Source organism: Hyperoodon ampullatus (assembly GCF_949752795.1).
Source record: "Hyperoodon ampullatus genome assembly, chromosome: 14".
NCBI classification, from domain to species: Eukaryota; Metazoa; Chordata; class Mammalia; order Artiodactyla; family Ziphiidae; genus Hyperoodon; species Hyperoodon ampullatus.
Window position 1 is genome coordinate 67,227,871 of NC_136927.1, and position 138,406 is coordinate 67,366,276.

The 138,406-nt window shown below is 42.9% G+C and overlaps 2 protein-coding genes across 2 annotated transcripts; one reads left to right on the forward strand and one right to left on the reverse strand.

Annotated features, from left to right (window-relative positions):
• Nucleotides 1–2,972: 2,972 nt before the first annotated feature.
• On the reverse strand, nucleotides 2,973–31,409 carry TTI1 (TELO2 interacting protein 1; the record flags this gene model as incomplete). Its single annotated transcript, XM_079719822.1, has 7 exons — nucleotides 29,093–31,409; nucleotides 24,524–24,733; nucleotides 21,246–21,394; nucleotides 18,166–18,306; nucleotides 15,226–15,430; nucleotides 14,846–14,933; nucleotides 2,973–3,156 (listed from the first exon to the last, which is right to left on the reverse strand). The coding sequence occupies exons 1-7, from the start codon at nucleotides 31,392–31,394 to the stop codon at nucleotides 2,973–2,975; spliced, it is 3,279 nt and encodes a 1,092-aa protein (XP_079575948.1). The 5' UTR covers nucleotides 31,395–31,409.
• Nucleotides 31,410–46,501: 15,092 nt separating this feature from the next.
• Nucleotides 46,502–100,571, forward strand: RPRD1B (regulation of nuclear pre-mRNA domain containing 1B; the record flags this gene model as incomplete). The annotated part of the gene is made up of 7 exons (XM_079719861.1): nucleotides 46,502–46,652; nucleotides 52,493–52,622; nucleotides 59,855–59,988; nucleotides 69,206–69,318; nucleotides 70,878–71,004; nucleotides 77,661–77,836; nucleotides 100,421–100,571. 7 exons carry the CDS (start codon nucleotides 46,502–46,504, stop codon nucleotides 100,568–100,570), a joined length of 981 nt encoding a protein of 326 aa, XP_079575987.1. The 3' UTR covers nucleotide 100,571.
• Between the last annotated feature and the right edge of the window lie 37,835 nt (nucleotides 100,572–138,406).

Consider the following 138,406-nt stretch of genomic DNA (forward strand, 5'->3'; position numbering starts at 1 on the left):
TCACTGCACCAGCAAGTTTTAACAGGGGAAACGATCACTTTGCAAAGCCTGCATTAACAAAGACTAGATTGAGTCAGCTGGACAGCTTCAAAATTAAAGTTGCCTGAATATAATAATAACCGGAGAGGCATTCTAATTAGTTTTTTTTTTTTTTTTAATCAAGTGCAACAATCTGCCTGCAGGAATCTGAGAGCGACTCAGGATGTCTTAACTCTTTGAGGAAGAGGTGGGTTTTTGGAACATCACGGCAAGTCCTCCCATGCAGATGATCTCCTGGAGGGCTTCCCCAGAGCAAGAGTTTTGTTACAGCACAGGGTGGGTGTGCATGTTCCCCCCCAACTTCTCAGCACACCATCATGGCCTGCCACACCCAGGAACCTGGGGGAGGAAGGCAGGCTGCTTTAATCTCCCTGAGAGCTAGGTCATGCTCGACAAGTCACACCACCTCTTTGACCCGTTCTTTCATTTGTCAGGACCTAGAGGTTGAATTAGTCTATCACTTTGTGTCCCCAGTGGAATTAGGAACAATTCTGTGAATGCTTCTACAATCCCCTCAATTAGAGGGCATTTCCTCCCTTTCCCAAAGGAAATCATCCCAGAATTTTAAAGCTGGAAGAGAGTTAAGTGATTCTCTCTCTCAGGACTTCTTAACTTGGAGTTCCTCTGGGGTCATAGGTGAAGCCTCTGAAATTATACCCAGAATTTTGGGAGGTCAGCTAAGCAGACCCAGCGGGAGGTGGAGATGGTGCATGACTGTAGGCTTGGAGGATGCAGCGCCCTCCTGGGAGTGACTGGAGGAGGAATGTTTCGGGGGAGTGGGTCCTCAGATCTCATCTGATTCCTGGAAGAGCGCAGAATCCTCAAAGCTTAAGAACTCTCTCTCTGGCCCATTCCCTCCACTTTACAGGTGGGAGAACTGAAGGCCAAAGGTGGGTGGTGATGACTCACTGACAGAGCCAGACCAGAAGCCAGCTGGACATCTCATTGCCCTTGCAGGGAAGGTCCTAAAAGGAAAGGAGTGGGGCCTCTCTGGAACTGGCTGGGACCCTTGCTCCAATAAGTCCCCATGCCAACCATCTTGTTTTGTTTTGTTTTTTTAGAGCTTAGGGATTATCTATGTCACTGGAGGAGTTATGTAGATGGTGCCTCACCATGCATCTGGGGAGGAAGCATTCATCACTCTCGAATGTGCATCTTTCAGCATGGGTGAGTGTGTGCATGTGGCTGAGTACCTGAATTTACATCATCTGTGGGTTTTCAATCTCCCAGCTAGAAGAATCAAGTGTTTATCCTGCCTTTTCTACACAAACTCCCTCAAGGTTACCACATGGTGGATGAAGGGACCAAGGCTCTAGCTACAAGCAAGCCGGCATGGCGGGGCTGGAACAGCACTGCTCTGTAATCCCTAATGAACCAGAGGGTCCAGGTGAGGCTCACCAATGGCTGCCAACTTCACAAGAAGAGATCAGACGTCATGTACCTCCTGATGGAAGTAAATAATACCACCCATGGAGGCGTGCAGCCAAAAAGCAAAAACAAAAAAATCAAACCCGATCAAGCCTCTTGTTCTGCCTCCTCATTTATAGGAAACACAAGTGACAGGAGCAGCCCGTGAAATGACCCCCCACGGGGATGCAATCAGTAAAGCCAGACTGTGGGAAACGCTGCAGAATAAATGACCTTGTTTCCTCAACAAAAAACTTCCCGGGAAAAGAAAAGAGAGGTGGAGGGAGAATCTATAAATTAAAAGAGATTTATTAAGGGACATATCGATAATGGCAATGTACATACCTTATTTGCATCCTGATTCAAACACACAGGACCGCTGTTAATTTTTTTAGGTGTGATAATGCTATTCTGGCTGTACATTTATTTAAAAAAAAAGAAGTCTGGATATGACATCTGGAGTTTGCTTAAAAATAATCCAGGGGCCGGGTGTGGTGTGGAGGTAACTGGGAAGGGATGGGATGAAGCAGGGCTGGCCACGTGCTGGTGACTGGGTGCAGCTGGGTTATGGGCACGTGGGGTTTCAGAGGACCGTTATCCCCGATGGAAAGTTAAAAAGTACTTAAAAGGTATCCAGAAAAACTGTCATGAGTGTTTGCCTTGGGAGAGGGAAACTAGATGTCTGGGGAACGAGGATGGGGAGACTGACTTTTCATTATTTTGTACTGCTTGGATTTTATACCTTGACTTTGTATTACCCATTCATGAACATAAACTCAGTTTTTTTTCTTTTTTTTTTTCTGGCCTTCCCTCGCGGCACGCGGGATCTTAGTTCCCTGACCAGGGATCAGACCCAGGCTCTCAGCAGTGACAGCGCAGAGTCTTCACCACTGGACCACCAGGGAATTCCCCATCAACTCATTTTAAAAAAATCACCCAATTTAAATAACAACCTTCAAAGTGAGTTCTTGATCGTACCTTTCATTCAAGAAGTGCCTTTATTTCATTTTCTTCCAAAGAACAGGTTAGGTTCTTATCTCCTTCCTTGAGGAGGAGGAGGTGTGTGAGTCCATGCTGCAGACCGGTGATCTGAAAACTCTCCAATGTGTGATACTTCCACGTGGTCCTCAGGCGGCCGAGGTCACACACGATGGGTAGTACAGGCCTCCGCCCCACGTGTCCTTAAGCTCTTGGATGTGGGTGGGTGCATGGGGCGGCCTGAGAGGCAGCTAGGGCTGCAGAGATGGTAAGCTAAGGAGTTAAGCCCTTAGAGCTGCCAGACAATGTCATTTGAAAATACCAGGTATGAAAGAGAAGTAACAGTCAGCTACTTTCCTTCAATCCAATTTCTAAGCAGTGTGATCGATCAATTTATAAATCGATTGGCTGTCTAATCCACCTTGGCAGTCTTCTCTGAGGCCAACGCCACCACCCTCGGCCAGGGTCGGGTGGGCCCCACATCCTCGGCAAGCTCCGCAAGGGACCTCCTCTGGCGCCTGCCGGACTCGGGGGCGGGCGGGGCGGGGTCACTGCAGCTCCTGGAGCAGGCGGAGAACGTTGGCTGCGTACGGGTTCTGCTGCCCAGTGGCCCCCCGCAGCTGCACCGGGTGCAGGCTGGGGTGGGGAGGTGTGAACTCCTGCGGGCAGTAAAGTTCGTTCAGGAGGAGCCAGGTGGAGTCCGGGTCTACCTTCATCAGGTAGAGGAAAAGGCTGTGGAGAGATGGAGAAGAGAGTGAGGGCACGAGGGAGGGCTGCTGGTGCCCCACCCCAGAGGCTGCTTAGCCGGCTCTTGGAGAAAAAGATGATAACCGCATCACTCTGCGCAGCAGAACAAAGCCCGCTTTTGTGCCTAATACAGGGCCATTAGGACGGTCCCAAAGCCTAACAGAAAGAGAGGTAAAGAGCTTCATATCCATTGACATAGAGAAAAGGAAAGTAGTTAGTCTGAGCAGAACAATCTTGACATCAAACAAGCTCTTGGCAAAGAAACTGGTTAAATTCTGGGCTATAAAACAGTTCTCAGAAGGAAGAAAATGGATAGGGCCCACCCCTTATTACAGAGTCCACTTCGCTCACAGGACCAGCCCCAGTGCAGGGACTCCCGCTCCTGCTTGGGGAGCCTGGGCAAACCCTCAACTCCTGAGTCTCAGGTCCTTATCTCTGACCCTCCAGCACGCTGCTGAACTCAGTAGTTGGCCCATTTCTGGCCCCTGAGAGCCATGGATTCTTGGTGGCCTGGATCCCATAGAGGGATCAGATGCAGTTATTCTCCCACGGCAGGATCGGCTGAGCCTGGCTCTGGGACCTTTAGCAGAGGCAGAACACTGATGCCCCCTATACACGACATGAGCACAGCTGAAGGGCCGGGGCCACGCAGCACCAGACACCCACCACGGGTGAGGTTCTTTATCTTGGTCTGAGCCGTGGGGTCACAACCCTTTGCCTCGTATCTGCTCACATCCCATTTTTGAACGATGCCCAGACCACTGTGCCGGGTAATCCAAGTGTAGACTTCCTATGCCTGGCTGACTCAGCGATTCGGAGTCTGGCTTTTCAACCTCGGGAAGGATGAGGCCCTCCCCTAGCCGGGCGGCTCTCTCTCAGCCACCCTGCCCATCTCAGCTCACGTATCACCCGTGCAGAGAGGGTGGCCTTCTTGACCATGTCGCCTAGGTTGCTTGCCCCTTATTTTTCTCTCTCAGGACACCCTCCCCAGCATTTATCAATTGCCTGTTTATTGACCATCTCCCATCTCCCTTCCTCACAGCACAAGCCCCTGAGGGCAGGGACCATGTCTGTCTGGTTCACTGTTGTATCTCAGGCACTTAGCACGGCACATGGTTAGCACTCAACCAATACTTGATCGAGCAGGTTTCATGTTTAATAAGGGACTTACTATGCTGCACACTAATGTCTTCAGATGGCATCCTTCTTTGAAATAGTTATATTCTGTAAAATGATCTAAAGGAGAGGTCAACTGCTCACTACCAAGGAAGGACCATGGATGTTACTAACAGGAGTCACGTTACCGCAGATGTCACTAGCTGTATGGCTTGCCTCCGTCTCAGTTTCCTCATTTCTAAAACTGGGGATGTACTTCACCCAGGGTTCTGCTGGGGTTTAAATGAGAAAACACAGACCCAGCCCTACACAGGGCCTCCCACATGCGATCCCTGTCTACCAACTAACAGCGGATAGAATCTACTTCATGGATCACATTTTATTTTTGATGACCATTCCTAGGAGCCTCTCCAGTACTGCTGGGCATCAGATAGGAATGTAAATGCTTGCTAAACAGAGCTAAATTCTGGTTTTTAATTTCGTTATCTAAAAATCTAAACCTAAAAAGCCTGTGCCGTCAGGGGATTTGGGTTTTACTTCGGTGAAGCCACTTTTGCTTTCTTCCTTGGGTTTAACAGACATATGCTAAGGAGGCAAGGGAGACAGGTGGAGGGGGCACTTTGACACATTTTCTGGCCCGTTTTGTGCCCGAACGATTTAAGTTTTCTTTACTTAGGATAATCTTGAGTTTATAACCTCAGCGGTGGTTGCTGGAGAAGTGATTAGAATATTCTAATTCATCGCTTCCACTTCACCGCAGAAAGGAGATGGGGCCTGCGTGGGAGACAATTTTTGTTTAAAAACAAAAATATCTTTGATAATTAGAGTGGCAAGGGAAATTATGAAAAAAATGCACCAAAAATGGGAAGCAGATTTCTATTTACACGTGACACAGCTGACAGTTTTCCCTGGTGCCAAAGACTGTTAGAATGCAAATGGTTTCATTTGATTTTTTTTTTTCCCCCTTCAAGAACTAGAACAAGCTACAGCATGGGCGCACTCTCAGCTTCAAGGAGTATTTTGATCTGGGCGACACCCAGCAAAGTGGTGCCGTGGCCCAGTTCAGTCACAGCTCTGCTCTGACTTACACGGCATGGAAACGTTGCAGTGTTCATTTTTGGTCTCCTTTTTAACTTACTAAATGCGGGTGTTGTACTCGTTGGCAGGAAAGGAGAAGGAAGGAAGCCACTCTCTTTGCCCTTCGAGATCCTTAAATAAAATGCCAACAGGGAGGCAAAGGAAAAATCGTGTGCAAAGTTCATCTTCTTTTAGTTAGCTAGAGCCATACTCTTGGAAGAATTATTTTGGGTCTCACTTCTGAGCTCTTAAAGAGGTAGAATCCCCAGAATGGCAGGTGGCAATGCAGGTTTCTTCCCCACCTCTGTGGCTGGGAGCAAATTATTTTGCCTTTGTGAACCTGCTTCCTCCTTCTCCAAAGGAAAATAATCACATCTGCCCCACCCTCCTCACAGGTTTGTTCTGAGGCTCTAAGGAGATGAGGTGCAGGAAAACACTCTGAAGTGTATAATGAAAACACTGTTCCTTCCAGAAAGAGAGTGTGTGTGTCTAAGGAATAATTATCACTACCAACCCTGGCAGCACTGCCATACCATGGAAAATTCTCAGACGCTCTGAAAAGGGCAGAACATTTGTCTTTTGTTTCAGTCATAATTTCCTTCATACTGACTCGGTAGGGGTCCCAATTCTCAGCCACTGGGGTTGTAGTTTTGTCCATTACTTTCAGGAAGAAACGAATGTAATATTCTTTGCCCTCCGCATGCCTGAGGTCGGAAGCAGATGCCGTGCCATGCAACCAGGTGGCTGGCAGGCATAGCCGCGCGCTTGCTTGGCAAAAGGCATGCAACCCGCTGAACTCTAAACGCTGACAAATTCTGAACCTGGACCCCTGTTCACTTTGAGGCCCTGGGAGCTGAGCCTGAGACCCAGGAGGTCTTGTCTGAGTACTCAGCGGCCCAGCTTTTCCCCAAACTCCAGTATTGCTTCGTCCTGGGACAAGTTCCTGACCTTCCTGAGCTGGGGAGAGGGGCTCCCAGACAATGAAGGGAAGAAGGCTGAAGACCTCGAAAGCATCCTTTTGCATAATCAAAAGACAAAGAGGGGACCTCTGCTTTGGAGTGATAGGAGTACCTGCCTGGAAAATGTTCCTAACACATCTTGAGACATGGCCGAGATGGCTGTTGAACATGCCAAGTGGCCGACTCCATCTATTTTCAAACCCAAAGGGAAACACTTAAAAAAAATATATGTACACCATTTAACTCCTGAACAAAAATTTATTTCTCTTTCCCCCAGGCCCGAATCAGTGGCTCCAGGGAGCACAGTTATCAAGAGATTATCTGGTCCCCAGAGTTTCCGGAGGCACTCAGCTGTGCCTCCTGCCTCGAGTGTCCTGAGGCGAGTGATTATCTCTCAATAACCTGTAGGGCCGTGTAGCTTAAATGATAACTTGACTTTAAAAAATTTAGAACTCGCCGTTAGGCAGTTTCTAAGCAACCTCTGTTTCCATGGCAAAGAAGCCTGGTGTTTATACTGATTTTTCACTTAAAATGCGGTTTTATTGAATTTCACTTCATGCAGGCAGCCATTTCTCTGCACTTCAGCCCTATCTACAATTGACGGGTAGCAGTAAGTACCTAATAAACTCCAGACACCAAACCAATAGAAGCGACTCATTCCTTTATGATCAATATCAGGTGCTCCGAGTGACAAAGCTGGGGGTGAGGTCGCCTGGGGAGCTGGGAAATGTGCTGCTAGAATCTGGCTGGCCAGGTCTGGTTCCCTCTCTGCGTGGTTCACCAAAGGTTTACTAGCACCTGGTCCAGCCCAGGCACTGCGTCAGGAGCGTGGGACACAAAGACGGATGGACAAAGGCTCTGGCCTCAGGGCTCCCTGTCTGGTGGGGAGGACAGACTGACCACAGAAGCCCATGATGCAATGTGAAGAGGGTGGGCCGGAGCCGGGGAAGGATTCCTTAGGTGGGGACATGGCAAGTCACTTCTCTGTACATCAATCAGATCGGTTCTAACCCCCTTCCAGCTCCAACACTCCCAGCAGTTCTCAAGCATAGGGGCTGGATCATGGGCCCTTTCACCCCAAATGCAGCAAAAAGACACCCCTCTGTTGAAGATGCAAATATTACAGAGTATGTCCTCACCATCTTGGGTTAGACAACACCTGCTCAAGGGGAGCTCTAGAAAACCGCTAGCCAATCGAGGCCCAGCAAAGCTAAATAAACTTAACTGAAATTCGGAGCTCCCAGCTCTCCTGGGTGACAGGCTATTCTTTCTCTGTCAATTACTTGCTTGAGGGATCTGCTGCTCCTTGTCTCTTTCTGGGTTTATAAAATGCTCTCATGAGCTGTCTGCGTAAATGCCGGTGGTAAATGACTTGCGGCTTTGTGATGTTTATTTATTTATTTATTTATTTATTGGGGGGCATCTAAAGAAGTTATTCAGGGTGTCTCCTTAGGGACACGATACAAGCTATCTCTACGTGGGCACGACTAAATGCAGTCAGAGGGTAAAGCCACTTGTTGGAAAGCAGGCACACCTGCAAAGTTATTTTGGCTTCCCTGTTATTCCCTTTCTGGCAGAACAGCCTCCACACTCTTTTTTTCTGTGGCCATCTCTTCTCCCGTGACTCCGTACATGATGATGCTACAAATGAGGCTGTGTGTTTCCTTTTAAATAAACGGATGCTCAAGGTGTTGATGTGTCCGAGCCAGCAAGCAATGGGGCGATGCTTCCATACTCAGTAATTTACTCTAATGGGTCTCGGTTCATCGGTTAACCAGTATTTCAAGCCTGTCCTTTCTTGCTATTCAATTTAGCTATCTTGCCCTGCACGTGGGCCGTTTTTTGTTTCTAAATGTTGGAAATGGAGGATTATGACTTGAAGCAACAATTTACTCTCCACATAAATACTAGCAATTACCTCTGCAGCTATACATACTCATTCGACTTAACTCTATTTACCTGTTCACAGTCATTCGTCTATCGACCGTCAACCCACACACTCACACAGAGGCCGATATTAAAAATATTGAAATGCAACGGGGACAGGATTTAAAACCATAAACACCAGTGGAAGCTTACGATGATCATCGAGTCCCTAAAGTACCACAAGACAAAGTACCATAGATGCTGTGGAATGACTCCACTGCTTTGTGCATATTTAAAAAGATATGGCACTGAGAGGCCCAATCTGTTACTGACAATTCAAAAATAAGTCAGAACCAAGAAGGGTTTAAATCCCACTGGGGCAGAATCTAAAAGCAGCCCTTTCCATCTGGCCAGCTCTCCCCGCTCCAGGCCCCACCGTCGGCCTAGATCCCATGATGACAACGCTGCTGGGCGCAGATTTAAAAGTGGCCCCGGCCGTCTGCACTCTCAGGCTGCATGCAGTGTTTCCTGGTCCTCCCTGGAAGATTCACACCCTTGCAGATAAAGACATCTTCATGGCAGCCTACCTGTTTTGTGCCCCCCTGCCCGCCACCCCCGAACTGTTTTCCTGTAACCCACGCTCTGGCACTAAGCCAGCAGCCTCCACTGATGGAGCCATCAGAAACAGCTCCAGGAAATGTACTTCTGTATTTACTGCAAGGACATTAGAAATAATCAGTCACAATGGTACCTAGTGTTCTTCTAAGATGACCCACGGGGAAATTTTCTCAGGGTTCAGCACCAAGGGAATTCCAGAGCTGTGCTTCCTTCTAAAGGCTTTCTTTTCTTATTTCAGTAATGACTGGAATTTGCGCAGCAGATGCGTTTACCTCTTTGCCTTGTCTGTTAGGAGGCCCAGAGCCACGTTGCAGGCTCATCTCTAGCGGAGGTGAAGAGTTCAAAGCCTGCATTTTATATATTAACCTCAACCCTGGCTTCACCTTGTTCTCCCTCTTATTATTTTTCCCTCAAAAAATGTCTTCACTTCTTATTTACCTTGCTGCATACACTTAAGTTTATAAGATGCTTTAGGTCTTTTTTGGAATAAGGAGGAAGTTTAAATACTGATAACAAGTATTATTGACTTTTTAACTCTGGGCTGACATTTTGTGCTAAAGACGAATATACATGACTTTACTGAATCTTTGTCATAATTTTATTAGGTGGAAAAAATAGACATGCTTATTCTAGTCTTGTAGATGAGGAAACTGAGACTTCGAGAAGGAAATTCATTTGCCCAAGGGTATACCACTACTGAACAGCGATGTGGGGCCAACTCTACCTTGGTCTTCACCTTAGAACTCTCAACACAGTATGTGGCTAATAAGAGACTCTAAAGCATCTTTTAAATAAATACACATATAATAAGACAATTGAGGCCATGTCCTTGGCTACTTTAGTTGGTACTGAGATCATCAACATTCACTCCTGCCTCCCCTGCAAAGGGATGAAATGACCACCCTGTGGTCGGCCAAGACTTCTGATATTTGAAATCTACTTTGTGCACGCGGTCCACCTACCAGGCTTGATCTCCCGTCAAGAGCATCGTGGTTCCTGACCCAGTATGGCATATACAAGTGCACGTACGCCCCACACTCGGCTTTCCAACTGGGTGGTGAAATGGATGACCCTGGCAGATTATCAATCACTTGACAACACCAAGGAAGCAGGGGAAGGACTGGCTGCATTTGATTTAAGTAGCACAGAGGTCCCTGCCTTCAGATCTGAAACCCAGCAACCCACTTTGTTTGTAATCTGCATGGCAGATGTCTCTTATCTTTGACACCAGGAAATCATGCCTATATATGCACAGTGAACAGCTTCAGATCTGAGTGTATTTTTAGAACAGTGAGCCTTGAAAAGAAAAGCAGCAATGCCTGTCAAAAGATGAATAATGGGAAAGCTAACTACTTGGGTCTGGATTTGTCAACTATTAATCGAATGTCAAAAGGGAAAACATTAGGAGTGCCCTCATTTCCATAGGAAACAGCTTTGCAGCCCAAGCTCAAACAAACTGCCCACACCATTTAAGGGGATGAGCTACTAATTTCAAGCTCAGCTGAACTAGTGGATCACCTCTGTGGCTCCTGATCCCTTCAAATATAATAGGCCCATGTGTGAGAGGAGTTGGGGCTCTGACGGGGTTGAAATGAAAGAGCCTCTGCCAGTCTGAGTTCCTCCAGGGTTTGAAGGCAGCGGCTGCATTTTTGATGGGCTGGGATCCTACTGCTAGAAAGAAAGCGGGGAAGTCAGTCAGTAAATGAACCTTCAAACTCTTGGTCCTGGCTTCTCATGCAAAAGGCGGTAGGGGGAGGTAGAACAATTAACATGAAAAAGACCCTTCTGAGATGAAAACCCCAGTTTAGATTTCAGTCAGGATGAAGCAGGCTTCCAACAAGAAATACCATGCCCAAGTGTATATGTGTACATGTAACATATACACAACACATTATATATTTGGCAAATTTATACATCTCCCATAAGGGTGTGTATACACACGTAAATAAAACTCCAGAACGTAAGCACCATGAGGGCAGAGGCCTCCTCTCTCCTGCTCCCCTCTATTTTCAGTGCCTAGAACAGTGCCGGGCACACAGCAGCTCCTCAGCCAATCAGCAGAATGGACGAACGCCGAGCGTACTCTCTTACATATTAATGCTATTCATCCGCATGATGGTTCTGGAGGAAGGTGTTATAACCAAACCCAGTTTACAGAGGAAGGAAATGAGGTGCAAGCAAATGAAGTCATTTGCTCAAGGTCACAGAGCCAGTAAGATGTGAACCTAGGTTTGTCCACCTCTAAGACTGGTGCCCTTTGCCCGTACATACAATGGCTAAGCGAGGAAGATGGGAGGGCCCTCTCCCTTCCCCACCACACACATCAAGAACCACAGCATCAAGCACCTGTACAACCAGGAGGTGCAGCAGGCTACTTGCGGGCACCCTGCGTCCCCACCTGGGTTCTGGGGTTGACAGGTGGAGGTAGGACTGGGGGGTGGAAACCACGTGGCCTAAGAGCATTGTTGGGCATGGACTTCAACTTTTAAAAAATAGATATTGCCTAGTTTTGTTCCATTTAGCCCCAGGGTGGAAGACTGACTGATTTATGCACAAGAGAGGGAGCCTCACAGGCTGCTCAGAAAGAGGCCCAAGGAGTGTGGTTTTAATGGAGTTGCGTTGAACCGGGCTGAGAGCATTTACTGGTTGGAAGGAAAAACACAGAAATTTGGGGAACGTGCTCTCATCTCAAATTCCTTTCATATGCAGGAAGGAAGAGCTCCGTGGCCAGGAAGGCACAGAACTGTGGAGGCCCACTGCATGCTGGGAGGTATCTCAGAGGCTTCTAGGGCCACCGGAGAATTTGTATCGGTTAAGTCGGCCAAGGCTGAGATGCGGGCGTGGCTGATATAACCTGTTATTTTGTAATCCAGTGCTTATTCTCAGGGACTCGGCCTTATTTACAGCTCATGATATGCTGACCCCTCTTCCCATACCCCAAATATGGTTTTCTCATTTGTTATCCACTGAAGTCATTTAACTAGGTGGACTTTGGGGGAGTCGGTATTTTTTCTTGCGTGGCCAGTTCACAGTGACACCTGGTGGTAACAAATGGCAAGGTTATACCCTGCTCTTACCCCCCCACCCCCCTCCAACCAAGCTGCAAGATTTATGTCCCTCCTTACAAGGCACATTTGCTAGATAAAAGCATTACACTGGAATGGCATCTCCGTTCTTAGCATTTACAGCCTTGGTTATATCAACCACCCCCTGATCAATTTCCATTTCTAGAGTTTACAGCCTGGATGTAAAAGCCTGCCACAAAGGCTCTATTTAATACGACAAATTAAAAAAGCAAACACAGGCTTGGTCATTCTTTGGAGCCAGGAGAAGCAAACAGGAGTAAGGAAAAATCCAACTGTAATGCACACAAGGAGGAACTTTCACGGCGCTGCCGAGTTCGCCTCCATTCCAACGTGAGGGACGCTGCCCTGCAGAGGTCCCCACCGCTACCTGCCAGACCTACAGACACAGTTGCTCATCCACCTCTCTGAGAATGCAGGAGGCCTCAGAGCAGCCACCTGCCCTCACAGGTTTCCTCACCAGCCCCGCCCGATCCAAAGCCAGCTGGTCAGCTGCCCAGTGTCGGAAAGTCACTACTTCTGAGGGAGCTGGGGCGTCTCTGGCTTTCACTAGTTCTTTTGGATACGGAGCTGAAGCTTGAGTTTTTGTAACCCTCTGGCTACAGATCTCCCCCTTGGGCCCTGGTAAAGAACACACAGCCTTCTCTTCTCCCCTGAGTGGGTGGAGGTGTCACTGACAGCTGTGTGGGGAACACTGAAGGGCATGTGCGGAAGCGGGGGGCTGGGGTGGAGGCTCCTGCAGGGGATCAGGTAAGAGATGAGGGTGACCTGGCCTGCCCTGGCAGCTTGGAGGTGAAGAGAAGCAATTTGAAGAGAGATTTCGCAAGTTAGGTAGACAGCCTTCACTTCTGGAATGGATGTGGGGTGTGGTGGAAAGAGAAGAATTCAGGACAAACAACCAGATGGATGTGCGGCCATTTGCTGAGCTGGGAACTCCGTCTCAGTCAGGGGACCTCGTTCATTTGTTCCCGGAGATCTGACTGTTTTCATACTAATCGGCCCACCCATCTCCCTCTCTTTGCTCTGTAATGACACTTGCAAAGAGACCAGATTTCCTATTGTCTCAGACAGCTTCTCCCATTTAGAGAGCTTGTTAATTTCTGAATCAAGATGCCGAGTCAGCTCCTGATCAAGGACAACACAGATATTTTTTCCCCTGACTTCAAAATAAGTTTGCAGATGACGTGTACGTAAAGCAGGTAACCTTGCACTTCCTCCCCGCCCGGCCCGTCAGAGGGAGGTCATCTGACTCAACCTCAAGTGGAACAAAGAGGCGCCGCAGTCAGGCCTCTGGCTGCAATCTCCTCCCCGCAAGGCCCCTGGAATTCCAACTCAAGAGTCAGCAAGGTCCAATCCATTCCAACTCAAGAGTCAGCAAGGTCCAATTCAGGTTTAACTGCTTTCAGTAGCAAATAAAGAAAATTAGAAATGAAAAGATAATGAATTGTGAATATTAGCTTGTTTGATGGGTCTAAACTTGAAGGATGGGTATGGGGCGGGTGTAGGAAGAGTAGAATGGGACAGGGAATGAGAAAACCAGATCTTTGGGACTCTTGGCTGTAACAGGCACCCAGAAGAATTTGCTTCAAGATGGATTCATCATGTTTGTGAGTTGTGCTTTAAATCACAGCACAATTCGCTTCAGGAACACTGCCTGGAAGAGGACTCTTTTCATCCTAAGTTGGTTCTTATTAAGGAATAAGAAGGTCCGGGGACAAGAAGCTCTTTGGGATGCACCCCTGTGCTTGAGAAACCATGATGGATTCTGGGCCTAGGGGATGTGACAGGAAAGGGGCAGAAAGAAAAAACGGAACTGGGGAAATCAAGAGCAGAAAACTGCAAAGGATAATAAGTCAATTCAAAGAGATATTTCCATCGCTCCAAGAGAGTGCAAGGTTTATAAGGGAGCAAGTTGGCTTTCCTCATTTCACAGACAGAGCAGCCTTTCAGCCCTTCAGGGAGTAAGATGACGCCTACCCCACCAAGGAAGATCAGGGACACGTTCCCAGAAGCTGATGAAGTGGGAAGGACTGTTTCTTTGCCCGGGGAGGTGGAGCTGCAGTGCCCAGAGCGGCAGGCAGTGCCAGGCCAGACAGACCGGCTTTCGCCCCAGCTGCAGATGTCCAGGGATAGCAGTTCCAGGGCACAGGCTGATCCTGGCTAGAAGGAGAGCTGGGGAAAGGGGGTCAGGGTACATTTTGGGTCTCAAGTCTGGGGAATGCTCCTGTGCTCAGAGTTTTAGCTTTTGATAAATAGCCTTTAGGACTCTAGGAACCAGACATGGCTTCTCCTGTTAGAGGTGGTACAGCTACTCTCTAATAAGCAAAACTCTTAGAAGTTAGAATCACATAATTTCAGAGTTGAAAAGGCCCTTTAAATCATTAGTCCAGTGGTTTTGAACGTTTCTTGGTTCACAGACTCCTATTATAATCGGATGAATGATGTGGAATCTGTCTAGAAACAGATACGTACATGTCTGCTTGCACACACACAATTCTGCATACAATTTGTGAGGGTTCACGGCACCTGACACCCATTAAGATGCTCTGTGGAGCCAAGGTTTGCTAGATCAATAATCTAATGCTTTCGCCTTGTGGATGAGGAAGCTGAGAGAGAGGTGCCAGGGTCACCTGGTCACCAGAAGAGTAGGGCCTAGAAGCCAATCACCCTCTGACCAGGAGAGTGCTTTGTCCCCTATAAGACATCACCTTTCTGCTTTTTGCCCCTTTGGAATTGTTGCTGATGCTGCAGCAGCGGAAAAGGTTACTTTCAAAGAGAAACGTGTCTAGTAAAAATACCATCTCTAGATGTTGGCACAGTTAAAGAAATCATCTTAACCTGGCAAGAAGAGAGAGAAGAGAAAAGAACAGAGATGCCTCAACTCTGCTCCCCATTAGCAAATCATCTATAATTTAGGAGAAACGTAAAGAGATGCGGGTGATCAAGCAGACGTACCTCCTGGCAGCCTCTTGTAATTTCACGGGCTGTTTGGCACTGAGGTAAATCAAGCAGGCATCAGCTACTTTATTCAGGTCACCCTCACCTGCAGAGAGGAAAAACAAAACAAGCGTTGGCCCTCCGGCTTCAGTGGGGATGAGCAGGCACCAACTGCTGTCTGATGAAACTGGAACAGCTAGGCAAGATGCTGTGGGCTCTGTACTGCACCCTTAAGTCAAAAAACACAGCAAGGTAAATGGATAAATGAGGCCAAAGTGAGATGGAAGGATGCGCACAGGACAGGAGATGACAGGAGCATGGCTAAGTGAGGAGGGCAAGGGTGGGGGTGAGACAGAGTGTACAGTGTGTGTGCCCAGGTGAGACTGGCTGGTACCTACCTAGGTCCAGTCTCTCACAGAGGGGGCCCAGGCCCTGCAAGACGGCCAGCTGCAACTTGAAGGCCAGCGTGTGGAAGTAAACTGGTCCAGCCCTGGCACTGATGGGAGCCTGGCTGACTAAAGAGCCAGCCAGCTTTGGCAGGACATCTTTGCAGAACCGGTTCCTCAGAAAATCGCCACACTTGCCTCCCAGGGTACGCAAAACCTGTGGAAACAGACCCCAACCCGGTGACTGAACGTTGCCAAGGCAGCGAGAGCGCTAAAAGAATGTTTGCTAATTCAATTTCATCTAAGTCTCTGCTTGAAAAAGAAAAATAGAATTATTGCTGTTAATTCCTTGCCCACGGTTTGTGATTCTGACAATTATGAATTCGGAGGTCTCTGCTCCTGAGGCATGGCTGCTTCTATCCATAAATACAGATTACATGGAGAATAATTCAAAGGAATCTTGGGTTGGATGAATAGTATGGTTAATACCTGGATTTCCCTCCCTTTTTTGTTTAAAAAAAAAAAAAAAAAGAGCTTAAAGCAGTTCACATAGATCATCTCTTGAATCTTCCTAACATTCCTTGAGGAAAGACTTGTGCTTTTAACTCTAGCTAGCTGAACAAACATAAACAGGCCCAGTAGCTGAGGCCCAGCTCAGCTGCTGCCATGTGCAGGCATCGAAAAGGGCAGTGGCTGGCTGAGGTCCCTGGCTGGGTGAGGGCAGGGTCCCCAGCGGGCAGAGCTGAGTCAGAGTTCCTTCTGTTCCATGGCACAATCTCTTATGTACATCACCCTCATTCCATCTTTCACGACAGGCAGTCTCTTTGCATGTCTTGTTTTAAACCTTCTCAAGCAGAACATATTGAAACGTTTTGCCCCACTGCACAAGACTGAGTATACAGGATAATAAGAATTTCTTTAAAAATTGGGGGGCTCCCTGGTGGCGCAGTGGTTGAGAGTCCGCCTGCCGATGCAGGGGACACGGGTTCATGTCCCGGTCCGGGAAGATCCCACATGCCGCGGAATGGCTGGGCCCGTGAACCATGGCCTGCGTGTCTGGAGCCTGTGCTCCGCAACGGGAGAGGCCACAACAGTGAGAGGCCCGCGTACCACAAAAAAAAAAAAAAAAAAAAAAATTGGTAAGCAAGGGACTTCCCTGGTGGCGCGGTGGTTAAGAATCCGCCTGCCAATGCAGGGAACACGGGTTCGATCTCTGGTCCGGGAAGATCCCACATGCCACGGAGTGACTAAGCCTGTGTGCCACAACTACCGAGCCTGTGCTCTAGAGCCTGTGAGCCACAACTACTGAGCCCATGTGCAACTACTGAAGCCCACGTGCCTAGAGCCTGTGCTCCTCAACAAGAGAGGCCACAGCAATGAGTAGCTCCCGCTCGCTACAACTAAAGAAAGCCCGTGCACAGCAATGAAGACCCAACACAGCCAAAAATAAATAAGTTAAATAAATAAATTAACAAAAAAAATTGGTAAGCAAGGCATATCCAGGACAGAGAACATTTACCGACTTTGTAGAGAACAAGGCACTTATTTCAGGGCCCTCAGCAGGACTGCACAAGGCCTTACGGACCTCAAGGGTCACTAATGGGTCTGGGAGTGGAAAAGCAGCCTCAGTTACAGTGCACGTATCTTTATATTTTTTCATTTTTCTATACTTGCTGTCATTTCAGATAAACTATTAATTTTCATAAAGGAAAACGGCACATCTGAGTGACTCAGCAAGACCTCCCTCCTCCTCCCCTCCCCAACCTCCCTCCTCCTCCCGTCCCCAACCTCCCTCCTCCTGTCCCCAACCTCCCTCCTCCTCCCGTCCCCAACCTCCCTCCTCCTCCCGTCCCCAACCTCCCTCCTCCTCCCCTCCCCAACCTCCCTCCTCCTCCTCTCCCTAACCTCCCTCATCCTCCTCTCCCCAACCTCCCTCCTTCTCCTGTCCCCCCACCACCCACATGTGCGTGTGCGTGCGTGTGTGTGTGTGTGTGTGTGTGTGTGTCATTTTGTGTATTTTGCTTTGGAAAAAAATATTAACGATTTTTTTAATATGTTTTAAATGTGAGCTTGCATTTTGGTCCAGTATATGCTGAAGAATCTTATAAAATACTTTAGCCAAGTATATTAGTTGCATTCCTGGCTTCATTCAATATCCTACGCATCTTTTTTCTTTGCCTCATCTTGCTCACCCACTTCTAATTTATGTTAGCTTGCTATGGTAAATGTATCTCTGTAACTTGCCTTAAGTGCTTTTTAGAACAAGGAAGGATATAAATAAATAAGCCAAAATATGTGTGCTAATATAAGCCAAACTAAGTCAGGGAGAATAATACCTTACATACACAGAGGGCTTTTAACTTTTCAAAGCATTTCACCAAATAGTCCCACTTTATCCTTGACGACAACAACTATGAGAAAGGTGGGATAGGTGGTCATGGGCTTTGTCCAGAGTCACTCAGCTGGACAGAGGACGCCCATTGCTAGAACCTAGTCAGTCTTCATCTTGACTCTTGTGCCGTGCACAGAACATGGGCATGAACTCAGATTCAGGTACTATCACTTCCTAGCTGTGTGATCTTGAGAAAGTTCCTTAACGTTCTGGGCTTGTTTCCTCCTCTGTCAAAAATGGGGATACCAGTATTCTTCCTTATAAGGTTGTTGTACGGAGATGAGCTCATGTGTGAAGTGCCAAGCATGTTGCCCGGCACAGAGGAGGTGCTCAGTGAATACTGGTGGCCCTTTTCATCTACTAGTTCTCTCTGCTTCAAATTCAAAAGGAAACTGACTTTATTTTCTTCTTTGTGCTTTTCTTATTTGCCTATACTTTCTTCAAGGTATAGTAGGTCACAATCGGATAAAAAGAGAACTACCCCCAAAAGACACCACTGAGCTCTGTGCTCACTTCCCACCATCCCCATGACTGATGGCGGTGGGGCATCGGTGCAGTACCTTGAAGGCTCTGAGCACTGCCAGGGGGTCATCATTTGTGAGTCGGTGCACGAGCGAGGGCCACGCCCGATGAGCCAAGGGAAGGAGCTGGTTCTTGTGGGACTGCAGAACAACCACACACAGATCCAGCACATCCAAAACCTGCAAGAAAAGAGGACAGTATTTTGGCAGATAGTAAAGGCTTGAAACCCAATACCTGGGATCGAGTCACCATTTTAAAAGAGTAAAACTTAGAAACTCATGAGTCAAGGAAATATTTACGAGTCCTGACTACATGCCAAGCACTGGCTAGGTACTGGGTGGGGGGCACACAGGGACAAAATACTTATGTTTCCTTTCCTTGGCTTATGGTCAACTGGGGAAAGACTTCAGATAACACCGAAATAATGGGATGAATGATTACTAATTGTGACAAGTACAAGGAAGGAAAGTCAAGGGGGAAATGCAAGATAAAGGGAGGGATCTACACCATACCAACTGTCGGGAGGGCTTCTCTGAGGAAGTACCTTCTATAAGGAGGCACACTGGAAACAGTAACGAGGAAGACCCAGAGGAGGGAGAGCTTGCAGTGCTTAGAAAACTAAAGCAGGGCAGCGTGAAGTGTGACAGAGGGGTAAGATGGGGCTGGACCTCAAAGATGTCACATTAAGACTTTTTAATTTTGTTCTAAATGTGGTGGGGGAGCCGTGGAAATGTTCAGGCACGTGCTATGATACAATTCATGTTTTTAAAAGGTCACTCTGGCTGCTGAGTGGAGGAGGGACTTGAAGTGGGAGTGAGAAGAAGTGAGGAGGCCCTTGAGGGAGCCACGGCGCACGTCCACATGGGAGGCGGGGAGTTACGCGGCTACATGGTCGTGGCCGAGGCAGAGAAGTGAAGGGTTTGAGACCTGTTTTGGAGATGCAATGGCTTAATTTGCTGAAGGACTCGTTCTTGGGGAGATGAAGAGAGGTATCAAAAAGAGCTGCTTGGGTTCAGGCTTAGCCACTGAATAGATGCAGGTGCAGCTTAATGAGATAGGAACAAAGGAGGAGGAGGAAACCGGGAGGGTGGGTGAGATCAAGTTCTGTTACCTCTAAATGGAGAGGTCAGGTAGGCAGCTGGGACACAGGTCAATCTCAGAAGAAAGGTCTGGGGTAGACTAGATGTAAATTGGGGTTTTTACCTTCCCTGAGAATATGTTTCCTGATCTCTCATGTCTCAAAGCTCACTGAAGACAGACGACCTGCTCAGTGTCACAGGCAGTGGTCACCACGATAACCAAGTGCAGGCTTCCCTCCAGCACAGACGGGCCAGCCTTCCCAGAGCAGGGGAGGGTACACGTCTGAGTCAGGAAGACAGAGTGAGGTCTGCAGTAAACCCTTATTGGATGACTACTGTGTGCTGGTCACACGGAGACTGGAACAGAAACAAAAACAAAACAGGCCCTGCCCTTGAGGGCTGAATAGTTAGGCAGGGGAATAAGAGAAACCTCAGGAGAGCAGAGTAGTACAGTGGCAATGGCTTTGGTATCACTGACTGCCTTTGGATTTGAGTTCTGTCACTAACTGGGTAAGTTACATCATACTTGAGTGAATCATTCCCCTTCTGCCTGGAATGTTCTTCCCCCTCCGTTGGCCCCTGCAGGGCTGGCTCCTTCTCAGCCTTTAAGTCTCGACTTAAACGTTATCACCCGACAACTGGTCTAAATCAGAACGTAGCTCCCTCTTATTCAACAGGGTTTGGTAGAGTAGGTTCCCAAAATGTGTTTACTACATGGGTGCATTTTCTATCATAGAACCTTCTTATTACCTCCATAGCATTTCCTCCACATATATGTATTTGTGTATTACCCCTTTCCCCTCGAGAGCTAGGAAGTTCCATGAAGACAGGGATCACGTCTGCTTCGTTTCCTTCTATATACCCTCTGCCTGACCTATAGCAGTCCTCAATAAGCATTTAGTGAATAAGCGAATAAGTGAATGAGTGTATATGCCACGTCTGATGCTAACTGTTTTATATTTATAGTCAATGACCCAGTGAGGTAGGTACCATCATTTTCATTTTACAGATAAAGAAGGTGATGCTCAAAAAGGTGAACTGGCTTACTCCAGGTGGCATGGCTAGTGAAGGGCAGAGCCAGGACGGGAACTCGGGTGTGCAGACCTGACTCCAGGGCTGATGCTCTCAATAGCTACAGTGTGTATACGCTGCTACAAAGCCTCCAGAAGAGGGAAGACACTTTCCTAATATATCAACCAGACACCACCAACAAAAGGCTCCTGAAGAGTGCCTCCTGAGTGGAAAACCCGACAATGCTAAGAAGTATCTCTGGGAAGACTAAACAAATTCCGCAAAACCCAGATGCTGAGTGAGGTAATCTGTGGGTCAGGGTTTCCCAGCCCCCCACCCATGACCAGGGCAAAGTGCTCTCATCACTATCAGTAATGCAGGGAGGCGGCTGTTTCTCACTGCTGTTTGGGGGTAGGGAGGAATGGGTCAGGCTGTGCTTTCCTTTGGGTGTAAGATCTGCCCCCAGGTGATTCTGAAAGCTGTGTCCCCCATGCCCACCCCGCCCCACTGTCCTGTTATCGGAGTCACTACTGTATAGTTTAAGTCTTTGCTGATGGGGAGGCTGCTTGGGAAACTGCTAGTAAACAAGGATGTAAGATTAAGAAAAGTGTGGGTGCCAGGCCTAGGATGAAAATGGAAACAGAAACAGAGACAAGGGCTAGCGTCAGGCTTGGACGAATGACCACTTCAAAATATTAAAACCTGTGTCCCACATTAAGTCAGTTCAGAAAGTGATATCCTTTCCAAATCATATGACTTTTTACCCCTTGGAGATGCAATAACGCTCCAAAACTTTGTGGTTTTTAATTCTACCAAGGGGACTCAGATCCCTTTTGGCTTCTGGACTGATACAGAAAGACGTAAGACGGGCATCCCACAGATAAATTCCTCCTGATGCCTTCTCTTGGCCACTGCACACGCACTGGGAGATAAGGGGGGGTCTCCTTGCTCATCCATGTAGTCATTGCCAATAGACCAAACCTCAGTCCCGCAGCTCTGTGAATGCAGGGAAAGGGCCGCACACTGACCTTCAAGCGGATTTTCAGATTTTTGTCTGACATCAAGTGGATGCAGCGCTCCATCACGTCCGTGGCTATTTGGATCTGCACTGGCAGTGGTGGCTGCACACTGGGATCAGTGTCATTCTCATCCACTTCGGGAGGGTCTGACTGCTCCTCTGGAAAAAGAGCATAACTGGGGGCAGTGTTTTACGAGAGATGCCCCACCCCAACTTGATCTCCCAACTTCAGATCAGGAGTAAGACTTACAAGGGAAAATGTCTAGGAACTGATCCCAAGGAAACCATGTAAAATTTGGGTCAAGCTACGAGTCAAGATATTCACCGAAGCATTACCTGTAACAGCTAAAAACTGGGGGAAAACCTTCCACGTCCACTCAAGGGGGTACGGTTATATTAACCATGGTATATCCATACAATGAATGGCACATTATGAGGGCCTGAAAATTTGCATTTACCAAGGGCTTTAATGACAAGGGAAAATGCTTATGAAATAACATTGTGTTAAAAAGAGAAAAGCAGGATACGAAATTGCATACACAGTGTGAGCACTATTATATAAAGTTTTATATAAAGACCGGAGGAAGTTCAAAATATTAACAGAGACGGGGTCATGAGTTAATGGATGATTTTTATTTTTTCCCTATATCCTTAGTCTTTTCTAAGTTGCCATTAATAAATATTTAAAATAAAAACATAAGAGGGCAAGATTCTAATTTGGAGCCCCGAGGCTGGCAGCTCCCTGGCTGGCCTCTGGCCCTTTACTCTCTTTCCTTTCCTTTTGGTTCATCTTTTGACTAAAGGGGGTACATGCCTGTCTTCTCTACCAGCCTGTAAGATCTTCTGAGGGCCAAGATGAAGCCTTACGCATCTTGGTATGAGGGACAACACCAGGGCAGCCTGGTGCAATATACAGGGATGGGGTTTGGTCAGAGGACTAAAGTCTTGCCTCCACATCCTATTAGCAACTCCTCTCATCCCACGTCACCTCATTTGAAAAAAAGGGATAAAGCATGTATACCTCATCTGCTTGCTGAGAGAGTTAAATGAGATGAATGTCACCAGCTATTATCATTTTTTTTTTTTTTTTTTTTTGCGGTACGCGGGCCTCTCACTGTTGTGGCCACTCCCGTTGCAGAGCACAGGCTCCGGACGCGCAGGCTCAGCGGCCATGGCTCATGGGCCCAGCCGCTCCGCGGCATGTGGGATCTTCCCAGACCGGGGCACGAACCCGTATCCCCTGCATCGGCAGGCGGACTCTCAACCACTGCGCCACCAGGGAAGCCCTATTATCATTTTTTTCATTGCCTGGAGTACTGCATTGCATGATAGGTGCAAGTTTGTAAATTAAAACAACAAAAAGACTTGAGAGTTGCATGAAACCCTGAAAATTCCTCCCCTGAAGGTTTTCCTCTAGCTGCTTATAGCCTCCAGTCTCCCCACACCCTCAATACCAGCTGTGCTCATTTACACTGAGCTAAGCATTGCTCCCCTAACTTTCTGCCATTTCAGTTTCCTCTGCTGGAAAAACAGAACCTTACAGTAGAGTCCACACCTGTCTCTAACAGACACTGAAAAGATAAATGAAAATGCATTTGTAGAATGCTTGGATTTCTTGGAGGAAGGGACCTCAGATATACAAGGTGCTCTTACTGTGGTTAAAACAAAAAACCCATGTCAAACCAACATCAATCCAAACATTCCTTATAATGCCAAGTGTGTGGTGTGTACTTGATGAACGATAATTGTAAGAATGATAAGGCTGTGCTTTTCTTTCTAGAGGAGGATTTGTTGTTTGAAATTCACCTACTGTGAAATGTTATCTGAGGGATGTGGATTTTGCTATCAGAAGAAAGATTTGATTCATTCGGTCTGCTCCTAGCCAACATCAACTAGAACCAGAAGATCCTAATCATGAAAGAATGGATTCAGTGACAATGCTAGAATGTCAAACAAGAATGGCAAATCTGGATTACGAGGGATCAAAATGCCTCTTCTTCATGGTTTCTAGGCTTGAGCAAGGGATGCAGTTTATGAGAAGGACTGGGTTGGCTCAAGAAACAAAACTGAGAAGAAAAAGCCTGATAGATTTCTGATTAGAAAATTCTGTTCTTGGGGAGAATAACAACTCAACTCTGCATAAATCATTATTTGGGCCTTGTGATGCTTCCCTGCTATTTAGAAGGAACTTGTTGTAGTTAGTTGCATTGAACTACTATTTCCTGTTATCCTGGAGGTACTGGCTTCAGTTCACCAGAGTAGAGTGCCAAAAAAAAAAAAAAAAAAGAAAAAGAAATCTGCTCTCTTCCGACCTAACAAACTAATTTGGGACTCAGTTTGATTTAGGATAGTTCTGAGACCACCAAGCTCATTATGACTTGGCATTTTATATTTGCAGAGGAGATTCTAATAATTTATTAATCCTTTCGTGACCTGAAACTACAGATTGAGCTTGTGAATAAAACAGGCCAGAGCTTCAACTAGCCTGAACTCCCTTCTCCTTTATCATATAAATTGGTAAGAAAAACACTGGAATCTACTCCTACCAATAAATAAAATAAATGGACAAAGCATATGAAAAGATAATGGGCATAAGAAAAAATTGTTAGGAAAGATGCATACAGAAAGATGCTCAACCTTTCTAGCAATCAAAGAAATGCAAAGTAAAATAACGAGAACCATTTTAATTTAGCAAGAAGTAAAACTGGTTAATAGTCAATGTTGGCAAGCTTGTGGTGAAACCAGTATTAATCCTGAACTGCAGAAGAGAAGGTGTACATTGCCACAACCTTTCTGAAAGACAATTTGGCAAGCGTAACATGATGTTCATATCCCTGACCTAGAAATCTCACTTCTGAGATTTATACAGAAATATGCAAAAAGAAGAAGAAGGTCACGTGCATAGAATCATGCACTGCAGCACTGTTTATTAGAGTGAAAAGCTAGAAGCAACCTAAACTTCCCACAGGGGAATGTATACTTAGTGGCAGCTATTAAAACATTAATTATGAAAACTCCATAGCAACATGAAGAGTTCCTTATTATATAACGAAATGCAAAAAGGGTATAATGCATTTAAACTGTGGCTGCAACCAAACAAAAACATGTTTGCAATATAAAAGGATGGAAAAAGACGACACACAAAGTGAGAATGCTTACGTCTGCATGGCGGGGGTTATTTGTGACCTTTCTTATTTCCAAACTTTCTATCATGATGTTTCATTGTTTTTACAATAATCTGCTTCCAAAAAGTAAAAAACAGCTGAGGCCAAAATAAATAATAGTTACCTTCTTCATTATCAAAATCCGAGACATTTCCATCTGCTACATCCTTTTCCTTGAGGTAGTTCAGCACAAACTGTTCAATGTCTTCGGCTGTTGTGGTATTCTCACGTCCTTTCTCAAGACTTGCCGGTCTTTGGCTCAAATGACTTCCCTCTTTCCCTACACTTTGCTCTTGGAGTTGCCCGAGATGACCTGTGTCTGGGAACCACTGGGCTATAAATAAAGTGTTATAATGATCACCTTGGTCATTGACAACAGGCATTAGTACTTTCTAAGTAGAATAAGCTCTCTGCCATGGCCTGCATGGTGCCCACAGGATCCAGTCCCTACCTGTCTCTCCAACCTCTTCTTCTAACCACTCCTGGCTGCCCAATGTGCCAGGTATCCTCCTGCCTTAGAACCTCTGCACATGCTGTTCTTACTATCTGGAATACTTTAACCTCCTATGTAACATCTGGTTAATTCCAACTCACTTTTCATGTTTCAATACAAATATACGTTGCCTAGTAAAGCCATCCCTTGACGTACCCCCCCACCCCGCCAATCTAACTTAGGTCTTTTATACGCTGTCTTATACAGCACCATGTTCTTTTCTTTCAACTCATTACAATTTGTAATTACTGTATTTACTTTGTATGTATTGTTTAGTGTCTGAATCTCCCATTAGACACTGTGTTCCATTGATCACCACTGGAAAGCTAATATGCCCAGCATGGAGTGGGTGCTCAAAATATATGCTGAATGAATAAATACGCTAGACTGGAGGAAAGCTACTAGTGACAAAATTCTGAGTGCAGGATACACTGCTCATTAGCGGAAGAGAGGCTCTGCAGAGCCTTGAGAGCGGACACAGTCTCACATAGGTATTTGATATAAAATGCTTCAGAAGGCTGGCATTTTCTCTCCAAAGCTTTTCCTTTTTTAGTGATGCTCCAATACTTCTGATGTGTCACTGCAGAATAAGCCTTAAACATTACAGAACCAGTGGTTTTCAAACTTTGTCTTGAGGAGCCCTAGGGCTCTGCAGAAATGTCTCAGGGTCACAACAGGGAGGGGCACCCAGAGACAGCAGGTTAAAGGGTGGGAACAGGGTTTCTATGCCTTCTTTCACCAGCCCTGCTCTAATTTGAACTCTTTTTGTATACTGGGGTCCCCTAGGGCTTCATTTCAAATAAGGGTCTTAATACTTAAAGAATGAATCAACCAGAAAACCCTATGGCCTGAATTTTTGCCCTCCTTTTGCAGAGAGCAGGGGAGAAGTCTCTGATGACCTTTAGCACCTGCTAATCTCTTTTCTATCAAGGAGCATCTGCACAGACCACAGCAACAGCAGATGGGCTACGCCAGGGCCAGGCCACTGGGAGCAGCAGAGAGCAAATGCTGGATGGGAGAGCATTCGGTCCCGTACCTGGAGGTTCCTACATGAAGGAACCTCGATTATGCCATTTCTTCAGTGCCCAGACATAAACCTGTCCTTAATGTACTCTGAGGGACTGCATTCCCAATGGGTTAAAGCCAGGGCCCAGCATTTACACTGCTAAAAGTAGACATGCTGCAAAGATTATTTTCTAGATTTAAGACAAAGCAGCTCGACCTCACTCTTAATGCAAATTAAACTATAATAAGGTGCACTTTTTCTCCTACTGGATTAGCAAAGATCAAAAAGCTAGGTAATATACAGTGTGGGTGACGGGGTGGCAAAATTGGCGCTCTCTTACATTGCTGATGGGAGTTTAAATTGGTGCAACCTCTTCACGGAGCAATTTGAAACTCTTTATCTATCACAGATTTAAATGTAATACCCTCTAAGCCAGCAACTGTCTTAGGAATATACTCTACTGGTATACTCAGACATGTCCAAAATGACCTACAGAGAGTACACTGCAGCATTTTGGGGGTGGAGAGGGCAAAAGACTGGAAACAACCAAAATGTCCACCAAGAAAGGGCTGCTTAAATTATGGTGCAGCCACACAATAGAACATTGTGTCCAGAAAAACACGGCCTTGCATGTGTGGATGTGGCACAATCTCTGAGTGCTGAGGTATGTGGTATGGATGCTTTCTCATTTTCAAATCTACCCAATTTTTTTGTTGTTATGAATAATCATTGAATCAGTAGTTGGTGCTAAGCAGTAATTTAACTGATGCTTCTTGCCTTCACTGTGGAACCTAATGCTTTTTTAGTCAATGCCTGTGAAACACTGTGTATGTGGTAACTCAATTTCCTAAAAGAAATACTGGGTTCTTTTAAAACCTTTTGGAAGTTCTCTGAGACCACACTTCCACTCCCATCTTAAAAGAGTGACCATCAGTTAGACAATTCGAATGACAAGAGGACACGCCAGCAGACAGTGCTACTTTGATTTGGGTGAGACTGATCCACTCCCCAGTACTGCTTACCATTCAAAATGCAAGTGTAGTCAGGGTTATCTCAAAACTTTCAGAAAAGCTATCCCCACTTTTGCTGCTTTTCCTAGGATGCTCTCAAGTCAAGCTTAACCATCCTCATTTTCCTCTCTGCAATTTAGAGAAAAGGTGCTACACAGGATTCCTCTTTAGAGATGACCAAAGACACTGGCAATCTAAGGCAATTCAATTTTCATGGCCCAAATGGATATATCTCCTGAGAGGATATATTTAATAGGCCTTTTATTAATATATTTTTTAAAACTCAAACTGACATGTAGTAGAGTTACTCAAAACGCTAAGCATGGAAGCCTGGGGTATATTTGGGCCATGGAAGCCACTCATAGTCTAAAATCTATAAGCAGTAAGCCAGTCTTAGGAGTGTTTCCATGTTCTTCTTGGTCACCACTGCCATCCCAGTGACTAGTCCAGCACACAGGCTTCTGAGTGGTTGCAAAATACAATCCCCACTCCTTCCCTTGGTCTACAAGGCCCCGTGGGATTCATCCTCACCCAGCCTTCCAATTTCATCTTGTGTCACTGTCTCCACAATGATCTCTTCTCCATTCTCCAAAGACTCCAAGCCCTTTCTTCCCTCCAGGCCTTTGCACCTGCTGTTCCCTTTGCCTGAATGTTCTTAAAAACCATAAAAAGGATGTGACAGCTCCATATGTACTGATGGGCCCTTCTCAGCCTTCAGGTCTCAGCTCTAATGCCATTTCCTCAGAAAGGAAGTGCCATGATCAAGTCCCCTGACCACTCTGCTACTGTCCTGTTACTCTCTTGCAGTAGCAGGAAAGCTCCTTGAGTTTAGTCATCTTGTTCACTGCTGAATCCTGACTACTTAGCACAGTGTCTAACATACTGCAGGTAATCTTTACTGAATGAATAAAAGAATACGTACACTGCATGTGAACGCTCATGAAAGAATGAATGAACACTGGAAGTGGTATCAGCTACAGGGCAGAGGACTGTCCCTGTTCAGTCACCTTCCTTGAGAAACTTTCTTACACGGTCTTAGCTTTTTCAGCTGACAAAATGAGGTCAGTGACCTTTCCACCTACTTTGGCGGCTATTAGAAGTACTGAAATAAATACTGGAGGTATGCTCTTTGGATAAAAGGAACTCATGTATATAGCTCATATATATATATATATTTTTTTCATTCGAAGATTGACTATCCAGTGATGGGATTCTTTTTCTTATAGTCCAAAACTTTGCCTTTTTTTTTTTTTTTTGCAGTACGCGGGCCTCTCACTGTTGTGGCCTCTCCCGTTGTGGAGCACAGGCTCCGGACGTGCAGGCTCAGCAGCCATGGCTCACGGGCCCAGCCGCTAAACGGCATGTGGGATCTTCCCGGACCGGGGCACGAATCTGTGTCCCCTGCATCAGCAGGCGGACTCTCAACCACTGCGCCACCAAGGAAGCCCAAAACTTTGCCATTTTAATGGTGGGTAACACCTCCAACAGACACCCAACAGGGTGAAAGGGAAGTAGAGAAATTCAAACCACCTCATACAATTAAAAGGTTAAAAGAAAGTTTCTAGACCTGCTAGAAACATGGCAGTCACTAGCTAGCTACATGTGGCTATTTAAGTAAAAATAAAAAATTCAGTTCCTCAGCTGCACTAGCCACATGTAGTTATTGTATTGGACAGAATAGATATAGAACAGTTCCATCATCACAGAAAGGTCTATTGGACAGTACTGTTCTAGATTATCTGTGGACTGAATAATTTACATTAGTCCTGTTCACCATTAGCATAGATACTGCTAACTCTAAATATTGTCAGAAGCAGTCTGGTATATTGAAAAGAACAAAATTGTCATAAATCCTGACTTGCCTCCTTATTAATTGTGTGACCTTGGCTAAGTAGGAGCTCACTGAGCCTTAGTTTTCCTTACCTGCAAAATAAAAATAATGTTTACATTTAGTCTGCAGGGTTTATGTCCCTGGGACAGAGCAGGGGTTCAATAGATGGTAGAGATTATTAAAAGTATAAAAACATAAGCAATGGAACTCTACCGTAACATGTGGGACCAGACAGACACCTATTCAAATAACGTCCTCCATAGCATAACCCCAAACAAAGAAAAAAACAGTTAGGCGAACAAGGATACTATTCCTTCCCTCCAATCAGCATTAAAAAAGGGCTCTCAATGTACCTAATGCTGCCAGCAGGGCATGCAGTACACTGACAAAGGAAGTTGTTCTCTTATCATAAAATTGGTCCAGGGTAGCCAAGACATCTTGAACCACATCTGCCACCAACGGGAGCAGGCTAGCATCTGAGTTCTGTAGCATGACTTCCAAGACCTTCGGGGTATGCGGGTGGAGAGATAGATGACGCAGATTTAAAGAGATCCCATTTACCAAATAGTCTGAATTCTCATTGATCAGCTGCTGCAGGGAGTCGTAGCCACAAGCCTGGCAAATGTCCATCATGGTACTGATGGCCGCCTGACTGATAAGCAGGGTTTGGTCTCCAGCTTTCTCCAGGACTGGATAGAGGGCTGACATCAAGAGCAAACGGAAGTCTTTCCCTAGTGCGTGTGCAAAGTGGCCAATCCCTTCCAACTGGATGCATATTTGCCAGATGTTACTGTTCATGGAGCAGATCGTGGGACTTGGCTTTGAGAAGGTGGGAGAAGAGGTAGCCTGGCAGGTGTGTGCACCAGATGTGAGGGCCTGAAGGCCTGACTGCATCATCGTCAGCTCCTCTCCCACTTCTTCAGCTTCCAGGCAAGTGACCAAATACCAGTTTTCTTGGCTTGTGTATTCTTCAAGTATTGATGTCACGATCTCCCTCAGTTCCTCTGGGTTTGTTTTAACGTGTTTTTCATGAAGATTCTCTACCCCTAACCCAGCAGCCCCTACAATCAGTTCATTAAGGATCATGGCGGCCTGCTTCCGGTAAACCACAGACTCGTGGTACAGTTCCATAAAGGAATCCATGAGCAAGTAGAGGTTCCCATAGAAACCAAGAAGCTGACAAACCTGCCTCAACAGCAGGAAAACCCTCTCGTCAGTGAAGAAGCGGAAATATCTCCTCTGCATTTGAGCCCATGGCCGCGAGGCTGAAGTCTCTGGAGAAGTGCTCAGATGCTCAGAGTTCCAATGCCGCTCTTCAACGATTTTGATGTCGCTCACGTCTAATTCCAGAACTTGGATAAGCGCTTTGGAAAGGCGCTGGAGATGGGCCACAGAGTTGAGGACAAAGTTCACTTTGGGGCCCAAGAGTTTCAGGTACCCAAGTAACAAGGAGAGAGTAGAGAATCTGCCCTGATCGTCTTGGGAGTTCATCAGGCGGGGAAGGGACGTGGCAAGGGAGTGCAGGTTTTCTGACAAGATGTCGGCAAAGGCTCTGCTGCCCACCACGACTTTCTCATCTGCAAAACATCTCAGAATTTTATTGCACTGGGCTTGGACGTCAGGACTCTCATCATTTACCAGACTCACCAGAGCCTTCAGAAGGGGACCAGCCGATTCGACCAGTGACTGACTGCACTTCAAGAGAAGGGCCTCGACAAAGTCTATCAGTTCCAGCCTCACCTTCCAGTGTGGGTGAACTGAAACGCACTCAATTATCTTTTTAATAAGGACAGTCAACCTGTCGCCGGTATTTTTTACCCAACTGGCTTCCCTGTGAACCAACAGCTCCGCTACTCTGTGCTCCACAGCAGGCTTTGCTCGGACCTCTGAGACCCTTCTGAGCTGTTCATCAGCCATAATGAAGCTCACTGTCTTGTAAAAGACCTTTAGGGAAGACACGACAATGCTGTGCCCTTGTTTAAAGTCTCCTGTGATGACCCTGGTCAGTGTAGTTGAGAGGCCAGGTAAAAAAGAAGCAAACAAATCCCCCAGCTGCTTTTGCTCAAGTTCATCCAAGGACCTTGGATGGTCTTGACACTCACATTGAAAGAGTAGAACCTGTAAACATTTTAAGGCAGCCATTTTAATTTGTTTTGATTTCTCCTGTTCTGCTAGGCCTAACAATAAAGATACAGCAAATCCTAAACGAGGCAGAATGGAGGGCTCATAAATAGTCAGAATGATGTCCCCATAAGCCGAGTGCATTAATGCACTGAGGCCCTGGATCACAGCCAATTTCAACTCCTCTGACACAGCTGCAGGTTTCTGGGAGTTGGGTGAATACAGGCAAGCAGAGAGATCTGAAAAGAGTTCCTGGAGAAGTTCTTGTTCCTTCACACACGTTGAAGAGAGGACATGGGTGATGCATTCCACCACACTCTGGATCAAGCGCTCTCTTTTGGGGCCCAGGGTCTTCAGGGTAAATCGCAAAGGGAAGAGGATGTACTGCTGAAGTTCCTGAAGGGCAGAGTCACTCACGACTTGTAACTGTGCCTGCAGACGCTCCACATTCTCCACTGTCTGGGTCTTTGTGAGCTGAACACAGATGGGACGCAAGACGCCAAAGGCCTCCTCTGGAGTATCAAAAACCGCCATTGTGCAACAGGCTTCCTCTCACTGAGGAAACACCCTGAAGGCTGGAGGGAGAAGACTTTTCAGTAAAGAAGGCCAAACTCAAAGCAAATACAAAGTGAACTTGCACTCATTCATTCAACAGACATTCAGTGGGGGCTTATGTACCAGTCACTCCACATGGTGCTAGGGGAGCAGTGGAACGGAAAAGAGCCGGTTCCTAGTCTTAGGGAGCTCCCAGTCCAGGGAGGGAAGCAGATGTACAGTTACAACACAGTCTCTTAAGAATTAGGCTAGGCCTGTGCTTGTGGTCCTACATGAGTGTAGAAGACGTATGCGTCATAACACTCAGAAAGCCAGGGTGGGTTTCACAGGAGGAAGATGCTTGAGCCAAGACTCAAGGGAGGAGTGAATTGGAACCTGTGGGCTATTCTAAAGAGTATTGATTTTAACCTGTGGTAGTGATGGAAAGCCACTGAAGGTTTTGTCTTTTTTAACTTGAGGTATAATATACATAGAGCGAAAGGCACTAGTCTTTTTTTTTTTTTTTTTTTTTTTTTTTGCGGTACGCGGGCCTCTCACTGTTGTGGCCTCTCCCGTTGCAGAGCACAGGCTCCGGACACGCAGGCTCAGCGGCCATGGCTCACGGGCCCAGCTGCTCCGCAGCATGTGGGATCTTCCCGGACCGGGGCACGAACCCATGTCCCCTGCATCGGCAGGCGGACTCTCAACCACTGCGCCACCAGGGAAGCCCAGCACTAGTCTTAACATAACAGCTCAGTGAATTTTAATGTACGCAGAGACTCATAGAACCACTACCCAAAATAAGATATATAATATTTCCAGCACCCTGGAAGGCTCCCTCATGCCCCTTTGCAATCAATTCCTATTTCTCCTGCCCAGAGGTAACCATTACTCTGACTTTTATCAGCCTGGACTAATTTTACCTGTTCTTGTCATGGAGAGGTTTCAAGCAGAGGGTGATAGGAACAATTTTATGCACTGAAAAGACCCCCTGGCAGCCAGTAATACAGGAGAAGATTCAGAGCTGGGTGAGACTGAAAGCAAAACAAAACGAAAGGGAGTGGCCAGAGAAATGGGAAAACCAGGAGCGCACACTATCACAGAGACCACGGGAGAAGAGAGATTTGAGCAGGATGGAGAGATGGATGGCACGCAGGCAGTGAAAGGAGACAGGTTTATAGGTAAGTGAAGGAGCTGTGCGACTTTACACATGGGCTATCAGCCCATGACTTTGCATTTCCCCTCACAGAGAAGAGGCTCTTTTCTCTGTGAGGGGAAATGCAAAGTCATGGACCGATAGCGAATAAGAAGGCGGGTAAACAGAGGGCTTGAGGAGAGAAATAAAATTCTCAAATATTCCCTTTGGGGAAGCAGAGCATGCTGGGAAGACACAGAAGTGTGGCCCAAGGGTACTGAGGACTGAGTTGAAGCTGGAGACCATTAAACATGCACAACTGTAAAACGCTGGTACTAGATGGAGGTTTAGAGATCACCTAGTCTGGTGGTGTCTCCTTCTCTCTCTCTCTTTCTCTCTCTCTGTCTCAGCTCTATTTGCCGGGGGCTTCTGAACAGATGATGACAAGAAAGTGTCCGCTGCTTCTCGCTGTCCCCAGTAGTGCTGGCAGGCAAGTGGTGCCTGGTGGGTGTGGGCAAGACCTGCTCAGCCCAGAGAGAGAGCTGGTGCTGGATCTCCTCCATGGGTCGGGAGAGGGCTCCAGGGCAACAATCAGGCTCTCATACCCTGGACAGAGTCTGGTCCACAGAACTCCATGAGAGCAAAGGCAATGCTGGTCTGTGAGGTTCCTTGGGGGGATATCTCCTGGTCTGTGACCCTCAAGAAGCCAGGGAAGGGAAGAAGCTCAAATCTTCCCTATTCCAGGCTAGCAAAATGCCAGGTGTGGAGGCCAGAAAGCTGGGCCAGGGACTACTGACACCCTATCAGCACCAGCTCACACACTGATGACCCTGAGGCTACTGTGCCACGCCTTACCCAAGGTACTAGTAGTTAGAACAACAGAAGCAAAGGAAGTAACCACTTAATGGGACCCAACAGTCAGGAGCAGGAAATGCAAATAGAGCACCCTTGAGGTGGTGAAACTTAGTTTAACAGAAATGCTAAAGGAGACAGACAAGACTATGAAAAATAATTAAGACCAATAAGGAAATTCAATTACAAGACAAAAGATATTTCTTAGAATTTAAAAACATGTCTCTCTACACTAAAAAAGCTCAATTGATTAAAAAAAAAAAGGCGGTTAATTGCTGAGATCCAATTAGTGGCTGGGAAGATCAAGCAGAGCTATCTTAAAACTGAGCAAAAATACAAAGAGATGGAAAATGTGAGACTTGGAGCACAGATCTGGGAGAACCCACATATAAATAGCTGGGAATTCTGGAAGGGAAAAAAGGAACAGATGGAGGAGCTAAAACAAATAAATAACTGAAACATTTCTCTGAGCTGCAAAAGGATTTATCTGGAGATTGAAAAGACTGAAGGATACACATCTAGTCAAATTGTGGTAAAATTCCTGTACACTAAAAGATAAACGGAAAAAAAAAATCACATATGCCTTCAGGAAGAAACAACAAATAACTTATAAAGGAAAAAGACCGTCTTTGGACTTCTCATTTGCAATAGAAGAGAGTGGAAGAGCATCTACTGACTGCAAATAAAGGATTATGGCCCCCAAACCCTACTTACAGCGAAGATATTCAGCTGTCAGGGTGAAAGAGCCGTATGCAAGGATTCAGAGAGAGTAGCACCACGTGCCCTACCAGAGGACTCCATTCAAACAAGAAGTGACTCGAAACAGACCTAAAATGGGAAGATGAATGAAGAAGGAAACGTTGCTGAGTAACGTTTTTTTCTTTTAGTATGGAAAACTTTCTTCCAATAAAACGTTTAAGTGGAAGCCCAGCACGTAAAACAGATAAAATCAGAGGGTCTGGTTAAACCTGGGGTGAAGGCGATGGCCGGGGGCTCTGCATCTCTCTTACTTATCTCAGGAGTTTCAAGACAGTAACCTGGGGTCCCCTGAACTATGTTCTCAGATTATATGACAAAAACTGTAATAGAGCAAGTGAAGTGAGAACACAACCTGTCCCAAACTGAACTTATCCGTTTTCTTCTGTATTCCCTTTGTGACTTATGGTCCTCACCTGGGCTAGACGCCTTAGCCTCTCTGCTTTCGTTCACCTCCCTCTTAATTCCACTGTTCCCTTAAATTTCATCAGTTCTACCCCATCAACATCTTTCAAAACTGTTGATGATGATAATCATCTATTTGATATTGGACTGACCGTAATGGTTTCTTCTCTGACCACCCTTGCCTTGTGTGCTTGCCCTTCTTGAATCCATATTTCACACTGACATGTAAGTAATTTTTTTAAAACAAAAATCTGGATCACTCTTTTCCATGTTTAAAATCCTTCACCTGCTCTTTGTAGCCTGCCTAAAGCACAGACACCTTTTTTACCGTGGCATACAGGGCCCTGCACCATCAGGCCCCTGCCTGTCTCATCAACCTCATTTCGCACTGCTTCACCGCTTGAACTTGAAACTGCAACCATGTGAAATTATAAAACTTGCAATTTCCTAAACAGGTAGTGCTATTTCATATTCTCCTCCTTTCTCCTACCACTGTATGTACTGCTATTACAGTATTTAACATGCTGAATTATTTTGTATATGCCTGTTTTACCTACTTTAGACTGGGCAATCCTACACCTAGAACCTACAAGGGCATCTGGCATATGATAAGCACTCAGAAACATCTGTACAGATTCTCCTTTCAAGTAGGATATAGTAAGGTATGGCAGGCCAATACTCCTGGTGACAACTAGAGAAACCAGATAAATTATAAAAATCGTTTCTTAAAGCATCAAATAATTGCAGAAGCAACAAAGACCAGATGAACTAATACTCTAGTGAAGGATGAAAGTTCACAGTAAGTCAACAATCAATAGTTGGGTTTTTTTGTTTGTTTGTTTGTTTTCCATTTGCTGATCCTGGACATGGCTCAGGATTACGAAGAGGCCCAGGCTGAGGGCTGTCACTGAGGAAAAAGAAACCATGATGCTTTTAATGTGGTCATATAGGAATGGAGTCCTATATGCAAAACCGTAGTCTTCAGGGATCTCAAAATACATGACTTCTGAGAGAAGGCTGCTGCTGGGGGACAAATGGCTGAGAAACGTCCAAACAAATGAAAGAGATCAACCCACAGATTCAAGAAGCTCAGCAAAGCCCAAGTTGACAATACAAAGAGAAACACACACAGACACATCATAGTCAAACTGCTGAAAAACCAAAAGTATGGAGAAAAATCTTAAAAGTAATGCAGCAACAGAAGTGACAGGCAACTTCTCTAAAGAAATGATGAAATCCAGAAAAAAACAGAATGACATCTTTAAAGTGTGAAAAGAAAGTAACTGCCAACCTTGAATTTTACACCCTATAAAACTATCTTTCACAACTGAAGGTAAAATGCAAGACAATAATGCACAAAAGGTGCATGGATAGTATAAAAGGAGTTAAGTGTATTAAGAGTCTAGCAGTATCAGGAAGTGATAAAAAAAATCTGTATTAGACTGTTAAGAATGCATGTCAAGAATGCATGTTGAAATCTATAGGGTAAACTCCAAAAGAGCTATAAAAGTTCAGACAGTAGTAAAAATGGGATAATAAGTACTTTTGATTGATCCAAAAGGTGAAAAATGAGAAAAAGGAAAGCAAAACTGGTGGGTCAAACAGAAAACAAATACTTAATAAGATGATGAACAGAAGCCCAACTGAAACACTGATTACATGAATTCAGAGTTTCTCAACAGTGGCACTACTGACATTTTGAGCTGGATAATTTGTTGGTGGAGAGCTGTTCTGTGCACTGTCAGATATTTAGCAGCATCTTTGGCCTCTGTCCCCAACATGCCAGTAGCACTCCCCCAAGAGTACCAACCAAAAATGTCTCCAGATACTGCCAAATGTCCTGTGTAGTGCAAAAATCACCCTGGATAAGAACTGCTGGTATAGAATCAACATAATCCCAATCAAAACCCCAGCAGCATTTTTATAGAAAGTTATAAGACGACTCTAAAATTGATATGGGAATGCAAACAACCTAGAATAGCAAAGACAATCTTGAAGAAGAGGAATTAAATTGGTAAATTTTGGTGGTGTCATTTTTACACTATCTGATTTCAAGATTTACTGTAAAGATACAATAATTAAAGGGCAAAAAGAAAGACAAACAGATTAGTGGAACTGAATAGAGTCCAGAAATAGCCCCCACATATACAACAGAGAGTCCATATATAGACTCACATACCTGACAAAGTTGACACTGAAATCAACTGGGAAAGAATGGTCTTTTCAATTAAAGGTACTGTGCCACCTGGCTATCCACATGAAAAAATATATAGGTCTTGATTACATCTCATACTAGATTTAAACATGAAATGTCAAATAACAAAGCTTTCTGAAGAAAACAAAGAACGTCTTTGTAATCTTGGAGTAGCCAAAGATTTCTTAAACAGGACACAGAAAAGAGCTAACCATAAAAAAATGATAAATTGGACTACACTGAAGTTAATATAAAAGATTTTCTATAAATCATTAAGAAAAAGACAATCCAACAGAAACATGGAAAAGAACTTGAACAAGCATACCACAATAGAGGATATCCAAATGGCCAATAAACATATGAAAAGACATTAACATCACTGCTCCAGAAAATGCAATACAAAACCACAACAAAATACCATTACACACCCACCAGAAGGGCTAAGCTGAAAAAAAGGGGAAAGAAAGAAAAAGGAAAAGAAAATCCTAGGTGTTGGCAAGGATATAAAACAACCAAAACTCTCATTCAATGCTGGTAAGAGTGTAATTGATACAACTACTTTGGAAAATCCTTAGGCAATATCTATTATTCTAAAGGTAAACATACATATGCTCTATGATCTAGTAATCACATTCTTTGATATATACCTAACAGAAATGCATACATAAATTTACCAATAGATGTGTTCTGGAATACACTAGCCACAACTGTCCCCACAAAGAAACTACCCAAATGCACATCTATAGTAGAATGGATAAACTGTGGTATATTCTTCCAATGGGATACTATACAGATGAAGACTTACCACAATTGGAGATCTTCAAAAGAATGGGTTACGGGCTCAGAAATACATAAACCAGCTTTCTGTAAGGAAGAGAGTATAACAAATTGCTAGTATGGCATGACTATAAAAGGCAATCATATACCTTTATGGGATGGTCATGAAATCACACCTGTGTGACAATATGTCGATTACAGAAGGAACTGCTCAGAGATTTAGAAGCTTAGGAGTCCTAGATTCTATTCCGATAAAATGCAACACTGATTAAAGTGACACTGCAAAGTTTGATGTTTATATAACTGACAGCAACTGGGGTATTCTGGCCCAGAAAGTGATACTGGGGTGAGGCATTCAGAACAAGCTGATTCTCAGGGTGAGCAGAGAAAACAACCCAGAGTTCAACTGTGGCAGACAGTGACTATATAAACCAGTTCTTGACTCCAACCCTTTCTGAGTTCAGTGTACCCCTTCCGTGGTCATAGAAAGCAGTCACTGGGGAGGTGGGGGAAGAGATCTGCAATCGGAGTGCTTGAGTGAACCCATTCCCCTGGCAGCTTCTTCCCCTCCTTCCCATCTCTTTCTGCCTTTTCACAGGAATGGGCTGTGTAAGATCCCTGGGCCATGGCATCCAGGTGGTGCAAACAAACGGGACAATCTGTAGCAGCGATACTTTACAGACACTTAAAAGATAAGACGCTAGACCACAAGGTATTTATTGTATCATATAGTTAAAAAGTGAAAAAGGGAGGAAAAAACCCCAGGGAAGTACAAAAGGAACTTAGAAGAAGAATGAACACCAAAAGGGAAGGGTTCATGGAGGGAGGAGGATTTATGTTGGGGTGGGGGGACTACACACTTGGGGCTGCATGGGAAGGCTGTTCAAGGAACAATACCTCACAAGCAAAGGCCAGAAAGCAGAAAAGTTGTAGCCCCTAATAAAGGCAGAGACGAGAGGGAGACACCATCATGGCAAGTGAGCCATGCCTCACACAGGGGTGATGTTCTGATGAAACCACCTGCTCGGGGCCTTTGTAACTTGCTGATCCACGATATATCCTCACGGCTTGCTCTCTCACCTTTCAGGGCTTTACTCAAATGTGAATTCTGAGGGAGGCCTTCTCTGATCACCCCAACTTAAAACTGCAACCCACCCTCACCCCTCCCCTGCCTTGCACTCCCAATCTCCTTCCCCTGCCTTTGAAATTTTCCTCCATAGCATTTAGTACCATCTGCCAAACCAAGTTATCCACCTATTTATTTGTTTATTGTCTCTCTCTTTCCGCTAAAATATAAGCTGTATGAGGGCAGTAATAGTTGACAGTTTTGTTTATTGCTTCCGGCAAAGAGCAGGCATTAATAAATGCTTGTTGAATCAATCACCACAGACCAAGGTCTGGCTCTCTCTTTGGTGGATCTTTGATATCAGATATGTGTGAACTGGAGTCTGGGAAAAACCCACCATCCTCTTCTTCTCCTGCAGTGAGTTATTCCTACAGGTAGTTGATCTCATCCATTACAGGAGGATCTTACTAGATTGACTCTCAAGTGGCAATCATAGTTCTAGATTTTGACTGTATGCCGGCCCATTTTTTAGGGTGTTTCCAGACAGAATGAGTATGAGAACAGGAATCTGACAATCTGGGTGATAGTCCTGGCTCTGACAGTACCTGATGTGTGGTTTCCATGAATTTTAGTTTCTTCAACATAAAATAAACTCGGTGGATAAGATGATCTCTAAAACTTCTAACTTTGAATTAACTAGCACATGGTAGAAAGACTGGGTTTAGATCCCAGAAATAGGAGTTTAAATAAAATAATTGCCAACACAAGTTCTTGACTAGAAAGAAGAGAATTAATATTTGTTGAAAAAACCCACCATATGCTAGGCAATGTACACAAATAAATTCCTCGTCTATAAGCTGAGTAACGGAAGGTTCAGAGAGATTAAGTGATGCCCAAGGTTACACAGCAAGCAGTGGGATTCACCTCAAGCCTGTGTGACTCCAAAGGCTGTATGCATTCTTTTCACTACACCAGAGGTTTCCAACCCAACTGTTTATCAGAACCAAGGGGAAACAATGTAAGTACAGATTCCTGGGCCTCACACCAGATCTACTGAATCAGAATCTATGTTGGGGGTGGGGTGGAACAGGTATGTTTTGGGAATCTATTAGAAAAGTTTGCAAGGTCAGTCTGATGATCCATGAAGTTGCTAAGAGCGTAGAGTAGATCTCAAATGTTCTTACCACACACACAAAAGGGTAATTGTGTGAGGTGATGGAGGTGTTAACTAACCTTATTGTGGTAACCATTCTCAATATATATACACTGATATGTGTATCAAATCATTACATTGTACATCTTAAACTTTTACAATGTTGTATGTCAATTCCATCTCAATAAAGATGGGGGGAAAAAGAAGGCTAAGTAGGAGTGGGGAGACAGGACTCCCACTTCTACCTAACAGTAATTAGGAGCCCTCCCTCATGGGTGTCAAAGGAGGCTGAGTGAGAATCTGGACTTCTACCTACACTTGGAAGTAACAAGGTTGGTCCCCCCACCCTTGCCTTATCCTGCCAGAGTGGTTTCAGAGGAAGCCAACTAAAAAGAAGACTTCTATAAGGTCCAGAGTCTTAGAACATAATACAAAAATGTCCAGTCAAAAATCATTCACCATACCCAAGAACCAGGAAGATCTCCAAATGAATAAAAAAAGAAAAATCAATCAATATACGTTAACACTAAGATGACAGAGACATTAGAATTACCTGACAAAGTTATTAAAGCAGCTGTGATGAAAATGCTTCAATAACTGATTATGAACTTGTTTAAAACAAAAGAACAGAAAACCTCAGGAAAGAAATAGAAGATACAAAGAAGAAATAAACAGAAATTTTAGAACTGAAAAATTCAATAACAAATAAAAAGCTCAGCAGATGGGATCAACAGGAGAATGGAGGGGACAAAGGAAAGAATCTTTAGAAATTACTCAATCTGAACAACAAAGAGAAAACAGACTGAAAAGAGGCTCAGGGACCTATGGGACTATAACAAATGATTTAAACATCCCAGAATGAGAGAAGAAAAGGGCAGGGTTGAAAAAGGACTCAAAGCACTGAAAGCTCCCCCAATTTGGCAAGAGACATAAATCTATATACTCAAGAAGCTGAGTGAACCCTAAACAGGATTACCTCAAAGAAATGTGCACCAATTATAATTAAAATTAAAATTTATGAAAACAAATGACAAAAAATCTTGAAAGCAGCCAGAGAAAAATGATACCTTGCCTATATAGGAAAAACTATTTGAATGACACTGGATTTTTCCTCAGAAGCCATGTAGGCCAGAAGGAAGCAACACAATAATTTTCAGGTGCTGAAAAAAAAAAAAAAAAAAAAAAGAACTGTCAACACAGAATCCTATACCCAGCAAAAATGTCCATCAGGAGGGAAAAAAAAAAAAAAAAAGAGGAATGAACTGGAAAGATATCCTCAGATGAAGGAAAACTAAGAGAATTTGTCACCAGCAGGCCTACTCTACAAGAATGGCTAAAGGAAATTCTCTAAACAGAAAGGAAATGTTAAAAAAAAAAAAAGAATCTTGGAACATCAAAGAGGAAGAAAGAACATGGTTAATAAAAATATGTATAAATACAATAGGTTTTTCTTATTCTTTTAAATTTTCTAAATTGTGTTTGATAGTTAAAGCAAAAATTATAACACTGACTGATGTGGTTCTAAATGTATCTAGAGGAAATATTTCAGACAAATATAAACAGGAAAGGGTAAAGAGACATAAAGGAAGTAAGGTACATATACTTCACTAGACCTGTCAAAAATAAGTTATATACACATAATATGATACCTAGAAGAACCACTAAAATGGTTATACAAAGAGATACACTCAGAAACACTATAGATAAATTGAATGGAATTCTAAAAAATGTTCAAGTAAAGGAAGTCTGGAGAAAAGAATTAAATTTCAGACTTAACCTCTAACATATCAATAATTATATTAAGGGCTTCCCTGGTGGCGCAGTGGTTGAGAGTCTGCCTGCTGATGCAGGGGACACGGGTTCGTGCCCCAGTCTGGGAAGATCCCACATGCCACAGAGCGGCTGGGCCCGTGAGCCATGGCCACTGAGGCCACAGCAGTGAGAGGCCCGCATACTGCAATAAATAAATAAATAAATAAATAAATAAATAAAATAATTATATTAAATGTAAAATGTCTAAATACACCAATAAAAAATGACTGTCAGAGTTGGTTAAAAAATATGACTTAACTACATGCTGTTTACAAGAAACTCACTTCAAACAAAATGATATAGTCAGGTTGAAAGTAAAAAGATGGAAAAAGATATTATCATGTAAACATTAATCAAAGGAAAGCAAGACTAGCTATATTAATATCAGATAAAGTAGACTTCAGAGCAAAAAAAATTACCAGAGACAATAAAGGACATTATATGATGATTAAAGGGTAAATCTATGAAGAAGACATAGTAATCTTAAGTGTGTATGCACAAAACAGAGGATGCAAAATGTGTGAAGCAAAAATGGATAAAACTGAAAGGAATAGTACAGGTGGTCACCACAAGTATAGGTGGTGACTTCAACATTCCTCTCTCAACAACTGATAGAACAATAGCAATTATAACACAAGAGCTCAACTACACCAACCAACATTTACATAATTGACATTTACAGAATATTATGACAGTAGGATATACATTCTTTTCAAGTGTCCACAGAACACACACCAAGATAGACCATATCCTGGATCACAAAATAAACCTCAACAAATTTAAAAGAACTAAAATCATACAGTGTGTTCCCCAACCACGATGGAATCAAACTAGAAATTACTAATAGAGAGAGAACAGGAAAATCTTCACACACCTGGAAATTAAGCAACACATTTCTAAATAATTCATGGATCAAGGAGGAAATGTCATGGGAAATTTTTACAAAATACATAGAAATGAGTGAAAATAAAAGTTTAACATATCAAAATTTGTAAGACATAGGTACAACCATGCTGAAAGGGAAATTTATAGTACTAAATATATATATTAGAAAAGAGAAAAACTCTTAAATGAATATCAATAATCTAAACTCCCACAGCAAGAACCTAGAAAAAGACAAATAAAATAAAATAAAATAAATCAAAATAAATCCAAAGCAAGCAGAAGGAAGAAATAATAAAAATCAGAGCAGGAATTGAAGTTTAAAACAAAAAACAATAGAGAAAATCAATGAACCAAAGAAATGGTTCTTTAGAGAGATCAATAAAATTGACTTCTAACTAGACTGATGGGGGTAGGGGGAGGGAGAGGGAGAGAGAGAGGGAGAGAGGGAAGGAGGGAGGGAGGGAAGGAGGCAGAGAGAGAGGAATTACCAATACCAGTACTACAGACTGCAGATATCAAAGGATAATACAGGAATACCACAAATAATTTTATACACATAAATTTGACAGATGAAATGGCAAATTTCTCAAAAAACACAAACTACCACAATTCACACAATCTGAAATAGATTACTGAACAGCCTTATAAGGAAACTGAATTTATTGTTTAAAAACTCCCAAAATCAAAGAAAAAAGAAAGAAGAAATCTTCAGGCCCAGATGGTTTCACTGCAGACTTCTACCAAGCATTTAAAGAAAATTAACACCAGTTCTACACAATCTTCTAGAAATGGAAGAAGAAGAGACACTTTCCAATCCATTTTATGAATCTAGTATTACCCTGATACCAAAATTCAATAAAGATAATACAAAAATTTTTTTAAACTGCAGACCAATTTCCCTCATGAATATAGATGCCAAAATCCCAAACAAAATATGAGGAAATATAATTTAGCAGTATGTAAAAACAATTACACACCATGACAAAGTAGAACTAAATTCCAGGGACGTAAGGCTGGCTCAATATTTGAAAATCAGTCACTGTTATTAATATTAACAGGCTAAAGAAGATAAGTCACATGATTATATCATCCTCATCTTTCTGACCTCTAAATGTTGAAGTGTCCTAGGACTTAGTCACTGGGCCCCTTTTCTTTTTATACCTATTCCTCCTTATGACTCCCACATTTATATCTCTACCCGATCTCTCCCTTGAACTCCAGACCCATAAACCCAATTGCCTATGAGATACCTCTGCTTGGACAGGCATTTCCAATTAGACACATACAAATCTAAACGCCTGCTCTTACTACCCAAACCAGCTCTTCCCACAATTCAGTACATACATGCAAACTCCATTCTTATGGGTGCTTAGGCTAAAACCCTTAGGGCCATATAAGCTCTTGCTTCTTTTATACCTCATACCTATGCTGTCAGTAAATCCTGTGATCTCTTCCTCTAAAATATCCCCAGAATCTGACCCTTTCTCACTACCTCCACCCTGGTCTGAGTCTTCCTTTCACCTGGGTTATCACAACAGCAGCTGAACTGGTCCTCCTGCTCCTACCCTTGCACCCTTACTGTCTATTTTCTACTTAATAGCCACATGCTCCTCTTTTGCTCAAAATGGTCCAATGGACTCTTGTTTCATTCTGAGTAATATCCAAAGTCCTTACTATTGCCTATAGTCCCCCACATGATATGGTCCCTGGCAACTTCTCTAAGCTCATTTCTAGCCTTCTGGTTCACATCACTTGAGCTGTCCTCCTTGCTGGTCCTTGAAAATGCCAACAATGGTCTGACCTCAGGACTCTGCACTTGGTTTTCCCTGTGCCTGGAACATTCACCACATAGCATAGGGCTTGTTCTCTCATTTGTTTGAAGGCTGTGATCAAATGTCACCATATCAGTGAGGCCTTCTCTGACCAGTATATATAATACACGCCTATCTTCCCATACGGGCAGTCCTCATACCTCTTACCCTCCTTTATTTTTATTCAAGGCATTTATAACTTTCGGGCTCATTTTACACACGTTTATCTTCCTCTGCAGAAGGTAAGCTTCCCAGGACATGGATTCTGTCTGTTTGCCTAGAATAGTGCTTCAGACATAGGTTCTCAAAAATTATCGGCTGAATGAATAAATAAAAACCACTGGCTCAGAAGTGAAGAATTTGGGATAAGATAACCTTGGTTTGATTCCTGGTTCTGTCATTTCTTGTGTCCAAGTGACATTGATTACTCAACCATATTTAATGTTTTCTCATCTGTCAAATAGTGATAATAACCCATACCCCACAGGACTGTTGTAAGGATTAAATAAAAGAATGTTCGTAATTTGCTTAATACATAGTGACTTGGTATAAAAGTGCTCAGTATATGACACTGTTACTTAATACAGAAAGATGGCCTAGATTTGGACTCAAAGGCCCTAGGTTATAATTGTGACTAGATACTGACTGTGATTTTAAGCTATTCACCTATTTTATATTAATTCACTCAGTCAGCTACGAATAAGGTGCTGGGGTAAAAAAGATAGATAAAGTAGAGTCCCTTCCCTCTAACCTTAGTTATGTGATCTTGGGTAGGTCACCCAAGCTCCCTCAGCCTCATTTGCCAAATGGGAATAACATAATACCTATTGCATAGCTTTGTTTATTAAATGAGTCACTATGTGAAAACACAGTGTCTAGCCCATAGCAGCAGCTCGTTATGTTGGCTATGATTATGATGACTCCATTCTGAAGGAGGAGTAAAAGCACCTAAGCAAAGAACAGCGCAGTATGAGCAAAAGCAGGCATCAACTAGTACAGTGCCTCCTAACTGGAATCTGCCCACAACTGGTCAGTTCCACTATGACCAGGATATTTAAAAATTCTACTACGTCTACAATAACCTAACTCCCTACCACCACCCCACAGCAGTTACAAGAACAAATTTCTCTGCTGATGTGATACTGGAATTTAAAACTTTTTAAAAATAGTTAAAGGATAAAGTCTCAAATAGTGTTTCTTAAAGGTCGACGAACCCACTGACTTCCTTACCCCACTCCCCCACAAAGTTAACATGTATTACTTAAATCTGAGCAATAGTCAAATGAACCCCCAGAAGGTAGCCTGTAATTCCCTGAATACAACAACCAACTAAGAGCCGGGAGCACCAGGGTGTGTTTGACGGCGGTTCTGTCACAGACTAAACATTGGAACTGGCCACTAAAGGTGGTCCTGGAGGCCTAGTGGGAGCCCACCGCGTGAGAAGGGGGGCGTCACCTTTGGAAAAAGAACAGCAAGAGCCAAGGCGTGGAGGCGTGAAAAGTGCACGTGGGTGGCTTGGCAGAACCAAAAAAAGCTTTTTGTGGGGGGCGGCCGGAGAGCAGGACACGTACGGAGGAAGAGTGCTGCTGGGGCCTGCCAGGTGACGGAGAAAGGTCCCGTTCCATTCCCAGGTCATGGTCTCTCAGCCTCAGCATCCCCTCCGGATACCCCTCTAAGGGCTCGCGGTTGTTATCTCCCTCTCGTTCGCGCCACTCTCCCTTACCTCGTCTTCCAGCCTTTCCCTCACTCTCGCACCTCCTCCGCCGCGCCGGAAGTGACGCGTAACGCGCGCGCCGCACCGCGCCAGAAAGGTTCTGCGGGAGCGGGAGAAAGGGTTCCGGTGACACTCACTGCGCCGGCGTGCGGGCGCGAGCGGTCAAAGCGCCTTCCGGAGGCCGCCGAAGTGCGCCCTTTTCCCTGCCTGTCGCTTTCGGAGTGCTCCGAGCGAGATTCAAAGAGGTCTTCGCCACCGGAGGGGTGTTTTTCTACACTCTGACTCCCCTCGGTGCCCCGCTTCTCCGGCTCTTGCCCTTTGACCCTGCTCTCGCGGCGGGGTGAGAGGTCGGTGGCCATCTTGTGGCGGCGGCGCGGGCGGCTGTTACTGCGGAGACCCATCCCCTCCCCCTCCTGGCCCCCCCGGCCGTCTGTCAGTCATAAAGAGTCCCGCAGGCCGCCAGGTGAGGTCCCGGCCTCGTGCCGTCGCTCTCCCCGCCGCACTGGGCGGCCCAGGCCGATCCCTGCCGGGCCTCGCCGCCGCCACCATGTCCTCCTTCTCCGAGTCGGCGCTGGAGAAGAAGCTCTCAGAGCTGAGCAACTCTCAGCAGAGCGTGCAGACCCTCTCCCTGTGGCTCATCCACCACCGCAAGCACGCGGGACCCATCGTCTCGGTGTGGCACCGCGAGCTCCGCAAAGGTAAACACTCCCTCTACCCCCATGGGTCCTCCTCCCGGGTAGCCCTCTCCCGCACCCCCTCCCGAGGCTCCTCTAGCTTCTTAGCTGAGCCTGGCTTTCCAGGCCTGGGCCTCTGATTGATTGCGCTTCTGAGGTTGGAGACAGTGTTATCCCCATTTCTCGGAGAAGGAAACCGAGGCCTGGGAAGGTTTAAGGTACTTGTCTGAGGTTTCACCGACCGGGGCTCAGGACTCCCAGTTAACCCAGCCGCTTTCCTCTCCGGCTCCTCCTGACACTTGTGACCATTATTCTCTCGGCAGCGTTGAGCGCCTGGTGGAGGGTACAGGCCTTAGCCTGTTGTGTGCCAGGCGGTTGCTGGGCATTCGGAGTAAGATTACCTAGATCGAGCCCTGGCTCAGCCACTTACTAGCTGAGTGATACCGGGCAAGTTTTTTTCTCTCTAAGCCTGTTTTCTCATCTGTCAAAAGAGGACAAGGGTAACTGCCACTTCCAGAGCCTTTATTCTGTGCCAGTCACTGTGCTAGGACCTTATGTATGGCCTCGCACTTAGTCCTCAGCACTGCCCTGGGAAGTGGGTGCAGTCACTGCCATTGCAGAGAAGTCAAGGGGCCACACCACCTAGACCTTGCCTCTCAGATTCCTCTTCTCATGCAGCTCTCCTTGGTTCTAGACCCTGCTCAGCATCTGGCAGCCATTGATTGAGCTCAGCCTGTTGCGTGCCAGGCACTGGGTTGGGAGCTTGATAGCATGTTGGCTCCAGAGGCCAAGTGCCTCTGGAGCCTGACTTTGCCATTTACTGAGCCCCAGCCGCTTCACCTCTCTTTCCTTCAGTTTCCTGATCTGTAAAACAGAGATAATGATAACTGATATTTACTGTGCCTTTGTTCTGTGCCAAGTGCAGTACTGATATTACATACATTGTCATTTTTTACAGTCTCAGAGTTCTGTGAAGTAGGAACTCAGCAGATGAGAAAAAAACGGAGGCTCAAACAACTTGGGGTGAAGAGTAAACAGGATAATCCACATGAACATCTAGCATGGTGTCAGGCAGAGTGTAGGCATTGGATAAATAATGGTGAGGTGGGATACTGATGACTCAGTGTGGGGCATGTTCTTTGCCTCAGATTGCTTACAGTCTGCTGGGGAAAGAATGGGCACCTACACAGCTATCTGATACCCCAGTGAGCTTCATAGCAGAAAGCTGAGCAAACGAAGCTTAGCGCTGTTTTGGACAGCCTGTATGTGGTAGGCCCTTTATAGCATAGGAAGTAACTCTTCATGTGTTCTCTGCTATCTGTGAGGTCAGGATGTCACTCTGTTTTACAGATGAGGAAACTGAAGTGGCTAAGTGGTATTTTCAAGGCCTTAGAACCAGTGAGGCTCAGACTACATCAGACTGGCAGACACCAAAATCCAGGATTCTTTCAGGAGACCCAGTTCTAGTCCTCTGGCAGAGATCCCCCACCCCCCAAATATCATGTGCTGTACTGAGATGGGGGTCCCCTCAGCCCTCAGGGTAGTTGGGGGATAGAGCCTGGGCCTCCCAGAGCGTCATTCACGTACCCCACTGTGCCATTCAGATATTATTTCTGTCATCTGAGATGTGGCGGAAAAATTCGAATTGCTTTCTACAGGATCCTATCTGGTAGGATCTCAGAGGCACGTCAAAATCCACCTCAGATGTCACTTTTGTGAAGCCATCTTGATTGCGCACCTCACCCTATTTGAGATACAGAAAATAAAGAGTACTTTCGTTTATGAAGCTCCTTTAACCCTAATCTCATATGATGAAACCTTCAGTTGTAAGTAGGTCAGCATTATTATCCCCATTTTATAGATGGGAAGATACAGATATGAAGAGATGAAGTGCTTTGTTAATGAGTGTACAGCTGGGACATTAGTCCAGAGCTCCGAGATGCCGAAACTTGTTTCAGGTACCCAGTGCATCAGTGCACTTAATAAGTGAAGGTGATCATCTTACTCCAGCCAAACCCGTAGTGCTTTTATTTATTAGAATTAATCTGCATTTATTTCATTCTTACTAGTTATGTCTCTTTCACTGGATTATGTTTTGAGGGAGAAACTAGCTCTTCCAGTTGTCAGTAATGTACACAACGTTTAGCATGGTGCCTGTTAACACAGTTAAAAAATAGTTTAGGATTAGTTTAGTTTAGTTTAAATTGTGGTCTCTTGACATCATTTTCATGGCTGAGTAAAGGATCAAGCGGCACTGTCTAATAGAGCTTTCTGTGATGACAGAAATGTTTTATATCTGCTGTGCAACAAGGTAGCCTCTTGCCATGAGCACTTGAAATGTGTGACTAAGGAAGTAAACTTTCAAATAAATACAATTGAAAATTCAGTTCCTGAGTTTTGTTAGCTACACATTAAGTGTTCAGTAGCCACATGTGGCTAGTGGCTATCATACTGGACAGTGCAGAACTAGAGGATGCTCTTCCAAGCATCAGTGTACAGTTTCCTAATACCTAGCCTTCCTTCATGAATTGAAAATGCCCCCGCACTGAAGTGGAAAAATATTTTGTGCCCTAATGTTAGAACTGACTAGCCCTTTAGGTTCTAGCCCACCCTGAATCTTTAAAAATGGACATTTCTATCTATAGTCAAGTCATTTCCTTAAGACATTCACAAACCATCTCTGTTTTGCCTCCAAATATTTATGAGACTTTAAAAGTTTTCTTTTTCCTGCTTAAGTACTACTTCTCTTCATGATGTGTTATTTTCTTTCCATTCCCTAGGAATAATTCTTAATTTATCCCTTTGGGCTCTGTTCTAGGTAGAACTTCTCTCTTTCTTTTTGGAGCAGTTTGGTGTAAAATACCCTAAGATGAACATTTTTTAGTAGTGCTTTTGTACCTTACATTTGTACTACTACTACCTTTAGTAGTGCAGGTAAATAGGCCTTTTTTTTTTTAATTACTTTCTCTAGATGTCAAAACCAGCCAAACAAGTGAAAAATTTTGGTCAGCCAGTTATTTAAACTTTGCTCAATAACTATTTCAACCAATTTGGAATGGGCCTCGGTAGGGAGTGAAAGAATCCATACTGACATATTGGAAAGACATTTGAACAAGTGAGTTATCACCCAGGGCTGGAGTAGAGGGTGTGTGTGTCGTGTGTATTATGACCGTGTGTGTTCAAGTGCTCTAGAGCTTTGTGGGTTTTTGTTGTTGTTTGTTTGTTTTGGCCTCACTGCCCGGCTTGTGGGATCTTAGTTCCCTGACCAGGGATCAAACCTCGGCCCCTCGGAAGTGAGAGCAAGGAGTCCTAACCACTGGACCTCCAGGGAATTCCCTTTAGGGCTTTGTTATATTACCTTTACACACATGGTGCTCAAGTTGTTTATTCAGGATGCTGGATGTGGAGGGATACAGTTTTATCCTAAATTCCCATTGCTAAGTTTGAGGGTGATGAGAATTAATTGGCATTGTAGATAGTGAAAACCCTGGCTATCTTAGCTATCATATTTGTAATACTGCAAAATGTATCAGGTCTTGAATGGCCAAATGGCCATTTTACAATATGGATTCTGGGTTTTTTGTCTTGTTTTGTTTTTTGTGGTATGCAGGCCTCTCACCGTTGTGGCCTCTCCCCCTGCGGAGCACAGGCTCCGGACGCGCAGGCCCAGCGGCCATGGCTCACGGGCCCAGCTGGTCCGCGGCATGCGGGATCCTCCCGGACCGGGGCACGAACCTGTGTGCCCTGCATCGGCAGGCGGACTCTCAACCACTGCGCCACCAGGGAAGCCCTGGATTCTGGGTTTTTTAACATGAAGTATATTAGTCCAATTTGCTTTCTAGAAGTTCTGTTTTACTTACTTTCTTACTTACTTACATATTTATTTATTTATTTATCTTTGACTGCGTTAGGTCTTTGTTGCTGCGTGCGGGCTTTTCTCTAGTTGTGGTGAGTGGGGACTACTCTTCATTGTGGTGCACGTGCTTCTTACTGTGGTGGCTTCCCTTGTTGCGGAGCACAGGCTCTAGGTGCATGGGCTTCAGTAGTTGTGGCTCGCAGGCTCAATAGTTGTGGCTCGCGGGCTCTAGAGCGCATGCTCAGTAGTCCTGGTGCACGGGCTTAGTTGCTCTGCGGCATGTGGGATCTTCCTGGACCAGGCTTCCAACCCGTGTCCCCTGCATTGGCAGGCGGATTCTTAACCACTGCGTCACCAGGGAAGCCCTCTTTTACTTTTAAATCTAACTTTCATGGTGTTATAAACTTGGTAGTTTAACTTGCTGCAACATCCTAGAACAAGGTTTGCTTTAAAAAAAAAAAAAGAAAAAGAAAAAGAAAAAGCTTTTTGCTGTAATCATACCTTTGTAGCAACAGTGGGATATTGAAACTATTCACACTTTTGTTCTGTTTTTGAATAATAATTAGAACAGTTAAAGATAGTTCCAGGTTTTCAATATTCTCATCAGTTGGCCATCTAAACTAGGTTATTATCAGAAGGTTAGTACATTTCAGGATATCCATATTTAATTTTATGAGCACTTTAAGTCATCAGTTTCAACTATAACATGCTTTAAAAATCTTGTTTTTAACTTGAGTTATTCTCCTGTAGCTACATTTTAAAATGTCAGATCTTGAGCCTGCTGTGTCAGAATTTATACATGCTGTGTGCATTTCAAAAGAAACAAATGGTTTCTGAGAGCAGTGGAGTAAGGACTAGTAATTCAGGTGTAAAGGTTGACATAGGGCTTGCTTGAGTCTTTTGGGCACTTTGGCATTGGAGAAAACTTAATGTTTTGAACTATCTGATTGTGTTATTATTTATTTCTTTTAAAAGAAAACTGGGACCAAAAATGGTAGTGATGTAACTTTACGGTTGAAGAGTTATGTGCACAGAAGCCAGGAAATTCAGTAATGTTCCCCCAAGCAACTGTAACTCAGACATATTGTGTGAGGTTTTTATGGTTTAATGCATGCTACCATATAGAGTAATAGGAAATACTACATTTAGTAGGTATAAGAGAGAAGAAATATATTTTTTGTGGGAGCCATAATTTTGCATATCCAGATTTCAGATGTGTGTAAATTTTCAGTGATCACGTAACAATAATGTAGATTTGTATTTTGAGATAAATATCCATTGGTGCATCTAGAGATTCCTCTGGATTGTAGAGTTGATATCATTGACTGATTATGGTTATTGGGATGTTCAAAGAGAAATTCTTGGTCTAGGAGCATAAATTACAAGTATCTTTTAAAACTGAAACTTAACTCAGTCTTTCATTCTGTGGTATTTGATAATTAACAGTGAGTAAGAAATGCTCGTTTTTGCAGTATAATAAATGAAAACCTTGGTTTTAACATGTCTTCTGGAGATGTATTGACAGCTTATCCTTTAGGAATTGACTGGAGAATACTGACTGCTTATCCTTTAGGAATTTTCTTTGGATTATCTTAATTTTTACTGCCAATTAATTACCCTGAGTAAAATAACACAGAAATTAAGATGGCGTATTCTTTTTTTTTTTTGAAAAACAATTTTATTGAACTATAATTCACATTCCACACAAGCCACTCTTTTAGAATATACAATTCAATGGTTTTTAGTATGTTCGCAGTTATGCAACTATCACCACAATCAGTTAAGATGGCGTATTCTTGTTTTTTATTTTTTTCAAAATTGTATTCTCAATCCTGTTTTACTAGACACCTCCAGGAGTCCCTTAAATTGTTTTTTCAAACATAGCAGTCTTGACCTCAAGTAGATAATGCTTGTCTTAGTGTTCTTTAGGAGTAGCTTAGGGCAGAAGAATTGTGGATTGAGAATTTCCTTGGTGTAAGCTAAATTATCTTCTTTTCTTTTTTTCCAGCCAAATCAAATAGAAAGCTTACTTTTCTGTACTTAGCCAATGATGTCATTCAAAACAGTAAAAGGAAAGGACCTGAATTCACTAGAGAATTTGAATCTGTCCTTGTGGATGCTTTTTCTCACGTTGCCAGGTATGTTTTCTGGTTTTTTGTTCTGTTTTGTTTTTGAATGCATTACCTTTTCCTTTTTGTCCTTTCTTTTTTTGTGTGTGATAGCCTTTGTAACTTGACAACTTCATACTTTTTAAAAAGAGGTACTTTATAGAGAGTTGCAGAGGCCAAATTGTGGTTTTATATTTTGCCTGAACCCTTGAGAACTATCTCAGACAAGTAAATATTTTGATGCATTGAAGGGACTCAGTCTAGCACTTGAAGCACATCTTTTCTCCTAGATGTATTCACTATTGAATTCACTTCTTGAATATGGTACTTTCCTTGGTTTGGCTGAGTTGTCTCATTAGCTTATGGTCAAAAAACAAAGCTAAATAGTACAAGGGAACTTTGCAGTAACAAAACCTTAATAGCAAGAAATTAGCTGCTGTGCCTTTGTTTTTACTTACTTCTGGATGTCTACATGTCTAACTTACTAAAAATAGTAGTCATTACGGTACCTGCAAAGATAGTAATTATTAGTGTGGAAAGTAAGATATTTGCTCTGGCTCTGTCATATTAAGTGTGTGCCACTATTGTGTTTTGTGACAGAGGACGGGGGTGGGTAGAGCATACTTATAGCTGATATCACGGAAACTATAAATTTAATTAACAGTTTTACAAATCACTTTTATTTATTTAAAAACTAACTTTTTTGTAGATATAAGTTAGTTGCCTAGGAGGAGCAAAGAAAAACTATTTTTTACTAGAATATTAATAAGTAAGCAAATCAAACAAAACATCTTTGCCAAAGGAAACTGGGAAGGGTGAGAAAGAGACTAGTGGGTTAAACGAAAATTGTTCTAAGGTCTAGAGTGTAAGTGAAAGACCTGAAGTGTGAAAGTAAGTCTGGCATTCCGTGAAAGATTTGGAAAGTTTGAAGGAGTGAAATGAGAACTCCAAAAGATTTTTAAGAAATGACATCTAGCTTTGTAGAGATGGATAAAAGATTTTTGTTAGTCAACTGGCTTTTTTTTCTTTTGAACGTGGATACTGAAAAAGCAGAATGTTTGGGAACTTGAAAAAATATTGAGTCGTCATAACAGAATAAGCTTAGAACAGACTACTAGAGTAGCCCTCTGAAATTGGAGACAGGCATTTTCCTGTTTTGAGGAGATTCAGTTCAGTTTCCTAGACGTTGGCTGTAGCTCTGCCTCCAACACTGAGTGGCCTTGGATGTGTTATGTAGCTTTTTGAGCCCACGTTTCCAGGTTAGTTAAAAGGGAATGTCACCACCTGTCTCATTAGAGTTGTGAGGCTAAAGTAAAACAACAATGCTCAATCCACAGTCTTTGCCCATTCATGGGCGTATACTATATTATAAACTATGTGAAGAGAAAGACTGTTTCTTTTTTGTTCTTTCCTGTATTCCAGACACCTAATAGAGTATCTGGCACAGAACTACTGGGTTTTGTACCTTCGGGAACACCATTTAGATAGTCTTGATGTGAATGGTGTCCCAGGAGCTGAGCAACATTGTGGTCTGCCCTGGCACAGAGTAGGGATTCAGTAAGTAGTTGTTGAATAAGTTAATAAATTTAGGGTATAAGAAATTGACTAAAGTAATTCCCTATAGGGATAGTAAACATAACATTTTTCCTTAAAAATTTAACAGCAATCATACGTAGTTCCCAAATCAGAAAAGTGTAAGTAGAAAAGCGGTGGGAGAGGAGGGATGAGCAATACCAGGATTAAAAATTTTTCTACTTGGTTATCATCTTAAAACCTATCTAGGAGGCACTGTAAAAATGTCTTGGCAAATTCTGTGGCATTATGGGGAAAATAGACCTGATCCTTTTAAATAAAAAAAGATAGCCCTATTACCTTTCATTTTTGCATTCTTCTGGTTCTTTTAAGGTCCCCATGTCTCTAAGCTCCCTCCCCACCCCCACCCCCACCCCCATAATTAGAATAGAAAGTCCAGCCACACCACTTCAGTCCTGATGCACCTTATCAACAGTAGAAAGTGCTCTCTGTACAGTTTTTCTGTGGCCAATTGATGAACAAAGATAGTGGACCCATTAATATTGACTAAAATAGATTAGGAATCTCTTTATGATAATTTCCTATCTCCTCCCTCAAACCCCCTACCCCCTAGGAAGGAAACAACAAACCTCTCAAGTCAGAGAAAGCTGCCAAGCTCATAGGGTAGATTTAATTTGAATAGCAGTTTAAGTAACCAGAGTTTAAACTTATTTTCCATACAAATGCCTTCTTGTTTTCTTCTTAGTTTGGAGATAGTTCACTTAATCTTTCCTTCAAGATGTATTTAAGTGCCTTCTTTGTGCAAAGTACTGATGCAGACACTAGGGGGGCAAGCAGTGAACAAGGCAGGCAAGGACAAAATGAATAAGATACTTTCAGAGAGTGATAATATGTGATAATAAGGGAGAGGCAGGAACATGAGGTCCAGGGTGTTGCTCTAGTGTAGGCTAGAGATGACATTGGCTAGGACTCAGGAGCATTGAGGAGATAATAGCTTCCACTTGTTGAATGTTTACTTTGTTTACTTCACGGGTAGATTTGTGCCCCTGCCCGCCCCCCGCCCCCCATGTAAAACTGATAGGATTAGTGGGAGCTTGGTAGTGAGGGAAAAGAGAAATCAAAGATTATTTCTAGGTTTTTGGCATGAGTATGTGGATGGCTGATGATGCTGTTTACCGAGGTGGAGATTGAGGTAAAGATATGGTAGAGGAAATCAAGAGTTCTGTTTTGGCCATGTTAAGTTTGAGATGGCTAATAGATATTATATTCCAAAGGGTGATGCCATATAGGCGGATGGATGAAACAGTCTTGAAGCTCAGTAGGAAATTGACTTCTGGAGACATAAATTTGGAATTATCACCATATACATATTTATTTCCTGTTATAACAGTCATGGGTCCCCAAGACCACTTCCAGGTCTGGTGACTTGCTAGGAGGACTCACAGGACTTGTGTATAGTTGTGTTCCTGGCTATGATTTATTACAGTGAAAGGATATAAAGCAAAATTAGCAAAGGGAAAAGGTGCAAGGGATGAAGTCCAGAGGAGACGAGGTGTAAGCTTCCAAGAGTCCTTTCATAGTGGAGTCACACAAGACATACTTAATTCTTCTCCCTTTGAACTGTGGCAACACATGTGAAGTGTTCTACCTGAGAAGCCCATTAGAGATGTAGTACCTAGGGATTTTGTTAGGGTTGGTCACAGGCACTCTGCCAAAATTCTAGGCTCCCAGAAGGAAAGCAGGTGTTCAGCATAAACCATACTGTTTGTATAAACAGTTTAAGCACAGTAAACCACCCTTATCAGTTAGGAAATGATGGGAACACTTCTGAAATCCAGGTTCCGAGATGTCAGTCAGGGCCCAACCTCATGAGCAGGCCTGTTAAGGGCAGCAGTCTCAGGCCTGCTATGTTAACTCTTTTCTACACAATTGCAAAGGACTGTTTCTGTTCTACCTTTACATGAGGTGCTGTTGGAAGTGCTGAGGATACTTAGAAAGAATTTATGCCCTGGGTAGGCCTGCCATAGGCCTACTGTGCATGGGATAAGAGAGAAGTACACAAATTATAGTGGGTGTACCAAGGCAGTGCCATTAGAGCTGCAGAGGAAGAAAAGGCCCCCACGCTGGCTTGGCAAGCCCTCTGGTATCCAGCTGACACTTCAGGCAGTAGTCCTACGTGTGTATAACACATACTTTTCACTTTTTAGATCAAATTTTCAGTGGTTGAATTTATAAATATTTAGAATTAAGATACTAAGTTGTGTTCTGCAAAATAAGTTACATATGTACTTATTTATCATCTTTCAGTTTATTCATTGATAAGTGGCAAAGATTTTTTGTGTTTTTTCACTTAATGATTTCTCAAGTTAGAATGGAGTTAGTACAACTTGAAAAGATAGCTCCTTGTGTCATAAAATGACTTTTTTGCTTTGGTTGTATCCAATTTCAGGTGCTAAAGTGACTTCCACTTCATTGGAGCTACTTAGGGCAAAACCACATCAGTAAAAAGATTTCTTGACTGTTGTGTCTATATCTTTAGACCTTAGCCGGCAAAAATTTGATTGACTGTAGTGCTCAAAGAATTAACCTGTCATGGTTAATTATGTTCACTAATTAAAGTAGAGCTCCCTTTTGGCTGTAGCCTTTAGTGGTGAAAGCCTTTTGAAAATCTTGTGGTTACAACAGGTTTGAGCATCAGTATCTACTATACAGTAGTGTACTGTGCAGCTGTACTCACTATCAGTCTTTTTTTTTTTTTTTTTTTTTTTGCGGTACGAGGGCGTCTCACTGTTGTGGCCTCTCCCGTTTTGGAGCACAGGCTCCGGACGCGCAGGCTCAGCGGCCATGGCTTATGGGCCCAGCCGCTCCGCGGCATGTGGGATCTTCCCGGACCGGGGCACGAACCCGTGTCCCCTGCATCGGCAGGCGGACTCTCAACCACTGCGCCACCAGGGAAGCCCACTATCAGTCTTAAGCCCCAAATAGCCCCAGGAATGGAGGATGGTGGTTGGATGGGTGTTGTGCCCCTCCCAACCCTTTTAACTAAATCCTTGATAAGAATTTGTTCTCATGATTGGTTTCTCTTTTAAGAGAATTTGCAGAGAACAGATTTTATGTTAAAAGTACCAACCAGTTAAGTTCTGATTAGTTGTGATTTTGTTACCGTAGTTATAGTGACTTTATTTTTCTAAAGCCTGCATTTGATCACATTAGGGACTTCCCATTGCCTTCAGGATAAAGGCCACATGTTTAGTATGGCATTTAGGGTCCTCTATAATCGAATTCCACTGTATCCCTCCAGATTCTTCTGCTGTTTCCACCCCCCCCGCCCAATATAGTACTTCAGCCCCCGGAATTACTCAGAACCTTTTGCTCTTCACCTTGTTCTGTTTTGGGGATTCCATTCAAGTGAGAGGAGAAAGCATGAGCATAGGCACACGTACCAGTGGCAGCAAGTGCTGAGTAGAAAATACTTACCGTTGAGTGTTGCTAGAACATGAAGCCTCAGGTAGGGTGTGGAGAGGTGAGGGGCTGCTGGGTCAAGAACCTAGAGGTCAGGACTTAGGCCTTGTTCTTTGTATTCCAAGCACAGTATTTCAGAAACCTTAATGCGCAGATGAATGCTTAATTGATGTCTGACATGAATGACCTTGATGTGGTAAAATGGTCGTTGAAAGTTAACTAATTGTATGGCCTACTGAAACCTTTCTAACATTTTTCAAAAAAACCATTGCAATTAAATATTTATTGTGCTTGTTCTAGGGCATATAGCAGTGGGGGAAAAAGACAAATCCCTGCCCTTGTGGAAATAGAGTATAAACAACAGGGAAACTGAATATATAGCACATCAGAAGATAAATTGTGTGGAGAAAAATTAAGTAGGAGTAGGAAGTGTACTTTTAAGTAGGGAGATTAGGAGAGGATTCACTGAAAAGGTGCTGTGTGAATATACGCACCTGAAGGAGGAGAGCAAAGGAGCCTTGCCTGGCCTGAGCCTTGGTTCCAAGCTAAGTGCAAAGGTCCTACACTTTATGGCAGGAGGGCCAGGGAGCTGTTGAGGAGGGAGGGGAGAGTGAGGATAGGTGAGGTCAGAGAAATAATGGGCTGGGCTGAGAAGGGCTTTGTAGGCTTCATTAGGACTTGCACTTTTATTCTGAGGGAGACCAGGAAGAACCATTGGAAGTTTTGAGCAAAGGAGCAACATGATCTACCTTAACACAACAGTTAGGGTTGGACTTTTAAAACTTGAGAATAGATGGTTGGAGGACAGGGTGGAAGCAGGGAGACTAGTAATGAGGCTGTTGCAGTAATCAGACAAGAGATGATAGTGGCTTGGATCAGGCTGAGAGCAGAGAAAGAGGTGAGAAGTAATTTGTTTCTAGGTGTATTTTGAAGATGGAGTAGAGATGTTTTTATTACAAATATCAAGGTCATATCTTTAAGTTTTATAAATATCAGTGGAAATTTCCCCCTCACCCTGACCTCTGACTTTAAAAAAAAAAGCTTTACCAATAGAATAATTAATTTGTATGTATCCTGATTTAGTTAGTACTTTAACCCCCAATTTAGTGAAATTTGCCGCTAATAATTCATAAGTAATACAATCTGACCAGATTAGGCTGAAAACTCAGCTCATCTTGAGTGTTAACGTAAGTTTTAGAAAAGTGCTGTTAGGGCTGGGGGTGGGTGAAATTCCCATCTGAGTTGAATTTTGTATGGTTTCTTCTTGAGGTTCCTATTAAAGATACTGACTTAGATACTAAAATGTCAGGGTAACCCTTCTTGTTTATAGTTCCTCAGTGTAAGGTCATTGACATCTAGACAGCCTCAGAACAGAACAATTCATAGTAACACAGTACATGGTGAGGGAATTTGTTTTCCTTTCAGAAAGTCTGCCCCCATGCTTCCACTTGCCATCTGACACTTTATGGTAAACAACTGCTTCACCCTGAGTGTGAGTTATGGTCATCTCATTGAAAAATAAGAGAGTGATATGTTTTAAGAGAGTAATATATCAGGAAAAAAACTAGCTTCTTTCATTCAGATATAAATTACAAAGGACTGTATTATGCTCGGTGTGTTCTAAGATGATTTGCTAGACACCTTTGTGTGAATCTGGAATACAGACCTAGCCTGGAATTAAAATAATTATGAAGTAGTGAGTTTAAAGTTGAGATCAGTCTTGACATATATGTATGTACGATTGTATTTATACATATTAGAGGTGTTGGTGTGTTAGCATTGATGAGTTATTATGAATTTCTTCCCCACTTTAAACATTTGGTTTTAATCATTTTTTTCCTGTCCTTAAAAATTTTGGCCTGCTTTAATTTCCAGCAGTATATCTGGCACTAGATTTCAGTTAATGCCTTGTAAAAAGCAAGCTGTCACAATTGATATGATTGATTTTTGATAATTCTCTGTCAGTAAAAATCAGCCTTTGGCTTTTTGCCCTATTTGCCCCATCTTTCAAAGAGGATAAAAGACACAGATTAATTCTGTAACATAATCCCTCTCTCTTCTCTACACACCACAGGAAGAATGTAGTTTCTGGTCAAGTTTTGAATATCCGTTAAGTACAGTATGTACCTTACTCTTCCTTCTGTTTTTAAATATGTAAATTATTTAGTCAGTTGTTGGTTTTTTTTTTTTTTTTTTAAAGTAAATCTGTCCTAATTAAAAGCAAAAAATCTTAAGCTTATATATATCTTTTCGTCTTTTCTGGGCAGAGAGGCAGATGAAGGCTGTAAAAAACCTTTAGAAAGATTGCTGAACATCTGGCAAGAAAGAAGTGTGTATGGCGGCGAGTTCATACAGCAGCTGAAGCTGTCTATGGAGGACTCCAAGAGCCCTCCCCCCAAAGGTAGAAACATCACCACATGTTTACAGCTCTTGGTCTTTGCCTACTTTCGAATCACATATGAAAAGCTGCAGTGGGGGTTGCTGTGAACCACCAGCGATTATATGATTCTTCAGAGAGAGATGATCATAAACGATGGTGAGAATTTATGTAGTGCTTGCAGTGTGTAAGCCTGGTTCTAGTATTCATGCTATTCATCATCTCATATCCTACCTTTTGATCTGTATTCTCCTTGGCACGCTTATGCCTTTCAGAGACTTTCCTTGCACAAGGGAAAGGAACAACAAAATTGTTCAGAGTTACGGCGAACTAGGAAGTACCCTGGGCTAAGATTTTGTCCGAGCCTCGCCGCTAACTGTTATAGGATCTTGGATAAGTCCTTCAGCCCTTTTGGAACTTGTTTTCATTACATATTGACGTGGTTTGGGGACATACTTTTGATGGTTGTCAGCTGCTGTCTAAAATTGGTTTTGGTCCTTATTGAACCCAGAATATTCTGAGATAGTGTGTTCCTGTTTGTGTGTGAATTTTACCAAGTCCTTCTTAAAAGCTATGTTATTTTTTCTTTTAAAGAGGAGTAAAATCAGACGTTATTTGGTTCTTTGGCTTCCAGTTAGTTGTGGCTTAATTCTAAACGTGACATGTTTCTAAGCTACAGATCTGATCTGACTGTACACATGCTCATTGCCTGGAAGGTCAAGTCCAAATACTAACATAGTATTGAGGACCCTTTATAATGTGAACTACTCTACTGTTCCAGATTCTTCTCCCATCTTCTCACATATACCATATTCTTTGGCCATACCTAGCGATTTTCCCTCTGGATGCTCTGTTGGCACCCCTTCCTTTGCATCTGCTGTTACCTCTGCCTACAATGTCCTTCTGCCCCTTTTGTGTGGTGAACTTATTCCTTAAGAATGCTACTCACGTTCTGACATCTTTGCTAGCTTGTCTGGGCCCATGTAACCAATTCCCTCCATCTTCCTCTGGGACTTTGTACATGTCTCTGCAATAGAACTTAACCACAATTAGTATATGTGATAATATCATTCATTCAGCAACTCTTTTTATTGTGTACCTTTCACGATCTCTTCCAGGTCTGAGCTTATATGCGTTTTAAGGTGGAGTAACTTTCCTGTGAAACTAGAGGTTAGAGGCTTTCTAAGGATGACATACGTGCTTTCAGTCTGCAGGTCATTGTTGTTTTACTTGGAATTGATAGAAAACAATTTTGGGATTGGATTGGATTCTGGCAGTGTTTGTGTTGTGTCCTTTGGAAGTATTCTACACAGTGTTGGGGAATTATCCAACATTCTTTTCTCTCCTCTGACTTGAAGTCCATTGGTAAACAGTGCTGATTTTTTTAAAAACACCTTTGGGCAAGTAGGAGAGCTCTGAGAGATGATGTTTGAAGCTAAGTGTTGAGTTTCAATTAAACAAGCATTTGCCAAACATATGCTTTGAGTAAACAGCTATGCTAGACAGTATAGGAAAGAGCAAGAGAGGAATGAGAAATAGTTTTGCACTCAGGGAGCAGTCAGACAAATGGGAATTTGTGGCAGTGCTAGATTTGAAAATAGCTCCATTGGGTTTCTGTTTTTTTTTTTTTTTTTTTTTTTTTTGAGTGTCCAGACATTAACAGCAATAGAGGCAGTATTCCTCTAATGTAGAGGATAATGCTGATCTAAAGATAATTTCTCTTTCTCTAGTTTGTAAAGATGAAAACACATATCAAAAGGTTCCAATGTGTTTGTCTCAACTAACTCACTCTGTCTTCTCACTGTCTTCTTTGGACCTGAGTTATCAGAATATTTTACACAATCCTTTCAAAATATTGATGAGTTTTCCAGAAGCTTATTTCCAAATTTAAATAGTCCTTTTATATTTCAACCTTAATTCAAGGCTAATTCTTTGTCTTCAGACAACTTTACAGAGTTTACTTTTGGAATAAAAATTTTCCTGTGGAGCTGACATTTCTAATGTTGGAGAATGTGTGAGCTTAGGAATTTTGTTTTAGAACTGGAGTTTTCTTGAGTTTGTGTACCTGTAATTTAAAATTTGTGGGGGTTTTTTCTTTCTTTTTTCAATCCCAGGTATAAGACCCAGTGATTCTAAAGTTGTCTCTGTATTCTTGGGAATACTCATGCTGTTGCTTGACTGAGTGGAACTTATTATTTACTTCAGTCCCATATAAATCACACGGTATCCTATAGTTGTAGGCTTTAGAAAGGAAAGGTAGATACAAAGGAAATAGCATTTATTGAGCACCTATTCAGCACCAGCCCCTCTGCTGGCTGCTTTTCATGTTAATTTATTTTAGATCCTTACAACTACTCTATGTACTAGGTATTATTTTCCTATTTCAGATGAAGATATTAAGCCTCACAAGGGTACAGTAATTTTGTCCAAGTAGATATAATTGATAAGTAGAGAATTCAAACCCAGATCTATATAACTTAAAAGCCTGTGTTCTTCACACCATAATTTTTCCTTGAAAGCACATGGATTCAGTAGACTTGAATGAGGGTATGAACTCATGAGTAGGTCACACAAGTTTCCTGGACCTTAGTATAGTTAGTTTAGCTATTCAGAGCAAGGGTTTGAAATCAGACTTCCAGAGTATGAATCCCAGCTCTGTCACTTCCAAGCTGTGTGCCCTTGGGCATGGCACTTGACCTCTCTGAGCCTCAGGTTCTCACTGTACAGTATGGCTATTATTATGGCTAGTAATAACACCTCATAGGGTTGAGTGAGGATTACTTGAGGTAATGAAGGTAAGATGTTATTAATGTGATCATATGACTTCTATTTGGTACCCCCTCCCAGTTCTAATATCTAATATTCTGAGTTTCTAAATACAAACCAATAGCAAAAGTAGGAGGAGTCATGTTAGTATGTTCAGTCCCCCAGATTTTGTGCAAGGCTGGAGAGCATGATGGTTAAGAGCACAAGCTGTAGGCCCAGCTTCCCAGGTTCAGGTCTGGACCTGGCCATTCAGTTCAGTGAGATGATACAGGTAGAGTGCTTTCAGAACTGTGCCTCAAGTGTCAGCCCTTTGTTGCACATCTTTTTCTCTCTACAAGTAAAGGTAAATGTGCTTTTTAAAAAAAACTCCCTTATTTTGCAGGGAGGGGACAAAGAATGAGGGAGCTGTTGGAAACAGTATTTCCTGATTCTTTTTTCATTATAAAAGTAATATAGAAATGGAAATAAAAACAAAAGTAAACAAATGGGACCTAATGAAACTTAAAAGCTTTTGCACAGCAAAGGAAAACATAAACAAGACGAAAAGACAACCCTCAGAATGGGAGAAAATATTTACAAATGAAGCAACGGATAAAGGATTAATCTCCAAAATTTACAAGCAGCTCATGCAGCTCAATATCAAAAAAACAAACAACAAACAACCCAATCCAAAAATGGGCAGAAGACCTAAACAGACATTTCTTCAAAGATATACAGATTGCCAACAAACACATGAAAAGATGCTCAACATCACTAATCATTAGAGAAATGCAGATCAAAACTACAATGCGGGGCTTCCCTGGTGGCGCAGTGTTTGGGAGTCCGCCTGCCGATGCAGGGGACAAGGGTTCGTGCCCCGGTCTGGGAGGATCCCACATGCCGCAGAGTGGCTGGGCCCGTGAGCCATGGCTGCTGAGCCTGTGCGTCCGGAGCCTGCGCTCCGCAACGGGAGAGGCCACAACAGTGAGAGGCCCGCAAACTGCTAAAAAAAAAAAAAAAAAAAAAAAAAAAAAAACTACAATGCGGTATCACCTCACACCAGTCAGAATGGCCATCATCAGAAAATCTACAAACAATAAATGCTGGAGAGGGTGTGGAGAAAAGGGAACCCTCTTGCACTGTTGGTGGGAATGTAAATTGATACAGCCACTATGGAGAACAGTATGGAGATTCCTTAAAAAACTAAAAATAGAACTACCATACGATCCAGCAATCCCACTACTGTGCATATACCCTGAGAAAACCATAATTCAAAAAGAGTCATGTACCACAATGTTCCTTGCAGCTCTGTTGACAATAGCCAGGACATGGAAGCACCTAAGTGTCCACCAACAGATGAATGGATAAAGAAGATGTGGCACATATATAAAACGGAATATTACTCAGCCATAAAAAGAAACGAAACTGAGTTGTTTTTGTTTTTTAAAGATTCTCTTGTTTTTCTTAATTTATTTTTGACTGTGTTGTGTCTTCGTTTCTGTGCGAAGGCGTTCTCTAGTTGCGGCAAGCGGGGGCCACTCTTCATCTCGGTGTGCGGGCCTCTCACTGTCTTGGCCTCTCTTGTTGTGGAGCACAGGCTCCAGACGCACAGGCTCAGTAATTGTGGCTCACGGGCCTAGTTGCTCTGCGGCATGTGGGGTCTTCCCAGACCAGGGCTCGAACCCGTGTCCCCTGCATTGGCAGGCGGACTCTCAACCACTGCGCCACCAGGGAGGCCCAAAACTGAGTTATTTGTAGTGAGGTGGATGGACCTAGAGACTTATACAGAGTGAAATAAGTCGGAAGGAGAAAAACAAATACCATACGCTAACACATATATATGGAATCTTAAATAAAAAATGGTTCTGAAGAACCTAGGGGCAAGACAGGAATAAAGACACAGACATAGAGAATGGACTTGAGGACACAGGGAAGGGGGAGGGTAAGCTGGGACGAAGTGAGAGAGTGGCATGGACATATATACACTACCAAATGTAAAATAGCTAGCTAGTGGGAAACAGCCGCATAGCACAGGGAGATCAGCTCAGTGTTTTGTGTCCACCTAGAGGGGTGGGATAGGGAGGGTGGGAGGGAGACGCAAGAGGGAAGAGATATGGGGATATATGTATATGTATAACTGATTCACTTTGTTATAAAGCAGAAACTAACACCATGTAAAGCAATTATACTCCAATAAAGATGTTATAAAAAAAGTAATATAAAATCTGTTGGGGGGGTTTCTTTTTTTCTTTTTTCAGTCCTAGAAATTTCAAGTGGATTATTTAGAAGATCCAGCTGTACTGGTAGATGACTGCATTTTGTAATGTGATTTGGGATCCTTCAGGCTAACTTTTTGCCTTAAAATTAGTTTCACAGTCTGCCATAGTGTCTGAAATTCTATCACAGGTCTCTAAGAGGCATACCATAAACCCTTAGGTAACCAGATTCCTTGAAGGTTAGCTAGTACAGGCCCCGTGAAGACACAGGGATGTGTTGAAAGACAGAACAGAAGGTGTGCAACAAGGACAGAAGGATTTCGGCCCCTGTGGTGTTTGCCCTGCCTATAAACAGAGTGGTTGAGGAAGTGAAAAAAGGAGTGAGTGTAACACCTGTGGTCAGAGCCGAATTGATAGCGGAAGGTGCCCGATCTGAAGTTCAGACACAGGAACAGGACTGGCAGATTTCCCGGGTCATTTTAATGGTTGTCCAACTCGATTGAGAATTCTGGGCCTTCTTGCTGCTAATTCTGTACACATGAGCAGGGGAGAGTCTGGTTTGTGTAAAGGGAAGCAGGGATAGTTATTTCTGGCACAGCACTAGGGCTTTGCAGTTGCTATGCTTCCTCTGCCTTCAAGAAGTTTCAGACTCAGGTGTGTTGACACTTTCCTGGGTATTATAACGATGTAAAGGAATAAGACACTTGCTGTTTCGATCGGAGAGGTAAGGCCTGTGCCTGCCAGTTGCCACGCAAAGTGGCAAGGGCCCAGCGCTTTCAAAGAGAGGCCCCGATGCTGTGGGGGCTGGAGGGAGAGGATGACAGTCGGAAGGGAGTGCTCAAGGTGGTTCTGCCATTACCATCACCAAGGAGACTTTGAACTTAGGTGGCCTTTTCAGGGTTTTGAGTAGAGGCATGATGGGGTGAGAGCCCAGCTCTAGGAAGATGGTGTAGTCTAAGTTGCAAGAGTGACTAGAAGAGGCAGAGAGCCCAGCTGGGACAGCGGTCTGGACAAGGCATGTGTAAGGACAGGTGGCTTATAAGAGGCTTTGGGAAGGAGCAGAAAGAGGATGTAAGGAAGAATTCCTCACAATTGTGGAATCTGCTAGAAGTTGGGACTTTGGGAAAGATTCCACTGTCCTCCAAGGCATTGTACCTGGAAGATGGGGCCAGTGGTAGTGTTCATAATGGTAATAGGTAGCTCAGGAAAGGAGGAGCCCTGTGGGGGAAATGAGGAATAATTTATTTCCAGTAGGTCCTCTAGTGCAGGTACAAGAGAGCTGGAAAGTAGGATGATAACGGTTACCTCCTGTTACACCCTCTTCCATCAGGATGGCGGAGGACAGAAATGGCCCTCAAATTGTCATCGGTTTGATTTCGGTTTTGCATTGCTAGAAGTGAGTGGCAGCCGGAAGTGGTAAAAAGAACTCCAGATTAGGAGACAGAAGACTTTTGCTGTAGGACCCAGATTTAGACTAATAAGGTCTCTGGCTTTGGACACACCACAGCCGGTGGGCCTTGACGTTCTCATGAAAAATGAGGTGGGGAGCAGTGGGGAAAGCAAATACATAGGTCTGCCTAAGGCCTTCCAGTGCCAAAATTCAGTGATTCTGAGTGTCCTGAGATGTTCAGTGATGTGTGGTTTTTATATATAATAATTTCTGTATGAGAGTTGGAAAACTGAAGGATTCAAGTTTTATATTTTTTTTCCTACCTTCTTTAGTGTTTAACAGTTATTTATTGAGCATTCTTCTAGGTGTTTGGAAGTGAACAGAACAATACTGTAAATTTTTTTTTTTGCTCTTATGCTTACATTCTCTAGTGGCTACTCATCAAACATGGCCACTTTGATGCTGTAATGGCTAAATGTTTACACAGGTCATACCGCACACTACACATTAATTAGGCAGGCACTGTGTGCAGAGTACTGTTAGATATTTCATATGCAGATTATATCCTCATAGATTTTCTGTTTGAAAAATAACAGCCGTCCTTGCTTTGCATAGGAGAGCAGGACTGTAAAAATGACCATTCAAGCTGAAACCGTACAGAGTGATCTTAATAATCAATGGGAAAAATTACAATTATTCTGTGACTTAAAATTTTTTATCAAAGAATTAAAAACTCACTGTTGATTACAATTGTATAGGAAAACAAAAAAAAATAGTAAAATTAAGACTTAGTTAGCATGCTGTAACATAAATTAGAAACATTGTGAGTTAAAGTGTTTATTTCTCTGTAACAAACTTCACGAGCGGTTTGAACAAAGCTTGTTGCATCTTTTCCATCTTTGTCATACTCCTTCCTAAATTTGGATCAGCTTCCAACATTTTATCCTTTGTGCTTTCAGTGTTGTGAAGTATCTCAGAGTTCCTTTAAAGTGAAGTTTTTTGTCAGCATCACTTCCTCTGGGACATTGTCATCCTTTTCATCACAGCCACATTCTTCATTTATGTTGATGAGTTGGCCTTCACTAAATTCCTCTGGCTGCGAATCCATCTTCTCTAGAAGAGCATGGCAGTGCCGGCATCCCCACAGCCAGCTGTTTCTTCTACAGCTCCATTTGTTTTCCATGCGAACTTCATTTCCAGCGTTAACTTTCGTTTTAGTTTCTTTGCTGCTCTTTCATCTTTGTCAGTCAGCTCCCTGTTTTGATTATTTATTTTTATAAAATGTCACGTGGATTTTGTCACTGGGAGACTAACAGCACAACTAAAGACTTTGTTGTCTGTGTGTGAACTGAATAACGGAGGTGCAGTAACCAATTACTGACCTTGGGAGAAGTGATGCAGTCACTAATCATGATGCATTTCTATTATTTATGTAGTGATTTGTGGACTAAAGTTAGCAGCGAGGGTTTGTTGTTTATGCAATTACACAGAGTAAATATGCCATGGTAACTGAAATTTGAACTCTGTTGTTGGGGGAATAGTGTCATTTAACCAAACTGTGATAATAAATCTGTGCATAATAGAATAGTGCAAAGACAAGACTGCCGGTAATGCAAATGATGCTGTTTCTCTTTAGTAGAACAAACAAAAACATTAAGAAAAAATAAAATCCACGATATTGACTTGGCTTTCACATCAAACATAGCCTGGTCAGTTAATATGTAAGGTAGAGAACAGGAACTACATCCTGGGTTCCAGAAGAAAGTGTTGAATCAAGCAGGAAGTGTACATGATTCTGTTTATATCTCACAGAGTTCTGAGGCAGGTGCATGGTGACCCTCATTTGACAGATGAGATGGAAATTGTGTGATGCTAAGTAAGTTGAATTCAGTGGAAAGAGCACAGATTTTGAAATCATACCATTACATGAGTTATTTAGCCTCTCTGGGTCTTCATTTTCTCACCTCTAAAGTGGAGATACCATTGTACATCTTAGAATTGTTGGAAGGATCAAATGTAAAGAAGCTGTTGCAGTGCCTGGCACATGTTAGGCATCCAATAGTTTCTTTACTTTCCAAACCTGAATTTCTCATTTAGATTTATGTCCCTCAGTTGTTTGGCATTTATTTTGTATTGTCCAATTTAATGCAAAAGGAATGATTTTGGAATTAACACATCTGTCCTAACAATTTAAAAGCACGTGGTACGGATAATAAAAAAATGTAACCTGTTAGCCTCAGAAGTGGTTAATTTTAAAATGGTGACTTATGTAATTTCTCTCAGTAATATGTCATAATGCTCAGTAATGGTTATTGTAAATTTTAAGGTAAAACTAGGTTTGTTTTGTTCTTAAAGGGATAGTTTAAAGGACGTTTGTTTTTAGAGCTTTTGACACAATTTTATTGATGGGTCTCTCTCTACTACTTATTTTCTGAAGTGACCCTGGAAAGCATAAAGTATCTCATTTTGTACACGGTATATTCCCTACAAACCCTTGCACACAACAGCTTGCTTCATTACACATTACATTTTCTGATGAGGTTTCTTACCTTTTTACTTCTCCTGTTAACTTTTTTTTTTTTTTTAAGATAACGACGTTTTTAATGAAATGTGTTAGTTTGGTAAATTTCACTTTTAGATGCTTTTTTTCGGTAGTATTTTTCCAGTGAGTCAATCTGAGTTGACGGACTGAGGCCATTTTGACTCTTCTCAGTAACGTAGGGAATGACCACCAATTGAAAATAAGTGGCTTAAAGGTTAATGTTAAGCCATCTCTGGAAGTGTACACCCCTTCTACCCTTTCTTACTTGCGACCCATTGAGCATAGCATTTGACTCTTACCTGTACAGGCTGTGGTGATGCAAATTTGTCACTTTTTTCTTTCCTCTAGCAACAGAGGAGAAGAAATCTCTAAAGCGAACTTTTCAGCAAATACAAGAGGAGGAGGATGACGACTACCCTGGAAGCTACTCTCCCCAAGATCCTTCTGCAGGACCCCTCTTGGTATGTCTTGACCCCCAGAGAGTAGGGCAGAGTGGCTTGAAGTGACCTCTAGTTGAAGATTCTGGCCACAGGGTGGCGCCAGTGACCAATAGTATGGAATTACCAGAGGGCAGTTCTTGGCACTGGGTGCAAGATCCACCTAATGAAGCTTGCCGGACAGCAGGCTTGATTTTGTCTTCGCATGCCCTGAGTCTGGGATGGATTTGTAAGAGTACTTGGATTTGGGTTTTTTCACTCCTAGAAGTTGAAACTATTCTTTAAAAAAATAGACTTTTTGTAAAGGGGTAGATAATGTTACAAAGGCATTCAAAAGTCCTCTACCATAGCTTGTCTCCAATAGCATGGTTGTTTCTTATAAGTAAACAACATATTAGTTTCTAAGGACAGTGTGTGTAGCAGTAGCAAATTTACTACACTATAACCTATTTAAATATTAAAACAGGGAGCTAGCATTTATTGAGTTTTTAGCTGTGTATCTGCATTGTTTGACCCTTTGTGTAAGTTAGTTCATGAACTCTGTGTGGCTGGTTTTAGCTGTTTGTTTATGTAGTTATTCGTTTACAGTCAAAGAAAGTGAGGCTCAAGGAGACAGATTAAGTAACTTGCCCAGTGTTTTAATTGAATCTGGGTCTGACTGACTTCAGAGCCCATGCTCTTTTCACTGAGTGGCACTGCCTCTCATTTTGCCTAAAACAGCTTTATTTTATTACACATGGGTGTGTTTAAGGCTTGTGTAAATAGGAAGCATGTCTGATTTGTGTTATGTTAAAATGTTGAATTAGTCCGGGGGTCAGATGAAAGCAGTGTTAGGCCATATATCTTTGCATTTAAAAACTTTCAAGAGAACAGCCTGAATTACCAACTTTCAGGATAACCTGACTACCGTCTACATGGTAGCCTTAGGGTTATTATGGACTAGCTAACCTGTCAGCGTTGTGTGTTTCCTGACAATTAAAAAAAACCCTTTCTGGTATACACAGAAGATGCATTCTTGGTTTGCTCTTCTTGGTTTTCTTCCCTCTTTGTTTGTAACTAATGAGCTTGACACATTTAATTTTGGGAGTGACTGCCAAAGTCAAAAATGTCGTCTTTGTGATATTCATTTTGTAGAGCAAATTCAAGAAAGAATTGAAGTAGGTAGTGTCATTTCATTTAGTCAGTCAACACACAAATTGCTAAGCATTTGACATGTATACTTTTATTCTAAACTGGAGGCCATTCTGTACTAGCGATCATGCATCCTTTGAAACCAAACAGTATGAACCAGACTCCATTTTCTTAAGTTGCCAAAAATGTTCTTTAAAAAAAATTCTTTTTCATAGTTATGTAGAATTTCATTTGTGTTCTACCATGGACTTAGAAAAATTATGTACATTCTCTTAGAATTTGTATCATTGACTTCAGTATACACTCTGGGATAAGAACAATGATTTTTTAAATGTCAGGGATGATCATATTTAGAATTTGCCTCCACCTCGTTTAACTCCAGCTAAGTTTCTTTAAACCCCATATCCCCATATGTCTTAATGGATAGTGTTATTTGTGTTTTCATTGTACAGACTGAGGAACTAATCAAAGCTTTGCAGGACCTGGAAAATGCTGCATCAGGGGATGCTACTGTCCGACAGAAAATTGCTTCTTTACCCCAGGAAGTGCAAGATGTTTCTCTTTTGGAAAAAATAACAGGTGAGAAGGTAGTTTGGGTGAAAGATGAGGGGAGGGAGACATATCTCCAACGCATCAAACCCCAGGACATGCTTATGTCTGCAGATACATACCTTCCACATGGTGTTGGGTTCTCTGTCATCTTGGGATTTGCAAACGTAACTCACATGCTGCACAAAGAAGCTGCTGGAATAGTCCGAGCTTGAATAGTGACTCTAGGAATTATTGCAGAAATGCTAGCATGCCACAGCCTGTGGTACTCAGTACAAGTAAGGTCTTTTGAAACCACAGTGCAAATTATGTGTGCGGGGGGAAGACGGGGGGAAGGCATTAAACTCATGACCCTTTCCAAAAAAAAAAAAAAAAAATTGTGATTCAGTGCTGTGACTTCTACATTGTACACTGACATACCCCATAGGTGATAGCGCCTTCAGTGCCAAGAACTCCAGGTTTGTATTGTTAGTCATGTCATTTTGCCCTCTTGATGATCACCCCCAATTAAACAGGGAGGGGCAGTTGGCATCCTTCCCGCTTTATGCGTGGGCAGTTGAGAGGAAGGAGTGAAGTGTGAACTCATTGTAGAGTATGCTCTGCACCAGGTGCTTCTGCCAGCCTAGGCTGCAGAGCCTGCGTTCTTTCTGTTACAAAAGCTCGGACCTTTTGTTCCACTCTCGTCCGAGGGCCACCATTTTCTCCTTCCAGTCCCTTACCTTGGCTGCTTCACTCACTTCCTCCATATCCATTTAAAGGAAATCAAGGTTACTCATGAAATACTTCCTTCACTCAGCAGACATTTGAGGCGCCCCATGTGGCATCTGCTCTAGGGGCCGCACCCATATCCCATCACAGGTTAAGTGCCCCAAAGGAAAGGAAAGCAGAGGTGTGGGGGTGGAGGCACTGTTCGAAAAGTGCCCAGGGAGGTCTTCCTGATGAGATGGGCTTTGATCAGAGGCCCCCCGATGAAGAAGCAAGCTGTGAGGAGACCTAAGGGAAGGCAGTGCCCCCCAGGTGGAGGGAGCGGTACCCGGGAAGACCTTCAGGCAGGAGTGTGCTTAGTGGGAGAACACAACACGGAGGCCTCTCTGGCTCGCTCTCTCTGCTGCCACCATCCCTCACCCCAACAATTAAACCCACTGGATTTAACAGCCTGTTGATCCCACAGTCTGTCGATCCTTCCACCTTTTCCCAGCCTTTACTCCCCTTATGGCCTTGTTTTCTTCATTACTCAGCTTGGAGTCGTTACACTTAGAGTCTTTATAATCACTCTGTCACACACACTCTCAATCCCTTTTGCTCCTTTTTCCCTTCACTCTAGTCTCGTGGCAAAAACCCAACTTTTCTCCTGGTTAAATCCAACTTTGTTGTTGTTATAAGGACCACCTCATTTATTCTTACTGTCAGAATCGCAATCTGCAAAATTGGAAGCAAATTAATATAAAACTAGCAGTGTATATAATTTCATTTGTTTTCACTGACTTAAAGGATTTATATGGCTTTTTAAAATTATTTATTTATTTTGATTTTTAATTATGGTGAGATACACCTAACAAAATTTCACCGTCTTAACCATTCTTTTTTTTTTTTTTTTTTTTTTTTTTGTGGTACACAGGCCTCTCACTGTTGTGGCCTCTCCCCTTGCGGAGCACAGGCTCCGGACGTGCAGGCTCAGCGGCCATGGCTCACGGGCCCAGCCGCTCCGCGGCATGTGGGATCTTCCCGGACCGGGGCACAAACCCGCGTCCCCTGCATCGGCAGGCGGACTCTCAACCACTGCACCACCAGGGAAGCCCTTAACTTAACATTCTTAAGTGTGCCACTCAGAAGTGTTAAGTACATTCATGTTGTGCAACCAATTTCAAGAACTCTCTTCATCTTGCAGAACTGAAGCTCTATACCATTAAATAACAACTCATCTCCCCCACTCCCAGCTCCTGGCGGTCACCATTCACAACTGAATGTGGCTGGGCAAAACAAATAAACACTGGCTGACTTCTCTTCCTATTTCTGTGGATGAGCATGCTGTTTTCTAAAGCAGCCCCTCTGCCTGTTAGACCTGTTCCTTCTCACCTACTCAAGAACACTGCTCCAACAATTCTCCCCTTTTCTCCTGCATCTCCATTTTCCCCCCCCTTTACTGGATCATTCTCCATAGCATAAAAACATGTATTTTTTTCCCATTTGGGAAAAATTTTTTTCTTGACCCATATCTTCCTCCAGCTACCATCTCATTTCTCTGTTCTTTATAGCAAAACATTCTAATATAGATCGCCAGTGCTCATCTGTCTCCATCCATGCCCCGCCCCCCGCCCGCCTGCCCCGTTCTCTTTTGGTTCCACTTCACTGACTCTGCTCTTATGAGTGTTGCTGATGGCTTCCATATTGCTAAAATTCAGTGGTGAATTTTTTGCCCAATCTTAACTTGATCTCAGTAACATTTGGCCCAGTTTCTTCTTCCTGAAAATACTTTCTCACTTGGCGTGGTAGACAGAATGATGATCTGCCAAAATGTCCATGTCCTAATCCTCAGAACCTGTGAATATATTATCTTATATAGGAAAAGGGACTTTGTGGATGTGATTGAGTTAAGGATCTTGAGGTGGGGAGATTATCCTGGCTTAGTCAAGTGGGCCCAGTCCTTATAAGAGGGAGGTAGGAGGGCAAGAGTCAGAGGAGTTGTGCCTGTGGAAGCAGAAGTTGGAGAGCTGCATTTCGAAGATGGAGGAAGGGGCCATGATAATGAATATTAAGACAATCCATTTATGTTGTTTTAAGCCACCAGGTTTGTGGTGATATGTTAGAGCAGCAGGAGGAAGCTGGGACCGCATATTCTCCTAGCATTCCTCCTCTCTCTGTGTCTTTTCAGTCTCCTTTGCTGGTTTCTTCCCTTCTCCTTCACCTCTTAATTTTGAGTAATTAGCCCTCTTTCCTAGTTAGTTTCACTGACAGTTCCTCTCATTCTGTGTAATGACTTTAAATAACAATTTTTATGCTAACGATCCCCTAATTTATATCTCTAGTGTTGACCTCTCCCTTGAACTTGAGACCCATATATCCAACCTTCTGCTCAGTGTTACTATTTGGATAGCTCGAAAGACATTTCAGATTTGACCTGTCCAAAACCAAACTTCTCATCTTCCCTCCAAAATTTCTCTCGTGGTCTTTTCCATCTCAGTAGATGACCCCCTCATAATTCCTGTTGATTGGGGCTACAACTTGTATCTGACACCTTGTTACCACCTCCGCTGCTGCCATGTGGTGCGAGTCACCACCTTCATTTGAATTATCACAGTAGCCCCCTATCTGCTCTTCCTGCTGCCTGCTTGTTCCCCAGTCATCTTTCTGTCGTCAACATAGTAACCAGAGTGATCTGCTAAAATGGAAGTTGGATCGTGTCCCCCCTCTGCTCAGAACACTCTAGTCATATGGGTTCCTTGCTAGGCACTTTCCCCTCCAAAGGCCTTTGTACTTGGCTGTTTCCTCTGCCTGGAATGATCTTCCCCAGAAAGTCACGTGGCTTGTTCTCTCACTACCTCCAGCCCTTGGTTTCTGAATCACCTCAGTGAAGCCTACCCTGGCTACCTTTTTTTTTTTTTTTTTTCCTTTGGCTGCATTGGGTTTTTGTTGCTGTGCACAGGCTTTCTCTAGTTGCAGCGAGTGGGAGCTACTCTTCGTTGTGGTGTGTGGGCTTCCGTTGCGGTGGCTTCTCTTGTTGCGGAGCTCAGGCTCTGGGCACGCGGGCTTCAGTAGTTGCAGCATGCGGGCTCAGTAGTTGTGGCACGCGGGCCCTAGAGCGTGCGGGCTTCGGTAGTGGCAGTGGGTGGGCTCAGTAGTTGCGGTGCACGGGCTTCGGTAGTTGTGGCGTGCAGGCTCAGTAGTTGTGGCTCGCAGGCTCTAGAGCTCAGGCTCAGTAGTTGCCATGCCCGGGCTTAGTTGCTCCGTGGCATGTGGGATCGTCCCGGACCAGGGATCGAACCCGTGTCCCCTGCATTGGCAGGCGGATTCTTAACCACTGCGCCACCCGGGAAGTTCCTGGCTACCTTATTTAAAATTGCCTTCCTCCCTCTGAATGCCCCATTTTTCCTCCTTTGCCTTATTTTTCTGTAGAGTTCTTATCTTCAGCTGGTAAATAACTAAAATATAGTGTATTATTTATTTGTCTTCCTACCTGAGATTGTAAACTTGCGGGCAGAGAGTTTTTGTCCTTTGTGTTACCTGTTGGCTCAGAGCCTAGAACAGTGTTAGACACACAATAGGAGCCCACATATTCGTCAGGCTAATTGGAAGATTTGGAGTATAAAATTTGGTTGGAGTGAGTTTAGTGACAGCAGTAGGGGAGGAGGTGGGTACCAGGAGGATAGACAGCTCTCTTGAGAAGTTCTGCTTTAAGAGGATCAGGGATGTGGAGCAATAGCTAGAGAGTGACACACAGTCGTAAGACAGAGCAGTGTGTGTGTGTGCTGGTGGGGTGCTTCCGGAGGGAGAGAAGTTGATGAGGCATGGGGAAACGCAGGGGACAGACCCAGAAACTTGAGTCTTGGAGTAAGCAGGAGGGGCTGGGATGCCCATGCGCAAGTGAAGGACTGGCCAAAAGAGGCACACAGCCCTCGTCTGTGTGGCTGGGAGGGCAGACAGAGCATGTGAGGACAGCCGCAGGTTAAGTTCTTCGAAGTGAGCATCTCGCCGCTACGTTTTGGCTGCATATTCTTCTCTAGCTCATAAAACTATTACAGGTTCTTTTTCTGGTTTGTAATTATTTGTGTGAATGAATTATTTCCTTTGTACACTTCTTGGAGTGTAAAAGAATTGGTTTTGTTTATTTATTTATTTTAATCTCAAAAATTAGTGTTTTCCTTGCCATTTTCTGCCACAGGCACTTACACATTTTAATGAATTAACCATTACAAAAAATAGCTAAGCAGTGACAAAGCTAAAGCAGCCTAACCGCCCCAGCAGCTTACTCCCAGACTGCACCACCAATCTAGAAGAGTGTCACTGCTTCACCCTCAGCGGCTGAGAATGTCTCTTTCCTTTGTGTTCTCTTTGGCTCAGTCCTCCTCCACCAGGAACATCCTGTTGTTTCCCTGTCCCCGAGGAGCATAGAACTACCTGATCTTTGACATCAGGCCTAATTTGGAACCCCTCAACAGTCCATCTTCCAGTATTCACGTAGAGAAGGCATCTAAAAGTCAGGCAGACTGTTTGCCAAAGAAACTGTGTTGGAATTCTTAAATCCCGGTTAACGTATGACAGTGCTGAGGTCTCTCACCTTGACGACCTGTATTCATAGGAAGCACCGGATCTGTATCACTGTGTAACTCACTTTGAGCTTGTCCCATGGAACTACTGGAGTCTCTAGTGCTTTGTTTCAAAGCACCGATCTCTCTCGATCCTTTAAGGCCTTTTTATTTTTATTTTATTTATTTTATTTTATTTATTTTTTGTGTGTGTGATACGCGGGCCTCTTACTGTTGTGGCCTCTCCTGTTGTGGAGCACAGGCTCCGGACGCGCAGGCTCAGCGGCCATGGCTCACGGGCCCAGCCGCTCCGCGGCATGTGGGATCTTCCCGGACCGGGGCATGAACCCGTGTCCCCTGCATCGGCAGGCGGACTCTCAACCACTGCGCCACCAGGGAAGCCCTAAGGCCTTTTTAAAATGAGGTATACCTACTTAAAAATTTTAATCTCACCATACCCACACGTAATTAATTACATCACTTCTTTGAAATACAAATAGTCCTTTGTCTTTTCTTATTTCCTAATGTTGAGCCTTGTTCACCCCTTCTTTCCAAGGATACCCTTTCTTATACTTTGATTCTTCCGCACAGTTTTTTCCCCAAACAATGAGTTGCAACCCATTAATTGGACCTGAAATCAGTCTGGTAGATAATGACCAACATTTTTTTTTTTTTATGGGTTAGAAGATAGAACACCCTGCACATACTAAGGAAAGTATTGTTTTATGAAACTTGTGTTTCTTTTATTTTTGTGTATTTATATAAAGTGTATTTCTTAGCGTGGGTCACATTCAAAAGCATTTGAAAGCTTCTTATCAGACCCTATATTTTGTTGAATAGAAGAAGAGGTTTAAGGCTTACATAGTTTAAGAAGTAGAATCCTATAGGTCCATTTTATAGATGTGGTTTTGAGTCCCAGCTCCTCAGCAAAGAACCTGCTACTGAACCTGTCACTTTTATTAAGTCTTAGTTTCCACACCCAAGAAATGAGTGCTTGCTTTTATATTTCAGAGGGATATGCAAAGAATATTTAATGAAATAATATGAATGAAAGCACCTTTGAAATTCTCAGAGGCAGGGAAATATTATTTCACAAATGACCTTAAATATCTCTTTCTGTTTATTTGTAGAGCTTTTGTCACTATATTTATTTATTTATTTGTTTCTATTTATTCATTTTTTGGTAGAGGCATTTAGAAATCATTTACCAGATTCCCCTCTTTGTACAATTGCCTCACTTCAGGTAATTCAGGAATGTCCCATCTTGTTGACAGGAGTGAGTACCTTTGGATTTCTCTGTCAGCCAGTCCATTGTTTGTCTACAGGTTCTGGCCTGTTCTTCGACTTGAATGTTAGGGGAGAAACTAACCTTCCCCAGAAATGTTTGCAATTATGCCTGTGTCATTGTATATTGTCTCTTTTTTTGGTCTCATTTGTACTTAGACAAAGAGGCAGCTGAACGTCTTTCAAAAACAGTAGATGAAGCATGTCTGTTACTAGCCGAATATAACGGGCGCCTGGCGGCAGAACTGGAAGACCGACGCCAGCTGGCTCGGATGTTGGTGGAGTACACCCAGAACCAGAAAGATGTTTTGTCAGAAAAGGAGAAAAAACTAGAAGTGAGTACATTGCAAGGCAGACCCAAACTTCCCAAGTTTCCCTTCCTGCAGCCCACATTAGGAGGTTTTTATTATGCCTTAAATAACACGTTTTTTTTTCCTTTTAAAAAAATTCATGAGATGAGAACATCCATCAGATTTTTTTTTAATTAATTAATTTATTTATATTTGGCTGTGTTGCATCTTCGTTGCTGCACACGGGCTTTCTCTAGTTGCGGCGAGTGGGGGCTACTCTTCATTGTAGTGCGTGAACTTCTCATTGTGGTGGCTTCTCATTGCGGAGCACAGGCTTTAGGCACGCGGGCTTCAATAGTTGTGGCTCATGGGCTCTAGAGCGCAGGCTCAGTAGTTGTGGCTCACGGGCTTAGCTGCTCCGCAGCATGTGGGATCTTCCTGGACCAGGGCTCGAACCCATGTCCCCTGCATTGGCAGGCGGATTCTTAACCACTGCGCCACCAGGGAAGTCCCTATCGTGGGATCTTCCTGGACCAGGGCTCAAACCCATGTCCCCTGCATTGGCAGGCGGATTCTTAACCACTGCGCCACCAGGGAAGTCCCTATCAGATATTGTAATTATCTGAACCTAGTTAAAAATCAAAGTCATATTTTTATATGTCCAGGAAAGAACAAATGGGAATGCAGAAAACAAACAACGAAGCCTTAAATAACAGCATTTAGGGTACTACTGTTGCTTTAGTTTGAACTCATATTAAAAAAACACAATTGTAGGGCTTCCCCGGTGGCGCAGTGGTTAAGAATCCGCCTGCCAGTGCAGGGGACACGGGTTCAAGCCCTGGTCCGGAAAGATCCCACATGCCGCAGAGCAACTAAGCCCGTGCTCCAAAACTACTGAGCCTGTGCTCTAGAGCCCGCGAGCCAGAACTACTGAAGCCCGCGCGCCTAAGAGCCGGTGCTCCACAACAAGGGAAGCCACTACAATGAGAAGCCCACGCACCGCAACGAACAGTAGCCCCCACTCGCCGCAACTAGAGAAAGCCCGCACTCAGCAACAAAGATCCAACGCAGCCAAAAAAAAAAATGAAATGTATATTGAGGTACAGGAAGAATAGGCATTCAGCAAAACCAAAGAATGTTTGTTTGGTAATATTTGGGAAATGCTTGAAATTTTCTTTCTTTTGGGTTATACTGAGATTTATTTCCAACTTGTATCCTTGCTAAGGCCAATAAGTAGTGTGCCTCTAAGCTCTGTCTGCAGTCTGTTCTAAAATTCCACATTAACATAATAATGTTTATGGAGCCCAGTTCTCATACTGTTGAGAAGGAACTAATTTCTACCCGGAGCTGACATTGTCTGAGTGCCCTTGGAGAGGGCCTTCAGAACTAGTTTCTCTAGTTTGCGTTTGTCTGGCTTCTTAATTAAATACATGGTGGCTTATCCTCAGTCCTTTGAGATAACTGAACCGGCAGTGTGGACATTTGGGAACTTTTGCTTGCTTCCAGCTGCTAGGCTTCCTTTTCAGGAGTGTCTGCCCTTCTTTTTCTCAAAGAGACGTGGAGAAGAGTTGCAGCCAGTGGTTTGGGAAGGGAAGACAGTTTTGAGTTGGAGAATCAGTCACTTACTACAAGAAACAGTGGATTGGGGAGGGAGGGGATAGTCCCCCTCCCCCAGCCCTGTACTCAAGAAACACATTCTCTGGCACAGAGGGAGGGAAAAGTGAGCTAGCCCTGTGGCTGACATGATTGTGTTTGCCTTTCAATACAGTCACCTGACTTGTGCGGGGAAACGATGGATGGGCGCTCTTTACCCATGTTGTTACCTGCAATGACTCCAGGAGCTGTGATGGGTAGTAGTGGTGGAAATTTCATATTCCTAGCCAGCTTGAAAGTGGAAGATGGGAAACGGCTATAAAAATAGTATGGCTTAGGGCTTCCCTGGTGGCGCTAGTGGTTGAGAGTCCGCCTGCCGATGCAGGGGACACGGGTTCGTGCCCCGGTCTGGGAAGATCCCACATGCCGCGGAGCGGTTGGGCCCGTGAGCCATGGCCGTTGAGCCTGCGCGTCCGGAGCCTGTGCTCCGCAATGGGAGAGGCCACAACAGTGAGAGGCCCACGTACAGCAAAAAAAAAAAAAAAAAAAAAAAAAATAGTATGGCTTAGATTTAGAAATCAACACTGACCAGAAATCCTAAAGGGAGTTTCACAGGCAGTGCCAGACGGTCATTTATCTGAAATGCTCATCTTTCACTGAGGAAGCATTTTCAGCACTGTGCCCTGGGACTAATAAGAGAGTGTAATTAATGATTCTTGTTGTAAGTCACCATGCCATCTGTTGAACTGCCCCTTGGCAACACATTAAGGGCTTTCTCTGATCTGTCAGACATTGACTATCATGAGCAGCTGCTGCTGGGTGGAACGTGGCACGCTACCCTAGAGGACAGAGTCTTTGAGAAGGAGATTGGGTTGGTAGCGTGAATTAACTCTTTGTACGTCTCCCTTCCTCATAGTTGCACTTTCCTCCCTATATTTCTTGGGGGATCATTCTGGTTTCTCTAGAACCAGTGGTTTGCTAGATGCCACAAGAGGTCATTAAGGCAGAGAGATGGATCAGAGATTTGAGTGTGTTTTGTGGCTTTCCAGCCCAAATTTCTACTCATCTGGGCATTGGAATTCCATTGCTTTAAGAATCAGAACAGCTATGTCCCACCACTGGAAAGTGCAGATTCTGAACTGCCAGTTCTTATTCCAAACCATGTCTGTCAGCCACATGAGCAGAACTATTCATCGTAAAAGTGGAGCTAAATTTGCTGCATTTAAAAAAACAAACTACTAGATATAACATAAGATGTTGAAAGATGGTTTTACTTCTTTCTTTATCCATGTTTGCTAAAAATATGAACGATTTGCTCCCTAGAATCAGATTTTTCTCTCATATCCCATAATAGACTGGTCTTAATTCCATTATATCCTTATGGTGATGATAAAACTTGCTAAGTATGTGCCACTTGAAAGATGCATTATTACTATGAATTCTTATAAATCTTCCAAAAGTCTCTTATTGATGAGGACAATAAATAAAGTTACCTACCTTTTTAACATTTATTTTTCTTAACACTGCCAATACTTGTTTTAAAACTGCCACATCATGAAGTCTGCTTTTATTTTTTAATCTTTTCATTGCTGTCGGTGTAGAATATGTAATTCTTAGAACTCTGGGAATGTAATTATTTGCTTGAGAGTCTCTTTTCTTCCCAAAGTTCTAATTTGTTAACACGTAAGTTTTTTTTCTTCAAGTTTATATCTTCCTTACGTAATAATCATACCTTTTTATTCTTTCACTTGAGAATTTTATGTTAGATTTCTCAGTGGCTTCTAAAGTTTGGGATAGGGAATATAATGATTCAGAGCCTAGGATGATTCAGACCTTGGGATGTAGAAGACAGAGTTATGGCTCACAGAGAGATTGTGTTTCTGCCCTCAAGGAAATCATATTCTTGCGTAAACAGCATGGGTGAACATAAAACCAAACCGAGGGATTGTACATAATATAGATCAAGGAGACAATTGGCAATTGTGATTGTGGTTTAAGGTTAAGTCCAAACTTCCTCGCAGGCACTAAAGCCTTTTCTTAAAAGGAAGTAGCAGTTGAAGAAGGGAAATATATTTATAAATGGAGAACAGCCAGACCTGAGCAGACAGATTTATGAAAGGAGACAAAGACAGAAGGTATGGGAGCGGGGTGCCAGAGCCCTCCTGTGGGAATTAGGCTCCATACTCTTTCAAGGGCTGCTTATTCAGGCATGAAGTCAACAAAGCCCATGCCAGGCAGGAGATAATCAGAGAGGAGCATGATGTATGCTCTCCCGTCAATGAGCTTCCACTCTAGTGTGGGAAAAACAGCGAAAAAGGAGTTAAAGTAGAATGTGAGACATGTTCTAAGTAAGGGGACTATCCTAACTCACTGTGTCTAAGTTAAAATAGACCAAGGAAAAATGAACATGTTAATTGTTTAACATTAATTTGATCCGAAGTTTATTTAAAATATAAGAGAATTAGGGCTTCCCTGGTGGCGCAGTGGTTGAGAGTCCGCCTGCCGATGCAGGGGACGCGTGTTCGTGCCGCGGTCCGGGAGGATCCCACATGCCGCGGAGCGGCTGGGCCCGTGAGCCATGGCCGCTGAGCCTGCGCGTCTGGAGCCTGTGCTCCGCAACGGGAGAGGCCACAACAGTGAGAGGCCCACGTACCACAAAAAAAAATAATAATAAAATAAAATAAAATATAAGAGAATTATAAAATGCACAGGCAGTTTTTGAACAACATACTGCCTTCAGCAGGTCTTCCAAAGTTCATTAAAATATGTGCTCTTTGGCTGCTCTTACAGTGTCAGGAACATAATTGTTCCTCAGTAAATATTTGTTCTGTGAGTGAAGTTCATCACCTGATGAAACCTTATTTCATAAAGAAGAGGATTTTCTAGGTTGCATTAAAAAATTAATTCTTGGTTGTAAAGAACATATCAGTAAAGAAAGGTGAGTATTTGATGGAAACTGTGGGTTTCCTCCTTTGTGTTGCTTTCTTTTTTTTCCTTGAAGTAGAATCATGATTCATTTTGAGATGATTTTTTTTTTTTACCTTTTCTTTTTTTTCTGCTTTTCCTTTTGGGTGTTATGGTAGACATTGGCCTTAAACTCCAGGCAGGGTTAGAAGGAGAGCTGCTTAATATTTGTCATGAACATGAGGACACACAGAAATGGGAAAGAAGGCATGTAGAAGGAAGCACAAACAGCAGCCCCGAAGTGAGGATAAGGAATATGGAGGATACGGAAGAAGGTGAATTCAAAAAGGAAAAGGCCAAAGGTACCAGAAAAGCCTCTAAACTTCAGTTCTTGGAGCAAAAGGAAGGTTTGTTTCTGGGTGACAGAGGTGACCATTACCCCAAGTGACTGCTAGAAGCTTACAAGCCATAGAGTAGGACAGACAAAGTTCCTGTCTTGTCAGTTTGGAGAAAGTATGATGTGGTATGTTCTGTCTGACTGATCAGGGCATGTGAAAAGCAGAGAGAGAGAGAGAAGGAAATCTATTTGTACAAGCATTGAAGGAAAAAAATCAAAAGGGGGAAGGTACCCAAAATTTTACCACCTTAACACATCAGTTGGTTTCTTTTACATCATGGTGTTAGACTAGCAGTGCTCTAGAACTGAAAGGAGACAGTTCTGTGATATACATGCCACTTTGTACACACACAGACTATATGCCACACAGGGAAGAGCTCTGGGGAGATGTGTTCCTATCTGCAGATGTTTTTTAATTGAGGTGAAATGTATAGAACATAAAAGTAATAACCATTTTAAAGTGTATGCATTTCAGTGGTGGTCAGTACATTCATAGTATTATGCAACCACCACCTATATCAAGTTCCAAAACATTTCACATTCCGTCATACCAAAAGAAAACCCTGTACCCATTAACGAGTCATTCCCTATGCGCCCCCTCCCCCTGTCCTCCCAGCCCCTGGCAACCGCCAGCCTGCTTTCTATCCCCATGGATTTGCCAGTGCTGGATATTTCATATAATTGTGTCTGGCTTCTTTCATTTAGCATGTTTTTTAGGTTCATCCACGTTGTAGCATGTATCAGTACTTCATTTCTTTTTATGGCTGAATTGTCCATTGTATAGATATGAAAAAATGTCTACCCATTAATTTATTGATGGACAGTTGGATTGTTTCTGCATTTTGGCCATTATGAATAATGGTGCTGTAAACAGTTGTGTACAAGTTTTTGTGGGGACATATGTTTTATTTCTCTTGGGTATATGTATAACTAGGAATCGAATTGCTGGGTCATAAGGTGAATTCTGTGTTTAACTTTTTTTTTTTTGCGGTACACGGGCCTCTCACTGTTGTGGCCTCTCCTGTTGCGGAGCACAGGCTCCGGACGCGCAGGCTCAGCGGCCATGGCTCACGGGCCCAGCCGCCCCGCGGCGTGCGGGATCTTCCCGGACCGGGGCACAAACCCGTGTCCCCTGCATTGGCAGGCGGACTCTCAACCACTGCGCCACCAGGGAAGCCCTGTGTTTAACTTTTTGAGGAACCACCAAAACTGTTTCCCATAGCAGCTGTACCATTTACATTCCCATTAGCAGTGTATGAGGGTTCCAGTTTCTCCACATCCTCGTCAGCACTTGATAACTGTCTGTCCTTTTTAAATTCTAGCCATCCTAGTGGATGTGAAGCGACATCCTGTGGTTTTGATTTGCATTTCCCTGACGACTAACGGGCATGGGCATCTTCGCATGTGCTTGTTGGCCATTTGTGTATCTTTTTTTTGAGCAGTGTTTATTCAAGTCCTGTGCCCATTTTTGAATTGGGATGTTTGTTTGTTCTTGAATTGTAAGAGTTCTTTGTATGTTCTGGATATTAAACTCTTACCAGATAAACGCTTTGCAGATATTTTCTCCCATTTTATAAGTTGTCTTTTCACTTTCTTCATAATGCCCTTTGAAGTAGTAAGTTTTAAATTTTGGTGAGTCCTACTGTGTTTTTTCTTGGGTTGCTTGTGTTTTGGTGTCACATTTAAGAATCCATTGGCAAATCCCGGATCATGAAGATTTACTCCTGTGTTTTCTTCTAGGAGTTTTGTAGTTTTAGCTTTTACATTTGGGTCATTGAGTTAATTTTGCTATATGACGTGAGGTGGTGCAGGGGGACGTGCGTGCAACTTCATTGTCTGCATATAGATATCTAGTTGCCGCAGCACCATTTGTTGTCCCCCACTGAATACTTGGCACTTCTGTAAAAAATCGGTTGGCCGTAGATGTATGGGTTTATTTCTGGACTGTCTGTTCTATTCCACTGATCTGTGTGCCTGTCCTATGCCGGTATCACAACTATTTTGATCACTGTAGCTTCATAGTAAGTTTTAAGATCAGAAAATGTGAGTCCTCAACTTTGTTGTTGTTTTTCAATATTGTTTGGCTATTTGGGGCCTGTTGCAATTCTGTGTGAATTTGAGGATCAGCTTTTCCATTTCTGCAAGAAAGGCTGTTGGAGTTTTAATAGGAATTGTATTGAATCTGGAGATTGCTTTGGGCACTATTGCCATTTTAACAATCTTAAGCCTTAATCCATGAACATGAGATGTCTTCCCAATTATTTAGGTGTGCTTTAATTTCTGCTGCAGGATTTTAAAAGAGATGCTAGAGTATCACTTACTGATGTATTTGATATTACAAAGGCCCTGTTTAGGTGCCCTTGGTATCAGGGACCACAGTAGAAGACAGCATGCGCCTCCTTTCAGTAGGCAGTGTCTTACCCACCTCTAGAAGGCATGCGTATGTATGCATGTGCGCTCAACAAAGTCACCAGGGCATGGTCAATGACAGCCAGCTTCACTCTGCAAAGTAAAGGCCTGGATGTCTAGGTAAGGTCATTAACAGGATTACCGAGCTGGACAGAACCTCAGAGATTGTATAGTCCAGCTTCTGAATTGGTAAAGGAACTCGGACCCAGTTAGCCCAGACCAAGAATACAATTCAAAGCAGACATCTTGTGATTTTTATTGGGTTTGTGTTTTTGTTTGTTTATTGTGGTTTTTTAATTAATTTATTTATTTCATAAGGTCAGGTCACAGCAGAAAGACACTCTACACAGAAGAGTAGCCAGAGTTGATCATTTCAACAATCCCAAGAATCTTGTTTCAGAGACATGACATCTTACGTAGGGGGATTAAAATGGTTGCATGAAAGCACTCTAAAGTGGCCCTCGAGAAGACCTTTCTGAATTTGAGAGAGCCCATTTTGCCACAAACGTTCCGAGTACCCTCCTGCTATAACTGTGCATGCTCTTGCTCTGAGAGGAAGGGAGAAATTGGTTCATGGAACTTGGGCCTGCTGCTCTTTCCCCAGCGTGGCTCCTCCCCCTCAGCTGTAATGAATACTCGGCAGCACAGCCTTCTACTTCAGGCAACACAGCTGGGGAGGGGGAGACGGCCCGGAATCCAGCACTGTCTTGTGATTCTTCATGTATCTGTTTGTAATTTGGTTATAACAGACTTGAGAAAGTCTTTGACTGTAGCTGAGGGGCGCTAAACCAAACTGCTGGCCGTCTGTTGTTTTTGGCAGCATCCCCCACCTCCCTGCAGAGAGCAGGTGGTTAGAAGTGTTCATTCCTGTAATGGGATAGGCAGTAGGTGGAGATAGAGAGCTCCTTTTTTGTCAGCTTTGGAGTAAATTCTCCCCTTTCCCCGTGGTGATGAAAGCCAGTATCTCATCGTCCATTACAGTGAGGGCAGATGGGAGCAGGTGATCGAATCCTCATTTTATAATCGGAGGGGGTTTTTGTTTGTTTTTTCGGTTTAAAAAAAATTTTTGGCCACACTGCGTGGCATGCAGAATCTTAGTTCCCTGACCCAGGGATTGAACCCGTGCCCCCTGCAGTGGAAGCTCGCAGTCCTAACTACTGGACCACCAGGGAATTCCCTAATCCTCACTTTAGATGAGAAGACAAAGCTCAGCATTTATATGATCAGTTCAAGGTCACAGAGGAAGTCAGTGAGGACCAGAACCCCAGTCTCCTGAAACCTGACTCCAGTGATCATCTACTGTGCTCCCCTAGGAACTGAGAGGCCCTGCCTGGTCCTCCACTAAGCAGTCCTCTACACTCACTGCCCTTCCTCAGCATGTCATTCTTTCCTCCCTAGACTAGCAGTGCTGTCAGCACCACGGGCTGTAGAATAGTTGAGGCAGGTCAGTCTGCTCACATGGGTCAAGTGATCGGGGGGCTGTACTTGTATCCTTCCCCACACAGCAGGCCTTGGCTTGCTTACTGCTTTTTCATCCCTTTGATGTGGGATCCCTTTTTTTTTTTTTTTTTTTTTAATAAGTTTCCCTCCAGTAGGTGGGGACTTTTCTTGAGTTGTGTGGTTCTGTGAGTAATTTGGAGTTTGGAGGCAGTGTTTAGTCCTTGGATTCCTTCCATTCATTTTAGGTGCTAATTATATATAGCTGAGGCCAGATTTGCAGCTGGAACTTTTATCTGTCGGTGTGTGTGCTTAGGTGTGTGTGTGTGTTCTTTCTATATTAATCTCTTGTCACTCCACGGGGGAAAATGCCCCATATAATGTAGTTCACTTACTTGGTGACCTAAGGGCATGGTTCACTGACATTTGAGACTTTACACTGAAAAAAGCGATGTGATTTCAAAGCTCTCCCAGCTGGAATTCCATACTTTTTTTTTTTTTTTAAGATTTTTTTTTTTTTTTGGTGTGGACCAATTTTAAAGTCTTTATTGAATTTGTTACAATATTGCTGCTGTTTTATGTTTTGGGTTTTTTTTGCCGCGAGGCATGTGGGATCTTAGCTCCCTGACCAGGGATCAAATCCACACCCCCTGCATTGGAAGGCGAAGTTTTAACCACTGGGCCACCAGGGAAGTCCCTGGAATTCCATACTTTTAGCCACAGTGTTGTTTTTGTATTTATAGTTCAACTTTTGATGAATCCTCCTCCTTCCTGAAGCAGCTCCACTGAGTTTTAGCTGGTATATGTAGCACTAATTTTTCATATTTATAAAGTGCATATACATATTGAGTCAAAACAGCATCCGGGCCCCGTGTCACTGCTTGTCTGTGAAAACATTCATTCTTATTCAACTAATATTCAGTTCTTTCTCTTTTCTTTTTTTCTGATTATAAAGGAAGCACATCATAGGAAACGTAGAAAAATTAAGTATAAAAAAAAAATCGTACTCTCACCACCCAGAGATAACTACTTTTAGTTTTGGTATATTTCTTTTATTTTTTCCTCCTGTTTTAAAATTAAAATAATCATAATGTCATGCTTTTTAAAACTTTTATGTGATCATTTTCCCTTATTGACAAAAACTTTATAAACATTTTAAATGGCTGCTTGAATATCTGTGGTTGGATATTCACTGATTAGTTTTATTGTACTGTTTCTCCCCCCCCCCCACTTTGGACTAACTTTTAGTCTAGATTATTTCCTTCCTATAAATTTCTAAAAATTGATTCTGTATGTGTGCAGATGTCTGCTTGTCTCTAAGTACCCTGCAGGTCATATGCATTTCAAGGTCTTTGCTACCAGTAGGCATTTCTGTCTTAAGCGTTCTTGATATTTTTCAAAGCATCTTAGGCAGTCTAGAACTTTATTGAGCTTTATAGACAGACAGATAGAAGATATATATGTATAATATGTGTATATATATCCACAAGTTAAGGATTAATCTTTGTTTTATGAAGGAATGAACATTGAATAGTTTAATTAGACAAATAGGGCTCTCTTCTAGGTTTTATCTGTTTACATGTGAAACGGCTGTGGGAAAATAGCAATTACTTCTCATAGTATTGACTTGAGTGAGCATAACTTTGAAAGCAGAGTTCAGATTACAGAAATTTGAGCTCTTGTGTCTAGGTGTCTGTTTGACCCAATGGGTACATGTTATTTTGAGCAAAGATGTATTTTAGTCTTTATGAATGTTCCTACTCCTGTTTAAGGTGGGCCTTCTACTCCCACTTCAAGTTGTGATTTTTGAAGAAAGTAAAATTGGATTGTGGCATACTCTGCAATCTTCTAAGTTATATCTCTGACTTTGTTTTTCCTTATAAAATGTAGGGCTTGAAATAAGGTCAGAAAGAGTCTTTTTCCATGATTAGGGCAAAACTGTGCATGCTTATAATGAGTCAACCTGAAAGCTTTACAAAGTCCCTGAGGTACATACAGCATGCTTCATGTAAAGAAGTGATGGTACCAGCCAGATGTCATTATGACTCTGCCAGCCTCCTTATTTGTTCTCTTCCTTATTCAGGTTCTTTCAGCATCTTTAGGAAAAAGTGTGGACCACTCTCTTGCTTCTTCCAGTCATTAGGTACTTTGAGAATTTTAAGCAGAGTAACTTGGCAAATTTCAACTCAGCAAAAGTTTGCCAGCAGCCTTCTAAGCATTCTTGGGGTTTGGATAGTGATTATATATAGACACACCCCACTTTTTCTTCATGATGTCTGGTATGATGTATTTGGTGCTTTTCCGAGTCCTTTTATTTTGCCCATAGTGTTTCTGCTCCGTGGGACGTAAACTCACTAGGAGTTATTCCCAGAAAGATACTGTTTGCCCCAGTTAGGATTTAGTGATGAGGACCTAAAGTGCCCATTCCAGGCTCTTTCTGTTCTGACTTTCTCTACTGAGGCCAGTGGTCTTTGCAGCCTCTTGTCTTTGGCATGGCTTTTCATTTATAAAATAACAATTTTACCCTCACCTGGGGCAAACAGTTTCCAATACTTGTCTAACCTAAGTTGTTAGTGTTTGCCTTTCTTTATCCCACAGGATCTTTTTTTTTTTTTTTTTTTAATTTACTTATTTATTTATTCATTTATTTATGGCTGTGTTGGCTCTTCGTTTCTGTGTGAGGGCTTTCTCTAGTTGCGGCAAGTGGGGGCCACTCCTCATCGCGGTGCACGGGCCTCTCACTATCGCGGCCTCTCGTTGCGGAGCACAGGCTCCAGACGCGCAGGCTCAGTATTTGTGGCTCACGGGGCTAGTTGCTCCGCGGCATGTGGGATCTTCCCAGACCAGGGCTCGAACCCCTGTCCCCTGCATTGGCAGGCAGATTCTCAACCACTGCGCCACCAGGGAAGCCCCTATCCCACAGGATCTTTAGGGCCAAGTTATTTTCCTTTCTGTGGAAGAAGTCTCCAGTAGGCTGGCTGAAGGGGTCCTTCTCAGCACGTGTAGCATGCTTTGCCTCTCTAATATTTTTTTTAAATCACATTCACACAATCACACCCCTGCACCACTACCACTATCCCGTTGTAAGTTCGTGTCTCTCCTTGCTGCCTCTGCTTACCCCATTGCAGCTTAGCAGGCATATCTCCACTACTGTCTTTAGAATCTTCCACCAGTGGTGTAATCTCAAAAGCCAAAAGATACTTTTCAGTCTCTCTCATCTCCTTTTCTCTTTTTGGCCCTCTCTATAGCATTTTATACTGTTTAATAATTTTTATGTGTTTTCCTTTTCTGGTTTCTGTATCCCACCTTCTGCTGGTTCTAGGACTTTTGTCCTTTAATCAGCTTTTCTCCATCCTTGCCCTGTAAATATGGGTTTTCCTTTAGCTTTTTTCTTATTCCAGACCTTTTCCTTGAGTGACATAAAGTGGCTTCAGCTACCACCTTTGTGCTGATGGCTTAAATCTCAATCTTTACCTAGACCCTTCCTTGTACTTAAGACCCATTTGTCTTATTTCCACAGGCACTTCTTACTTAATATGGTCAAAACATACCATCTCTTCCCTTCCAACCTTTCCTTTCCTCCTCTTCCCCTCTCTTGGAGAAGAGCATTGCCATTCATCAAAACCAGACACTGGACCTCATGCAGTGTTTCTCTCCCTGTTTTTCCCACCTCCCACGCCAGTCATTTCACCCTCCTCATGTCCCAGTCTCTCCCTCAGCTCCTGTGCTGCACCTCTGCCAGACAACCTCCTGTCGCCTGTCTTCCACATTGGAGTAGTCACCAAGCCATTGTGATCTTTGTCTCCTCGGGTTTTCTTGAATTTGTCCCCCTTCTCTTCATCTCTTTTTCCACCTCCACCACCTTAGTTCAGGCTGTCACCATATCTCACCTGGTCTCCTGCAGTAGCCTGGTTACTGATCCATCTGCATTTGTTCTTATGCCCTGTGATCCATTCTTTTGCATGGCACCCTGTGATGTTTTCAGCAGGCAGCTCTGGGCATGTCATTCTCTGCTCAGACATTTAAATGGCTTCCCATTGCTCCTAGAATATAGGCCCAAATCCTCGCATGTGGCCGTCCCCCTACCCCACCCCAGGACTTGGCCCCTGCTGATCTCATCAGCCATATCTCTTGCCGTGTTCCATTGCATTTTGTCTGTGCCGGCCTTCTTTTGTCTCTGGCTTCATATGTGCTATTCCCTCAGCCTAGAACACTCTCTCCCTCCTTTACTTCCCACTGGTTACCCTTACCTGGTTGATCCCCATTCATCGTGTATATCCCAAGTCAAACAGTATTTCCCGGAAACCCCATCTCCACCCCATAAAGCCAGGTCTCTCCCCGCTGCCACCCCCCATATATACTGTCGTAGCTCCCTATCATTTTCCTTTAGAGCACCACATAGTTTGTCATTCTGTTTAGGGACTATTTGGTGATTCTCTGACCAGATCATAAAATCCTGTCTGTATTGTCATTCTTTCATCCCCAACCCTATCCTGATGCTTGGCTCAGCGTCTGACCTCAGGTGGCACATACGGTTGCAGTTCGGTTTATCTCCAGGTGCGGTCAGAGGATATCTTCAACGGGGACTCCTTCTGGCTGAGGACGTTCCTACGAGATCTAGGCTTTACTCCTGAGACAAATTCTTTTTCTCACTCAGCTTTTAGATTGATAGGGTTGGACTGTGGTGCCACCTAATTAAACATTCTGTGACTTTTTTCCCCTCGTCTTGGAGGTCATGGGCCTTTTCATTTTCTCAAGCCAGCTTCTAGTAAATGTGCTAAATTTTCAGGTCATACTCAAATGGTTTGTGGGAGGAAGGATTTTGTATCCCATTAATAATTCTCTTTTTCTTCAATTCTGTACAACTTTAACATATAAATCAGGAAGATTAAATATTACTTATAAAATAATAAACATGGGAAGAGTGATTGTTCTTTTCCCCTCTCAGATCTGCTCATTGACATGGAACAGTTTAACAAGTGCTTGGTCTCATTTAGAACTCAGCATCACCCCAGAATATAGGCATTATTTCCATTCCCATCTTAGGAGGATGCTAAGCCCAGCAAGGTAAAGTCACATGTCATACCACAGACAAGAGGTAGGCTAGGATCTGAACCTTGGATTTTCTGACTCTGAGTTTTTTCTGTTCTACCACAGAAACCTCCCTCCAGTGGGAGTGTGATATACCCTCAGTCTTTTGGAGGAGCTAGGAAATGCATTTTCTTCCTTTTTTTGCTAATGGGAAGGAATTGATGTTTTTTTATTGCTTACAGAGAGAGCTGTATCCAAATACTGTGCAGTAACCTACAGGCTAGCCTGCTTCAGGCAGACTGTATAGCACTTAAAATTATAATAAGCATTGCTTAAAATTATTTTGTGTGAAAAATGTCCTTTTCCTTTCTGCCCTTTGCTTCTCATCTGCCTTCTAGGAATGCTTGACTCCAACAGTATTAGGCTCAAAAGGAGAAACAGGTGAAAAGTTGGCACCTTGGATGCTTGCACAGCATCAATAACCTGGTTCTTTATTAAAATAGTCATTAAGGAAGTCAGTTTGTGGGGACTTTATTTGCATAAAACTTGCATATTTGAAGGTTAACGTTTTAAAAAAGAGTTAATTATAAATAATTCTTCCTGTACAGTAGTATTTTGGTTTTATCTGGTTTTGTATGAGGGGTCCATTGCGTAAATGGTGTAAGCATTTTTGAAGGACCCAGGTCATTTTTAAGTAAGTCTCTTTTTAAAGCACTTTTATGGACATCTGTTAAATTGTAAATTTTAGCTTTATGATTACATTAAGGTTTGAAAATTTGCCCAGTCCTAAAATTGATTTTATTTTTGTTAGTTTCATTTTTTATTAGTTTAGTTATGTGTATACAGTGACTTTTCATTCTTCTTCCCTTGCTTTTGCAATTCCCTATCAGAAGGGGGTTTTTGTTGTGATAATAGAAGCTCCCTTAAACCCTTTGTGTAGAGGGTCCTCTGGGGAGAAGGAAATACCCTGCAAACACTTTGTGGTATGATTTCAGGTTTAAGAAGCCTGTTCCCACTTGATTCCTCCAGTGGCTGGTTGGATTGCTCTGAGAATACCCCTAATTGTGGTCATTTTGTCATTTTCCCTTCTGGGAAGTACTTCGTGTGTTCTGTTGGAAGGGGGTGGGGGTGAGGGATTTCCTCCTCTGCCCCTCTTGAGCTTTTGTGGCTGGACTAAGAATAAAATGGACAGAAGGCAGATTAAGAGGAGAAAAAGAAACAAATTTTAATCATGTGCATGGAAATCTCATAAAAATGGGACCTAAGAAGTAGCCAGAGAAGGCAGCTTTTATACTTTTTAGACAAACAATAAATTTGTGAGGAATTGACAGCACAAAGAAACTTAGGCTTTGGGTGCCTAATTAGAACAGACTCTAAACAGAGTTTAAGCTTGGGGTAGTAAATTAAAGAAGTAAAGTAACAAGGTTTGTTTATAGAGGCTTCTTCTCAGCGCTGAATTCCTTGTCTCTGACAGTAAGTGTTTCCTTCTACCTCTAGATGCAGAGAGTGAACCTTTCACGTGAGGGATTTATTTCCTGCTTTTCAGGGAGACAGAGGAGGGTCAGAGTCTTTTTTTTCTTCCCCCCCTTATATTAGCGGCTTCTTAAGCAGCTTCAATTCAAAATAATCAATATACCATGGTGGCATATTTTGGGGCAGCCCATTCTGAGCCCCAACAATACCTTTATTACTGATTTTAGTAATGGAGCCGCAAGGCCCTGAATACTAGGATCGGAGCCACGACTTCCTCTTTTCCCTGTATCTTGCATCTTATTCAGCAGCTCCAGCCCTGCTGTGACATCCCAGAATGTATCATTTTGAGATGTCTCCGCTGCCACTAAGTCATATGGAGCATGGAGCTGGGTGAGAGAGAGGTGCAAGTCAGTGATGGGTTTTCAACGTTCCCGTGTAGATCCTTGAAGAAAAATTAAAAACAGCATTCTTATTTTCAGTCCAAAGATCTCTAGGTTGTATTTTCCCTTAAAAAAATGAATGAAAGAAAGAGAAATTAATTAACTAATTGGGGTTTAAGTAGAAGCTGTGACTTCTACGTGTAGATCCTGTGAGCCTTAATGGCAAGAGGTGAGCCTCCTGGCAGGACAAGGGGGCTGAGTGGGCACGTTAAGTAATCTTAGGGTGAGGATCAGCTTCCCCTTTCTGCCTGGCTCTCTTTACCCTTCATGCGATGAAGCCGTTCTTTGACTTTGAAGCCGTTCTCTGAACAGGGCCCTTCATAAACTTCTTCATGCATAATAACCCTTTATGATTCTTAATTGGGAGTAGCCAAGCAGTGGGTGATTTTTATATACCGTATGTCCTATAGCACAACAGGGCAAGATAAAGGAACACGAGTCTTGTTACTGGAAATCTTATCAAATCAAGCCCCTGCCTGTGGTGTTATTTCTAACATAATATTTCTTATGTAAATACTTCTTAGCAAGAAAAAAGTAGGTTTGACAGTGTTTACATTTGATCGGTATTTCTTACATGAGTTGCTAAAGGAGATGCTTCTAATTTTGTTTTGAAAGTGAAATTCCTGTCGAAAGGTGACTGTGATGTCGGACCCTGTCATTTCTAACCATCTTATCCCCAAGCTCATCTGCAGCGTGTCAGATTTGGCTTACCGCTCTAACCAAAAAAGGCAAAGAATGTGTCAGCCTTGCTTCCTTCAGCCAGTTGTCTTGGTACTCCATGCTGGACTGTGTTCCCACAGAGTCAGCTGGATCCATAGGAGGCAGGGGGATGTTGGACACATTTTCTCCCTCTGGTTTGAAGTCTGTGAGGCAAGATTCCAGAGCTTTGTCAGGACCATAAATCCTTGGCATTATCTTAGAAATTCGCGTTGGGCCTTTACCTTCTATGTTTTAAACATTTCTTGGCAGTCAAATAAACCCAGGCAATTCCTCACAGGTGCCTGCTTTCCCCTCCACCTCCTCTCCTCAAGGATCCTGAAACAGGGCAGCCGAAGCAGCAAATCTGGTGGAACTCTTGCCTGTTTCACGGCTCCCCATGGCCTCTCTAGGGTGGCGTGGGGTTTGCTGCAGTAGGTGCCTGTAGCAGAATGGAGGATTCAGCTCAACCCATCACCTCTGCCACCACCCCAGTATAAATTATGCATGAGCAGGGAAGAAAAAGCAACAGCTGCCTGGGTTTGCCTTGTCTTTTCTTGCTTAAGGTAGGTAGTGGAGGAAGAGGCAAGTGTCTGAAGACAAGAGTACGAAAAAGAGCCATGTGAAGTGTGGGTGAGGTGAATTAGCTGGTAGGGAGAGAAGACTGATGAGCAGGAGTGGTGCAGCGGTGTCATCTGCTGGTGTAAATGGTACAGGGCTTGATCTCTCGAACTCCTGTACCAGGCAGGGGAGCATGAGCCTTAGATTAAAGGCTAAGTCCTCTGTTACAAGTGTAAGGTATTTTAAACAAGGAGCATGTGACCACCTTGCCACATCATTTGTCTGAATGCTACTTGGTGTGCTAAAGAGACTGTGGGATGCAGCACACTTAATGAGTCAAAGGAACTTGAATAGGTCTCATCACTTTGAAGTTGGTTTTCATGGTATCATGAAACGAAGCTTGGATTTCTGCTGAGCACAGGAGTTGCTGAGGGCATGGTTTGGAACCTTGTAGCAGCAGAGCTTGTGGACCACAGTTGTCAGAAGGCAGGCTAGTAGTTTGAGAAAAAAGATTCTTGGATTCTCCTGAGGTCTGTTTCCTTTGCCCGTCCAGAACCTAAGAGAATAACTGGAAAGGCAGCTATCAAGGGAGTGCCGTGACCTGACTGGCAGATTCTTCACAGGGGCCACCGGGGAAGTCCCTGTTTTAACAGTTTTAAAAGAAGTCTTTACCTGTATTTAGATATTTAGAGTATATATATCTAGTCACTCTTGCTGATACATTTTGACCTCTTGTCCCATTGGTCATTTTTTTGAAGGCTGTTTTTTAGAACAGTTTTAGGTTCACAGCAAAATTAAGACGAAGGTACAAAGATTTTCCACATACTCCCTATCCCCAGATATGTATAGTCTCCCAACTATCAACATTCTCCAGGTGTGGTACATTTGTTACTGTTGATGAACCTACACTGACACACTAATAATCACCTAAAGTCAGTAGTTTACACTAGGGTTCACATTGGTGGTGTACATTCTGTGGGTTTGGACAAATGTATAATTTATCATTACGGTATTTTCACTACCCTAAAAATCATCTCTGCTCCACCTGTTCATCCCTCCCTACTTCCCTCCAACCTTTGTCTCCATGATTTTGCCTTTTCCAGAATGTCATATAGTTGGATTCATACAGTAGTTAGCCTTTTCAGATTGGCTTCTTGCACTAAATGATATGCATTTAAGGTTTCTCCATGTCTTTTCATGGCTTGATAGCTCGTTTCTTTTTAGTGCTGAATAATATGCTGTTGTTTGGATGTACCAAAGTTTATTTATCCATTCACCTACTTAAGGACATCTTGGTTGATTCCAACTTTCGGAAGTTAGGAATAAGGCTCTTATGAACATTCGCATGCAGGTATTTGTGTGGGCATAGATATTCATCTCCTTTGGGTAAATACCAACAAGCATGATTGCTGGATCATATGGTAAGAGTATGTTTAGTTTTGTAAGAAGCCACCAAATTGTCTTCCAAAGTGGCTGTACCATTTTGCATTCCCAACCAGCAATGTATTTGAGAGTTCCTCTTGCTCCACATCCTAACCAACATGTGGTGTTGTCGGTGTTCTGTGCTTTGGCTATTCTAATAGGTGTGGGGTGGTATCTCAACAGTGTTTTAATTTGCATGTCCCTGATGACATGTGATGTCTTTCACAAACATTTTCTCCCAGTCTCTGGCTTGTCTTTTCATTTTCTTGACAGTCTTTTGCAGAGTTGAAAATTTTCATTTTAATGTCCAGCTTGTCAGTTCTTTCATGGATCATGCCATTGGTGTCGTACATAAAAAGTCATCACCAAACCAAAGACCATTTAGATTTTCTTCTGTGTTATCTTCTAGGAGTTTCATAGTTTTGTGTTTTATCTTTAGGTCTCTGATTCATTTTGAGTTAATTTTTGTAAAGGATGTAAGATTTGTGTCTAGATCTGGTTTTTTGCATGTGGATGTCCAGTTGTTGAAAATACTATCTTTACTCCACTGTATTGCCTTTGCTCCTTTGTCAAAGATCAGTTGATGATATGGGTCTATTTCTGGGCTCTCTATTCTGTTGCATTGATCTGTTTGTTTATTCTTATGCCAGTATTGCGTTGTGTGGATTACCACAGCTTAAAGTAAGTCTTAGAGTCAGGTAGTTTCTAACTTTTTTTCTTCTTTTTTAACATTGTGTTGGCTATTCAGAATCTTTTGCCTCACCATATAAACTTCAGAATTAGTTTGTCTGTGTCTACAAAATAACTTGCTGTGGTTTTGTTGGGATTTCCTTGGATCTGTAGATCAAGTTGGGAAGAACAGATATCCTAATAGTATTGAATATTCCTATCCATGAACGTGGAATATCTCTCCATTTATTTACTTCTGTGTTCAGTCATCAGAATTTTGTAATTTTCCTCCTATAAATCTTATACATATTTTGTTAGATTTATACTTAAGTATTTCATTGTTTTGGGGCTAATGTAAAGGTATTGGGTTTTAATTTCAAATTCCACTAGTTCATCGCTGGTATATATAGGAAAGCAATTGACTTTTATATATTAACCGTGTATCTTGCAACTCTATGTTTTTTAATCCTTTTCAGTGAATCCCACTTTCATCCTTTCTCTAGTGATGCCCTCCTCCTAGGCTCATGCAACTGCTCTTAAGATAGAAATCCCGGGCTTCCCTGGTGGCGCAGTGGTTGAGAGTCCGCCTGCCGATGCAGGGGACACGGGTTCGTGCCCCGGTCTGGGAAGATCCCACATGCCGCAGAGCGGCTAGGCCCGTGAGCCATGGCCACTGAGCCTGCGTGTCCGGAGCCTGTGCTCCGCAAGGGGAGAGGCCACAACAGTGAGAGGCCCACCTACAGCAAAAAAAAAAAAAAAAAAAAAAAAAAAAAAAAAAGATAGAAATCCCTATGGGAAGAGAACGAGAAGAAATGCCCATGGCACAAGGAGGTATGGGCATGATCCATCCACTTTCAGAGTGGCCTGAAGAGAGGACTTTAATATGGAACATACTTCCTTTTAATAAAATGAAGTTTCTGTGGTGATATCTAGAATATAATAGCAGCCTAAGCATGATGAGATACCTCTCCACTCTCCTAAACAGGAATAAATGGGATTTTTTTTTTTTTAAGATTGCCTTTGAAGAGAGTTATTTGAACTTAAGGTAGTGTGGGGGTGTTATCAGATCAATCACCTTTCCTTTTTTAAAAAATATTTATTTATTATTTATTTATTTAGGCTGCACCAGGTCTTAGTTGCAGTATGTGGATTTCTTAGTTGCAGCATGCATGCGGGATCTAGTTCCCCAACCAGGGATCAAACCCAGGCCCCCTGCATTGGGAGCGCAAGAGTCTTCCCACTGGACCGCCAGGGAAGTCCCAGCCACCTTTCCTTTTGCCTTCAGGCGGACTTGCTAAAGTAGTCTAAGGATTACGCAAGAGTGAGGACCCTTGGATTCTGATCTCAGGTCAGCTCACTAGAGACTCAGTGATTTTCAAACTGTTCTTGAGGAATTCCTTCAACTGAAGTACTCTGTAGCTACCAAGACTGGATGGCTCTGAGTTGAGGTGGCTTCCATTTGTCAGCTTTGGTCAGAGGATTTGGGCAGGGAGCAAGGGGTAACTATTCAGTAACTCTTTCACCTTTTCTGTACCTAGAATTCAGGAGAAGTTAAATAAATGAATCCACGCCCAGTAATAGAGAATTGGTCTTCTCTATTAATTTCCTGTGAAGTCTGTGAAACCAAAGAAGAAAACTATTTGTGGAGGGAAGGACAGAGAACCTTCACGTTTTAGGTCCTCAGATTTGAAAGTAGTTTTCAGTTTCAAGAATGAAAGGTGATTACTTTATGTGGTGTGCTTGTGCATGATATTATCTTTTATATATTGTAAATTCATTGGGCAGCTATGTAGACACCTACTGTTTAGAGGGCACTGCTCGGCGTGGTGGACGCTGGGTGAAGCATATAGGTCTGGTCCTAGCCTCCCGACGCTTACTAGTTTGATGGAGGAGTCACTAACAATAATTAACGTAAGTCATTGTTTTAGTTGTATTAAGTCTACGAAGGTAAAAAAAGGGGGTGCCAGGAGAGCTTACTTTCTTAACCTGTCCCTTGTCTGTTCGTTTGATGGCTTGTGTGAGCAGCTCTCATTTCAGGTGGAAGGCTGACCACCACCAGTCATGTAGGGGTGGAGCCTCCCTGCCCATTTCCCCATTCCCCTCTTCCACTCCTTGCTTGGGATTTGTCTTTACAACTCAAAGTAAGTGTTCTTCATTTAACCCTTTTCCTGTCTTATCACTCTTCCTAGGAGTGCTTAAGCTTATGCCCTCAAACCCTTTGCCTCTCTAAGTGTGCATAGGTGTCTGGCATGAAGGAATCTGGAACTTGAAGAAAAACCTTATGGGTGGTCCAGTTCCTTCAGTTTTCAGATAGAGAAGGATGAAGGAAAGGAGGGAACACGTCCACAGTCACACAGAAACTAAAAGAGCCAGAACTAAACCCAGGGCTTTGCGTCTCAGCCCAGTGCTTTCTGTTACCTTCCTGCAGGAGACGCTTTAGTCACCAAGGGCCCAGCCTCAGGAACCTCCTTATCTTTGCAGAAACACCAAGGAGGGTGACACAGTTAGAGGGAAAAAGTCAAGCCCCAAAGGGGTTGTAAACCACAGATCTCACATGGCCCAGAGTTGTTACTCCATACAGATTTACCAAGAAGACCTTTTAGCTGGGAGCTGAGGAAAGAAAATAGTATATTCAGTTCCTGTCATCAGGGGAGTCATATTTTAGGGGAACATAGAAGTCTTGTATGTATGGAGAGAGCACCTAAGAGCAGTCTGTTAGGGGCGCAGTGCACAGGAAGGCCAGTGGAGATGGGGACCAATGTCTTGGATAAGGAGGAAAGATTTTTCTAGAGGAGTGGGACTCAGCAAGTAGGCGAAGGAGTGGAGTCAGGACTTTGCCAGGACCAGGAGAAGAAAGAGATCCCTTCGGGCTTGAGGGGAATCCTGAACAAACGGCCTGTGCAAGCTCTGGCATGTGCATGGGGGGTTGGGAAGTTGTAAGAAGACCTTGCTGCTGGGAGCAGTCATGGAGATAGTGCCGTGCCATGCTTCCCTGTCTCAGAGGAGTGACTTGAAAGCTGGGCTTCTGGAAGATAAGTCTGTTCAGGGGAGTCTACTAGAAGGCGTCAGCTGGGCCTTGCTGCACTTCTCAGGTGTGGAACAAGGAAGTCCTGGACACAGGCAGTGGCAGTGGGAATTTTAAGCTTCTGTAGTCCTTGTCTACGAAGATAATAACTCTGGGTTAAGCTAAGTTTAACACACAAAATATAGCTTTATAGTGGTTTTCCTAGCCGTGTCTAGGTGGAGTTTTCAAAATGATTATAAAGCTTAGGCTTTATTTTATTTTATAAAGTATTCTGAAATAGATAAGAACCAAAGACACCGCAAATACAAAACATCACTTTTTACTTCCAAATCGCAAGTGCTTAGTTGAATACCATTTCATTCACTGTTGCCAGTATTGAACTCTTGAGCTTTCCTTTTTTTATTTAAAGTTTTGCCTTTTGAGAGTTTGAATGAATGTTTAGCTGAATGGGGGAGGGGCTGTCTGGTGAGGAGCACACAGAGCAAGAAGGTGAGAGTATCTGTATCTGCTCTTTAAACCTGACCATCAGCACACACAGACTTAACTGCATTGTGTTCTCTTTGTCTCCTTAGGAATATAAACAGAAGCTTGCTCGGGTAACCCAGGTCCGCAAGGAACTCAAGTCCCATATTCAGAGCTTGCCAGACCTCTCGTTGCTGCCCAACGTCACAGGGGGCTTGGCCCCCCTGCCCTCTGCTGGTGACCTGTTTTCAACTGACTAAGGCAGGTGTCATGCCCCAGACTCCCATCTGTACCAGCAGAAAGAAGAGGGCAAGCCATGGTTGGAAATAACCTAGTAGCCCCTGGTTCTATCCCTCTTTCTGCTCGGCTCCCCCCCACCCCAGCCTCAAGAAAGAACCGCAGGGTCTGATTCTCCTCTCCGGCCTCTCCTGTTGAGCACAATTGAGGACAGTGGCGAATGGTATCCAGTTTAGATTTATATTTGGAAAGCATACAAACTCACTTCATGTTTCCATGCCCCTGTTGGTTTTCCATTCTTAGCTCTCTCTTTACACCCAAGAAGTTATGAAAATCATGTGTAGAAGAATCTTGTCTCTCACGACAGCATTGTGTCATGAAAGCAGCTTCTCCTTTCTGAGTTGGGCTTGTTCAAGTTCACTTGAACTTCCACTGAGGGACTCAGTTCTGGAGTAGTTGGCTTTCCTGGCTGCCATCCACCCCAGAGATTGGAGGCACAACTGTTGAGCAGCTTTGCCATAAAGAGTTTGCCAAATCTCGGATCCTCCCTTAGTGTGACTTCTAGCAATGCGTAGTCAATGGTTAGGTGCATTTGTGAGCAGACTAGAGGATCTAGCAATAACATTCAAAGCTGATCTGGGCCATCAAGTCATAGTTCAGAGAACGACTAACAGGGATCACAAGCATGAATTAAAAATAAGTTATTTGCTTTAGGGTTCCTATCCAACGACCTTCCCAGGCTGCACTTATCAAGGGTGCCACCCACTGTCAGAGAGCGCGTTCCTAGAAACATGATCTTTGCCCCAGTTGGTTGTGAAGGCAGTTGTTAGAAATGGCACTGTGGGCCCCCAAAGCTAAAGGCATTCTGGGAGTCCGGGCTCTGCGTGGGTGCTGCTTTGACCCTTTCTTTTGGGGAGTCGGGCACACACTAACATTTAATTCACTGCGTGGGCACATGTCCACAGCATGGTGACTAAACTTGAAAATCTCCCCTGCAAATATGACACTCTGTGCATGCTTGTCTGTCCTTCGGTTCACACCACTGCACGTGTCCTTGTGCCCCTAGGAGGAGGAGTACTTTGTGTCCGATGTTACTGAATAGCTCATCTCGGGAAGGGGGAAAGTGAGGGATATTAATTGGGGGTCTTAATTCCATTATCATGCCAGCTGACATTATGACTATATAATGTAGTTAGGATTATTACCTTGCGTTTAGTAAAGGTTAGGCCTGCTGACTGTAAGTCATGTTAATTTGGCAGGCTTATTTTTGACATTGGAAAGGGCAGAAAACAATTTGCCCAAATAGTGTAATAGGAATTACAGCCCAGAGGCTGAAATCCAAAAGCTATAAAAAGGAATTCAGTGGAGGGGGCTTCAGAATTTTCAGGACTACCAAAAAGCCAATTTACATGTAATTTTACATGTTCAGCGTGTTAGAACATAACGTCTGTTTTTAAAAGTGTAACAGGCTTCCCTTCAAGAAGCTTTCCTGCCTGCCATGAAGTGAAAATGATAAAAAGTCATAGCAGGTATGCAGTTTAACTCTGTGTAGGACCTAGTAGCATTTAAGCTATTTTTCAGATTGAATACGGTCTGTGTGTTGTTTGCATATTGACACTGCCTGTTGTCCTGTCATTATTAAATTAATGAGTCTATATATAAAGTTTTTCTCCCAGAGGCCATAGGGCAGTAAATGACTTTTACTAAAATTGCAAAATAAATTCCAGTCTTTGCTGTTTCTGCATATAAGCCCCCTCCCCACGTGGTGTGCTGCTTTAGTCCCGCAGATGAGCTTGCTTCTGAACAGACCCATCTTGCACAAACTCTGTGCTTTCTTCCACCAAGGAAGCAAAGTCTTACCAGCCACAAACCAGCCAAAAAGGTATAGTAGATATCTGCTCTCATCAGCTAGATGAAAATGTTTTAACATAATGGATTTTGCCCACTGCTCTGTTTTATCTGATTGAGTCTTTGACTAGAGATTGTCGCATAATTCTTACAGCAAGAGCAAGAAATGAAACTTTAGCAATTATGTAAATGAATGTGTTGGCCTCTTAACACCTGTTACTAGTGGACTTCCTGTAAGGAAGTTAGTTCTGTTTTTTAACTCTTAATTCTCCCACATCCTCCCCAGGAGTGCTTTTTACTTCATTTGTTTAATTTAAATGAACCTTTCTCCTTGTACATGTGAGGTGATCTGGCAGGGCAGGGTGGGTGAATTTTGTTCTGTGTTCTCCTATACTTAGGGCATCCATCGGCCTCCAGGACCTTTCCTTCAGGTCTTCTTCCTCAGAAAGTCTTCAATCTTCCCTTGTTTTTTGTTCTGTTTTTTTTCTTAAAGAGTATTTTTAAAGCTTAAATTTGTATATTAATTTAGGACTTTATTTAGAAGTATAGGCTGCCATTGGCGGTAGCAGTATATTCTGAAATGTCTCATAGATATATATTTTTGAATAAAGATGGTGTTGTTGAATGACATTGTGTAATGTTTCTTTTCCCTCCCCTGTTAGGGAACACCCAAAGCTTTGTTTGTAATCAGTGGGTAATTAGTAATCATCAGTAGAGATTGTGCTGTCTCTGCAGAGCCTTGTCACTTAGGAGTTTTTTTGACTGTTTAGTAGCCCATAAATACTTAGCACTTAGATAGTATTTTTTGGTTCTTTCCAGGGAGTTAATTAGCTTTAATTAGCCAATTCACACAGTACACAGGAGAGATACCTTCATAGTTTTATCTTCATTGTACGGAAGTGGGATTGATGGAGAGAGGTTAAATGACTCTTTGCCTAGTATCCTTAGTATCACACGGTCTCCGACAGATTAAAACTTGGAAGTTCTTTGATTTCAGCACTTCTGTTTGTACCACTAGGCCTCCTAAGAGAGATTTGATTTTGGCAGTACAGTGAAAACCACTCTGAACAGTAAAATAAACATGTGAGATAATTGCAAACCCAAGGGGTATGTCTTTTAAAAACATTTTTTGTGGGTTTCTTTTCACTTTTAAATTCAGTGAGAGCATATTGACTATTATTGGTTAAAACTCAAAATAACAAAAAAATGGTTTGAAATACTTTCCTTTGAAGCAATTGATATGTTTAGAAGGATGATTTTAACCTTTCTTACTGGGTGAGGGCAGCATTTACCAAAAGAAGTACAGTTACCAGTTTATCCCGTTTGTCTCATGACGCAAAAAAACTGCTGTAGCCCTGGTCCTTCAAGGCTAAAGGCAACCCAAGATGAAGATCAGATTTGGAAAGTTGAGACTATGCATTAACCAAGTTCTGTCTTAAAATATAAAGGCTGAATGTAATATGTAAATCTCAGGAGACAAGATCTCCTTCTGTGTCCCCAGGTTTCATGGTCTAGTTAATGTCTTCACTCCTGCCTATAAATAGTACGTCCATAATTCCTCTGGTTTAATTAGCACTTCAGGCTACAAAATGTGACTCTGAGGTCCTCAGAGCTGAGGATGGAACTAACTACCCAAGAGTTCATGAATCTGTCAAAATGCTTAACTTCCGTGATTAGAGCCATTAACAGTGTGACCTTCCTAGGCAAGGTGCTTTCCTCTCTGGGCCTCAGTTTTCTTATCTTTGAAGTGTATTGGACTAAATTTTTTCTGGACACCCGCCAGCCCTAAAGCATATGGTTGTTGTCTTGCAGGAGAAGAATGCAGGACTGAAGTCTGAGAATGCTGGATGGCATTTGCTGGGTTCTCAATAGTATTTGATAGATAGACTAATAATATCATCATCTTGCTGTATGCGCTTATTTTTTTAAAAGTTTACATGAAATCCTGGAGGCTGTGAGGATCAGAACACGAGACAGTGCCAAGACTAGGAAGATGAGAGTAAGCACAGTAGCTCACTGTCTGGGGACAAACAGTCTGCATTTTGTTTATTTGAGATCTTTAAGAAAAAGCCACCCTCCAACCTGGTTTGCTGTCTTGCTTTCTTTTTTTTTTTTTTTTTTTTTTTTTTTTTTGCGGTAGGCGGGCCTCTCACTGTTGTGGCCTCTCCCCTTGCGGAGCACAGGCTCCGGAGCACAGGCTCAGTGGCCATGGCTCACGGGCCTAGCCGCTCTGCGGCATGTGGGATCTTCCCAGACCGGGGCACGAACCCGTGTCCCCTGCATCGGCAGGCGGACTCTCAACCACTGCGCCACCAGGGAAGCCCTTGCTTTCTCTTAAGATCATTCATCTAGCTAAACTCATTTCTCATCGCCACCTCTGTGGGATTTTCCACTTAAAAATCATTTTTCCACTCTGAGGCACAGATTCAATTAAGAATCCTTTATTCTCCTGTACAGTATATTAGGATTTGCACAGCTTTACCTAGTGTTGGAAGCCCAGTTCAATTTTTTTAAGACTCTGAGAACAGTTATTTTACATTAAGAATTCACTTCTACCCCTGGTTTGATAAATCTTAAAATTAGCAGTATGCATTAGAATTTACCTAATACTTCATACAAATAAAAGGCAGCTGTAGCAAATGATAACCCCCATCTTCTGATCTCCTCTCACTGTGATGACCTTGGGCAAGTCGCTCAGCCTTTCAGGACCTCAGCTGCTGCTTAAAGGAAATGAGTGAGGTTGACTAACCTATGAAGTCCTTTCCAGATCTAAAGTTCTGTGACTAGGCTTTCAGAATATTTCTTCCTATTGAGAATCTTATTAATAATACCTCTGTAGATTTTTAAATGCCAGTTATCTGTATGAACTCATGAAATCGATAAGGTAGTTATAAGCATACCTATTAATAACTTTAAATGAGATGTTTGTAAAAAGGACCTAGTACCATGTCTGGGACAAAGTAGGGGCTCAATAGTAGCTGTTACTATATTCAAATGATTGTAGTTATTTAAATGCACATGTAACAAGAGGTTAAAATAGATGTTTTTTGCAAGGCAGCAATAGATACCACATAAGTATACCATATGCTGTATTTATAATGGAGATGGTCGAAAACCTGTAGCCATCGTAAACTCCCTCACCCACATCAAGGATATAAAAGAAGAGTTAAGAGTTGAAGAAGGAGAATTTTTGGTGGGGATTTCTTTGAAGAGAGCTATTTGTGTGTTTGGAGTCTCCTCAGCAAGAGTAATGGGTGCCAGTTGCCCCTCACCTCAAGGCTAGGGAAAAGGGCCTCACTGGAGCTTTATATGTGCATCCCCTGTAGGGCGACAATCTGATAGACTATACAGACCCCGGCCTGGAAAAATCTAAAGGATGAGATACCAGTGGCTGGCTGGGTGCTTTGATGATGGAGCAAAGGAGAGGTGGCAGAGGTGGGTGCAGCCTCCACTCCCAGAGCTTGTTGGGCCAGGGATGTGTCTCTGCCTCCCAAGGACCAGATGTGGGCTGCATGCAAGAGAACTGGCATGCGGTCATCTCAGAGCCTGAGCAAGAGGCGAGGGTTTCCTCCAGGAGATGAACTTCCAACTCGCTGTGCTGATGAAGAATCAAAAAGCAGAGTCATGGGGGAAATCGTCACCCCTGAGGGCTCCCTGGGGCATGAAGATGGCATGACAGGAAGAGAGGAGAGGACAGATGAGCCACCCTGAGGAGCGTTGGAGGAGCCCACATGAGAAGGACAGTTAAACTCTTGCCAAGTCAGTGCCCAGTCACCACAAAGCCTCAACTAAGGATGTTTTCTTGCTTTGCCTTCATTTCCTCACTCCCACAGCCCTACCCCAGGAGGGTCAGAAACCTTAATACACAAATAAGGCCTCACTTCCCTGATGCTGGCTTCTGGTCTGCAGCAGGCCCAGAGAAGGCCTCAACTTCACATGATAAGCCATTTTGATTATAATGGAATTGGACGTTTAAATTTCTGAACTGAGACTGTTTTGCAGCTTAAGTGTGACTACAGGATGATATGATGATGATGATGTAAGACTGACTAGTGAAGCTGTAGAGGCCTGATTTTCTTCTAGAACTAAGGGATACACTAGTCCCACAAGTTGGATTTCAGGAGACGGTAGGAGACAAAAACTTGCTTTGTGATTGTAATTCCACAAGCCTACTTGTTTATCGCAATGGTTACACATATTTATTTTATGACCTTTAATTCTTTTTTAATTTTTAAATTTTATTTTATTTTTGGCTGCCTTGGGTCTTCGTTGCTGCGCACGGGCTTTCTCTAGTTGTGGCAAGCGGGCGCTACTCTTCGTTGCGGTGCTCAGGCTTCTCATTGCGATGGCTTCTCTTTTTGTGGTGCACGGGCTCTAGGCGCGCAGGCTTCAGTAGTTGTGGCATGCAGGCTTAGTTGCTCTGCGGCATGTGGGTTCTTCCCAGACCGGGGCTCGAACCCATGTCCCCTGCATTGGCAGGCGGATTCCTAACCACTGCGCCACCAGGAAAGCCCGACCTTTAACTCTTGATTCATTGTTTTTTTTTTTGTTAACTTAAAAAGTTCCATTTCCACATCTTCAATTTGTTTCTTAATTAGTAAGTTCAAGAATTATCCTTCTCTGTGTATTTGAACACTTTTTAAAATTGTAGTAAAATGCACAATATAAATTAACTATTTTAAAAGTGTATGATTCATTGGTATTTAATACATTCACGATGTTGTGCAACCATCACAACCTAGTTTTAGAATATCTTCATCCCCTCAAAAGGAAACCCCATAGTCATTAAGCAGTCACTCCTACTCCCAACCCCCTGGCAACCACTAATTTGCTTTTTGTCGTTATGAAATTGCCTATTCTGGATATTTAATATAAGTGGAATTTTACAACGTGATCTTTGCATCTGGCTTTGTCCATTCACCATAGTGTTTTCAACATTCATTCATGTTATAGCATTTATCAGAATTTTATTTTTTTAATGGTTGAACAATATTCCATTGTATGGATATCCATCAATATATATCATTCAGTTGATGGACATTTGAGTTGTTTTTATCTTCTCTTGTCAATAGTGTTGCTATGAATATTCTTGTACAAATTTTTGTTTGAACACCTGTTTTCAATTCTTTTAGATATATACCTTGGAGTGGAAATCCTGGGTCATATGATAACTCTGTGTTTAACTAATTGAGGATCCACCAAATGATTTTCCACAGTGGCTGCACCATTTCCATTTCCATCAGTAATGGATGAGGGTTCCAATTTCTCCACATCCTTGCTGTGTTAGGGTTTTCCCGAGAAATGGAATCAATAGGATATTGATATATGTAGGTAGGTAGGTAGGTAGATAGATAGATAGGTAGGGATTTATTTTAAGGAATTTGCTCACACAGTTGTGGAGGCTTAGTAAGTCCAAAATCTGCAGGGTAGGCCAGCACCTGGAGACCCAAGAAAAGAGGTGCAGTTTGAGTCCAAAGACAGTCTGCTGGCATAATTCCTTCTTGCTCAAGGGGAGATGTCAGTCTTTGTTTTATTAAGACCTTTGATGGGTTACTCACATTGTGGAAGGTAATCTAATTTTCTCAAAAGTCCATCCATTTAAATGTTAATCTCATCCTAAAAACACCACAGGAACATCCAAAATAATGTTCAACCAAATATAGGGGCACCATGGCCCAGCCACATAAAATTAACCGTCACATTTTCCAACACTTGTTATTTTCCATTTCTAAAATTATAGCTGTGTTGGTGTCCTAGGGCTCCATAAGAAAGTACCACAAACTGGGAAGCTTAAAACAGCAAATTCATTGTCTCACAGTTCTGGAGGCTAGAAATCCAAAATCAAGGTGTTCACAGGGCCATGCTCCCTCCAAGTCACTAGGGGAGGATCCTTCCTTGCCTCCTCCAGTTTCTGGTAGCCCCAGGCATTCCTTGGCTTGTGGTAGCATGACTCTAATCTCTGACTCCATCTTCACATGGCCATCTTCCCTCTGTGCCTTTGTCCGAATTTCCCCCTTTTATAAGTAAACCAGTCATATTAGATTGAGGCCCCCCTTAATCACCTCATCTTAACTTGATTACATCTATAAAGTCCTTATTTCCCAATAAGGTCAAAGTCTCAGATACCAGGGGTTAGTACTTCAACATATTTTGCAGGGGAGGGGGGACACAATTCAACCCATAACAATAGCTATCCTAGTGGGTATGAAGTGCTCTCTCATTGTGGGCTTGATTTGCATTTTCCTAATGACTAATGACATTGTGCTTCTTCTCATGTGCTTAATGTTCTTTGTATATCTTTGGAGAAATGTCTATTCAGGTCCTTTGCCCATTTTTGAATTGGGTTGTCTCTTGTTGAGTTTTAAGAGTTCTTTATATATTTTGGATACTAGACTGTTATCAGATACATGGTTTGCAGATATTTTCTCCTATCTTGTAGGTGTCTGTTCACTCTCTTGATAGCGTCCTTTGATGTATATAAGTTTTAAATTTTGATGAAGTCTATGATCTATTTTTTCTTGTGCTGTTTGTGCTTTTGGTGTTATATCTAAGTAAACACTGCAGATCCAAGGTCATGAAAGTTTACTCCTATGTTTTCTTCTAGGATTTTACACTTTTAGCTCTTATATTTAGGTCATTGGTGCATTTTTTAGTTAGTTTTTGTGTACGGTGTGAGGTAAGAGTTCAACTTCATTCTTGCTTATGGATATTCAGTTATCTCACCCAGTACCATTTGTTGAAGAGATTATTTTTTCCCCTTGAGTGGTCTTGGCACCCTTGTCAAAATCTTGAACACTTTAAAAAGTGAATTTAAAGGTTAAGTAATGGGTTGTGTCTTGATCAATTTGAGTTAACCTTGAAGATCTTTTCCTAGTTCAACTTTTCATAAAATCTTGACAGCCTAACTTCCTGGTAGAATTGTGAAACTCAAAAATATTCATGAGCTAACTCCCAACACAATTTTCTTAAACTGTCTCTAACGACTTTTAATGAAGTCACCATCTATTAGTTAAATGATATTTTAAAGTATAAACCAATGGTGAAAACAACTAGGATAGAAATTTTCAGTTCCACCCATGAAGGATTAAGTGCTGTGGGAATTGCCTTCCGCCATAAACAACTAGAAAAGCAGACAAAATATATGAGACAAACGTTTTCAGACATTGGACATAGGAAGCATTGGGACATCTCAGGGCTGTTACTCCCTGAGAGAAGGAAAACACACAGGAAGAGGTGGATTGCCCCTCTTACTCATTTAGGATTTTTCCAGTATTCACAGAGATGGGGAACCAGACGCCCACTGTATCACTGAACTGGGAGGCAGGGGTCAGAGTTCAGGAAAGCTGAGGCAGCTAAAATTTACATGGAGAAATAACAGAGAGAAGGTAGCTTCATAGAGGCAGAGCTCAGAAGATCCACAGAGGGCTCCCTTGACCCTTAGGTTTCTGATCAGGACATATGTGGGATGAAACTCCATGCCACCAGAGAAAGAAAAAACAGAAAGCGGTAATTCCCAGGGCTCGCATAGATCTGGGAATAGTTGAAGTTTCTGCTAGCCAGAGAAGAGACATTGTAATACACAGTGTTGGATAGAATCCTGAAAAGGTCATGCCTTTGTGGTGGGGCTAAAGTAGTCCTAGAGTAAAGGTTGCTTTTAGCTTGCCATAAAACAAGCTCAGTATTAATCCTCAAACTGATCTGCAAGTAACTGCTTGGCAGAACAAAGTCCAGCACTGTTTAAAGAAATACAACAAAACCCAACACTCAACAATGTAAAGTTTATTATGTTTGGCACAAAAAAAATCACCAAAGTAGCAGAAAAATATGATCAGAACCAGGAGAAAAATAATTCAACAGATCCAAAATGACACAGGTGATAGAATTAGCTGACAAGGATTTTAAACAGATATTATTAACATTATAATAAATACTCAAGGATATGTAAAGGAAAACATGAACATAATGAGGAAAGACATAGAATGTATTTTTTAAAAATCCAAATCAAATTTTTGGAGATGATACATAGACTATCTGAAATTAAAATAAACTGAATGGGATTAACAGCAGAAGAAATTAGACCCTGCAGAAGAAAAGATCAGTGAAATTAAAGGCACAGAAATAGATATTATTCAAAATGAAGCACAAAGAGAAAATACTGGAAAAAGAATGAAAAGAGTAGCCTGTGAAACAATACCAACTCTCAGAAATACATACCAGAAGGAGAGGAAAGAGAAAGAGACAGAAAACATATTTGAAGAAATAATGGCCATTCCTCAAATATGATAAAAATGATAAAGGGGCATAGGTCCAAGAAACTCAGTAGTCCTCAAGAAGAACAAACATGAAAAAAACTTACATCCTAAGACACATCATAGTGAAATTGCTAAACCACTGGTAATGAATAAGAAAAAACATATACCAAGGAACAAAGATCAGGGTAGCAGCAGACTTCTCATCATAAACTATGCAAACCAGAAAGGAATGGCATGACACCTTTAAAGTGTTGAAAGGGGGGGAAAATGTAGAATTCTGTATTTAGCAAAAATGTCCTTAAAAAATGGGTGGGGGTGTGGTCAAGATGGCAGAGTAGGAAGACCCTGAACTCACCTCCTCCCACAGGCATGCCAAAATTATAACTGTTTAGAGAGCAACTATCTATGAGAACAACTTGGAGGCTAGCAGAAAAGATTTTCCACAACTAACGACATAAAGAACTACAACAAGATGGGTAGGAGAGGTGAAGATACAGTAAAGCCAGGACCCACACACCCAGGTAGGTGACCCACAGTTGAGAGCATAATCACAATTGCAGAGGTTCTTCCCAAGGAGCAAGAGATCTGAGCCCTACATCAGTCTACCCAGCCTAGGGGTCCTGCACCGAGAAGATACGCCCTAGAACATTGACTTTGAAGGCCAGCAGGCTTGCATACACGAGAGCTGGAGAGCTGTGGGAAATAGTTTGCTCTTAAATGACACTCAAAAAATCTGACATGTTCCAGGGCCCCGTGCAGAGGCAGTAATTTGAAAGGAGCCTGGATCAGACCCTCATGCTGACCTTAGAGAGAGCCTCCTGGAAAGGCAGGAGGCAATTGGGATTCTCCTTGGGGACACAGACACTGGAGGCAGCCATCTGGGGGAGCTTGTTCTACCATGAGGAGATCGGTGGTGGCAAGCATCACTTTGCAGTCTTCTCTCTAACCCATTAGTGCCAGGGTTTTATCCACCCGCCAGCAGACCAGCACCAGTCCCAGGACCCCCCAAACCAAGCAGTCAGCTGCCCCAGGACCCAACCCTACCCACCAGTGGACCAGCAGCCACTGCACAAGGCAAGGCCTGGCAGCCAACCAGACCAGGGCCCAGCACCCCCCTACTAGCACACCCATAGTAGTAGGCCCTGTGACAACAAAAGGGCCCATGCAGCCCACATAGGGGACACCCCTAGAGCATACAGCTCTCGTGACCAGAGGGGAGTGTGATGCTGGGCCCCATAGGACATCTCCTACATAAGGCCACTTCTTCAAGATAAGGAAACATAACCAACCTATGTAATATACAGAAATAAACACAGTTAGGCAAAATGAGAAGACATAGGAATATGTTCCAGACGAAGGAGCAAGACAAAACTCCAGAAGAACTAAGTGAAGTGGAGATAATCAGTCTACGCCCTAAAGAGTTCAAAGTAATGATCATAATGACACTCAACAAACTCAGGAGAAGAATGAATGAACGTGTGAGAAGATTAATGAAGAGTGGGAAAATATAAAGAACTAAATAGGGCTGAGGAATACAATAACTGAAATTTTAAAATACACTGGAAGGAAGCAACAGTAGATTAGATGATACAGAGAACAGAGCAGCGAACTGGAAGACACAGTGAAATTACCCAAGCTGAACAGAACAAAGAAAAAAATAATTTAAAACAATGAAGATAGTTTAAGAGACCTCTGGGTCAACATCAAGCATATTAACATTTTGTTACAGGGGACCCAGAAAGAGAAGGAGGGTTGCTATTTGAAGAGATAATAGTTGAAAAATTTTTTAACTTAGGAAAGGTAACAGACATCTAGGTCCAGGAAGCACAGAAAGTCCCAACTAGATGAACTCAAAAAGGTCCACACCAAGACACATTATAATTAAACTGGCAAAAAAAAAAAAAAAAAGATAATCTTAAAAGCAGCAAGAGAAAAGCAACCAGTTACATAGAAGGGAACTCTCAGCTGACTTTTCAGCAGAAACTTTGCAGGTCAAAAGGGAATAGCATGATATATTTAAAGTGATGAAAGGAAAAAACCTACAACCAAGGATACTCTACCCAGCAAGACTATTATTTAGATTTGAAAGAGAGATCAGGAGTTTCACAGGGACTTCCCTGGTGGTCCAGTGGTAAAGAATATGCCTTCCAATGCAGGGGATGTGGGTTCAATCCCTGGTCGGGGAACTAAGATCCCACATGCCACAGGGCAACTAAGCCCGCGCACCACAGCTGTTGAGCTCACGCACCTCAATGAGAGAGCCCACGTGCCACAAACTACAGAGCCCACACGCTCTGGAGCCCATGTGCTACAACTACAGAGCCCATGTGCCCTGGAGCCTGCACGCCACAACTAGAGAGAGAAAACCACACGCCACAACTAGAGAGAAGCCCACGCGCCACAATTAGAAGCCTGAGCACTGCAACGAAGAGACTGCATGCCAAAATGAAAGATCCCGCATGCCTCAACGAAGATCCTGCGTGCTGCAACTAAGACCTTACGCAGCCAAAAAAATTAAATAAATAAATATTTTTAAAAAGTTTCACAGTTAAGCAAAAGCTAAAATAGTTCAGCACTAGCTTTACAAGAAATGTTAAAGGGACTTCTCTAAGCAGAAAAGACTACAACTAGGTATATGAAAATTATAAAAGGAAAAATCTTATTGGTAAAGGCAAACGTATAGTAAAGGTAGTAGATCAATCACTTATAAAGCTAGCAGGAAGGTTAAAAGTCAAAAGTAGTAAAATCATCTATATCCACAATAAGTAAGGGATAAACAAAACATAAAGATGTAAAATGTGATGTCAAAAACATTAAATATGGATAGGAGGAATAAAAATGCTTGGTTGTTAGAATGTGTTAAGAGATCATCAACTTAAAATAATCATATTTACATAGTTATATGTGAATCTCATGGTAACCACAAACCAAAAATCTATAATACACACACCAAAAAAAGAGGAATTCAAACACAACACTAAAGATAGTCATCAAATCACAAGGGAAGAAAACAAAAGAAGAAAAAAGGAACTACAAAAACAACCATAAAACAATAAACAAAATGGCAGTAAGTACATACCTATCAATAATTACTTTAAATGTAAATGGACTAAATGCTCCATGAAAGACAGAGTGGCTGAATGGATAAAAAAAGAAGACCCATGTATATGCTGCCTATAAAGACTCACTTTAGATCTAAAGACACACACAGACTGAAAGTGAGGGGATGGTAAAATGAATTCCATTCAAATGGAAACTAAAAGAAAGCTGGGGTAGCAATGATTAGATAAAATAGACTTCAAAACAAAGACTAACAAGAGACAAGGAAAGGACATTACATAATGATAAAGGGATCAATCCAACAAAATGATATAACAATTTAAAATGTATATTCACCCAACAGAGGAGCACCTAAATACATATGGCAAATAATGACTATAAAGAGAGAAATTTATAGTAACACAATAATAGTAGGGGACTTAAAACACCCCACTTACATCAATGGACAGATCACCCAGATAGAAAATCAGTAAGAAAACACTGGCCTTGACCAACACATTAGACCAGATTAACTTAGTAGATATAGAGCATTTTATCCAAAAGCAGCAAAGTACACATTCTTTTCAAGTGCACATAGAACATTCTTCAGGATAGATCACATGCTGGACCACAAAACAAGTCTCAATAAATTTAAGAAGATTGAAATCATATCAAGCATCTTTGTTGACCATGATGGTATGAGATGAGAAATAAAATACAAGGGAAAAAAAACTACATAAAACACAAACACATGGAGGCTAAACAATATGCTACTAAACAAGCAATGGATTGTTAAAGAAATCAAAGAGGAAATTTTTCAAAAACCTGAGTGGGAGAAGGTGTGTGTGAACAATTTGGTGAAAAAAGGTTAATACCCAAAATATATAACTCATCAAAAAAACAACCCTATTTTTTTTAAATGGGCAGAGGGAAAAAAAAGGACAGAGAACCTGAACAGACCTTTTTTTCCAAAGAAGACACACAAATGGCCAACAGACACATGAAAAGATGCTCAACATCACTAATCAGGAAAATGCAAATCAAACGACGATGAGATATTACCTCATACCTGTCAGAATGGCTATCAGCAAAAATACAAGAAATAACAAGTACTGGTGAGGATGTGGAGAAAAAGGGAACCCTCGTGCACTGTTGGTGAGAATGTAAATTGGTACAGCTACTATGGAAAACAGTATGGAGAGTCTTCAAAAAATTAAAAATAGAACTGCCATATGATCCAGCAGTTCCACTTCTGGGTATTTTTCTGAAGAAAACAAAAACACTAATTCTAAAAGAAACATGTGCCCCTATGTTCATTGCAGCATTATTTACAATAGCCAAGATATGGAAGCAACCTAAGTGCCCATCAACAGATGAATGGATAAAGAAGATGTGTATATACACAATGGAATATTACTCAGCTATAAAAAAGAATGAAATCTTGCCATTTGTGACAACATGGGTGGACCTAGAGGGTATTATGCTAAGTGAAATAAGTCAGAGAAAGACAAATACCATATGATTTCACTATACATGGAATCTAAAAAACAAACTGAACAAACAAAACAGAAACAGACTCATAGATACAGAGGTCAAACTGGTGGTTGCCAGAGGGGATAGTGTGGAATGAAATAGGTGAGGGAGATTAAGAGGTATAAACTTCCAATTATAAAATAAGTCATGGGATGTAATGTTTAGCATAGGGAATATAGTCAATAATATTGGAATAACTTTGTATGGTGACAGATGTTAACTAGACTTCTCGTGATCACTTTGTAATGTATAAAAATATTGAATCACTATATTGTACCCCTGAAACTAATTTAATATTGTTTTGATCCCTGAAACTAATTTAATATTGTAAGTCAATTTTACTTTAATTTTTAAAAAGAGAGAAAAAAATGAAGATGAAAGAAAAATGTTTTCAAAGCAACAAAAGCTGAAATAATTCATCACCAGTAGACCTGAACAATAAGAAATGGTATCTGAAGAAGAATGATACCAAGATAGAAATCTGGATCTACACAAAGGAATGGAGAGCACTGAAAATAACTCCATGGGGAAGTATATAATTTTTTTCTTATAATTTAAATGTCTTTAAAAGATAATTGAGGAAAAAAAAAAGATAATTGAGGGTCTTCCCTGGTGGTCCAGTGGTTAAGACTTCGCCTTCCAATGCATGGGTGTGGGTTCAATCCCTGGTCAGGGAGCTAAGATCCCACATGCCTTGTGGCCAAAAAACCAAAACATAAAACAGAAGCAATATTGTAACAATTTCAATAAAGTCTTTAAAAATGGTCCACATCAAAAAGAAAATCTTAAAAAAAGATAATTGTTTAAACAAAAGTAATAATGTACTTAGAGTTTTATAACATACAAGAAAGCAAAATATATGACAACAAAAGCATAAAGTCAGAAGGGGGAGAAATGGAAGTATTATTATAAGGATCTTATAGTATTCGTGATGTGTTATAATGTCACTTGAGAGTAGAATGTGATAAGGTAAAAATATACACTAAAAAGTCTAAAACAACCATGAAAATAACAAACAGCTGTAGCTAATAAGTGAACAGAGGCAATGCAATGAAATCATAAAAATTATTTTCAATTATTCCAGAAGAAGGCAGAAAAAGGAAAAAATGGAGCAAAGAATAGATGAGACGTAGAAAACAAATAGCAAGATGATACGCCAAAATCTGATCATATCAGTGATCACATTAAATGTCTAAATACCTCAATTGAAAGGCAGAGATAGGGCTTCCCTGGTGGCGCAGTGGTTGAGAGTCCGCCTGCTGATGCAGGGGACGCGGGTTTGTGCCCCGGTCTGGGAAGATACCACATGCCGCGGAGCGGCTGGGCCCTTGAGCCATGGCCGCTGAGCCTGCGTCTCCGGAACCTGTGCTCCGCAACGGGAGAGGCCACAACAGTGAGAGGCCCGCGTACCGCAAAATAAATAAATAAATAAATAAATAAATAAGGCAGAGATAGTAAGAAATTTAAGGTGCATGGTTTCAGGTGTCAGAGTCACCAAGTAAGACACAGCTCACATAGGCACTAGATGGAATGATGCTTTACTCACAGAAGAAAGCAAGACCTGCTTTAATAGTGAGCACTGGTTCCCCATGGTCAGCGGGTCCTGTCCTGCAGCTGACACAGGAAGATGGTCTGCATGCGCCCCTCATTGTGCTGCAGGAGGAGGACCCTGTACCCTCTCCCCAGGAACAGATACAAGCAGTGGGGTTGGCCAGATGCCACTTAAGCAGAGCAAAGACATATACATCCAACCTGTTAGCAGGGGAAATATATTTGCAAACAAGGTGATATGCCCAGCACTAGCTGTGAGGGCTCCTTACCTTCCTGTTAGGAAACGTTTCAGGCCCCAGGAACACGTTCATGCAACTGTGCAAGAGTCAACAGGCTGTGTATGATCGCCTTTCCCAACATATTTACGATCTGACCCTTTACAAAAGTCTGCCCATCTCTGGATTAATGTAATATGTACCTCAGCCCAACAAGAGACCATGATGACTGCTGAATTATTGGGGTATGAATTAATGAGGTCTCCATGTATTTCCTAATATGTGCACTTTCAAAATACCAGATGCTTAGGTTACTTAGTTTTTGTCTCCCTGGACCAGGAACCCACTGGGTAATTGTGGACTGTTAGATATGTATGTGGGCTCAAAGCCAGGTTAGAATGCATTTCACTTCCCTGGGTAGGATCTTTGTGATGTTGTTCCCCTGGAGGATTCCCTTTCAATTAAATCTGATGAGTCCACTCGACATGCTCTAGGCTAGAGCAAAGAATCCTGAACTTGGAACCCAGGTGAAGTCCCAACTCCATCACTGCAGAATGGAGTGACTTAAGGCAAGTCACTTCACATCTCAGGTTGAGGCTGACTTATCAGGGAGACATAGTATTTCCAGATCTCCCTAGAGATCTTCATCCCCATGCTTAACATGAACAACTGCACAGAGAGGCAGCACACGGAGGTGACGGGCACCAGCTCCAGTCTCCAATGATCTGAGTTTGAGTCCCAGTCTCCCCACTTTTTAAATTTTATTTTATTTTATTTATTTATTTATGGCTGCGTTGGGTCTTCATTGCTGCGCGAGGGCTTTCTCTAGTTGCAGCGAGTGGGGGCTACTCTTCGTTGCAGTGCACGGGCTTCTCATTGTGGTGGCTTCTCTTGTTGTGGAGCACGGGCTCGAGGCATGCGGGCTCAGTAGCTGTAGCTCAGTAGTTGTGGCGTGCACCAGCTTAGTTGCTCCTTGGCATGTGGGATCTTCCTGGAGCAGGGCTCGAACCCGTGTCCCCTGCATTGGCAGGTGGATTCTTAACCACCGCGCCACCAGGGAAGCCCCCCAGCCTCCCCATTTAACTGGTACTTTGCTTCCCTGTGTCTTGGTTTCATCATCTGTACACCAGGGATGACAATAATAGACTCGTAACTCTGAGGGTTATGGGGATTTAATGAATATTGCTGAAGTAAGCTGAGCTACATGAGTATTTGTTAAATAAATAAAAGCTCTTTACTGATGTGGAACAATCAGTGCAAACTGGGCATGTGAGCCTGGGATGTGGTACAGCTGGACTCAGCCGTTCTTCTCTGGAGGTCATAGAACAAGAACTGTGTCCTCTTAAAGTCACAGCTGTTGTGAAAAGATGCTGGAAAGGGGCACTGGCCAATTGCAGGACAGTAGCTAGGCCTCAAAATCAAGGCCTCCCAGGAAGGATGACTTGGAACAGTTTAGCCTGCAGATGAGAGGGCAAATCTGGTGGTGCTCAATGTACATAGACAAAGGCAGGCATAAAAATGGTTCTTATTTTGAGGATAAAAGTGGGGACAGGAGTTGGACGTTTCAGTGGGGACAGCTTCTGACCCATTATCAGGAAGACATTGCCCCACCAAGGCTGGCTGACCCTTCTTGTCCAGGGTGCTCTAGAGAACTTCTCAATTAAGGTGGAGAGTTAGACGAGATGAAACATACAAGGGCTCTCCCATATCGAATAGCCCTGGACTCTAATATTTCTGTTGGCTTTGAGATTTGACTGCTGATACGTGTGGTAGGAACGAAGCCATTGCTTTTAAAGTTCCAAAATTTGAAGCTTGCCAAGAACTGTCTAAGAGTGTCTGCCCAGATTCCCTGGGCCACCTCCTGATGGAGTGCTCAGCGGCCTGACTTTACTCTAAACCTCCCCCACCTCCATGGATTATGAAACACGGGTTGGTGGTGACAGCTCCTGGCAAGGTCATAGAAAGGCAATTTATCTGAGTGCTGTCATTGCTCAAGAACCTGAAGACAGGCCTCCAAACCCTCTTTTGATATCGGCACTGGTTGCCTTCAAAACTTCCAAAGGGCCATCCAGACTTGACCCCTAGTTTGCCCAGAATGCAATGGCATCTGGACTTCATTTCGATGGCTTGACAGCCTATGAAGTCATTTCCAAGAGGGGCCTTCTTATCTGCCTCAGCCAAAACAAGCATGTTCGGTCCTGGTTCTGAGGTAATTAAAGTTCATTAGGCTTTGGAAGTACATTGCAGCATGACCTGTTATGCATGAATTCAGATCAGCCATGGTTCAAATCAAGCTCTCCTTCACCACCACCATCTAAGTGGCCAACCACGGAACAGATTGGAAGCAAACTCCTTAGAGGCAACAAACAGTGCCTATGTGACCCCTTATCTGGGGAATAGTTACAGAAGGGATTCGCAAATCTCAATAGAACAGGGACTGCAAACTCAAATGCCTTCAGGACCTGGGGAGGCAATAGGAAGGAGGCAATTTGGCCAGCTGTGGATAGGCGAATGTGTGACAACCGCTGTGTAGTTCAGCCAAGTGTCGCACGCTGGAAGGTAAGATCAGTATTACCAGATTGTCTGATTTTTCTAAGAGAATGTGGAATCTGGATTTGCATGTAAAAATACTTCAGTTTTTTGATGTTGGCAACTAATTTGAATACCAGTTTGGAATTTTGTTTTTTTGGAATATCAGTTTGTTCTTGGAATGCCAATTTGTTTTGGAATGCCATATTGTCATTTTTGCATGTAGAATGTTACTCTGTGCTGAGGACCAGTGACAGGAATTTGCACAGCTGACCACAGTCTGAAGAAGACCACACCCCTGTTCGAAGAAGAATCTGTTAGCCTCAGATCAGAGCCTGCAAGTACCTTCAAGTTAATCCAGTCCGACTACTTACAGCCTGCTGTAGAGACAGGAGCACTGGCCAGAGCGTGGAGAGCCTGGGTTCTGGTCCCAGCCCTCACATTGATTCCCTGTGTGACTTGGGAAAGTCTCTGTCCTTCTCTGGCCTCGGTTTCCCCTTCTGTAATTGGCCCAGAATATCTCAGGTCCCTGCCAACTCAGATGGTCTAGAGCTCCGCTTGAGAGGAACCCCAAATTGAGAATCCTCAAAAACAGGGCTTGTTCTTAATTTGGGGTGAAATGGCTATTTTCAGGACCAGTTGTGCACCTTTGGAACCAGTAGTTCCAGAGCTAGAAAAGAATTTACCGGAAAGGAGGCTTTGCCAGCAGCTTCTGGAGTTTTTGTGCCAAGATCTTAGGGCTGATGGAAGTGATCTGTTAGCATTCGTCAGGTACCAATGGTGAAGGTAAGTGGGGCTTATGACAGATGGGAAATGGCAGATGAGGGGGTCACACAGAGGCCTGGCTTCTTGTCCTGTTCTCACTCACTCTGCATCCTGGGAAGTCCTTCTCTGTCTCTGGGTTTCAGTTTCCTCTGAGGAAATTGTCTGGCTGGTTTCTGAGCCCCCTTTGAGCCCTGGAGTTCTGTGATTCTAACAAATTCTGTTTCAGAGTTAATAGTTTTATCATCTGCCCAAGGACTTTAATTTTTTTTTAATTCAACAGGTGTTTCTTAAGCATCCCCTGGTGATAGGCACTATGGATGCAGCTAGCAAAACCAGATACAATCCCTGTCCTCATGGCACTTAGAGTCTTGGGGGGAGACAGACAGCGACCAATCAGATAAAGGCACAGTGGGCCCGGCAAAGTGCTATGACCAGAAGATGAGTTTTCAACAGGTGACATGAACCTGGGTTGCGGCATCTTCCAGAGCTCATGGCCCCCGGTTTGCCATGTTGAGAGTCCAAAGGGAGGTGCCGAGGGGCTACCCCAATCCCCAGAGACCGCCAATAATCACAGACAACATGTATGCAGCACCTTCTGGATGATGAGCCCTTACATTCACCATCTTGTTTAATCCTCACAATAACCCTGCGAAAGTAGGAAGGCCTATTAGCCCCATTTTGCAGGTGAGAAAACCAAGGCTCAAGGTCAGGTAGCTAGAGAGCACAGGACTGACCCAGGTCTGCATGCTTATGTGCTCTACCTCCTGGGCCCCTCTGGTGAGGATTATGGATTTGGTGGCTGAGTGGTATGGGGGAGCTGCTTTGGGGGATAAGGTGGCAAAGCTGAGAAGTCCAGGCCCTCCATCCCTGCTCCAGTGAAAGCAGCTCCACTGTTCTGTGTTGTGCCTTTGTGTTGTGCCTTTAAGGGACTATGTTAAATTTCACTTGAAAAACAGTTACAAAAACCAAACCAAACCAAACCAAACCAGATGGCATGGTGTTTCAGAGTGTGTGGCCTGAACTGAGAAAGTCCCAGTCCCAAGTCCCCACTTAGTGACCTGGGGAGCTAAGAATAGGTCCTACCTCATGGGGACTCATGGGGGATTCCATGAATCAAGCCCGTAAAGCCTTAGCACGGTGCTGGGCACCAAATAAATACTCAGTGGGGTGCTATTTGCAAGGAAAGATTTGCCTTTATCAAAGGGGTCTGTGGTGTTGGAAAAAAACCATGACTCTAGGCAGCAAGACTTTGAAGGCTTTGAACAGGGTGAAACCACTCAAATTTGTGCTTGTGGAGAAGCCCCTAGGCCGGCACCTACAGCCATCAGGGGAGCTGTTCCGTTTGCCACAGACCTTGAACTTGGTAGATAAGTCTGGTGGGGCGGGGGGCGGGGGCAGGAGGCAGGGCAAGAGAAATGCCGTTGTGGGTTTTCTCTGAAAGGAAAGCCTAGGAGAGGGAAGTGGACAGCGATAAGATTAGGGATTGTTACAACATGTCCTGGAGCCGTAAATCCTGGTTTATTTTACCCACTTTACCAGAAGGATTAAGTTGATTCTGAGAGGAACCAGAAGAAAGGAAAGAGGCTGCCTCCCAGGGACAAGTGTGAGAAGAGCTGAGGTCCAGCCTGGGGAGAACCAGCCTCTCGCTCTGGGCCCAGTTTCTTTCTCCAGCACCCCTGGACGCAGCCCATCCTGTCCCTGCTTGAACCCTTCCGGTGACGGGAAGCTCACTCACACACAGGGTAACCTGTTCCAACAGGTTTATCTCTGAACGTTCAGAAGACCTTCTTGTCCCCCAAGTGCAGATCTTCCCCCCAGTAGCTTCTTTCAATAATTCAGTGGGTGATTGATTATATGGAAACATATTTTTAATATGTTTATTTTAAATCCAATAAAAATGCTAAATTTTCTTGTTAATTTAGATAACATAGTTGTAGATCATTTGGGGTTTCTCTATACATACTAATTATAGCACCTTTGAAAGATGACTTTTATTTCTTTTCCAAATCTTACATCTTTTATTTCTTTTTCTCGCCTCACTGCACTGGATAAGACTGCCAGTAAAATGTTGAATAAAATGGGTACAGTGGGCATCTTTGACGTCCTGATCTCAAAAGGAAAAGCTTGCAATATTTTACCATTAATTATGGTAGCCACAGACATAATCTTTATCAAATTAAGGCAACTCCCTTCTGTTCATAATGTAGATTATCATTTTTTTAGTTTTAAAATCATGACTAAATATTAATTTTTTATCAAATGGTTCTCTGCGTGTAGTTTTTGTCCTTTAATCAGTTTATGTGCTGAATTGTATGAATAGATTTTCTATTGTTAAATCAACCTTGTATTCCTGGGATTAGCCCACTTTTGTGGTATCCTTTTATATAGTGATTTTTGTGGCTAACACTTTATTAAGGATTTTTCATTTATATTTACGAGTAAAATTGGTCTGTAACTTTCTTTTCTTGCTGTATCCTTTTGCTGTTTTGGTAGGCAGGTTATGTTAATCTCATAAAATGAATTGGGGCTTATTTACTGTTTTTCTATTCTCTAGAAGACTAAAATTGTTTCTTCTTTGAATGTTGGATAGAACTGGCCAGTGAAACCGTCTAGACTTAAAGTTTTCTTAATGAAAGCGATTTTCAGTGTTCTTAATTATTAGAGGACTCTCTAGGTTTTCTATTTTGTCTTGAGTCAAAATTGGTATATTACACCTTTCCAGGTTGTCCGTTTCATTTAAACTTTCAAATGTATTGACTCAAAGTTGTTCAGAATACCCTCTTTTTTCTTTAATGCTGGCAGCCTCTGTAGTGATGTCCCACTTTTTATTCCTAATATTGTTTTTTTGGTGCCAGTTCTGTTTTTCTCTAGACCAATTTCCTTCAGGGGTCTATCAATTTTACTACCTTTTCAAAGAACTGTCTTTTGGCTCTGTTTTAATCTTTGCTTTCTTATTTTATTATTTTCTGTTCATGCCTTTATTATTTACTTCTTCCTACTTTTATTGGATTTGTCTTGACATTCCTTTTTTTTTTTGGCTGCGTTCCGTCTTCATTGCTGCATGCAGGCTTTTCTCTAGTTGCAGCAAGCGGGGGGCTACTCTTCATTGAAGCTCACGGGCTTCTCATTATGGTAGCTTTGGCTGTTGTGGAGCACGGGCTGTAGCCGTGGGGGCTTCAGTAGTTGTGGCTCGTGGGCTCTAGAGCGCAGGCTTAGGAGTTGTGGCACACGGGCTTAGTTGCTCCGTGGCATGTGGGTTCTTCCCGGACTAGGGATCGAACCCGTGTCCCCTGCATTGGCAGGCAGATTCCCAACCATTGCACCACCAGGGAAGTCCCATGCCTTGACATTCTTTTTACAACTTCTTGGAGTCGATGTTTATTTTATCAATTTTCAGCTTCTTTTCTTCTCTGACTTATGTATCTAAGACTATAAATTTCTCTCTATGTACTGATTTACCTACACTCACAAATTTTTATATGAATTAATTTGCTATCAGTTCATTCAGAATATTTTTTGGCTTCCTTTATCAGTTCTTCTTTAACCCATAGGATATTTAGAAGAGTATTTAAAATTTTCCTAGCATATGGAAATTTCTAATTATCTCTTATTGTTGATTTATACCTTAGTTATAAGAAATAGCTGGTTAGCTAATATGCTCTATATGATTTTGGTTCTTTGAAATTTGGTGAGACTGGCTTTATAGCCCAGGTTATAGTCAAATTTTGTGAATTGTCTTATGTGTCCGAAAATAAGGTGTCGGACACAAGAGTTATCTATGTATGTCTATTAGGTCAAGTTTTTTCACTGTTCTGTTCAAATCCTCTGAGCAGAGACTATAGATTCTCACTCCTGCCTGGTTTTCCTTTTTTGGAGGCATAGGCAGACTACACTTCTCAGTATACTTAGAGATGGGAGAGAATGTGTGACCAGTTCTAGCTAAAGAGATGTGAATGAAAATGATATGTGTAACTTCTGAGCCAAGGCAATTAAGAGCCAGTATGCTTCCTCCACACTTTCCCTTCTTTAGAAGCATCTGTGGGAACCACAGAGTGAGATGGCAGAGGCATGTGATGAGAGCAGACTGGATCTCTGGGTCACTCCTTGGAGGAGAACTGTCCTGAGAATTGCCTGACTTCACTGGACTTTGTGTGACTGACAAATAAACCTTTGTTGTACCAAGCCACTGAGACTTCGGAGTTTTTCATTACTGAGGCATAACCTATCCCTATCTGATAAATACATCTTTTATATCCATACTGACTTGTCTCCATGTTCTGTCAAATACTGAGAGAGAGATGTATTGAATTATCATTCTATCAATTTTTGTTTTGTATGTTTTGAAACTATGTCATTAGGTGTATATAAAATTAAAATAGCTATATATTCTTTTTTTTTTTTTTTTTTAGTTTCTGCTTTATAACAAAGTGAATCAGTCATACATATACATCTGTTCCCACATCCCTTCCCTCTTGCGTCTCCCTCCCTCCCACCCTCCCTATCCCACCCCTCCAGGCGGTCACAAAGCACCGAGCTGATCTCCCTGTGCTATGCGGCTGCTTCCCACTAGCTATCTACCTTACATTTGGTACTGTATATATGTCCATGCCTCTCTCACTTTGTCGCAGCTTACCCTTCCCCCTCCCCATATCCTCAAGTCCATTCTCAAGTAGGTCTGTGTCTTTATTCCTGTTTTACCCCTAGGTTCTTCATGACTTTTTTTTTCTTAAATTCCATATATATGTGTTAGCATACGGTATTTGTCTTTCTCTTTCTGACTTGCTTCACTCTGTATGACAGACTCTAGGTCTATCCACCTCATTACAAATAGTTCAGTTTCATTTCTTTTTATGGCTGAGTAATATTCCATTGTATATATGTGCCACATCTTCTTTATCCATTCATCCGATGATGGACACTTAGGTTGTTTCCATCTCTGGGCTATTGTGAATAGAGCTGCAATGAACATTTTGGTACATGTCTCTTTTTGAATTATGGTTTTCTCAGGGTATATGCCTAGTAGTGGGATTGCTGGGTCATATGGTAGTTCTATTTTTAGTTTTTTAAGGAACCTCCATACTGTTCTCCATAGTGGCTGTACCAATTCACATTCCCACCAGCAGTGCAAGAGTGTTCCCTTTTCTCCACACCCTCTCCAGCATTTATTGTTTCTAGATTTCTTGATGATGGCCATTCTGACTGGTGTGAGATGATATCTCATTGTAGTTTTGATTTGCATTTCTCTAATTAATGATGTTGAGCATTCTTTCATGTGTTTGTTGGCAGTCTGTATATCTTCTTTGGAGAAATGCCTACGTAAGTCTTCTGCCCATTTTTGGATTGGGTTGTTTGTTTTTTTGCTATTGAGCTGCATGAGCTGCTTATAAATTTTGGAGATTAATCCTTTGTCAGTTGCTTCATTTGCAAATATTTTCTCCCATTCTGAGGGTTGTCTTTTGGTCTTGTTTATGGTTTCCTTTGCTGTGCAAAAGCTTTGAAGTTTCATTAGGTCCCATTTGTTTATCTTTGTTTTTATTTCCATTTCTCTAGGAGGTGGGTCCAAAAGGATCTTGCTGTGATTTATGTCATAGAGTGTTCTGCCTATGTTTTCCTCTAAGAGTTTGATAGTTTCTGGCCTTACATTTAGATCTTTAATCCATTTTGAGCTTATTTTTGTGTATGGTGTAAGGGAATGATCTAATCTCATACTTTTACATGTCCCTGTCCAGTTTTCCCAGCACCACTTATTGAAGAGGCTGTCCTTTCTCCACTGTACATTCCTGCCTCCTTTATCAAAGATAAGTTGACCATATGTGCGTGGGTTTATCTCTGGGCTTTCTATCCTGTTCCATTGATCTATCTTTCTGTTTTTGTGCCAGTACCACACTGTCTTGATTACTGTAGCTTTGTAGTATAGTCTGAAGTCAGGGAGCCTGATTCCTCCAGCTCCATTTTTCGTTCTCAAGGTTGCTTTGGCTATTCGGGGTCTTTTGTTTTTCCAAACAAATTTTGAAATTTTTTGTTCTAGTTCTGTGAAAAATGCCAGTGGTAGTCTGATAGGGATTGCATTGAATCTGTAGATTGCTTTGGGTAGTAGAGTCATTTTCACAATATTGATTCTTCCAATCCAGGAGCATGGTATATCTCTCCATCTATTTGTATCATCTTTAATTTCTTTCATCAGTGTCTTATAATTTTCTGCATACAGGTCTTTTGTCTCCTTAGGTAGGTTTAAAATAGCTATATATTCTTATGAATTAAAACATTTACATTACATTAAAACATTACACAGCAGCCTTCTTATCTCTAGTAATACTTTTAATGATAAAGTCTCTTTTATTTTATGTTAATATAGTCACACCACCATTCTTTTGTAAGTTATATTTTATTACATCCTTTTACTCTCAATCTTTGTATATCCTATGTTTCCTGTATGCTGCTTGTAAACCACATATAGTTGGATTTTTCAAATCCAAGCTATACAACGATCTTTATATTTTAACTGAAGCATTTAGTCTTTTGATATTTAATATAATTATTGATGTATATGGGTGTAAATCCACTCGCTTATTTTGTGTTTTCTTTTCATCTCACCCTTTCTATGTTATTTTTCTATTCTTTTTGGCTATTCTGAATTGATTATTTTTTAATTCTATTTCCCTTCTCCACCAGCTTGGAGATTATACATTTTTTCTATTTTTTAAATGTTGTCCTTGAAATTACAACATGGATATTTAAATTTATATAATCAGTACCTTTTATCTTTTCCCAGCCACTGCAATGCTACTTTGACATATATGCCATAGTTTTCATGTATTATAATTCTATCAAATACTAAAGAGAGAAAGAAATTCTACCAGACATATTATTGTTTATATAAAGTTGATGTTCAAATAGACCTGCAGATGTATTTATCAGTTTCTTTGCTCTTCATTTCTACTTTTATCTCAAGCCTTCCATCAGGGTTAATATTCCTTTTACACAAAGTATATCCTTTAGAATTTTCTTTAATGAGGTTCTATGAGCAGAAAGTTCTGATTTTGTTTGTCTGAAAATGTCTTTATTTAAACTTTGTTCTTGAAGTACATTTTGGTGGGTATAGAATTTTATTTGGGTAGCTATTTTCTTTTGGCCCATCAAATATAGCATTTCACCATTACCTGGCTTCCATTGTTGCTATTTAGAAGTCAGCATCACCTGTCATTCTTTTGAAGGTAATTTATTTTATTCTCTAGATGCTCCTTAGATTTTTCTCTTTGTCTTTGATGTTCTTCAGCTTTACTATTATGTATTTAGACATGGATTTATTCTTATTATTTAGCTTGGGGTTTGTTGGGATTCTTGAATTTGTGGATTATTAGCTCTCATCAGTTTTGGAAAGTTCTCAGTCATTATCTCTTCAATTATTGTGTCTGCCTCTTTTTCTCTCTTACATCCTTCTGAAACTCTTAATAAATGTATTTTAGACTTTCTCTCCCTGTCTTCAATGCCTTCCCAATTATCTTTCATGTTTTACATCTATCTATTTCTCTGTGGTATATTCTGGATCATTTATCTTCTGCTTCACTAATTCTCTCTTCAGTTCTCTCTAATCTGCTATCAAACTCAATCACTGAGTATTAAGTTTCAGTTATTAATAGTTTTCATTTCTAGAAGTTCTGTTTGGTTCTCTTTTAATTCTTCTAGGCACCATCTATGGTTTCCTGTACCATGCAGATGTTTGCAAGATCATACTCCTTCCTTCTTGCTGTTCCCTATCTGGATTGCAAATCCTCACTTATCCCTACCCATCCTCCACACCTGGAGGTAAGTCTCACCTCCTTTCAGAAACTTTGGCTGACAGTTATGATGGAAATTAAAGCCATTCATCATTTAATCATTTTGTGTTTACTCAACAAAAACACCTACTAAGTGCTAGGCAATTTCTATGGGGCATACAATGATATATCAGGCCTGGAACCTGCCATTGAGAAGCTGTGTCCTGGGAGGAAGCTGGTATGAGAAAAAGGAAATGTAGAATGAAATCTACATACCTTTCTTGAATGCCTTTCCTGTGCCAGTCACTTGGCAGGTTCTGAGTACACAGAAGGGAACAAGATACAATCTCCTCCCTCCAAAAGGTTACAGTGTAGTAGCAGAGATGAAATGAGGTCTTAAATAATCATGTGAAATGTAATAAGTGCCAGACAAATGTTGGATGCCTTGTAAATTATCTCTGAGTGAATGATATGAGTCAATGTGGCAATTCAGAGGAGAAAGAAATTACTTCTGATGGGAATGGATCAAGGAAATCTTTGTAATGACATTTGAGTTGGGCCTTGACAATCAGCTATTTTGGGGGCATTCAGATAGCAAGGAGAAGGTAGGGGCAATCCAGGTATTGCATGAAAAAAGGCATGGAGTATCTTTTTATTTTTAAACAGCTTTATTGAGATATAATTTACATACCATAAAGTTCATCTATTTAAAGTGTACAATTCAGTAGTTTTAAGTATATTTGAGTTGTGCAACCAACATAATAATATAATTTTATAACAATTTTCATCATCCCCAGAAGAAAATACTCATTAGCAGTCACTGCCTATCCTCTTGACCTCACCCTTCCCCATCCCCTGACTCTAGGCAACCACTCATCTATTTTCTGTCTATGTGTCTATTCTGGACATGTGATATAGAATGGGATCATAGAATATATGGTCTTTTCATTTAAGATAGTGTTTTCAGGTTTCATCATGTTGTAGCATGTGTCAGTTCTCTATTCCTTTTTATTGCTGGATAGTATTCCATTGTATGGATATACCACATTTTATTTAACCACTCATGAGTTGGTGGACATTTAGGTTGTTTCCACTTTGTGTGGGGGAGCGGGGGTTGTTTCTACTTTTAAGCTACTATGAATAATGCTGCTATGAGTATTCATGTTCAACTTTTTGGGTGGACATATGGTTTTTTTCTCTAATTCCACTAGGAATGGAATTGATGAATCAAATGGTAACTCTATGTTTAACCTTTTGAGGAACCATCAAACAGCTTTCCAAAGCAGCTGCACCATTTTATGTTTCCAGCAGCAGTGTATGAGTGTGCCAACTTCTCCACATCCTTGCCCACACTTATTATCTGTTTACTGGTTATAGCCATCTGGTTGCTCTGAAGTGGCATCTCTTTGTGATTTTAATCTTCATTTCTTAATGTCTAATAATGTTGAACATCTTTTCATTTGTTCATTAGCATCTGTATATCTTTTTTGGAGAAGTGTCTCTTCAAGTCCTTTGCCTATTTAAAATGTGGTTATTTGACTTTTTATTAATGAGTTGTAAGAGTTCTTTATATATTTTGGGTACTAGACTCTTATCAGATAGATGATTTCAAATATATTCCCCATCCTGTGTGTTGCCTTTTCACTTCTGGATGGTATCCTTTGAAATGCAAAAGTTTTAAATGTTTATAAAGTCCAATTTATCAATCTTCTGTTTTATCACTTGTGCTTTTAGTGGTGTGTCAGTTGTTCTATTTTTTAACCTGGATGCTGGTTTCATGGCTGGGTTCAGTTTATGATTTGTGGACTTTTCTGCACATGTACTTAAGGCTTTTTGTTAAGGGGTGATAATAATAATTGCAGCTTCTTCCCCTGGGTCATTGTGGGGACCAAATGGGCAAATGCCTGCACAGTGCTCGGCACAGCGTCTGGCTCCCCTCAGTGCTAATACACGGCAACTGTTATTGTTCTTATATTGTTAAAATCTAGCTCTGCCCCTGATTGAGCGGGTGATCTTGGCCCCAAGTCACTTCACCTCATCAGACCTCACTTTCCTCATCTGTAAAATGGGTTAGTACTACCCACTTCACCAGGGCCACCAGGTGCCTCAGTGATACAAGGTACAACATCATCGAGCTTCAAATCTGCCCCAAGGACGCCCTCACGAAGGTTTGAGTCAATAAAACAGGGAAGAGGGGGAAAAAAACCAGTCATGACTGAGGAGAGACAAATTGGCAGCGCTGTGAGCATCTGGGTGGCTGCCAAGAGCTGGCTGTGGGCCTCTCAGAGTTTCCATGAGCAGAGCTGGCCAGGCCTGGGAAGGAATGAAGGGGGAGTTGGCTGACAGAGAGTTGGCTTCCATGTGGAGCTGGGTGTACCAGGCTTGGGCAGGGCTGGAGCTTGAGCCTGGCCGGGCAGGGGGCAAGGAAGCTCATTCTGGAATGATCAGAGACCAGCCCTCCCTCTCCTGCTCAGCCCCCCACACTGGGTGCCCCTGTTCCATTTCAGTCTCCCTGTCTTTGCCCAAAATATCCTCCCCAGCCACCTCCACCTCCCCGCCCCTGTCTTGCCTTTGAGGTCCCGCCCAGGAAGAATTCTTTGCCCTTCCCCCATCACTGGGCATCTCTGCAGCCCCTCCCAAGCCTCCCCTCTGCTACCCTGGCGTTATCACTCCCTCCCTGGGGTGGCTGGAGGGAGCTTCCTTAAGCATCAAGGAGATCATATCACCTCCTGCTCACAACCGTCCAGTGGGAACCACTGCATGGTAATAAATTCCAAACCCTTCTCTGGTCTCAAGGTCAAGTCAAGGTTTCAAGGGGCTTGAAGCTTATACCGTTGGAGAGGGAATCATTCATTAAAGTACAACATGCATATAGAAAAACATACGTCATAAGCGTATGGCTGGATGAATTCCCGCAAATTGAACACACCCATGTAAACCGGCCCCCAGCTCAACAATCAGCCCAGCATCAACACCCCAGATACCTCCCTGATGCCCCTTTCCAGTTACTAACCATTCCCTAAAGGCAACCGCTATCTGACTTCTCACATCATAGATGAGTTTTGCCTGGGGTTGAACTTCATATGAATAAAATCATTCAGTGTACTGTGCATCTGGCATCTTTCCTTAACATGCTTGTGAGATCCAACTAAGTTGTTGCATGTAGGTGTCATTTATTTTTTTCTCATTCTTGTAGTGTTACTTTGAATGACTATACCAATTTATATATCCATTCTGCTAGTGTAGGACTTTTAGGCTGTTTTCAGCTTTGGGATATTATGAAGAAAAAAAAAAAAAAGACTGCTAGGAACATTCTTGCACATGTCTTTCAGAGAATATATGGACTCATTTCTGTTGGGTAAACATCCATGAGTGGAATTGCTGCCTCATAAAGATAAATGATTGTACATTTAGAAGATATGGCAAATAGTTTTCCAAAGTGGTTATAACTATTTACATTCCCCTCACAGTCACATAGGAAAGTTCTTATTGTTCCATATTTTCGCCAACAATTTGGATTTTTTTTCTTTTGCTTTGCATTTTAACCATTCTGGTGAGAAGGCTGTGTTATCACATCATGGATTTAGTTTTAATTTGGGGCAGGGGGACCATCTTTAATACAAAGAATATAAGATAAAATTACAAATATAAAATTGAGTATAAAAGTGATTATTTATGAAGAATGTGAAAAGAAATCATAATAAATTGCTGGAGACTTGCTAGCTTCAGATTCCCTTCTTGGCGTTTTTCAAGCTATTTCCCAGAAATGTTTACATTGAAATGCTTCCTGATAGCAATCTGGCTCCTCTCCCTGCCTGCAATACTTCACAGCTGCCTGTGATCTTTATGTGAACAAGGCCCCCACACAAGTGAGGGTCCCAGAACCTAGAGCATCAGCTTTCTGGGAAATGGCCTCTGCCCCCTCCCCCACCCCCAAACCTGCCCCCAACCCTTCCCTGGGCTGGCTCCTCCTCCCTAGGGTTTCGGCTTCCACATCAGCTTCTCAGAAGGCTTTCCCTGACCTCCTTGTCGAAGAAGACCCTCTTGTTTTGTAAGTCCACATCACAAGACAGATGACAACAGAGCAGGTTAGGAGCAGTTACTGTGAACCCAGCCTGCCTGGTTGGCATCCTAGCTTCCTTGTTTTCTAGCTGTGTGACCTTGGACATGTCACGTAACCTCTCTGGGCCTCAGTTTCCTCGCCCACAGAGTGGAGAAGGTAATACTAGCTCCCACCTCACAGGGTGTAATGAGGATCTCGCAAGTTCAGGCATGTGATGCATTTAAAAGGGTGCTTGGCACCCTTGCTTTTATGATTGTGCTGACGGCGCCATTATCCTGAGCCTTAGTCTTTTTTTCTGACACATCTCACTTCACACTGGTGATCTGCTTGAATGCTCTGTAGGACAGGCCTGCCATGGTGACCACTGTATCCCCAGGGCCTAATGCAGCACCTGGTCCACAGTTGGGGCAAAAAAAGATGTTGAATGAATGAATCTCCTCTGTGTACCTCAAATCCATTCCGATGACTCCAAGACAGCCACACCCCGGTCCAGGCCACCTCCTCCTTTCCCTTCAGGCAGCAGCCACCTCTGCTGACCCCATAGCTGCCACTGGTTAAATAAATGAGCTTCAGTCGCTCGCCTTGATCTTGCCTTTCTCATTCATGGCTGGAGTTCCTGTTGGCTTCCATCTCTACAGCCCTTTACAGTTTATAAGGCCTGTTCCCATCATAATCACATCCCTGGGTTGGGTGACAGGGCAGTGATTGGGAGCTCCAGTGCGACAAAGACCTGGAGAGGGAAAGTGGCTTCCTCAAAGTCACACAGCAAGAGAGAGAGGGGAGATGGGACACAGGCCCAGGACTCCTGGGGAGGGGCTGCCCACACTTGGTCAGAGGCCCTCTCTTATCCCTTCTGGAGAGCACCTCAGGCTGAGCACATAGTAGGCTCTTAGGCTTGTTCAAGACAAGTGGAAAGAGGAAAGTCCTTGGGTTCAGCCTTGGATCTGGGACCGTGGACCTGCCCCTGCCCCATCTGTGCCTGTTTCCCCATCTGTAAATGGGCTTCACTTAGCAAGTGAAGGCGGATCCCCGTCTCACCAGGTCTGGCTGGCATTTCTCCTTGGTCTCTCTGTATGTTTACTCCAGATGACTTTGGAATGAACTGACGTGGAGTTGGGAACTGACTAAGGGCCTAGAGAGAAACTGGGATTTCCACTGCACCTCTGGTATCCTTGACATGGAGCAGTGCCTGAAAGCAATGTTTGGAAAAGCATCTCTTCTCCCATTTTTAAAGGCTGTTGAGGAAACGTTGCACTTGTGACCAGAGTGCAAAGATCTCATGAACGATGAGGGGTTTACTAGCCCTGAGGGACCCCCAGGCTCCACAGGCTGGGCCAGGAGCCTATGTGGTCATGGATATGATGCCCACATCAGTGGTGTTTCAGCACTCCTCTGCTGCTACTCTCTCCTCTCCCCTGTGACAGCAGGGCCAACTAAGGCCCAGAGAAGGGAAAAGCTTTACCTAAGGTCACCAGCACACCCAGGCAGACCTCCTGAATCTGAATCAAGTCAGATTCTGGGGCTCAGCCTTCTCCTTTTTCCCCCTGTTCATTATTAATTATTTTTAAACAGCTTTATTGAGTTATAGTACATATACCTTGCAACTTACCCTTTTTTTTTTTTTTTGCAACTTACCCTTTTAAAGTGTATGATTCAATGGCTTTTAGTATAAAATTGTGCATCTATCATTACAATCAATTTTAGAACATTTTCATTACCCCAGACCCCCTCCCAGTCCCTCCAGCCCCCAAGCCCCAGACAGTCAGTAATCTACTTTCAATCTCCATACATTTGCCTCTTCCGGACATTTCATATAAATGAACTCGTACAAATGTGGTCTTTTGTGACTGGCTTCTTTTCACTGATTATAATGTTTTCAAGGTCCATCTATGGTGGAGCATGTATCAGTACATCGTTCCTTTTTCTTGCCAAATAATATTCCATTGTATGGATATGCCACATGTTATTTATCCATTCGTTGACTGATGGACATTTGGTTCGTTTCTACTTTTTGGCTATTATGAATAATGCTGCTATGAACATTTACATACAACTTTTTGTGTGGTTATATATTCTCAGTTCTCTTGGACTTATACTTAGGAATAGAAATGCTGGGTCATATGGTAACTATGTTTATGAGCCCAGCCTTTTAGCTCTGGCTTTCTCAGACCTTGGGGGGTGCTGATGGGAGACTTGTAACTCCCAGTGGCCAGGGTCTGTGGATCAAGTCTCCACCCCACTTTGGACTTAATTTTAGAAACTTCAAGGACTATGCTTTCTGAACTTGACACATTTTCACAGGCTGAATGTACTTGTTTACCTAGCACCCAGATGTAAAAAATCAAAGCCATCCCAGTGCCCCAAAAGCCCCCTCATGCTTCTGTCCAGTCTTTCCCCTGCCATGGAAAACATGACCCCAACTTCTAACACCACAGATGAGTTCATGAACTTTGTCCGAGTGGAATTATGTGGATCATGGTCTTTCATGTCTGCTTCTCTTGCTCAACTTCAGGTCGTTAGAGATGCTGCGTTCTCAAGGCTGTATGCACCACCTTTTTTTGTCATTCCTTCTGCTTTTAATGGAACACTTCGGACTTTGCATCTTGAAACAAGACACAGGGCTTCACGGTCTCGTGGGCGTGTGTCTCTGTGTGTGTGCTCAGGCCTGTCGGGGAGGGAAGTGGGGAGGCTGGGAAAGTGTATGTGATGACCTAGTCCTGGCCTCAAGGCGCATGTGCCTCTAGGAGGCCCCTACCTGGCCCTTCGACTTAAGCCTCTCCTCTTGGACTCTGTCAAAGTTCTGTTATTCTGGGTTTGACTTGAGGCCAAGGGGCGGAGCTGGCAGGCCTCCCAGGTAAACAAGAGCAGCTGGAAAGGAGAGGGACTTTGGGGAGTGGAAAGATAGACCTGATCAGACCTACATTCCACGAGGGCTTTTGTGGAGGCCTGTGCCCCGTGCACCCTAGCACTTGGTGGGAAGGCAGGGTTCCAGTAGAAATCAGGCCTCCTCTAGGCTAGGCCGTGCCCTGGGGAGGGCAGGCTGCCTGGGTTCAAGTCTCCCCACTCTGCACCTTACCAGCTGTAAAATGGGGGGAAAAACTGGATAGGATTGTTTCAGGAGTGAATAACTCAGGGCATATAAATGTTGCTGACATGGAGGAAAGTTGGCTCTTATGGTTAGAATGTGCTGGGAGCCAGCTGAATATTTATGGACACTGTTATATTGAACTTACACACCAGTCATGAAAGTAGACACCAAATCATCCCCATTGGACAGATGAGGAAGCAGAGGCACAGAGAGGTTGAGAACCTGCCTGAAGCCACACTGTGAACCCGTGGCAGAGCCAGGATTTGATCCCAGGTCTGTTTGGCTCCAGAATCCAGGCCCTGGACACCCGGGCTATGAGCCGAGCTTTGGTGTGGGCCCAGTAGCTCTGAGCTGCCACAGAGCTGTGCCCAGCACTGTTGTGTAGGGCCCCAGACTCAACCCTTGCCTCTGGTTTGTGGAGAAGGAGCTCAGGCTCTTTTCCCCTGTCTCTAATGGGCCCATGTGACCAGCAAAGCCTTCCTCCTTCCTGGGTTCCTGGCTAGTGAGCTCTCAGGGGTGGGGCAGGCCTAGGGGGTGGTCAGGAGGGGCCTCCCGATCTGTCCAGCACTGGCAGACCTGGCCGGGGCAGCCCTGTCTCTCTTTAGGAGGCGAGGCAGTCAGGCCTGGGAGCTAGAGTTGGCAGCACCGCGTCCACTTGGTGACCCCCTTGTGTGAGGTGTGCCCTGACTCTGCTCTTGGGGTGCTCCTGAGCATGGGCCAGGCACATCAGCAGCTGGTCCTAATCCAGGCTAACCTGAATATTGTAAAGGGCTCTCTACCATATGCCAAGGGGAACAGAGCTTGAAGCAGTTGGCTGCAGTCCAGGAAGGCTTCACAGAGGAGGTCTCTCTGGAGCAGGGTTTTGAAAGCTGAGTTCCTTAGGTAGAGATGATTGGAAGGGTGTTCTTACAAAGGGAGCAGCCATAGGTATCGGTTACTCAACTCCATGCCCCCCAACCCTTGCCTTGCCATCTCTGTTTTTCAGGGGCTGGAAGCCTGAAAATGATATTTGCCAGAGCCCCTCGCCAGCTATTTCTGGTGAGGATCTGCCAGTGGGGAGAAGGCAGGAGGATGAGAGATGCCAGCCTGCCTCTGGCTCCTACCAGGGCTCACTTCAGCAGGATTTATAGATTCAGCAGCTCTGTTGGTTCCAGAGCTGGAGTGACAGTGCCTCCAGCAGCTGGGTGGTGGGGACCAGCTCCCGGACTCCTGAGCATCCTGGGTGGCAGCTGCTTCCCGATTTCTGGGTACCACTCCTTCTCCCTCTGCTCTTCCAGCACCTCAGATGTTTTTGGAGTCAGTTTCCCTTGTAAACTCCCTCTCCACCTGAAATAGCTGAGTGTTTTCTATTTTCTTGCTGGTCACTAATTGATAAAATGCTCAGGTCATCAAGGCCAGACCCAGGTGTAGTTTTTAAGGAACAGAAGGATTTAGCACCCCGAAAATGTGATGTCACACTTTGATTTATTTTTTGCGTGCATGTCAGATGTTTCAACATGGGTTCCCTGAAGGCAGAGACTGTCTTTCATCATCTATTTAATCAACAAACATTGATTAGTGCTTCATTGGTGGGGAATGAGATGAATGACCAAATCCCCACACTCCTGGAATCAGTCTAGACGTGGAACCATTCAATTGAAACTGAGTCCCCTGAAACTGAGTTCCCCTGCTGAGTTTATGATTCATCTTTCTCTGTCCAAAACTTTATTCACTTTCTTGTCCCACCCCTGTTCCCCTAAGGATTGAAGAGTATCAATGAAAAGAGTGGATTGAAACCAAGCAGGACTTTGTGGGGTCTTGCCAGGTTCAAAAGTCCCTCTGTGTCCCCTGTTTCTTGTTTGTAAAAAAAAAAGGCTTTCGTCTCCTAGGCCTTCCCTGAGTTCCAAAGAGCAGATTCAAGCAGTTAATGATGAAGACCATAGAGTCAGAGGGCTCCCAGTTCCTCCTGAAAGGATATAGATAACGATCTGATGCATACCTTTGAGTTGTTCTGTAGAAACTAAGACCGCCCCCCCACCCAGGTGGAGGATGGCGGCTACATGCTGACCACAAGCACGTACCCCAGACTGGTTGGAACCAGAAGGTTCAGATTCCTGAAACGTAACCTGTTACCTCACCACCAATCAATCAGAAGAAGGTCCACAAGCTGATCACGCATCCTGGGACCATATCCCCTCACACTGTCTTTCCCCTGAAAGCCAGACCATATCCCCTCACACTGTCTTTCCCCTGAAAGCCATCGGGGTGTTCAGGTCTTTTGAGCATGAGCTGCCCATTCTCCTTGCTTGGCGCCCTGCAAATAAAACCTTACTTTGCTTCAAACACCCACTGTCAGAGTTTGGCTTTCTGTGTGGCAGGAACATGAGCCCTTGCTCGGTAACACAATGTAGCAGCCAGTAGCCATCTGCAGCCATGGAGCACTTGAAACGCAGCTAGTTCGAATTGGAACAGGCTGTCAGTGTAAAATACACACCACATTAAAAGACTTTGTATGAAAATTAAGAATGTAAAATATCTCATAATTTTTATGTTGATTATGTGTTGCAATACAATATTTCAGACATATTAAATTAAATTAAATGCATTATTAAAATGTATTTTACCTGTTTCTTTTTCTCTAGAAAAATTTCCACTAGAAAATTTAAATTACATATATGGCTTGCATTTGTGGCTCACGTTATATTTCTACTGGACAGCACTGGTCTTATGGGAGCTGAGTTGAAACACATTGATCCAGCATTTATTAGTGTCTGTTTAAGAGATGCTTGGTCTCTGCCCTTGGGGACTTCAGACAGGATGGGGAGCGGGACAGGCATATCAACATGGAACTAAAAGTCACTGTGATAAATGTTTGAGTTGTCCATGTTCCAGGGTTCTGAGAAGAAATCTGGGTAGGCTTCACAGAAGAGGTGACTTTAGTGTTAAGCATTATAAGATGAATAGGAGTTCACAAGCTGGGTAAGGAAAAAGAGGGGCATTCCAAGCTAAGAGGTTGACAAGTACACAGGATGTTAGAAGAGATACAGGCAGTTCATTCTGGTCTGAACATGGTTTGTTTGGAGAAGGGGCTGGAGGTGGAGCTGGACAGTTGTAGAGCATTGAATGCCAGTAAAGTTTCGATCTGAGGGAGGTGCTGAGGCTAGGGAAAGGCTCTTAGGCAGGAAGTGGCTGGTCCAGATGTTAAGTGAGCTCACCCACCCACCCTCCTCAAAAGCAGGC